Genomic DNA, 123,770 nt, shown 5'->3' with positions numbered 1-123,770 from the left:
ATTGGATGGAAAAGTCAAGGGTGACAAAATCTGCCGGTCTGAATGAGCCTGATGTCATTTTAAAGAAGGGTCTTTTGTGTCATGCTGCGAAAGGCGCTATATAGGTGTGCCGAAGAGCTTTAACTCTTTCGAGGCAGGTGTCAACTTGTAATGACACATAGCAGGGTCTTTACGCAGCTGCCGGCCACTATGGGGTTACAGTCAGCACTGAGATCAGCTGGAGACTCCAGATCTCCAGATCACTTGTGTCAAAATTGGAGTTCGATAAGTCAGAGTCCGACTCAGCGATGATACACAAAACGTTGTCTGCACCGTATTTTGCTTTGCACGTTCACTTGACTCTCTCGCCAGATCCGCCTTTAGCCCCAGCAGCTGGCAGCTTCTGCAAAAATATTCAGCTCTCAAAGAGTTAAAGAAGCGAAGTGGCTTTACAGTTCAAGTAGTCACATATCATCAAACAGCCTCATCGATGTTTGCATTTCACCACTGGGGGCAGCAGGGAGTCACCTCCATCTATCCGTCTGTCACCTTTTTGGACTGTAGGGGGCCCTCTTGAGCCAATCCAAAACCTACATAATAATCAAGGAGGCCAAAGATAAAAAAAACAAAACATGCCTTAGTATAAAGGAAGGATGACAGAACAGGAATGACAACTGTCACCCACGTGCGCATGGAAGGCAACTAAAAGGCCTGAATGGGGGCAATTCCATGCCAGACCAGGGGGTGGCAGAGTACGCTGATCCTTTCTCTCTTTCCACTGAAGGCCAAGTGCAGGAAGTTCTGCCTGGTGCTGATGACATCACTTCTGATTCCGGGACCAATGATGTCACTTCCGGTTCCATGCCCTGATGACCTCACTTCCTCTATTCTCCCTTAAAACCGCCATCTTCGTCTCATCAAGACAGTTCTGTTTTGGACTCCAATCTGTACACAGATGTATTCACAATTCAACTCTTTTGTAGCCAGGAATAATTATATGGGTGGCTGCCCCAAATCTTTTTGTGACTCTTTTTGTCTCATCTTTGACACAACAAGAGGAATAAAAAGACCAAATCCCCAGGAGCCTACTTCCAGAATTGATGGTTGTTTATTACCCAGCGGGGTGGCTTACCACACAAAATACCCCACTAGACACTTCACCAAACTCCTCCTGGTCTCTCCTCCATCCGGGAGTTGAGATTGTGTCAAAAACTCACCTCCCCACTTCTGCGTCACCAGTCTGGTAAGTTTAAGGAGATTTAAGGCTTATCTAGGGATGACTATGCCATAGAAATCACATCCAGGGTCCCAGGTGCGCCATATGGAGCTTAGACAGGCTGCCCACCCAGCATCTTGGTAGAATCCAAACATACTGTCCTCTTGTGACTTGAGGGGCTTCTGATATATTAATGGGAGATCTCCACTGAGCCTTGGCACACTGCTCAAGGTCTGGTAAAACCCTAAGGTCATCAGGCAGTGCCCTCTGGTGGCCATCAACAGGGTGTCTCCCTGTATCCCTTCTACTCAACAGTGGAACACTGGATATGATGCCAGCCTGTGACGGGGCACATAAGGCCAAACAGCCTCCCACGCTCACGACATCCTAAGGACTGCCAAGGAGATCACCAAGATTAACTGCTGCCCCCATGTCCCATGGCACGCTTATGCAAGATGTTCCTCCTGGCATTCCTTTCAGGCAGCGGCCATGTCTGTGCAAGTTGTTCTTCTTTCATGGCTATCTAAGTTTCATTTGCTGGCTTTTGTTCTTTGATTTTCTTCGACGCTGCAAACTCAAGCAATGAAACGATCTGAACTCTGATAAAGTGTCAAGCACGCATCTCGCAACCCCCCCTCCCACGCTGCTGTAGGATTCTTGCTGATGACCCGCACGCCAAGGAGAACTCGACAATTTGGATGGAAATTTGAGGATTTGCTCCCCAGTGTTAAAATCAGGAAAACTGCGAAAATCACATCATTGGACCTCAGTTTGGCGGAGAAACGACAGGAGGCACAAATAGAAAACGGGCACTGGGGGTCGCAGGCTGGCCCTCCTAGTGGTCCACCTGAAGCTCAAAGCCTGGCAGAGCCTTAGAGGTGCTAAACAAGTTAATGGCAATGAGTGTGATGGTGAGACCTGCTGCTTCGGTTTTATTTCAACAATTGTCACTTCAGCAGGTTTCACTCCCTCTGCCCAAGCAGATCTCATTACGGTGGCGCAGTCCTGCAGTGGAGCGTCCTTATTCATTTGACCTTGGCTTCCACTACACTGGCGGCAGAGTGCTGCGCATGTTTGAGCTGCCAGCAGGCATCGTGAAGGTGTTGTCCTGCCTCAGCTTCTATCTGTTGTGCTTACTGCATAATTTTCTAATTGCCTTTACTTTCTGATTTACCCTCTTTTATATATATATATATATATATGTGTGTTTATGTGTGTGTGTGTGTATGTGTGTGTGTTGTCACACATGTGTGTATGGGACACATTAAGGGCTCAGGTGATGGGAATTCTCCACCAATCCAGGTGGTGGTGCTGTGTGATAACGCTCTCTGTCTTCCTCCCTCTGCAGACCAGAAGACTGACAGCTCTCTTCCAATGACATCACTTCTGGTGTCCGCCCACCTGGATCCGCCTCTTCCTGCCTGGCAGCCATCATATGACCAGAAGAACTGCCATCAGTGACAGTCAGAATAGGATTCTGGCCTGAGGAGACTTGTTACACGTATTAAACATGCTTTTTTTTTTTCTTCCATTTCAATTTTATAATAGGCAGGGTTGGCTGCAAGGTGCCCCAAAACATTTTTATTGTCCTGTGTTTGTATATATATATATATATATATATATATAAAAAGGCCCCTTTAAAGGCAACTCAGGCCCCTTCTTCAGGCAAGAAATATAAATTATAAAAATGAGTCCAAGACATTATAAAGGTTTGGGGCAGCCACCCGTATATTGTTTTTCCCAGCTGCAAAAGGGTTTTGTTGATCAAATAAATGATGTGCATATCACAGAGTCCAAAACAGAACTGGCTATAGTAGCCTAAGATGGAGACTTTAAAGGTCTTGAGAGGAACTGATGTCAGCAAAGGGGCTGGAACCAGAAGTGAAGTCATGAAAGGGGCCGGCCGTCATCGGAAGTGACGTCATCAAAGGGGCCGGCTTTGGAAGCGACGTCTTCAGAGGCGCTGGAACCTTGCAGGATTTCCCGGGAAAGGTCTGTAGGGAACTGAGAAAGACAGTCAGCGCACTCGGCCGCCCCCGGTCAGATGTTTTGTTACAATTACTTGAGCCCTTTAGCTGCCTCCTACTCGCACGTGAGTGACTATACATATACTGTATATATATATATATATATATATATATATGTGTGTATATATATGTATATATTGTGAACACTAGAGGTCACTGTCGCTCCTCAAACCCAACAGACAGGCAGCCACTGAGGACACAAGTTAAAAGCACCAAGAACTCGTTTTATTATTTGTATTCTTCACAGTGCTCTACACCACCACAGCCACAAGTAAACAGGCAATACTGCCAACAATTATTCTCTTTTTCTTTCTTTTCTTTTCTGCTCTACACTTCCCAGCAAGCTTTGTACACCTTTCACCCGACACTGGCTCCCGGACTGGGTTTAAGGTGGTCCTTTTTATATTAGTCATCCTAGAAATACGTCTGTGCTTCCGCTCACGTGGCCTGCCAGTACTTCTGGGTTAGGCGAAAACCTTGTCCCTACATGGTCCTTCTACAGCACCCCGTGGTGGCACCCAACAGCATTGGGATACAGAACTCTAAGTTCCATGGTGGCCTGTGGAAATCCAGGGCAGTGCTGTAAACCAGGGGAGTTGCCCTCTAGCATTTTGGGGGAGGCAGCGCCCTAAAAGAGCTGCCTTCCCTCCTCCTTCCATATCTGGGATGTCCTGGCCATCTCTTACTATATATATATATATATATATATATATATATATACTGTATATATTGTCACACACGTGTTTGCGAGACAGCCTTAGGGCTCATCCACTGTTAATTGCATTCCAAACCAGCGGGTGGCGCTGTTGCCAAATGCCTTTTCTCTTTCTCTCTCTCTCTCTTTGCAGAACAGATGATTGACAGTTGCTCCCCTTCTGACATCATTTCTGGTTACCGCCCTCCTGAACTTACCCCGCCCTTCTGAGTGTCCACTTTGAAATCCGTCTCTGGCGCCATCTTGTTGCAGTCTGTAGAATTCAACGTTACTTTTGTTGATTATTTTGCTTTTTCCATTCAATCCTTCATGAAAATTCAGGGATCACCTAGGTGCTCCAACACTTTATGACGTGTCCTTTGCTTGACTGACAATATTTTTACATATAGTTCATAATTCTGGATGCTGCTTCTTTGTTTGTTTTTTATCAGCTATCCATACACCTTTTGCTTACCTGCTGCTCAAGTTTAGGCGACTCCTGCGCTTTGACATTACAGGCTGCTCTTTCTGTAGGGATGCGGCAAACGGCGGTCCGAGTCCAGGCAGGGCTGGCTGTCGTATTTTTGCTGCCCTAAGCAAAGCTGTAAGTGGCGCCCCCCTGTGTTTTTGAGTGGAATCATCACTGCCAGAATTCTACATTGAAACCTAGAGAGGGGCTTGAATATTAAAGAGTGAAGTGTATAGGAAAAAACACATTGGAATAAGGCAGCAAAAGCGGGCTTTATTTGTTTATTTATGGATGCATGTGCACTCAAAAAAATGATTTTTAAATAAAACTAACTCTGTCATGAACAGCAGTTGCACAAGATTAATTTGAGTAGATTTAAAATTAAATTTTGTTTTTAAATGGACGCCTTCACCTTTGTGTCCAGAAAACATAACCTAGTGAAGGTCATTTAAATGAATGTCTTTAGAATTAAAATAACGGACTCCCTTTAAATCAAACGTAAATTACATGCGCACTCTCTGTTTGTTAGTTGAGTGCACAGATTTTTTTTCTGAAGTCAATTCCAAGTTCAGCGTATTTTCCAGCATATGAATTAAAACTGTAAACAGGGGCTTCATCGAGGAAATGCAGAGAACACAAAAGGTTGGGTAAAAAGGTGTGGTCAGCACAAGGGGCGGAGCTTTATGCAAATATGGGACAGTCATGAACATAAAAAGTCATTATTTTAAGTTAATTTAATTTAAGTGTGTAGGGAAAATTTTAATACTAGGCTTTTGAGGATTAGGAAAGTATTAATTTTGTGTAAGATTAACATAAAATAAGTGAGTGTGAGTTTGGTTTCAAAGCATAAGTTGTGTTAGTGTGACAACTAACAAATCTAAGTCAATGTAACTCGAAAAAGTTAAGTAACACTTAATTCCAGTTATTATTTTAAGTTAAAGTAACACAAATTGGATGCATCCTCAACTGCTCATTTTTGAGTGTGTATCTATTTTTTATATTTAACGTTTTTCGATAAGGAACTAAAACACAGCGTAATTTACTGACAATACTCATGTTTAGACAATATAAGTCTCTATTTAAACCTCCAGCTATACATGTATTTTACGATGATGGTGACAGTGAAGTTCTAATGTTTACCACAGTAGCTCCATAACAAATGCATTTTATTTAAATTGATAAATTAGTCAAAACAGCAAAATAATCTTAAAATTCAATTAAACTAAGGTACAGTATAACGATTAACTTTTACCCACGATTCCATTGAACTATTTCCTAGTGTATGCAAATATGGCACAAAAACTATCCAATCAACGCGCGACTTTATAGAGTTTTTTTTTTCAGTCAGAGGCGGACTACAGAAAACATTTTAGCGCGCCAAGAGTGAATCGCAAAGATGGCGGTGAACAACATTTGCCAAGTTTTAATACTTGATTTATTAGTAAGCCCATTTGGGGGATGTTTATAGCCCGAATTGAATCGGCCTTTAGCAACGCGCTCAAGAGCTGCAGTCATGTTGCCGTTTTGATCGTTCAGTTTTATTTTGCCTTCTCTGTGCCTTGCATGCTGCAGTTTGAGGACTGCTATCGTATCGCTGTTGATGTTCTTGTTATCGCTGGGTTGTGTAGATCGTCAGGCGTTAAAAAAAAACATCGCTAGTACGCGAAAAGAATATAAAACCATATGATCGGACAGTCAAACTCAGTCCGATTGTTCATAAGTCAGAGTCTATATTGTTTTAAAAAATTCCGCACGTCTAAATGACAGAACCAACGTTCTACCGAGTCGCGCTACCCGTGGAGCAGTGCGGTTTAAGAATACTGCGCAGGCCCACAACGCAATTACGTCACGTTTTTCCGTGTTTTTTTTACATGCCCATAGAACCCTGCTGCTCGAGTTTCTGACAGTTTTTCGACATTTTGATTGCAGTTTTTAAAAACATTTTTCTAACATTTTTCTAACATTTTGGAATGTTACTGGACATGGACAATTGTGTTTGTATTTTTTGGGGTTGCTCTGCAGTGTGCTCGTGTTAGCCTTAAGTGTCATGACATGGTTCTGACTAAGTGGGGGCATACTGGAGCACCATAAGGCACGTCACATTACCGAGGTACGCTGCCCATTGTTCATTGCTCTACAGCAGATGCTCCCAGTCTGGAGTGTGATATGGCATTTCAGGGGGTGCAATAAAGAAGAAGGCTGTGTCGCGATTCGCCTAAATTGAGTGAAGTGAGTTTATTGTGGTGCGATCGGTGTCTTGCAGTGTGCTGTCATTTATTCGTTGGTGTTCCTGTACTACGATATGAAAAGAAACAAGCATTGCACGCGCCATCGTCACCTGTGAATGAGCCGCAGAAATGTGCGATCTCGAGGGTACCTTGCTGTGGCGGAGCGTTCGTAAAGGTGAACAACTTGTTTTTAATAGAACTGAATTTGGACCTTGTGATGATCCTTTGAGAAGGTTGAGGTCTGGTACTGATGTCTGTGCAAGCTGCGATTGTTAAACGTCACTGATTTTGAGATCTGATCTGACAGTTTTACCTGATCAATTGGATGCACCACCCGCTGCATACACTCAAAGCCCACCTCTCCTGCTGGTGGTCCTGGACTGCAGTGCAGATGTTATGGGGGACAAAGCCCGTCGACGGTGTTTCTTTGCGTAGTGACGCACCTTCACCCATTGCTTCACGGGGGTCTCCAAACTCCCAAACCTCTTGATTCTTCATCATGTGTCGCAGTGCTTGATGCTTCACGGGATACCTCATCCCCCAATTCGATCGTCGACCAAGTGTCTAAGCTTCATGAGGGGACACATTTACAAGATTATTGAGTTTGATTATTGAGGTAAATTGCTCAATTTATAATTAAATTGCATGCACCGAGTTAAAGGCTTTTTATTTAATTTGATTTACTCACCCGCAGTACTGTATGCAGTTCAATTTGAGGTTCAAAAATGAGAAATGTGACATCTTCATCTTCAAATGTGATTTGACTTTTGTAGGGGGTTCGGACAAAAATGAAACATTTTCTGGGATGGCAGGATATAGAAAAGGTTGGGAACCCCCGCTCTACAGTGTGTCTTTATTAGTCTTGGGGTCCGTGACACGCTTGGGACTGCCTGGAAGAACATCCAGATATTGAGATATGCTGCCCTTTGATTTGAGCATGGGAAAGGCACTATATAAATAAAATGTATTATTATTATTTTAATCGACACGTTTGTCAAAATTGGCATTAGGTGCCATAACATACTTCTGGCAGCCTGGCAGTTTATGTTAATGACGTATCTTACACGATCGAGATATGCCACCTAGCAGTCAATGTTTATGGATCACTCGTAAAAATTTCTTTTACATTCCTGATAAAAGAAATAATCGTAACAGTGCGTCCTTGTGGAAAGTTTTCAAGTTTGTCAGTCTAATTTATAAACATACGATTTATTTAAAGGCATTTTCCTGTCCAAAAAAAATCAACCTTAAATGTCTCTTGGCTGTTAAAGAGGCCTAAGTTGTGTGCGGTAGTTAATTTCGATAGGGTAGCACAGATCGACAGGCATAACTATCAGTTTGTGCTTCAGTAGTACAATTCGACAAAGCAAAGACCGCCGTTGCATACCGTGGATTCAGAACGTATTTAGATAGATAGATAGATAGATAGATAGATAGATAGATAGATAGATAGATAGATATACTTTATTAATCCCAAGGGGAAATTCACATAATCCAGCAGCAGCATACTGATACAAAAAACAATATTAAATTAAATAGTAATAAAAAATGAAAAAAAATTAAAATAAAATTAAAAATAGCATTTACTCCCCCGGGTGGAATTGAAGAGTCGCATAGTGTGGGGTCTCCTCAGTCTGTCACTGAAGCTACTCCTCTGCCTGGAGATGACACTGTTCAGTGGATGCAGTGGATTCTTCATGATTGACAGGAGTTTGCTTAGTGCCCGTCGCTCTGCCACAGATGTTAAACTGTCCAACTTTAATCCTACAATGGAGCCTGCCTTCTTAACAAGTTTGTCCAGGCGTGAGGCGTCTTTCTTCTTTATGCTGCCACCCCAGCACATCACCGCGTAGAAGAGGGCACTCGCCACAACCGTCTGGTAGAACATCTGCAGCATCTTACTGCAGATGTTGAAGGATGCCAACCTTCTAAGAAAGTATAGTCTGTTCTGACCGCTCTTGCACTGAGCATCAGTATTGGCAGTCCAGTCCAATTTGTCATCCAGCTGCACTCCCAGGTATTTATAGGTCTGCACCCTCTGCACAGTCACCTCTGATGATCACAGGGTCCATGAGGGGCCTGGGCCTCCTAAAATCCACCACAAGCTCCTTGGTCTTGCTGGTGTTAAGGTGTAAGTGGTTTGAGTCGCACCATTTAACAAAGTCTTTGATTAGGTTCCTATACTCCTCCTCCTGCCCACTCCTGATGCAGCCCACCATAGCAGTGTCATCGGCGAACTTTTGCACGTGGCAGGACTCCGAGTCGCATTGGAAGTCTGATGTAAATAGATTGAACAGGACCAGAGAAAGTACAGTCCCCTGCGGCGCCCCCGTGTTGCTGACCACAATGTCAGACCTGCAGTTCCCAAGACGCACATACTGAGGTCTGTCTGTAAGATAGTCCACAATCCATGCCACCAGGTGTGAATCTACTCCCATCTCTGTCAGCTTATCCCTAAGGAGCAGAGGTTGGATGGTGTTGAAGGCGCTAGAGACGTCCAGAAACATAATTCTTACAGCACCACTGCCTCTGTCCAAGCGGGAGAGAGATCGGTGTAGCATGTAGATGATGGCATCCTCCGCTCCCACCTTCTCCTGGTATGCGAACTGCAGAGGGTCGAGGGCATGGCTGACCTGTGACCTCAGGTGGTCAAGCAGCAGTCGCTCCATGGTCTTCATCAGATGTGACGTCAGAGCAACAGGCCGGAAGTCATTCAGCTCACTAGGACGTGATACCTTTGGGACTGGGGTGATACAAGATGTTTTCCAAAGCCTCGTGACTCTTCCCTGTTCCAGGCTCAGGTTGAAGATTATTTACACCCCCTTCACTTTCTGGACACTTTATTGTGTTGTAGATTTAATTTTAAATTGATACGTCTGTGGGGTCTCTCTTTGAACTGCCTTTCCCAAGGTTTCGTCCATTTTTTCCTTACAAGGTTTTTTGTTCTTGTCTTCTTAGAGAGTCAAGGCTGGGGTGGGGCTATCAAGAGGCAGGGCCCGTTAAAGCCCATTGCGGCCCTTCTTGTGTGATTTTGGGCTATACAAAAATAAATTGTATTGTATTGTATTGTATTTGTATTTGTCATTTCTTCCCTTTAATCTACTCTCAATACACCCATAATGACAAAGTGACAACATGCGACCAGAAAAGCTTGTAAATGTATTAAAAATAAAATCAACAGCCTAAATGTATGTCGACTCACTGTGAGCTGACTCCGCTTTTCGGGTGTAAAACACAATCCCACCGAGACTGAAGAAATGCAGACCTTCGGTTATAATTTAGACATGTGGCCAATACCTCGTGAGCCCAGCGACAATTTTTTGGTTTATTTGAATGTAAGTAGGACGACATTGAGTCTGCCGGCCGCTTATGAAGATGTGCGGTGCACCACGCGGCGACCCCCTGCCCCCTCACCCCAATGTCTCGATTTCGTACATTTAAGAAATGGGAGCAGCAATCAAAAGACCGGGGGGCTTGGACGCCGATTTACTGCACAAATGAAGATGTGCGTTCAGATGCCGCCATCTAGTGGGACACTTTAAAAATGCCGAGAGGGGAGTATTGGGTCTGGCGGACACACAATAAGGATCGTCTGCTAACGTTGAGCTCAAATCTGAGGTTAGGCAGAGGAAGCGCCAGCCACCACGTGCCAGCAGTGAATAAAACTCGCCGAAGTGGTAGAAATGAACAAGTGTCTGTGAGCCGTGACGTCCGATCGCACAAATACGGCTAGGCTGCTTTTTGTTATGGCGCTGAACATGATGGCCGCGCTAAAGTGCCGCACACCGCTAACACGTTGACTTTATCAGTCTTCAATCAGATCCATCAATGACTTACAATGGCGGGTGGCGTCCGTTGGCACGGGAGTGTCGCGGGCGTGGAAGACCAACGCGGCACGGCGTGCGCAACGAATACGTGAAGGGTGGAGGGATACGTGGGGTTAAAAAAATCTCCTTATATGCAGATGATATGGTACTGTATATATTAGACCTAGAAAATTCTGTGCCTGCAGTCTTAGCAGCACTCACCGAATTTCAAAAGCTCTCTGGTCTCAGAATTAATCTGAATAAAAGTGTATTCTTTGCGGTGAATTCTCAAGCATATAATATTAGATTAGACACCCTACCTTTTATCATTGCAGAACAGTTTAAATACCTCGGGGTAAACATCACAAGTAAACATAAAGCTCTTTATCAACAAAATTTCGTCGTCTGCATGGAAAAAATTAAACAAGACTTGCATAGATGGTCAACCCTTCATCTCACACTAGCTGGAAGAATTAACACTGTTAAGATGAATATTCTTCCTAAGCTCCTTTTTTTATTTCAAAACATCCCAATATACATTAATAAATCGTTCTTTAAGCAATTAGATTCAACAATAACCTCATTTATTTGGAATTCAAAACATCCACGCATCAAAAGAGCGACCCTACAAAGACAAAAGGCAGAAGGCGGCATGGCTCTACCTAACTTCCAGTTTTATTACTGGGCAGACGATAAGAACCTGGACACAAATAGAAGAACATACACAGGCATGGACCGCAATAGAAGTAAAATCCTGCAGTACTTCTTTGTATTCCCTGCTGTGCGCTCCAATAAACACACGTTATCGGCAATACACTAATAACCCAATTGTGCTCCACTCACTTAGAATCTGGAACCAATGTAGAAAGCATTTTAAGACGGAGAAGCTTCTATCTGTGGCACCCCTGCAAAAGAACCACCTCTTTCAACCTCACAAACATATGCAGTTTTTAATATCTGGAAAAATTTGGAATTAACTTGCTTAGAGATCTTTATATAGACAACGTCTTTGCATCCTATGAACAATTACATTCCAAATTTAACATTCCAGCTACACATTTCTTTCACTATCTTCAAATCAGGAACTTTGTTAAACAGAACCTTCCAGATTTTCCTCATCTTGCACCCTCATCCACGCTGGAAAAATATTGCTCAATTTCAAGGAGTTAGACTCCATCTCTACAATATATAAAATCCTTTTACAATCCCTTCCTTTCAAAGATCCAAGAGGACACTGGGAAAATGACCTCTCAATTAATATATCAGAAAAGGAGTGGAAAGTAGCAATGCAGAGAATTCACTCAAGCTCCATATGCAAAGCATACAATTATACAACTCAAAATTATATATCAAGCACATCTGTCTCGACTAAAACTCTCCAAAATGTTTCCAGGGCATGATCCAACCTGCGAACGTTGCAACCAAGCCCCAGCCTCACTAGGTCACATGTTCTGGGCCTGCACCAAATTAACATTATTCTGGACAAAAATTTTAATTACCTCTCAGACAGTCTTGGACTCACAATCCCTCCTAACCCATTAACAGCTGTGTTTGGGGTTCTTCCAGAGGGTCTTAAAGTGGAGAAAGACAAACAAATTGTGATTGCATTCACTACACTGTTGGCACGCAGACTTATTCTGATAAACTGGAAGAACCCAAACTCTCCTCTTTTAAGTCAGTGGGAAACTGATGTGTTATATTATTTAAAATTGGAAAAATCAAATACTCAGTTAGAGGATCTGTACAGACTTTTTTCAAAACATGGCAGGATCTAATCAGTAATATTTTAAAATGAGTTTATAAAGCACAGAGAATTTATTAATTTAGGTATTTTTACAAGCCTTAAATTTTACACCGTTTGGCTTGCTCTCTCTCTCGGGGTGGGGATCGATCTGTTCTTAGCATAATTCTTTTTTTTTGTAAAAACTTGATTGCTATGTATGGATTGTAATAAAATTAATAAAAAATAAAAAAAGAAAAGAAAAAAAAAATGGGAGGGTTGGGAATGTTGATTGTGGAGAAGACCACGTGCAGGTTTTGAAAATACGTTTGATGATCTTGAATCACCAGGGTTAACTAACTGTGCATGTCCGACGCTGGCAAACTGCATTTATAGCACATGGCAGTGCTATAATAAGAAAAGAAAAGAAAAAAAACAGAATTGGAACTGTTTTAGTCATATACAGTATGTTCATAATTCTTATTGAAAACAGAGGACATTAAGTTCTACGTCACAGCCTTACCTGTGAAAATATTTTTTTTCTATAGAGAGCTCCAAGGAAACAAAGCAACGATAGTTATGTTAAGCACAACGATATGTTAAAATAATGTTGTAAAGGTTCCAGTAGATAAGGAAACTACTTGAAAAAAAAAAACACAGGACGTCGTGTTGGCAGCCAGAGGAGGAGAGCATTTCTCATAAAGGGTTGTCTTTTAAATGTCATTGTGCAGAATTCTTTGGTGTCAAAAATGTTATTTTTTATTGTTATGTTACCTACGACACATTTTAAACATTTCTGTGTCGATGAAAGTTAAAGAATTTAATTTACACGTGCGCCAAACTGAAAAATGGCATTTCTTTCTTTCTTTCTTTCTTTCTTTCTTTCTTTCTTTCTTTCTTTCTTTCTTTCTTTCTAGCTAGCTATTTATCTAGAGACTTACATTTCAATACATTATATAGTGCCTTTCATATCTATCTATCTATCTATCTATCTATCTATCTATCTATCTATCTATCTATCTATCTATCTATCTATCTATCTATCTATCTATCTACAGTGAATTCAGAAAGTACTGAGAAAGTATTGAGTCTTGAAAAGCTCTCAAAGTTCAGGACACAAAACTCTCTTGGCCAGACGCTGCACAGGCCAGGTTTCGTACACTGGAGTCCCCTACAATGACAACAACACTTTGGTGGGCAGCTTGTGCAGAGCTGAGAGTTTCAAAACAGATGCTTAACTGCAACATCGGTGCCTCTCTGGACGCTTGAGGAGGAGGAGGCCCATTTTCTTTGCTGGTGCTCCGACACTCTGTCCTGAGTGAACGCTGGGATAAAACAGACACTCACTTGCTTCAAGCGCTGTCTGGGTGGGACCAAATTTGGCAGACAATAACTGTAAGGAGAAGTCGGTTTGGGACACCCTGATGCATCGTGCTGAAGCTTAAGGGCCGTCTGTTGGAATGACAAATGCACTGCACATGACTCTGTTATATGCAATTTGGTATGGGATTTGTAAAAGCAGAATTAATAATTGTGATATACCACTTGTTAGAATGACAAATGCAAGGCTTTTTATTACTGCAAATGTTAGTGACGCGCCATCTGTTGGAATGACTGAGATATAACATATTGCCACAAATGTTTGTGATGTACCATCTGTATGAATCACAAATGCAATGCATATGTCTCTGTTATATGCCATTTGGTATGGGATTCATAAAAGCAGTGTTAATGTTTGTGATGCACCATCTGTTGGAATGAGAAATGCAAGGCTTTTTATTACTGCAAATGTTAGTGATGTGCCATCTGTTGGAATGACTGAGATATAACAACCAGACAGACACAGATGCAAAAACTCCCATACTTTTATTAAGGTGGATAACATTGTTGAGCTATGGAGAGTTAAGATTTGTTGCTTTACATTTATATGGATACATCAGTAGAATAAGATATAGTTCATCCCCATCTGTCTGAATAAAATGAAGAACTTATAAGAGAGAGAAATTGAAGGGTCTTGTTGTTTATTTTTTAAATATAATGTCTACTGTTCCAAAATGCTGATTTTGTCCGATGCCCGTGGTTTTGAGATAGGACGTTCAACAAGCTCATCTAGGCGTGATGGTCAGGTGTCCACAAACTTTTGGCCATGTTGTGTACTTTCACAAAACAGTATTCACTTTGTTTTTATGCCTTTTATTGCGTTTTAGTGATTGTAAGTCTTCTTTTACTATTTGTAAAGCACTTTGAGTTACACTTTTGTATGTGATCACGTTACTGCTGCTTATCAGGGAGGTGTCGTGTCTTTAATAGGAAGCATTTAGCCGGCAAATTGCCATGGGGCCTGCGTTTTTGCCATTCTGATAGGATGCGGTACCAAAGAACGGGTAGACCTTTTCAGTGAAGACATCACTAAAAGTGAAAATGTGGGATTTGCCCTCAACATTGTAAAAGGAGACCTGGCCTTCATCGTAATCCAGAAAGAGGCCAATCTTCTGTGCTTTGAGACGCCGTGGCAGTGACGTAGAGGGCCAAGTGAGAGCCTGAAAGTCGTTCCCGTCTTTGAGACATATCGCCCAGTATCCTGCCTCGGGGCAAAGGGAGGTCCTCCTCTTCCGGTCCACAGACTCTCTGGCGACTCCCAAGTACCATTCTGTCTTGTTGCCCACTTCCACTTCCCAGTAGTGCCTGCCTGTGGCGAAGCCTTCCTTGCTCAGGACGTTGGGACCATTTTCAAATGCCATTGGCTTCTTCAGGGCTGACTGACAGTGACCGCCATTCCTCAGCACTTTGCCATCCTCAGACACAACGATCCACGGATGTGCCGTGTCGGGGTCCAACACCACATCAGCTGTAAAAGACAATTTAGATCTGAAGTTCATCCTTGGGGTGTAACAACAGTGGTAAAGAGGGAGACACAAGCAGTGAGTGAACAAATGTAAGGCGCCATGAAGCTTTTGGAGATCAGCGAGGAACTTTAGAGAACGAAGCAGAAGGCATTGAATTGTCAAAGAATCAAACTTGTTTGTGAGAATTTCTGCCCACCAAAAGACACCATCTTTGGGTGAGCATCTTGTGCCAAATAGGACATTAGAACAGTCTGGACGAGCATTCAGCACAACAAAGCTCTCCAGTCCTATCCACTAAATTCTTCTACAATAACATCAAACCGAGTTTTGAAAGTCTCTAAAGTCCTCCTGTCTACGACACTAGTTGGTCGCTTATTCCAAGTGTCTATTGTTCCCTGTGTAAAGAAAACCTAATGTTTGTGCCAAATTTCCCCTTAACAAGTTTCCAATTGTGTCCCCATGTTCTTAATGAACTCATTTTAAAGTCACAGCCTCGATCCACTGGACTAATTCTCTTCATCATGTTAAACACTTCAATCAGGTCTCCTCTTAATCTCCTCTTTCCTCCTAACTCATCCCCTGTAGCCCTGAAATCAGCTGAGTTGCTCTTCTCTGGACCACCTCTAGTGCTGTTATGTCCTTTTTATAGCCTGGAGACCCAAACTGCACACAGGACACCAGATGAGGCCTTGCCCGTGTGTCATAAAGCCTGAGCAGAACCTCCTGTGACTTGTACTCCACACGTCAAGGTGCTATATAACCTGACAGTCTGCTAGTCTTCTTAATGGCTTCTGAACACTGTCTGGAAGCCGAGAGCTTAGAGTCCACTATGACTCCTAAATCCTTCTCATAAGGTCGATTTTCAGACTTCCCATTGTGTATACAAACCTCACATTTTTACTTCCTATGTATAATACAGGGTGGCCCATGAAAAAGTGGCCCACCTCCACTGAGACGACTCCTGTCTTGTCTGCCGCCCGGATAGAGTGTCCGTGAACATCCTGAAATGGGCACAGAGATGTACTGACACACAAGGAGATCACTTCCAGCATCTTCTGTAAATGTGAGTACCAAATTGGATCATTTCTTCTCTTCTCCACATAATGCAGTCATCTCGGTAGAGGCGGGCCACTTTTTCGTGGGCCACTCTGTACTTTACATTTACTGACATTAAACTTCATCGTCCACAAATCTGCCCAGGCCTGTCTGCTGTCCAAGTCCCTCTGTGAAGATTCAACGGATTCTCGATTATCTGCCAATTCAACTATCTTGGTATCATCTGCAAACGTAACCAGCTCGTTCTTCATATTCCTATTGAAATCATTTATCTTCTTCTTCTTCTTTTGGCTGCTTCCATTAGGGGTCGTCACAGCGGATCATCTTTTTCCATTTCATCCTGCCTTCGTCATCTTGCTCTGTCACCCCCATCACCTTCATGTCCCCTCTCACCACATCCATAAACCTTCTCTTAGGCCTTCCTCTCCTCCTCTTACCTGGCAGCTCTATCCTTAGCACCCTTCTCTCTCATTATACCCTCCATCTCTCCTCTGCACATGTCCAAACCAACGTAATCTCACCTCTCTGACTTTGTCTCCCTAACCTTCCCACCTGAGCTGACCCTCTAATGTCCTCATTTCTAATCCGGTCCATCCTTGTCACACCCAATGCAAATCTTAGCATCTTTAACTCTGCCACCTCTAGTTCTGTCTCCTGTGCCAGCGTCTCCATCCCATATAACATAGCTGGTCTCACTACCGTCCTGTAGACCTTCCCTGTCACTCTTGCTGATATCCGTCTGTCACAAATCACTCCTGACACTCTTCTCCACCCACTCCACGCTGCCTGCACTCTCTTTTTTATCTCTCTTCCACACTCCCCGTTACTCTGTACTGTTGATCCCATAAATATTAAAAATAGCAGCAACCCCAGCACTGACCCCTGCTGGTCACCACTCTAATGAGGTTCCTCACACCATTACCCTCAGCTTCCTGCATCTGAGCCAATTCTGCACCCATCTACACACCACACCCTGAATTGCCACCTCTTTTAGTTTGATGCCCACCCTCTCATGTGGCACCTTATCAAATGCTTTTTCAATGTCCAAATAAATAACATCATCTGCTCCACTCTGGTCGTATCCTTTTGTTGCTTCCTCATAGAATTCCAGCATGGTGGTTAAACACAACCTCCTCTTCTGACCCCATGCTGACTGTTCAGCAAATCTCCTGCTCTTGAGATGTGTTCTTCAATCTTATTCTTAATAATTCCCTCCATTAATTCACCTGTGATGTACGTTAAGTTTACTGGCCTATACTTGCTTGGATCTGCCGGTCACCCTTTTTATATAACGGGATACAATTAGCCTTCTTCCAGTTCTTTAGAATTTCCCCAGTGTGCAGTGACTTCCTAAAAAGACACATCAAGAGTTTATATCTGTACTCATTAACCTCCTAAAGAACTTGAGGATACATCTTGTCTGGTCCTGATGATTTGTTTGATTTTAGCCTACAAGGCTGGTTCACTTCTCATAGACGCCCAAGGCCCTGAATTTCTTGGATCTAACCAGGAGGTTGATTCACAAATACATGGAAACTTGAACAAAATATAGACTGGTAACTAAAGGAAAAGTGTAGGCCAAAAGCAAAGCACAGATTGTGGAACACAAGGAGACCAAGACAATGACAATGAGTCACATAAGGAGGCTCAAAACTAAGCAATGGATGACACAAATGCTTCCCCTTAAAGATGGGCCCAGATTAGACAATACAAGTTGGTTAAGAAGAAGCTGTAGGCATCAATAAAAGAACTTCGTAACACATCCGCCATGGATCTGAATGAGAATGTAAGAGTTTATGCACTTAATGGATGAGAGGAACAACACAAAGATTTTAAGGAAGGAGACACGTCAGAATCAAAGTCGGTGGACTCGGCTTACTATCTTAAATCCCCATCATGTCCGGTTTAGTGCCCACTTTACAGGTTCACGCAGGTTAGCCGCTTGCTCCTGAAATCTTTTCCTCTACTCGTCCTTGAGGTTAGGCCCATTCTTTTCCAAACATCTGACATCATATCTTCTTCGGCCTTTCTCTTGGCTTCTTCCCTTCCACCTCCACCATGGTGCACCTCTTCAGCTCATCATCCTCTGCCTTTTCACACAGCCCATGCCCAAACTCCCTTCCTCTGTTTCTCCTATTGCCTCCACACCGGCTTCCTCTTAACTCTGCATTCGTCCTCCTCTCACCCAGTGATACTCCACTCATCCATCTGATCATTCTCATCTCTGCTCTTGCCCCCTTGACTTCATGTTCAACTTTCACAAACTGTTCCCTTCAATGCCACAGAGGCTCGTTTAGAAGTCACAATGGCGGGCAGCTGCAGAAATTTCCTCCGTGCTCCTCTCATCCTGACTACCACTTTTGCACCTGCACTCATTTTGTCCCTGAAGTAGAAGAACACCTGCCTACTGAACAGAATCCATAAAAGAAAAGGTCAGGGAGGTCTTGTTAAGACCACTTCATGAGGGCTGTAATATTAGACATTTCTATGAGGAGCCCGTGTGCCTCTCGCAGCCTTCTCTATGGCTTCTGAATATAAAAGTGAAAAGAAAGTCAAAGTACTGTACCTGCGTAGCGGCGCATCCTGTCGAGTTCTGAAAGAAAGCACAGACAGCAGCATTAGCAACACAGGGGTCAGTGCTGGGGCCGCTGCTGTTTGAAATATTTAGAAATGATTTGGACAGGAATATAAATAACAAGCTGGTTAGAGTATATTGTCACAGGAGTACGGGTAAAACACGTGCCGAAAGAAATTTCTCAGTCCAAAAGTTTGTTTTAGAATATTTAGTGAAAATTCAAAGCAAATGATCCACACAAAAATCAAGAAAAAAAAAGGTGATTACACACATAGAATAAAAGGCAAAAAAATGAGAAAAAATGTTATCTTCTCTAAACTTAGCTTTTCTTGTAAAACTTCTTCTGTATGCTTTAAATGTACGACACAACACATTTGATTAAATACACAAAGTATGTTTCATGTTGCTTGGTACACAAAACACGCAAGGCACGGTTTAAAACTGTGTGCCTTAATCAGGCGTCTTACACGTGGCCAGGCTGATCACTAACTGAGAGTAATGTTTAGTCTTAGAACAGGGGTCTCCAACCAGAGCTACTTTTACAAAATGAAAATGGCCGAGAGCTCCTCGTGTTTTCTAGCGTTTATTCTCTGAAACTAAATACGCTTGTTTTTTCCTGAACATTTTCAAAATGTTGGTGTCCACAACTCACATTTTGCATTAAAACATCACAAAAAATATTTAGTTCACCTACAAGTGCATTTTGTATGTCTGTCTGCATTTTCCCGTGTATCTCACAGTATTGAATTAAAACAAAACAATGCAATTCCAAATCCACAGTGTCACACACGTGCGAGTAGGAGGCAGCTAAAGGGTCTGAGTAAGTGTAATAAAACATCTGACCAGGGCGGCGGCAGTGTGCTGACTGTCTTTCTCAGTTCTCTACAGACCTTTTCCGAGAAATCTTGCCAGGTTCTGGCACCTTAGAAGATGTCACTTCCGAAGCCGGTCCCTTTGCTGACGTCACTTCTGGTTCCGGCCATTCTGATGACATCATTTCCTCTCCAGACCTTTAAAGCCTCCATCTTGGGCTACTATAGTCAGTTCTGTTGTGGACTCTGTTATATGCACATCGTGCTTCAAAACAATAACCATTTGCAGCTGGGAAAAACAATATACGGGTGGCTGCCCCAAACCTTTATGATGTCTTTGGCGTATTATTGTCACAACAGATATGACTTATTCATTTGTCATCGTGTCACATGTCACTGTTTCACTTTATTCACAGGTCCAGTCGCATGTGTGATGTGTTTTTCAGTTAGTCAGATGACTGGCACTGAGGTGTATGGTGGAGTGTAACTCTTATGGAGTCATTTTGATGTTCGTCTGTCAGTCTTGTTCTGGACTTTGAGTTCATGACATTCACGTCAGAAAAGGCCGACTCACAGAGGTATGGAGACCCAAACAAAGCAGACATTTTCTGTATGAAGCTCCAGAAATGCTGAGAATGCTGTTGAGACTTTAACTGCACATTATTTTGAAGGTTTACTAATATATAATATATAAAATCTAACGTCTATCTGTCTGTCTCTCTGTCCGCTTTTCCCGAGAGAACTACTTAACGGATTTAGAGCGGGTTTTTTTCTATAATTTGCTTGAACATTCCTGTAAGAGCCAATGTTAGAAAGTTAAAGCTTTGAGTTAAACTCATATTAATGTTTGCTTAATTTGAATAGAATATAAATTTCTTCCATAGTCATAGCTTATGGTATGGTCTTTTCTCCCTATAAGTTAGTAAGAGTTTGACCCTTCTTGCTATAACCGAGATACAGTGTGATAATAGATTCTGCTGTGTTTAGAACAGGTCCCAGTACATGGGGACTTAAAAGACCCATTTTCAACTTGCAAATGGGATAAGCATACGGTTTTCTGACCGTCTTGAAATGGTTCAGAAATGTTAAGTAAATAGTAACGATTTGAGATGTAACAAGAGTAAGCTTTGAACTGAACTTTTCTTAACATCCATTCATCCATTTCCTAACCCGCTGAATCCGAATACAGGGTCACGGGGGTCTGCTGGAGCCAATCCCAGCCAACACAGGGCACAAGGCAGGAACCAATCCTGGGCAGGGTGCCAACCCACCACAGGGGGCACACACAAACACACCCACACACCAAGCACACACTAGGGCCAATTTAGAATCGCCAATCCACCTAACCTGCATGTCTTTGGATTGTGGGAGGAAACCGGAGCGCCCGGAGGAAACCCACGCAGACACGGGAGAACATGCAAACTCCACGCAGGGAGGACCTGGGAAGCGAACCCGGATCACCTAACTGCGAGGCAGCAGCGCTACCCACTGCGCCACCGTGCCGCCCTTTCTTAACATTAATTTTTCTTTTTTTTTGCTATTTTAATTTCTTTTTTGTGTGAACTGTTTTACTTTGAAACTTAACTATACTTATAAAAATAAAGATATTTTGTCTGTGGAATCATTTCTGCATGTCAGGCTTTTGCTGAATCCCATTTTTTTGAGTTAGAGCTGCTGAACGTTGGTAACTTTGGAAAAACGCAGCTACGTTTTCAGTTGATTTAGTTCACTTGCGGTTACCAAATTATTTGCGTGAATCTGAGATCCAAGTAATGGATCTCTCCGAGGGGAGAGGGGCCTTCCTCACTCACTCGCCAGCTTTGGGGTTGGTACCTTAACTCCGCTTAGCTAGCGAATGAGAGAACAATTAAACTCAACTTTGTTTGATATTTAAAATAAAGTGTTACTTAGGTCTTGATGAGTCTGAGTCCGACTATTCTCTTAAGTGCATGCCACATTGAAAAGATAGATTGCAATTCAGATTGTGATTTTGTGTTAAAAGGATCGTGATACGATTTTTTGGAAAGATCGCCCACCCCTGATTTGACTAAATCAAGTTTTCAAATTTATGTAGGATTCATTAACCCTTTGGCGCTCTACTTGGAAAAGGTTTGCCAGCTACTGGTAGCTTGCAAGTGATGTGTTGGAGACCTCTGAGTTAGAATATACCAATTCAGTTCAATTTATGGGGGTTATAGGGACCTCCCATAGATTATGCACGAATATTTAGTAAAATTATTCATATAATTTAAATTACTAGCAAATGGCTCTTACACATATGATAGTATGTCATATAGAACAACAACATTTATTTCTATAGCACGTTTTCATACAAATGATGTAGCTCAAGGAGCTTTACAGGATAGCAGAGTGATTGTTACAGAATACTGTATATAGAGCAGATGATACCAGGCTGGGTGGAGTGGCAGATAATCGAGATTCTCTTGGGTCATTACAGAGGGGCCTTGGCAAATTTGTGGCAGATGAAATTTAATGTAAGTAAATTACATATAGGACATAAAAAGTTGGTGATCGTTACATACTTGCACAACACCGATGACACGTTAGAATAAGGATTATTTAACAGTCTCTCTTGCCCTGTATATCAAGACCTTATAGTTTTTGCTTGGTTTTATTAAGACTTGTAAAGCACCAATTGTATTAAATGGGGATATGGAAGATGCAATCCAACATCTAAACTACATGTAAACACAAGTGGAACGTTTTATTTTGGTTTTATTGTGTCATAATTAAAAACGTATCAATGCTTTTCTCTACGGCACACAATTTTTGTGTCCATTTTAAATGTAATCCAAAAGCACATCACATTTTAATTCATGTCCACAGATCGCATGTCACAACTGAAAACAAAGCGGCCGTATTGCATTTCACTTAGAGGCAACTCCATGTGTGCTGCATTTCAATTTGAGACCGCGCTTTAATCGTGCCAAAACTAAATCGAATCACCAATCAGCGTTGAGAGGTGGGGCAAGGGGCGTCAACAGAAGTTGTGTTATCTGTGATGAAACGTGATGCCAATTCAGAACCCAGCAGCGGATCGTGTTGTCAGGGCAGCCCCCCGATGTCGGCTCTGGTAAATCACGGCTCTTAGCAGACCTGATAGACTTTCAGTCCGTTGAGTTTCACCTAAGTGAGTATCCACCGCTGACCAGCGGCTCATTGAATCGTGACCGTGTCCTTGTGGAGGGCGTCCATCAATGTTCAGCTTTCCAGTTATGAACACAGAAATGCCAACCTCACCCAAAAGGCCGGCATTTATACAAACCTCCTTCTATTATTTCATCCAACTCCATTCTCAGATGCTCTGCCATCACAGAGAACTCCTTACTGAAAACGCTCAAATGGAAGTTGGGGGCCGTGTCATCAGCTGGCAGACCTTCATCTTCAGGTGCAGCAGAAACATCAGGGGGAGGCTGTGAAAGACAATCATGGAGTCAACAGGTCTGCTCTTTGTTTTGTTACAGGCAGCAGTTAGGGATTAAAGGCCACCAGCTGTCTACTCAGAAATAGAAGCTTCATAGGAAAAACATTGGAACAAGATGGCCGAGGTTATTGAAAGCGTTTCTTACCTACAGAACTATTACACGTGTCATATCAAGAGCATACTGACAGACTTTTTCATTCCTGGTGTGGTTTCTGTCTGTGACTAACAATAATAAAACTTTAGGAAAAGAATACAAAGATGGGGGTCTGCTCTCTGTGGAGAACCTCAATGGGCAAACAGAAAAGCAGAGGACGCCATTTGAACAACTGTTTCCAAACTTGACCTTCTGGAAGACCATGCTCACCAAAATTTAAAACAAAGAGAAGTAGAAAGACCTACAGGTAAAATTCCGTTACAATGAACTGCCAGGGACCTAAAAAATATTTTGTTGTAATGAGATTCTGTATTTGTTACCATAGTGCTTTCTTTAACTTGCGTCCTGGCATTTGCAATCATTTCAATGGCTTCTTTCATGTTAATTTTAATCTTCTCCTGTATACAAGTTATGCTGATGAGAATTTTTCTCAGCATTTCCTTGCGATAATACACTTTTTAGGGTGCGAATGATGCCCAAATCCATGTCTGAAGCACTGCTGTGCAATTGGGTGGGTGGAATTCAGCACGAATATTATCTAAATGCAGAAGCATGTTGTGGGCAGCACAGTCATCAATCAGAAGCCGAATCATCCTTTTCTTCTTCTTCATATTGTAAGGTTTCTGAACTCTTTTGGGATCCCCACCACCCAACGGGAACGTCATGCTGAAAAGCGTCCCAAAGAACGATTGTCGCGTCTGTGTAAGATTGTTTGTCCGTTGCCGGAGCAGGGCAACAGCAGACTTACAGTAGTGCAGTGAAGCACCACAGAAGCGAATCCTAAAAGATCGGGGTCGCTCTATAAGTCCCTGTCTTACAGCCCAAAACACGAGGCTAAGTCAGGCAGTCAGGCAGAGTGGTGGGCAGGTTAGTGGCCAAGTAATCCTGTGTCCTACACTTCCAATGTTCCTTGCATCACCCATTGAGATCTCTTCTGTTTGCTTTGGTGAAGAGCCGCATCAGAGCTGTGAGCCTGCTGTTGCCCCGGCAACAGATAAACAGTCTTCCACAGATGTGGTGATCGCACTTCAGGACACTCTTTGGCAGTTTGTCCAGTTGGGGGAGGTCCCAAGAGAGTTGATAAACCTCACATTTTCTTCAATGAGTGCCTCATTAATAAGAATGTTTCTTGAACGAGTGTCACCGAACCACATAAAAACGGCTTTTTCGATGTCTTCAAATTCAGCAGTGTGCATACATTTGCAATCCGAGATTTTTCTTCACTTTTGCTCGGTCTTTCAAGAAAGATGACAGTGTCGATAGCGAAATTCTGAATTCACTGGCAAAGTCATTTTTTTTTTTGCTGCAAAAATGTAAAGTTTTATTTTTTCTAATATGAACTGTTATTGTTTTTTCATGCCTGCCGTTTCTATAGGAGGAAGACAGTGAGTTAAATTCCAAAGGATGTTTTTCAAATGTTGACGAGCAATAAGCAAAAGGTATCACTGAAAACCACAGAGAACAAAAACAGCATGAGGAAAGTTCAAAGAATTGGGAATCGTTGTGCACAACTGAGCTGCGACCACAGAACTAACTGCTCTGTGGATGATTCATCCAGGCATTTTAAGGTCTTTTGGGCACTTCGTTGTATCTGCTCAATGTACGCGGAAACTGTCGGGACCATAAAAATACTTCGTTGTAATGAAAATTTTGTTGTTAAGATATCAGTTGTAACGGAATTTTACCTGTATATACTGATGGTAATCAAACTTTTACATTTGGCCAAATTCAACTTTGTTGAAATAAGTAATGACTTGTGTGGTCTGGGTCAGCTCCACACTCCCTGGTGCATCCAGGAGACTCTTAAACTCAAAACCGTCAATAGTCATGAACCGAGATGAGCCAGGTTAGGGTTAGGGCACCTTTAGCAAGGGGTTAGTGCAGGGGTGCCAAGGGCTTTTAATAAAATCCACAAACAATTAGTGTTTAATAGTTCAGTGATCTTCCTTAAATAAATAATTAATCATATAATACAGTGAATAGTCCCTGAGAGCTAAAACCAGCATGAAACAACAGCCATCAGGTCCTTAATCGTCCTCCTCTCTTCCCGCACAAGCCCAACACAACTCCCTCTCTGTCTCCCCGGCTCACTGATGGAGACTCTCACAGCCACGGTCCTCCTCACCGATCCCCATCTTAGCTACCTCTGTTGCTTGGGATCGATTGTCCTCCCACCTTCATCCTCGCACCCGTGGTGTCACTCAGATCCTTGAGGAGGACTCCACCACCATTGAACCCGCTCCCCTGAAAAATCAGCCCCTAGAAATCGTTCGTTCTTCTGCAGGGCTATTGACTGCACTGCCTCCCTTTCGCTCTGCTCAGGCACCCAATTCTTCACACTTACTTCTTCCTTGATTTGCTCTTCTCTTTCCCCTTTTCCCTGCTGTATCAACTAAATTAATATTGAATGAATATTGATTGCCCTCATTAATTGCATATCCTGTACAATACATTTTATTAATAAGTGTATTTTTGTAATGTGTTTTTTCGTGCATTGATCATCAGTTGAAAATTTCCAGTGTTCCTGTGCCACCCTGTATTACTGAATTTTAATGTTTTATTTAATTTAAAATTTCAAAGTAATTTGTTCTGTCTTTACTAAAATTTTAATGAACTGTTTTATCAAATTTATAAGACGATGCAGCGAGAGTAGGGAGCAGGTTGAGGAGACCCTGGAGAGGTGGAGATATGAGGAGAGCAGAGGAATGAAGGTCAGTAGGATCAAGACAGATTACATGTGTGTGAATGAGAGGAAGGTCAGTGGAATGGTGAGGATGAGGGAGTAGAGTTGGTGAAGGTGGATGAGTTTAAATACTTGGGCACAGAGTAATGGGAATTGTGGAAGAGAAGTGAAAAAGAGAGTGCACGCAGGGTGGAATGGGTGGAGAAGAGTGTCAGGAGTGATTGGTGACAGACGGATATCAGCAAGAGTGACAGTGAAGGTCTACAGGACGGTAGTGAGACCAGCTATGTTATATGGGCTAGAGACGGTGGCACAGGAGACAGAGCTGGAGGTGGCAGAGTTAAAGATGCTAAGATTTGCATTGGGTGTGACGAGGATGGACAGGATTAGAAATGAGAACATTAGAGGGTCAACTCAGGCTGGAAGGTTTGGAGACAAAGTCAGAGAGGTGAGATTGTGTTGGTTTGGACATGTGCAGAGGAGAGATGAGAGGTATACTGAGAGAAGGATGTTAAGGATAGAGCTGCTAGGGAAGAGGAGAAGAGGAAGGCCTAAGAGAAGGCTTATGGATGTGGTGAGAGAGGACGTGCAGATGATGGGTGTGACAGAGCAAGATGACGAGAACAGGAAGATATGGAAGAAGATGATCCTCTGTGGCAACCCCTAATGGAAGCAGCCGAAAGAACAAGAAGATAAGCAGATCTTATTGAAGGAGTTTGAATAGAGGTTTTTTTAGTTTTCATAACATTAAATGTAGGACTATTATTGATTATTAATATGTGTACAGTGTAAATAAGGGTTTGGACATTTTACATAAAAATTGATTTACAGAATATCCCTCGGGGATGTTCATCTTCCATTAAACCGAACATTTATGAGTTTCATTTTGCATTCACGTCCTGGCACACACCTACACTCACATGTGGAAACTTTACAATCCCCAGTTATCTTATCCTGCATGTATCTGTGGAAACCCACCCAGACATTGGGATAACAAGCTGTCTCCATATGGACAACATCTGAGGCAATCAAACCCAGGATGCTGAACCTGTGAGGTGGTAGGGCCACCACAAAAAGAACACAGAAAAAAACTGGGTAAGGGTGAATTTCATGAAAATGTGTTTGATTCCATCTGCCTGAAGAAGGGGCCTGATTTGCCTCAAAAGCTTGCATATTGAAATCCTTTTAGTTAACCAATAAAAGGTGCCATTTTACTTGACTTCTCACTACATTCATAATGGCTAACACGGTACAACACTCTCGCACTATGAAAATGTATGAAAGTTTTCCTTCACACACTGAAACAGTTCAGTTCTGGGTTCAGAAATGGCCAAAGTGAAATGGCTGTCTCAAGAAACATGTCAGTGTGTTGTTTTTCATGTAGAGTGGAGGTTACTGCATGTGACAGATTAGACAAGATACTGAACATTTCATACAAAGGTGTCCATTACTGTCTTGAGAGAAGAGGGCACACTGGATCTGACTAGTATAGAAAATGAAGGGGGAGACCCTCACAATGGCAGTCCGAACAGCCTCAATGTTCTCTGGTGTGCGGGCTGTTCGAACACCACCTGGGGAGAATGAGATCTGGGGTTCTTGGAGGCCATGGAATGTCACTGTTGGGTGAAATGACGCGGCTTCCAAACAATCGTGGAATAGCTGCCATCGATTGTCGAGCATTATGCAAAAGTGGCTCCTCCTGGGGATTTCCTTTTTAAGGCTGAACCCGTTTCTTTGAAATTACGCACTCAGGTTGTAATCACATGAGTAGACGGGACACAATCATAACGTCCTAACTGGTAATAATACTGAAATTCTTTATGCACAACAGTCACACTAACACCATTCTTATAAAAGGCTTTCACAGTGAATACTCGTTGCGCTCCACTCCTCTGCTCCATTATAACTTATGGCAAGGGGTTCTAAATGAGGTCGCATCGGTCCCAAAAAACTGCTGATGCCCCAGGGTCACCAACATCTATTTTCAAAATTTCCTGTTTCCCTGTTCCACCCTGTACAATACAATACAGAGAACAGAACGCAAGTAATCCTCAATACAATACAGTAGTGCAATAGTATTATTACAAGTGCAGAGTAAAATTCAACAGTAGATGATATCACATAATAGGACTCGAGACCGCGGCCATCAAGCTGCCTCCCCCTATTGGCCATTCCACAGCTGAGTTAGTGCTGGGGCAGCCAATCCAGTGAAAGGACCACCTCTACCCGACAATTCCTGCGATCCTCCATCAGAGATGACTTTTCCTTAGGCCGGCAAAACCTCTTGGCAGTAGGGCAGTGGCACCAAGTGCCATATTAAATACAAGTGGCGTCTCCAACAGAGAAAAGACAACTCTGAGATTCTGAGCGTAAAATGCTTTTCCAGTCGTCTTCTGCTCAACGTCCGTGTTCTTTTGCCCATTTTAACCTTTCCTTTTCATTTGCCAGTTTCACTTATGATTTATCTTTGAAACTCTGCCACTAAGGCCAGCATCCCGGGGTTGTCTTTTCTTGGTCACAGGTGCCACAAGTTCAGCAGCAATCTCCCCACCTGCCCTTTCTATTTTCTATTCTGCCATTGGGTGTAAAACACAAACACCAGGCCAACAAGGCTGTTTCTTGAAGCTACGCTATTTGCATCGTCACTGGTTGTCCCCTCTCGCACTCACCTGAACGCACACCTGTGACTTGAGACAAAAATTAAACCTGCGTGGGCACCACTTACAGCGACTCCAAAAAGTTTTCAGACCCCCTTCCCTCTCTGCACACTTGATTGTATCGTAGATTTAATTTTCAATGGATAAATTGGCCATTCTTGCCCATCAGTCTACTCTTGATAACCCAAAGTGGAACGGTTTCTCAGTAAGCTGCTAACTCTCAGTGGGTTCTTCTCATCTATGTGACCTACTGTATGGTCTTCCTATCGTCTTTCTTGTGATAGTCACCTCCTGCTCTGCTGCACAGTCCACTTTTGGGAGAAGATTCTGTAGCCTTCTGCTCCGGTGCTCCAGCCGGGTGATGTCCTCCTCCATCTGTCTCACGCTGGCTTTAGCCCGCTGCAGTTTGCTTTTCTGCTTCTCCTTCACGAGTCGATTCATCTCCGCTTTGGTCTTCTCGATACGCTGTGCCAGCCTGTCCAGTATTTTCTCGCTCTCCTCTTTCTCCTTATGGGCCACCTTCTGTTGGGCAACACAACGACATGTACCACGTTATTTAGCCTTCACCCTAATTGTTCAAATTCTTTTTTACACCTTTAGGTTTTCAGAAAGGTTGAAACTTAAGGAAAAAAAATTAAACAAACTCTTCCCACTCGTTCCAGTTCAGTGTCATGGTTGTCAAGGTGAATCCCAGCTGCATTAGCAGCAAGTCGAAATACACCCTGAACAAGGCAGCAGACAATCTTGTGGGCGCACTCATTTAGGGGACCCATCTAACCTAACCTGTATGCCTCTGAAATTTGGAAGAATGTCTAATTACCAACAACAGACGTTTAGGTTTGGACTACCACAGCATGCGCAATTTCACCCATAATGCACTGTACGTCCTGTAGTGAGATTGGTACAATCAGTTGTGTCTCTTGGGGGGAGGGGGTGAGACTGCACTGGGTGGCATCATCAAAGGAGGTGACACCCAAATGACTCAGGTCAGGTCAAGTTAGGGAGTACTGGTACAGCGCGTCACTGCACCCACCACACGACGAAACAACTCAGGATCCTGTTTGGCATCCCCCCCAGGCAGACCCACCCTCTGGAAACGACCTTCTATCTGCAAGGTGTTACGTGGGCATCCTCTTGGCCTGGTCCAGCCACTCGGATCCTCAACAATGAGCTGGATCACCCTCAGGGAATTGCACCGTAGTGTCGTAACTGACGCTCCTTCACAATGCAGGCCATGTGCCTCATTCGGGACTACCTGAGCAACACAAAGTCAAACCAGTGGTACACCAAGGATTCTCTGAAGAGACACATGTGAAGGAGTCCAGTCTTCATCTCAGGTCACTGGATAGCGTCCATGTCTCGCAAACAGGGAGCACCAGGACTCTAAAGACTTGGACCTTCATCCTTTTAAAGATATATCGGGAGCGCCACACACCCCTTTTCAGCAACCTCATGACCACCCATGCTCTCCCAATCCATCTATTGACTTCATCGGAAGAGTCACCAGACACATGAATGTCACTGCTGAGGTAAGTAAACCTCTCGACGAGGTCGACACTCTCTGTGCAGACAGACACACCTCCAATGGCCGTGTCCAAGAGGTCATTAAAGGCCTGGCTCTTGGTTTTTATGAGGACCCTCGCAAGAACAGACACTCAGAGTCCTCACTCAATCTCTCAAGAGCCCTCATCAGAGCCTCCATTGACTCAGTGAAGATCACAGCATCGTCAGCAAAATCAAGATTTGTGAATCTTTCTTCACCACCAAATGACCACATTTTTTGCAGAGTTTCGGGCTGAAATATCTGTGGGAATCAATGAATAGGTCAAGTGACTAGGAGCCATTAAAAGTGGGAGATACTGCACTGCATTAAATGTGGTTCATCGTTTAAATGATTGGCGTGTTCATGCGCCCTCAGAAAGATGTTAAATCAGAGTTGTCTATCTAGAAGTACCACATGAACATTCGGAATTGTAACTTGGACAATTCGGACAAAACAAAGCTACCCAAATTTAGCCAAGTTGTGACGTAATTCTGACCTTTCATCTTAGTCGATCGTCAGCCTGAAACCTGGTCAGCCCAAAATGCCATTTCTTTTTAGTTGACTAGGGCACTCCGCCCACCTGCTTGCTTTGCTCACCTACCCCCAGGTTTGGTTAACTGGATATACAATTTAAAGAGATTGTTATTTTTATGGGAATTGTTAAATACTCTTTCAATTCTATGTTGCATCACTTCTCCGTGATCATAAATATACAGGTGCCGGTCATAAAATTAGAATATCATTACAAAGTTTATTTATTTCAGTAATTCCATTCAAAAAGTGAAAGGTGTATATTAGATTAATCCATTACACACAGACTGATGTATTTCAAATGTTTATTTCTTTTAATCTTGATGATAATAACTGACAACTAATGAAAGTCCCAAATTCAGTATCTCGGAAAATTAGAATACAAATTAAGACCAATTGAAAAAAAAAGGATTTTTAGAAATGTTGGCCAACTGAAAGGTATGAACATGTAAAGTTTGAGCCTGTACAGCACTCGATATTTAGTTGGTGCTCCTTTGGCTTGAATTACTGCAGCAATGCGGCGTGGCATGGAGTCGATCAGTCTGTGGCACTGCTCAGGTGTTATGAGAGCCCATGTTGCTCTGATAGTGGCCTTCAGCTCTTCTGAATTGTTGGGTCTGGCGTATTGCATCTTCCTCTTCACAATACCCCATAGATTTTCTATGGGGTTAAGGTCAGGCGAGTTTTCTGGCCAATCAAGAACAGGGATACCATGGTCCTTAGCCCAGGTACTGGTAGTTTTGGCACTGTGTGCAGGTGCCAGGTCCTGTTGGAAAATGAAATGTGCATCTCCATAAATTTCATCAGCAGCAGGAAGCATGAAGCGCTCTAAAACGTCCTGGTAGATGGCTGCGTTGACCTTGGACCTCAGAAAACACAATGGACCAACACCAGCAGATATCATGGCACCCCAAACCATCACTGACTGTGGAAACTTTACACTGGACCTCAAGCAATGTGGATTCTGTGCCTCTCCTCTTTTCCTCCAGACTCTGGGACCTTGATTTCCAAAGGAAATGCAAAATTTACTTTCATCAGAGAACATAACTTTGGACCACTCAGCAGCAGTCCAGTCGAGATGCTTCTGATGCTGTCTCTTGTTCAAGAGTGGCTTGACATGAGAAATGTGACAGCTGAAGCCCATGTCTTGCATACGTCTGTGTGTGGTGGTTCTTGAAGCACTGACTTCAGCTGCAGTCCACTCTTTGTGAATCTCCCCCCCAGTTTTGTTTCACAATCCTCTCCAGGGTACAAGCGGTTATCTCTATTGCTTGTACACTTTTTTCTACCACATCTTGTCCTTCCCTCACCTCTCTATTAATGTTCTTGGACACAGAGCTCTGTGAACAGCCAGCCTCTTTAGCGATGACCTTTTGTGTCTTGCCCTCCTTGTGCAAGGTGTCAATGGTCGTCTTTTGGACAACCGTCAAGTCAGCAGTCTTCCCCATGATTGTGTAGCCTACAGAACTCGACTGAGAGACCATTTAAAGGCTTTGAGTTAATTAGCTGATTAGAGTGTGGCACCAGGTGTCTTCAATATTGAACCTTTTCACATTATTCTAATTTTCCGAGATACTGAATTTGGGACTTTCATTAGTTGTCAGTTATAATCATCAAAATTAAAAGAAATAAACATTTGAAATACATCAGTCTGTGTGTAATGAAAGAATCTAATATGCAAGTTCCACATTTTGAATGGAATTACTGAAAAAAAATCAACTTTGTCATGATATTCTAATTTTATGACCGGCACCTGTATACCTGACTGAATTGTGGTTTCTTCGAAATTAAACTTGTCGTAGCTTTAATTGTTGCAGGACCACAGATTCTCATAGCGTATGGTCCATTATTGTGTAAATCTACGTTCTGAGCATTGAATGATGCGATTGCGTAAAGATTATTGTAGATTCGGATATTTTGCCTGTAGTGTTTGTGGATTCTGCGGTGGGCTGGCGCCCTGCCTGGGGTTTGTTTCCTGCCTTGCGCCCTGTGTTGGCTGGGATTGGCTCCAGCAGACCCCCATGACCCTGTAGTTAGGATATAGCGGGTTGGATAATGGATGGATGGATGTTTGTAGATTTCACTTTCACCAAACAACAAATCTTTTAATTCTCACGGATACGCCTCTTCATTGGGAAGAAACACCACTTTTCCCTGATGGCAACACGATTTAGACGATCTACAGGTCTCAGACTTAAACTTTAAAGCCTTACAATATCTACATACTTCTGAAATATCACCTATGTCCATATATTCAAACTCTTTTTGCTGTTCCGTTATTTCACAGAGTAATAATTTCTGTTGGTTTGTGCTAATTCGATCTTTACTTTGTTTTGTTTTTTCATACTTTTGAATTTTAGTACTTTCATAATCTCTATATTGCTCTGCATGTGTATCGCTCCAACATTTTTGAACGTCTTTATGAAGTCTTTTATTTCTGACCCTGATTGGACCTGCGAGGTTTTCAACTCCACTTGGTCCGGGCTGATTATTTCCTTATTTTCAGAATTTGCACATAGATTATTCTTTTTTTCCTTCTTTTCTCTCCAACGCTTTTGGGTCTCTTTTCGACGCGGTGCTCTTTCTTCTTCGTTTAGTCGTTGACGTTCCATCTAGAACGTGTAAAGAGTTTTTAAGAGCTGAGAGTGCATGAACTGTGTCTGGCAAAAGCATTCCAACAACTGAGAGGTTAGATGTCTGTGATCTTCTTTATAAATTGGTTGTTCTCGCGGGACGTCAAAGTGTCTTTCCGAGAAGGTCACGTCTTGACCAAAGATTTTTTTTATAGAATAAGTTTGTATGTTCTCCCCGTGTCTGCGTGGGTTTCCTCCGGGCGCTCCGGTTTCCTCCCACAATCCAAAGACATGCAGGTTAGGTGGATTGGCGATTCTAAATTGGCCCTAGTGTGTGCTTGGTGTGTGGGTGTGTTTGTGTGCGTCCTGCGGTGGGTTGGCACCCTGCCCAGGATTGGTTCCTGCCTTGTGCCCTGTGTTGGCTGGGATTGGCTCCAGCAGACCCCCGTGACCCTGTATTCGGATTCAGCGGGTTAGACAATGGATGGGTGGATAGTGAGAAATGCATTTGGAGTGAAGTGATACAAATTCAGTAAGTTTATTTTGCTCTTTATTTCCACAAAAAATGCCATTTATATTGAATTTTTTTTTTTTGTTTGTGTTTTTGCAGATCAATTTCCAAATCAACAGTGACTTCACATTTTCCGCATTAGTCTGACTAGAAACCCACGTCAACATAACGATGTGGGAAATTGAAATGTCATAACTTCGAACAGTCTGAGAGCACGTGAACGTCAACTTTCTTTCTGCTGCAGAGCTCTATTCATCACAGCACCCATGCGGTCTTAATCCGGCCTTGCTTACCAAATTAGGGTGACACCAACCCTGGTGACGCCACTGGGTCTCGTGTCAGATCACATTCAAACTTCATGCAAATCGCTCCAGGGTTTGCTCGGTACCACACTGTATAAAGGGTCCAAAGGGTCTCTTTATGGTGGTTTTGGTCTGCACCAGATTGCGATTGGTGTGTTCACATCAGAGCTTGAAACAAATGAAATTGGTGTGCAAACACTTTTAGACAAGAAGCTCTTTTTTGTTTGTGTTGTATGTAATTTTCTGTCCATTTTGTGTGAATGTTTTTCTTTGAGTTTCAACTAAAAATCTGTAAATTAAATTACTTGTGTTATGTGTCATATTTAATACTGGAACGTTTGGTACCGGGCAGCACAGTGGCGCAGTGATTAGCGCTGCTGCCTCGCAGTTAGGAGACCCGGGTTCACTTCCCAGATCCTCCCTACGTGGAGTTTGCATGTTCTCCCCGTGTCTGCTCCGGTTTCCTCCCACAGTCCAAAGACATGCAGGTTAGGTGCATTGGTGATTCTAAATTGTCCCAAGTGTGTGCTTAATGTGTGTGAGTGGGTGCCCTGAGGTGGGCTGGCGCCATGCCCGGGGTTTGTCTTAAGACTGCTGTAGTAAAAACCCTACTCAAGAAAAATAATCTCGAACCGTCTGCTTTTGAAAATTTTAGCCCTATTTCTAACCTGCCTTTCTTAAGTAAAATTCTGGAGAAGGCAGCCATTATGCAGCTAAATGACCACCTCAATAAACCTGCTATTCTTGATAAATTTCAGTCGGGTTTTAGAACAAATCACAGCACAGAAACTGCACTCGTTAAAGTAGTAAATGACTTGCGGGTAAATGCAGACAGAGGCCATTTATCTGTTCTCATCCTCCTTGATCTGAGTGCCGCATTTGACACCATTGATCACAACATTCTTAGAAATCGCCTTAGTCAATGGGTGGGCCTCTCTGGCAGGGTCTTAAATTGGTTTGAATCCTACCTGACAGGGAGAAAATTCTTTGTTAGTTGTGGGAATTACAACTCGAAGACACATGATATCCGATATGGTGGTCCACAAGGCTCTATCCTGGTCCGCTGTTATTCTCAATCTACATGCTTCCGTTAGGTCAGATTATCTCAGGGCACAACGTACAATGAGGACTGATCATTTATGTTAGGTAGAATGCCTTGAGGGGCTGGGTGGTCTCGTGACCTCTGAACCCCTGCAGATTTTATTTTTTCTCCAGCCATCTGGAGTTATTTTTGTTTTTTCTGTCCTCCCTGGCCATCGGACCTTACTTTTATTCTATGTTAATTAGTGTTCTCTGATTTTAATTCTTACTTTGTCTTTTTTTATTTCTCTTTCTTCATCATGGAAACCACTTTAAGCTACATTATTTGTAGGAAAATGTGTTATAGAAATAAATGTTGTTGTTGTTCCCTGCCTTGCGCCCTGTGTTGGCTGGGATTGGCTCCAGCAGACCCCTGTGAGCCTGTAGTTAGGATATAGCGTGTTGGATAATGGATGGATGGATGGACCTTTGGTACCATCTTGAAAACTGTGAAGCCACTCACCTAATTTGGCCAATAAACTTTACATTGTATGTCTGGCCTTAACTTGTTGTCCACACTCATCTCAGATTTTTACAATTTTTTTAAACTAGACCTTAAAATGGAACTATTATTTGATGAGCACACGTAGCGTCTTACTTTGATGGACTTCATTTCCTGCTTTAGGTCATGTATCTTTATCTTCCTCTTGTTTATGTTCTTCTGAATTTCGACCTGTGAATCAGCCAGTTGTGCCTGCAAAAAAAAAAAAAAACGAGGAAGCTTATGAAATGTCAAGGCACTACAAAGCCCTGTGTTGGCAACATGTTGATCATAAAGCGTCATGGAACTCATGAAGATAGGAGGAAGCTTAAAAAAACGTCTCTCAACCACTGAATCACAACCCACCGGAGGCAGCCCATAACCCAAACGTTGGTTGCGGCCCTGTGGTTGAGAGATGCTATTTACTGTTGTTGCTATTGTCTGTAATGATAGCGAGCAGTGAAGAGGGTCACGGCAGGTCATCATCAGTTACTTAAAATATGGAACCAATGCAGAACACGTTTTAAGGTAGAGAAGCTTGTATCTGTTGTTCCTACACAAGTTAATCACCATTGCCAATCTTTTCAAAATCTACTCAGTATTAACCCATGGAAATCTCTTGAGATTAGGAGGTTTTTTTCCTACATATAAATTAGAAATTTTGTTTAAAGATACCTACCCAATTTTCCATAACCTCACATCCATCCCTAATATTATTCTTAATGGTTGACCTCATGCCGTCATACGTCCTATGATTCACACTGGAGTTATTAGTCTTATGCATCTTATTCAACTGTTTTTTCCTTTGCAGCTTCTTTTTTAACTCTTTACTAATCCAATGCAGAGTTTTTTTTATTTCCTCCTAATTCCAAATTTTGGGGTGTACCCATCCTATTAAATGTGAAACATTTTTGAACCTGTTCCACTGCTCCTCGACAGTCTCCACACTTAGAAGCGTATCCCATTTCATCCTCCTTTGCTGTGACTTTGCCGCATTTGTTCAAAATTTTCCCTACCAAAGTTAAACTTAACAGTTTTAGACTCTGCATCCTTGCTCTTCTAAAACACTGAGAATTGTATTATATGATGGTCACTTGACCCTAGTAGTTCAAACACCTCTACACCCGCAACTCTGTCCTAATTATACAAAATACTAAATCCAGACAGTCGTCACCACCACCTTGGTGCTTTAACATGCTGTGTTAAGAAACAGTCACTGATTACTTCTAAAAACTCCTGCTCCTGTGCTCCGCTATTTGAAAGGTTAACTCAGTTAATGTTCAGGTAGTTAAAGTCCCCAATGACTATAATATCCCCCTGTAAACTTGCCTTTTTAATATTATTAAACAGACATGCACTGAACTTACTGTCGGCATTGGGTGGTCTATAACACACTCCTAAAATAAGGCCTCTTTCCCTAATGCTTTCCAGACAAAGCCAGATGTCCTCACTAAGATGGGGTTTACCGTCCAATTGAAGAGTAGGGTTTATCCCGATGTCTTGGCTGAATGTCCCAACCCTAACCCTAACCCTAACCCTAATTGACTAACTATCTCACCCCTTTACCAAGTAATAGATAATGTGTGGTAAGCATACTGATACAATAATGTCAGCCGTTGCATCATCCAGGTGGGTGCTACACATTGGTGGAGGCTGTCTGTGTAAAGTGCAATTTAAATGTAATTAATTATTAGCTGATTTTTGTTTCACTGCTTCTCCCTCTCCATCCCAACAGTACGCCCATCACTTTTAAATGACAAATGACTAATCAGAATGACATTCTGCGCGCTGGCACTTACCATGAACGTGTCAGGGTCATCCAAGGAGTGCATCCGGAGGTTGACGTCCTTGAAATGTTCCTTCAGATGTCGGCTGCAATACGATGTTAGGCACTCCAGACAGGACTTGATAGCCTTTTGCTTTCCAACAGTGCAGACGTCACATGTGACTGATGCGTGTTGCCCGATCGCACTCTGCATTTTCTCTGATATTTCAGCCAAAACGATGTTCCGATTGAGTGTAGGTCTTTCTGGAAATTCACTCTTGCACAATGGACAGACAAAGACTTCTTTGTGGTCCCAAAAGTGTGTAATGCATTCTCTGCAAAAACTGTGACCACATGGGGTGGTGACCGGATCGGTGAAGACATCTATACAAACAGAACAACTAAGCTGGTCTTCACAGATCATAGTGTCCTCCTTATGAAAAGTAATGGCTGAGGAGAAAAAAGCAAAGGAGAACATTTAAAGCCCCAGAAGATGTGCTCAAACTGTGTGACATACAGTATGTGGTGTGCCTGTTATACTTTTCCAACTTGCTTTAAGCCCCCTGTGGGAAATGAACATAACAGAGCTGGTCAAACATGATGACATAGGCTGCCACCTAGACTGCTGTCACCTGAGAGGAACCATTTATGACAGTTAAGGGGTGTGTGGTCCAGACACTGAGGGGTGCCATTTATGTCACTCAGGGAGAGCCTTTCTGTCCTCCCCTGTTCTGCTTATGGGCACCAAAAGGATCCATTTTGGTAACTCAAAGGGAGCACATCCCGGACACTAAGGGGACCACCCACCCCAGGATTGCCAGATCCTAGATGTATTCCCAGCTCAAAGACAGTTGAAAACCTGTCTTAGGGCACAATGGACTAACCCAATGAATAACTTTGTTGAAGACTGGGCAGAGTTTTGGGGCATTCAACATCCAGGTTGGGTCCCCCTTGGAGTTTTACCTCTGTTAATGTCTGGGGGGAGGTGGGGATACCCTTTGGAGTTTTGCCATTTGGGCAGCCATATGTACTCTTTGGAAACAACACAAAAAACTGCACACCACCAAATCAATTTTTTTCCAGGCGCACGACTTTCACAAATATCACAATTTGAAGTGAAAACCGCACATCTGGCAACCTTGCCCCCAAAGTCTAATAGTACTGAGTTGGAGTTATGGACACTGAGGGTCCTTGTTAAAGTAACTCAAGCAGCATGCACTTCACACCTCCCTCCTCCTCTTATCCACCCTATTGACACCAAGGGGTGCCTTTTTGGTTACTCAAGGGCTTAGCATACCACCCCCCCCCTACCCACCTAGGGCTCCATATGGGCTTTGATCTGCACTGGGACACAGATAGCCATCCCTAGAAAATAATGAACGTTATATTACCTAAATGCTAGCCTTAAATTAAATGGTCAGGATGTAACATATTTCAATTTATACATTTAAAGTTTTGTTTTAGTACAGCAAAATTTTAAATATAAATTAAAATAATTAAAGTGTGTAATATAGGTGATGTTAAACACTATCATGCATGTGAATCAGAGGGTAACCTTTTATGTCCATCATCCACTCCAGGACATGGGGGGGCGCTGTCACTGACGGTATTGTCTCTTTTTCCACTCCCAGCTCAGAGAAACCTCCCAGTGAGGGCAACTGACTCCGCCTCTTCCGGTCTAGAGACTATAAAGCCGAGACACTCCCAGTGGGAGTTGTCTCATTTTGTGAAGAGTGTGACCCCGTGACCTCTCTGCAGATCTTGGCACCCTTTGTTAATAAGACGGTACAGCATATTTGTGATTTGATTTCCGTTTGTGCCACTGTGCGCCTGTTTATTTTGTTCTGGACATCTTAGTTACTGAAAGGGAAGACCTGGTTGGCTCCCCAACATCTTGTTGTTAGACTTGTGATTCCTCGATCAATGACAACATTCAGAACATCAGTCAAGAACTGAGCTGATGTTACCAAAGTTTTCGAAACTGCAGATTCTGTCTTACCTCTGTCAAGGTTCTCTTCTGCTCTGCTCTCCGGCAGCTCCTTGTAAATCTGTTCAAAATTGTAGAGTCCAACATTGTTTAGGTCAGGAAGTGTTCTCATTAAACATATTGCAAAACTTAACAAATGTTATATAAGAATAAATTTTAAGAAAATCACATTTTATTTGTCAAATGTAGTTATACACTGTACAATACGTGATGAAATGCTTAGTTGCTGAGCTCTAAGCCTGTGGATTAGAAGAAGAATATAAAAAGACAATAAATAGTAAATACGAGTACTTAACTCTATAAATGTAAACCGGTATAAATGTAAACAACAACAGCTTTATAATAGTATTATATAAATATATACTGAGTAAACAACTTTATATAGAAGAATTAGGGCATCACAGAGCTCTATTCACTGTCCAAATTTACCCTTAACAAGTTTCCAACTGGGGGCGGCACAGTGGCGTGGTGGTAGCGCTGCTGCCTCGCAGTAAGGAGACCCGGGTTCGCTTCCCGGGTCCTCCCTGCGTGGAGTTTGCATGTTCTCCCCGTGTCTGCGTGGGTTTCCTCCCACAATCCAAAGACATGCAGGTTAGGTGGATTGGCGATTCTAAATTGTCCCTAGTATGTGTTTTTGTGTGTCCTGCGGTGGGTTGGCACCCTGCCCAGGATTGGTTCCTGCCTTGTGCCCTGGGATTGGCTCCAGCAGACCCCCGTGACCCTGTGTTCGGATTCAGCGGCTTGGAAAATGGATGGATGGAAGTTTCCAACTGTGTCCCCATGCTCTTGATGAACTCATTTTAAAGTCACCGTCTCGACCCACTGGACTAATTCCCTTCATAATTTTAAACACTTCAATCATATCACCTCTTAACGCTAACTGACCTTCGAGGATACAGTATATCTTCAAACTTTGACTCTTTTAACCCCTTCATAATTGGCATCAAGGTTATGACCCGTATGGCCACGCCCATAACAAACAACTAGCTTTACAAATTAGGATTTATTCACAAAAATAGAAAACATTCATACTTACCTTTGCTACTCTATGCTTTAGAGTTCTCTGTACGCTGAAACTTCAAGTTCTTTTTCTTGGATATTCTCGCCACTAAACAAAAATCACAACTGCAGTATGGAGAAATGGAAGTGACTGAGCTGGCTGAGATTTCACCTCACGTACATCAGCACTACCCTGTGCATATTTCCTATTGTCTGTGCTCCAATTGGAAAAACAAATGAAGTGCATCTGAAATGTTTAAGTCGCCTTGGATAAAGACATCAGCCATATAAGAAAATGGAAAAGAAGCCATATAGAAGCATAAGACTTAAGCAAAAAGTCATTCCCATGAGGCTTTTGGTTTCCAGTTTATGATGTGCACTGATTATTCTGGACAGTATCTATTTACTATTTTAAGTGTTTTGCACAACGACTAGATAACTGACATGTAGATTATGAAACACGAGTAACGGGAGAATTTCTCTGCTTTTCTCCCTGGACGTTTTCACGTCATTTCCGTTATACAGCACTGGTCACCACTGGTGTCTATCATATCATAAACTTCTTTCCTTCCATTTTGCATGAAAATATGAGATTAAAATTTTTTTCTCAGCCATCGCCACAAACTACATGGGATAATTAATATATAACAAAGCATTATTTTTGGTGGCATATTCCTTTAGGAAAGAGTTCAGTTCTTACCGTCATCCAGTTTTGCGCTCATACTGCGTGCTTTTAGTCATAAATGAAATTCTTTATCAAGATATTAACACTGAAAGCTGTCAAATATGACGTAAGCGTTAGTAAACTGGCAATACTAATAATAATGCTAATATTACTTCTAATAATAAAATATTAAATCAGTGTAGCAAAATAGGAGTGATAAAAATAATGATAATAACAATAATTATAATACGTTTCTTGACAGAATAAACCAGTAAAAAACATGTACTTGTGGATTTTCATTTTTATGCGAGCTCCTGCGTTCTTTAATATTTATTCCGATAGTTTTCCTTCTCGTCTGAAAAATGTTAAGCTGTTATTTTTTAATTCTTATTAAATTTTTAACAAGTATCTTTGGTTTCTTTTCTTAGAGCCTCGTGTTTTTATCGGCTGTGCGGGAGCAGACGCTGCGCGTGCACATTGGCGACGCGCATGACGGGGTATGGGAGTGAGCATGCGTGAAATCAAAGAGGAAAACTGCGCGGAAAGGTGCACGAGCACGAACAGATCAGAAAAGCGTCTGAAGTAAATGAAAGGAGCCGCGGAAAGAAAGAAAGAAAGATTGAACGTTCCTAATTAGCTGAAGCGACTGGAGTGAAAACTGTTTTTTTTCTACAATATTTGGAGAAACATACCGGAATGAATATTTATATTAGCATGTTTGGTGTATTAAGATTATATGTTTGTGTTTTTTGGCATTTTGGAGTTGCCGCAGTTGGAAGCTGAAAAAGTAACAAAAATGTGTTTGGGGCGTTATTCAATAAAAAAACTAAAGTTGGGAACCCAAGTTAAAACAGTAGCGTGTCTGACTATGTTTAGAATTTAAGAGAGAGGGGATGAGGGACAGCTGGGCGACAGCAGGAGAGGAAAGACAGAAGCGGCAGGACAGCAGCCACAGTCACGAGGGCATAATTCTATGATTTTTCATTTCAGTCTAAACAATTGTCCTTACTAGATCTTCAAAAGGATCAAACCAAACTCCATTGTCAAGCAGCAGACAGCGGATTATTTATTTCTACTGGCAGGAGAGCGCGAGCTGAACGTCCTTTTTCTAAAAGCCCTGAAGAGTAGAAATAGGTCGCCACCTGGTGGCAAGTTTGTGAATCAACATTGCTACGAACTGACGATTTAGTTGCTTAAAGTTCGATTTATTTACTACACCTTGTTGCCAGGAGTGTCCTGTCCCTTTTGATTTGACCTCCGTTTCTGTTGCTTGTATGTGTCAAGCGTTGCTTTCCTTTTTCTTGCCTCCATATTTTGGGAAATTATGCCGTCTGGAGTAAAATAAAAAGCAAAGTTTACTATGGATTTGGTGAATTCTGTAGGGTTTCTTAAATCAAGTTGTATGTTATATAGCTCCCTTTACAGACTTTATCATTACAAGGAAATGCAAACAAGAGTATCAGTTCAAAGCATTCAAATGAAAGATTATAGGGAATATAGAATTAATGCACAATGCTGGATTTATCATCCTGGATGGTAAATGTCAATTTTAAATTCAAAGTTATATAGTGCCTTTCACACAGCATATCAATGCCAAACAAACAAGAAAATGAAAATGTCATGTTATTTTTAAATATTTAAATTCGGGACAAATTACAGGTAATTTTGGAAGTGGTGCCCACTATTATAATATACCACTCTGAAAGGTAAATCCAGTCACCAGTTGCGTGTCATATAGCGCCCTTCACAGAGCAAACCATCACAAGACACTTCACAAAGTGTCTGTTCAGCTTAATAAAATAAAAGATTATTCAATACATCATACATTATAGGGAATATGAAATTTGTACCTACTATTAGACTTATCGTCCAGACTGGTGAATGTCAGTCTCCAATTAATTATTATATAGCACCTTTTACAGAGTGCCATTTCAATATAATAAAAGTAAAGATCATTGCATTCAGAACAAATGAGAAGGAATATGGAGTCTGTGTCTACTATCAACATTTACCACCCCAGAAGATAAATCCACTCTCCAAAGGATTTCATTTAAAATGAAATCTACAACACAACAGAGTGTGCAGAAAGTGAAGGGGTCTCAAACCTTTCTGAATCCACTGCATTTTGATTTGACTCACCAAACGTAAAAATCCCTAATTTCCGTCTGGGGACAAATACAGTTCTATCTATCTATTTATCTATCTATCTATCTATCTATCTATCTATCTATCTATCTATCTATCTATCTATCTATCTATCTATCTATCTATCTATCTATCTATCTATATGTTTGCCCATCCAGAACCCGAAGCGTTTTCCCTTTATTCGTTATTTATTTGTTTTTTTTAAACATTGTTTTTTGTAAAACTAGCCGACATATTTGTGTAACGGGTTGAGGTTAGAAAGCCGACATTTGTGTATTTGAAAATATTGTCCTTTTTGTCATTGCTGGTTGTCCCATCGTCATCTTCACTCTGTTTATCTCTCAATGTCTCTGCTCTCGTGAGTCTCATGAATTTACTCTTTTTATGGGTGATTGGATTCCACAAGGGTGGGCACCATGAGCGGCACTTCTTTCCATTTGCTTGTTTCATGAATAGACTGGCTGTGCTCCGTGTCTAAGTAATCACCATAGACCTCAGCATTAACGTTCCCAGGGCACCATGCGACGCTCATATCTCTGTTCTATGCCACGTTTTTAGATCGTAGCCCGTCACTGCCTGCTTAAAGCTGAGCTAACATTTCAAGATGCCAGGAGCCGCTTACCTGCAGGGCTGCCGCCTCAGAGCGATGTCCAGGAATGAAAGTTTTTCCTCTGCCTTAATCTTTTAACGAGAAGGCACTGAGTGCATTTCCTTAGTTGCCCTTATCACTAATCACAAATCAGTATCGTAAATCTTACACAAGGTGCCAAACGGGCACACTGCCTGCTGATTGCGAGCATGAAGACTGCAGTAGGTGGCAGTGAAGCCAGCAATGGCACTCCAGTAGGCTTCATTACGTTGTCGTCAAACTGACTTTTGGAGTTTTCTTCAGAGAGTTCAATCCTAAAAAAGGCCAGCAGGGCAATCAAAGATCCTGAGCAATGCTACCCAGCCGATGTTTTCATTCCTCCTTCTGGACCACTGGCACAGTTTCTGCCAGTCCTAGTAATAAAAGCTGTTACTGTATGTGCTCTTGCATACTGTATGTGCTGTTGTAATGGAAAACTTGGATGGACTGGCATCCCACCCGGGATTCATGGTGTCTCCTTACTTGGCAGGGAGGCCATCATAATAGGTGGGCATCCTGACTTGATGGACTGATGTTCCCTTTCTTGTCAGGAGGCCACAATAATGAACAGACAGAGGAGGACTGCAACACCTTGGCTGGATGTTCCACCATTTGGACATCCACAGAATTGTATGGGAGATGCAGTCTTGCGTAGGGCGTCACAGAGCTACTGGAGGGTCCTGCTGGAGACTCCCAGCTAAGTCAGACCTGGAAGAGCTACTCAGCTGTACCTTTAATGTGCCAGGGGTACACCCATGTCTAACTTTTAAACCCTCCAAATTCAGCCAGGAAAGTTGGAGATGTGAGCCAAGTGGGACAACACACACCTGGAGTGGAGGTGGAGGAAGAGAGGGCAAAAGGAGACAGTATATTCAAAAATGGCATTTCATGAAGAAGGTATTTGTAGAAAATAAAATTCTTGTTTGAACTTACGACTTGTGTAGTTTAGTGGTGGTCTGGTGTTAGGGTGTGAGATGCCCCCTAGTGTCCACACTGTATATACTGTATATTGTAAATCTGTGTTTCATTCTCTTCCCTTTCCAGGGGTTTCAGTTATAAAACTTTGCATGAATTCGAGGCTGAAAATATGTGCGCTGCAAAAAAACAAGAAAAAGCATACGTCAAAAAAAAAAAAAAAAATATATATATATATGTATTTATTTATAAAAACTGGCGCACGCACATTTCTATGCAGGTTACCCTTTATAAAACACAAATGCCTTGTAAATATGCATATGTGATCGCACCTTAAATGCCACCCTAAAACATCTATATATGGAGCATGCTAATCAACCTCATGCATATCCAATCACGACGGTGTTGAAGTTCATTGGCTGGTAGACGTATCGAGACTCCACCCTCCAGTATCTGGCTGTGCTCCGCAACAGAGAATGCAAGATCATGCACTGTATTATTGCACCTCTCCTCTGTGTTCTGGGGGTCTGGAAAAGGCCTAAGGAACCATCGTCTGAGCGGGTAGCAGCTATGACCTGGCACATGTAATGACACGTTTTATGTTACAATGCCCCCCATCCCCCAACGCCTCTATTTGATATACATCAATCGTCGATTGTCAATCATTTGAGCTGCACACCTCAAACTGACCCCCCAAACTTTACAATTGGTCGTGAATGATTCAATTGTTTCTGGAAAAACTTTGCAATTTTGGCCTTTGCCACTGCTTTGCAGGGTTGTCTGGGCTCAGCCTTTGAGAGCAAGTGAGGGGCACAGACATTTGGGAGAGTAGCTCAAAGTAAAGTCTCCGCTTCGAAAGGATCAGTTCAGGTGGTCCGAACATCTAATTAGGGTGTCTCTGTTCTAGAGGTTTTTCAGGCATGCCCAACCAGGAGGAGACCTCAGGACATAGAATATGCTGGAGATGATGTCACATAGCTGGCTTGGGCACACCTTGGTATCCCGTCGGAAGAATTTGAAGAGGTGGTGGGAAAAAGGGACGCCTGGCCGTCTCAGCTTAGACTGCTCCCCCTGTAACCCAGAACTGGATAAACGACTGAAAATGGATGGATGGATTAATGGATGTTTCATTCCATATATTTTGTTGCTGATTTTTTTTAACTAATCCAAGGAGAAATGCAAGTAAGAACTTCATTGTACCTTGGGCCCATGAACTTGATTTTGAACTTTGAATAGAAATGTAGGCATTGCTTTGCGTTTTTTGACTAAAACACAGCATTAGCTATTTGTCACCTTATCACATCAGGCTGCTTTTATAATCTGTTTTGATAGTAACGTAGCAACGCTTCTCAGCTTGGGCAGTTCAGTCACTTTTACTTTCACTTGGTTGTTGACTCGGCTCTCGTTTAGAACGTCAGTCTGAACACAAAACTCTTATCGAGACTCAGGCTGCTCCTTGTGAACACTTTCATTTTTACAATTATCTCACCATTTATGACTCGTATCCCTAGTGATGAAAGAGTTAAACATATGCACCGGGAACTCCATCCATCCATTATCCAACCCGCTGAATCCGAACACAGGGTCACGGGGGTCTGCCGAAGCCAATCCCAGTCAACACAGGGCACAAGGCAGGAACCAATCCTGGGCAGGGTGCCAACCCACCGCAGGACACACACAAACACACCCACACACCAAGCACACTAGGGCCAATTTAGAATCGCCAATCCACCTAACCTGCATGTCTTTGGACTGTGGTAGGAAACCCGAGCGCCCGGAACTCCATTTCTTTTAACTGTTTACTGAAGGAACAGGCTCCATTTTCAAGAAAAAATAGTAATATTAAAAAAAAAATCATTTTTGAAGATTGTTCACAATTCCTGAATGTGCATTATGTGCAAGTGGAAGCACAGCCAGTCAATCCATTAGGACAACATACAGTAGGTGGCATCCTAGGGTGTCGTCACCTAAGGGGTGCTGTTTATGAAAGTTAAGGGGTGCATGCACTGGACATTAGGTGGGCACCATTTATGTAACTCAGGTGGTGCATGTTCTGGACTCTTCATCCCCCCCATGCTCCTCAAGTGGCATGCAATGCTGGAGTCCTCCCAATGCCCCCACTGGTCCATCATATTGAGAGCCAGCCAATCAGGTGTATTTAACAATCATGTGTTGCGAAACCACCACTTAGAATTTTATAATAAATATGCCTCATCTGAACAACGACGTCAGAAGAGAGCACCAGCAACATGCGGCCAGAGCATCTCATGAACAACTTCGAGTGGTATATCACAAGCCGTCTGCAACATTCATCCTTGACATCTTTTTTGTAAGTTTTTCCTAAAGACTATATTCAGACTTTACTATCAATCGTATTTTCTATTATTCCTTGTTTTATTTGGTATTATTACTCATGTAATAAATACCATGCTGCTTTTAACTTTCTATACTTTGTCTTCATATTTAGAGTGATTGAGGTAATAAGGTAATTTTTATTAAGAGCACCTGGAGCAGGCGGAAGTTTGCCATATGCTCTGATCTGCAAGGTTTACTAAGGCTGAGGGTGAGAGCTCCACCCAATAACAGGGAACAGTACGTAAAGTAAGGCATTCTTGGTTGATAAATGGCCTATAGTCAAAGATGTTGAGCATTTGCTTGTCTGAATATACTCCTAGAGACCAAAGTAATATTTAGGCCTGAGATATATTTAAAACACCATATGTTGTTCGTGCCGATAATAAGCAAGTCTCTTGAAGTGCTAAGAGAGTGACAACTTGTGTATGTGTCATTCATAAGGCACTTGTGTGATTAAAAGTGCTACAGATTAACCCGCTGTGTGTGTGTCACTCATAGGGCACTGTTGTGGTTAGGGTCTGTGTGTATGAGTATATCTATGTGTGTGTGTTAATCTTAAGGTGCAACAGTAGACCAACCCAGTAATGAACATGATGAGTACACTTTTCCCTGAAATAAATTGGTAAAGGACTAGCAGAGGGAAATATCACAATAACACACATACAAATGTTGTAAGAACTGTAATGTGGGTGGAGGACAAGAGAGGAAAAGTAGAAAAGCACGTTAAAATTTGATGTGAAGTAAGAAACTGTTTAAAGGGTTTTGTAGAAAATTAAAGAGTCTTGATTGAACCCGGGACTTGTGTTGTTTAGTTGTAGTCTGTGAGTAGGGTGCGCGATGCCCCCCTTATGTCCACAATGTTTATATGGCCTGTATATGTTTCATTCTACATTCACTCTATATGTTAGTGGGATTTTTGGACGATGTCAGAGATTCACTGACAGTACTGACAGCAAGTGAAGTGACCCAATGACAGAATACGAGTGTACCCCTCGAACGTGCCCGAAGCCGGGAGGCGACGTGATGACCACAAGAAGACATTAAGAAGGCTGGCGCACCTCACTCCTTAAGTCCTTGACACCCATTCAACCCAAACTCCAACTCCATATGAAAAGTCAAAATGGTAGAAGAAAGCCATACGGTTAATTGAAATGATGGATGAGCTTCAGATATTGCTTCATGTTTTCTATTGAAATGAGCACTAACATTTGGTTCCCCATTTCTCATTACTATGGACATGAGAAAAAATGATGTGTCCTAAGGCGAATATTTGACCAAAGGAGCAGAAATTTGAAAGGAACCGTCAAAAGTCAATGAGTGGCACCACATTTGAAAAGAGTTGATTGTTAAAATACGAAACATCAGACAAAACAGAAGAAAAGAAAGACAAACATGAGCTCTCTAACCTTTGTGCAATCCTTTACTCTAACAGAGCAATAGTGAACCCCGCCAAATTCAATTTGCTATGAGTTCGGTGAAATCTCTGAACTGTTCGGGAACTTCAGCGAACTGCATGAAATGCATTGATGTCATTAGAGAAGGAAGAACTGGGCCAGCTTTGAGTGGATTGTAATGGTGCAATGGCCTTTTAAGTGTCCCCGAGAGCTGGAGGAAGCATCTGGAAAGTATGTTAGATCGATTATTGTGGTCAAAAATATGATCTGTGCTGTGAGGTAGCAGGGCTAACCACTGTGCCACAAAAAACAAAAGACACAGACAGAACAATAACCACAAACAAAACACAAGGTGTTACCTCGAAAGGTTGCCTATTGTAATTTTTTTAGTTAGCCAATAAAAGGTGTCATTTTGCTTGACGTCTCACTACTGTCATTGACATGAATAAATGTAATTATTTACTGTAAGCAAAAGTTTAAACTCGCTGTCTCTGTCTGACTATTGATTTCTAGCATTACTCGGTGCTACGATTGTTCATTTCTTGTCTAGCTGTGGTCCCTTAAGGATGTGGAGGACAGTTTGTGAAGTCCTCTGTCGATGGTAAACTGAGTTGAAGTGCAGAAGTAAAAATATAAGACAGTCCGAGTCAGCGAGCAGCCTGCCATCAGAGGTCCACAGGGTTGAATATGCGGAGCGCAATATGGACAGTGAGACAGTAAGAGGCTACGGGTAACATTTACAAGGATGGTTTTGACATTTCTTCTTATCTCTCGTTAAAAAAGTACATAAGCACTTAGTTGGTACTTTTTGTGTTAGATGAACATCACAGGTAATCTGATAACACGATAAAACAGACAACATCCATGAAAATAACACAAAATTGAGGTGAAGACTGTGGTGCCCATCACCTAAGATGAACAGGTAGGCTTAGTGTAAAGCCTAGTTTGTATTTGACGTGCCCACGCTGGATATGAGGGTAGTGCAGCTTCATATTTGGAGATACAGTATGCCAAGTGCATGGCTGGCACAGAAACATTTCTTACTACGCGGCGCAGTGTCCGTTTACCCCAAATGATGTATTTCAAGGAGAGGCTGGTTATGTGAGTGCTAGAATGACAAACGAAAGGCTGAATATGACATAACAGGTCATCAAAACGCAAGGAAGATGTGTGAAAGTATTTGAAATCACATAGGACACCCATTCACACGAATATTACACTCACTCTTCCTTCACTGCTTTCGATCAATGGGTCTGACACTTCACCATTCGTCCTCTTAAAGTCAAAATAGCAGCCACAACTGCTCCTCCATGAACAGACTCCCACATCTTCTGCTGTGACATTATTAGCTATGTGACACTTACCAAATACTGTCACTTATTGACTAGCAGATTATCACCACGTCTATTGAACGGGCCACAACAAGTGGAAATGTATTTTTGTCACTCGCTGTGTGTACACTTTGTGGTGAGGTTGGCACGCCGGCTTCACACAGTAAATATAAACCAGCCGTTCTAAATGTCTATAAAATATGAATGACGTTAGTCGAAATGAAGTCTCTAAAGTACCTTCCCTTCACTTTAAAAGATCTTCCTGCTCTTTTGTACTAAGCGGGATTGCAACGCCGATGGATGGATGATGACCTTGATTGTACAGCTTCAAGTCAAAGCAGCAGTCTCCATTGGTCGTCTCTGAGGCCATCTTCTAAAATCGGTTGTCTTCAAACTAAAGCTTTAGTGGTTCAAGCTCATTTTGGCGCTGCCATTAGCTGTCTTTTGAACTTTTTCCACTGTACATTAATTATTTCCATGGTGTTTGACAGAAGCTTCTTGTGGTGATTCTTTAGATGCAGTGTGGCTGCTGACTGCACACAAAGGTAACTTAGCAGCCAATCATCATTCGCTGCCACTTTTTGTAGCCTGGAACCACAGCCTGAGGTTTACAAGAAAAAGTGATGGACGTCACCAATACAGCATGCATGAGTGAGTGCAAGCATCTGCAACGTCGAGGTGTTTGAGGTTGAGCTCGAACTGTAGAATGGCTTAAGGTTTTCAAATTAAATTAAATGATTATATTATTAAGTGGAAAATGGTATGTTTCAGGCAGGGTTTTTTCCCCTGGTTTGTTTATTCATTCTTTTTGTTGTTTTTACAGATATTACTTTTCATGTTACTGTATGTTATAAATTCTTTCCTTGGTTTTACTTTGTCTTTATTGTATTCATGTAAAATTTTGAATTTTAGCAGTCTTTTTTATTTAAAATTATTTAATATATTTTTTTAGTTGTTTTCTGCCCTGTCCTGTTTATGCAGGGCCTAAGGGGACAGGGCCATCTGATGATGAGGCTGCATGACCAGCCAAAGAGCCAAATCCTTTTAGTTGATGTTAATAGTAAATTTACCTTAGTTTGCTTAGTTTTGAACTTGAGTATAATGTAGCTTAATATAGATCAGTGGTCTCCAACTCCGGTCCTGGAGGACCGCAGTGGCCGCAGGTTTTCATTCTAACCCTTTTTCTAACTGGTGTCCAGTTTTTGCTGCTAATTAATTCCTTTTCCTTTTATTTTAATTAACTTGTTGTGTAAGATTTGCTCCCCTGAATTTCTTTATCATTCCTCTGAATTGCTTCATTTCTTTCCTTAAATGGCACCCAAACAGAAATGAAATGTGAAGTGAGGGAGCCAACAGAAGACCAATTAAGTCAGGGCCTCAAACTCCAACCAATTTCACTTCAACCAAGCGCTGATTCTTATTGTTAATTAAACTCGTTCTTTAATTCCATGGCTTGTTGCTGTTCTCATTGTGCAATAGCAGACATTCCCAAATATCGTTTTTTCTAAGAGCACTGATAAAATGTTTTGTGGACCTGAGCAGATCAGCAATCCTGAGACATTCGTCTTTCTTTATTTTCAGATATTGTGTGATGGACACATTTTGCTTATCATCTTTTGCCTCATTTTATATCTCATTATTGTCTGAATGCTAATTAAGGAAAAAGAAACAATTAAGGGTTGTGAATCTCCAAGAGCCAGTCAAATAAAATGAAGTCAAAAGAAGTGAATTAGCAGCAAAAACAGGTCACTAATTAAGAAAAGGGTTAGAATGAAAACCTGCAGCCACTGGGACCCTTCAGGACCAAAGTTTGAGACCACTGACATAGATATTGGAAGATTCAGCTTAACACCTTACAAATAATGACACTCAGTACAAGGACAGCCAGCCAATCAAATGTCTTGAAGTACCATGTTGAATTTTAACATAAGTATGGCTCGTCCGAGGGACCAGAGAAGGTGACAAAAGCAACGACACAGGAAGACATGTCAGAGATCGAGACATTTGGACATCAGAGAATGTAACCTAATAACATCAAATGCTAAATGAAAAAGCCGTCCAGGACAACATCCACTCTTAACATTGCTGATTTTCCTGTAAGCTTTACTAAGACTATACATCCAGACTTTGCTCTTTGTTTTACATGTTAGTATATCTTCTTCTATTTGTTATACTTTAATATATATCACTTTGTATTTACCTTTCTGTACTTAGTCTTTGTATCTAGAGTGATTGAAGTAATAAAGTAAATATTAGGGCGCAAGGTACAGCGCCTTCGGCCATCTCTGCAGGGTTATGAAGGCTGCGAGGTTGCACCTCAATAGGTAGAACAACTGCGGTAGAAATAAGACGGCGTTTGGTTGAGTGATTGAGCTTTCTTGTCAGTGCATACTGTATACTAGGAAGCTCATGAGTTGCTGTTCTATTATGTTTGATTTTATTGGTGTTATTGTGTTTGCTGTTTTTATTTTTGCGAGATAAACTTGAGTGTCTTAAAAGTCACTTTTAAATAAAATGCATTACTATAATTATTAAAATAAAGACAAATAAAGAGAAACAATGAAAACAAAAATAAAAAATGATAAACAATAAACGAAATTCCTTTCCTACATGACAAGCAGCGTTGGCCACCTCACTAAAGGCAGCCTGGCCCCAAACTCAACAGGCAGGTCTACAGTCTGTACCGGGCCTAAAAATAAGACAAACACTTCAAATGTGAACATTTCTTCACTGGGACAGAGGAAAAACATAAAAAAACAAAAACAAAACGCAACTATGGCCCAAGAAAATCAAGAAATATCCAAAGGAAAGTAATGGCAGGCACCCAAAAACAAACAAACAAACAAAAACCTGAATAGGTTAAGAGAAGAAATTCAAATCTAAAATCAGAGACAGTACACCTTGAAACAAGTGCTTGGGTTCAAAACCAAGAAATCTGAAATTAGAACAAAAGCACAATACAAAAGACAACAGCAAACTTAGATGCTAAAGCAGCCATATTGACACCTATCTCTCCTTAAATACTGGTAGGGTGGCCCTGCCCCATGAGGCTCCACTTAAAAAAAGGACACAGCAGAAAACAAAGAAAATGAATACATGTCATGTCATTTTTCTAACCCGATTATCCCAAACCAGGGTTATGGGGGGTTCTGGAGCCTATCCCAGCTAGCATAGGACAGAAGGCAGGAACAAACCCTGGACAGGGCGCCAGTCTATCACAGGGCAAAACGGATACATATGTGAAGGTAATACAAGAAAACACAATCAATAAACAATGCAATAATAAATACAACACAAAAAGAACACAACCAAAAACATGTACTATGTAATACAATGCTGCGCTGTGTGTGTGGATATGTGTCTGGCCCCTCAAACCAGCCGAATTGGTCTCTTTGGCTCTCATCTCATTAGTCAGTTTGGCTTTGGTGGCTCAGAGGTTGACATGATACTTAAGGGCTGTGAAGTTCCATTCCAGATTGTGACAACCTTTTATATTTTTTACAAAAACGCAGTTAAATGAACCATTTTAATGACTACAGAGCAAATAACTTCCTGAGTGACTTTGGGTTGCTGAATACTAACGAGGTGCAACCCAAGTCACAATCAAAGACGGGAAGTATTTGCAAGAATATGAATGATGGGTAATGGGAGGGCCATCTACTGTTGTTGGCAGTCAAAAAAGCAGATCGGAAGTGAGCAATGCACTTCGAGATGACAAGACTCGGAGAAACAGGCATTATGGGTACGAGATTGAGAGAGGAAGCGACAGTCAAGAGAGGTTGAGACACACGAGGGTCTCAAGGACAGGCATAGGAGGAACGCTGAGGGCAAGAGATATCAAATAGTTTTACATTTACATGATGCATAGCTGGTGGTACGGTAATAAAACACACAAATATTCAATATTCAAAAGACAACCAAAGACACCGTATTAGCCTGGCGAATTTCTATTAGTCTGCTATTCCAGATTTTAGATACATAACAGCAGAAGGTCGCCTCACCACTTCTTTTAAGTTTAGCTCTTAGAATTATAAAAAGACACTCATTTGTAGATCTAAGGTTATGATTTGGAGTGTAAGGTGAAAGCCATTCTGAAATATAAGATGGAGCAGATGATTTAAGGCTTTGTACACCATAAGCAGGATTTTAAAGTCAATTCTAAATGACACAGGTAACCAGTGTAGTGACATCAGAACTGGGAAGATGTGTTCAGATTTTCTTTTCCTAGTTAAGATTCTAGCAGCTTCATTCTGCACTCGTTGTGGTCTTTTTTTGGGTGGTCCTGAGAGGAGTGTGTTACAGTAATCTAGCGGACTGAAAACAAAAGCGTGAACTAATTTTTCAGCATCTTGCAAAGTTATAAGAGGTCTAACTTTTGTTATATTTCTTAGGTGAAAAAATGCTGTCCTAGTAATCTGATTAATATGTGATTTAAAATTTAGGTCACAGTCAACAGTTACCTCTAAATTCTTTACCTTCCTCTTGACTTTTAATCCTAATGCATCAAGTTTATTTCTAATAACCTCATTAAATCCATTATTGCCAATCACTAAAATTTCAGTTTTTTCTTTATTTAGCTTGAGAAAATTACTACTCATCCACTTAAAAACACAATTAAGACATTGTGTTAGTGAAACAGAGTCGGGGTCATCAGGTGCTATTGATAAATACAGCTGTGTGTCATCAGCATAGCTATGGTAGTTCACGTTATGCCCCGAGATAATCTGACCTAATGGAAGCATGTAGATCGAAAAAAGCAGCAGACCCAGCATAGAGCCTTGTGGAACACCATATTGGATATCATGTGTCTTTGAAGTAGGTAGGATTCAAAGCAATTTATGACACTGCCAGAGAGGCCCACCCATTAACTAAGGCGATTTTTTAAGAATATTGTGATCAATGGCATCAAATATGGCACTCAGATCTAAGAGGATGAGAACAGATACACGTCCTCTGTCTGCATTGACCCACAAGTCATTTACTACTTTAACGAGTGCAGCTTCTGTACTGTGATTTGTTGTCAAACCCGACTGAAACTTATCAAGAATAGCAGGTTTATTGAGGTGATCATTAAGCTGCATAAGGACTGCTTAGTCTAGAATTTTACTTAGGAAAGGCAGGTCAGAAATAGGGCTAAAATTGTCAAAAACAGAGAAGTCGAGATTATTTTTCTTGAGCAGGGGTTTAACTACAGCAGTCTTAAGACAGTCTGGGAAGACCCCCGTATCTAATGACGAGTTTACTATGTCAAGCATACTATCAGTTAGCACATCAGATACTTCTTTGAACAATGTCAATGTCAATTTATTTATATAGCACATTTAAACGACGTAGGAATGCTGCGGCCAAAATGCCTTACAATAACAGAATAAAAGAAAACATACAAATAACATAAATAGAAATAAAATATATGAACATAAATAAAATAAATAATAAATAGAAGTAATGTTACATAATCACAATGAGGAAACCATCAGTATTACTGAAGGTCATGGAATGCAAGTGAATAGAAATGAGTCTTTAATTTCGTTTTGAATTGTCAACGACTCCTTTATGTGATGAGTTAAAGAGTTAAACAGGCGAGGCTACACAGGTCCTGTCTGTCCCCCTTAGTTTGACACTCGGTACGAGGGACAACAAGAGACACCTGACCAGAAGATCTAAGCACTCTGGATGGCTGGTGTAAAACACACAATTCAGATAAATAGGCAGGAGCGAGCCCGTGTAAAGATTTAAAAACTAGCAACAAGATTTTAAAGTCAATTTGAAAACTGACAGGCAGCAGTCAGTGTAATGAAGCCAATATTGGAGAAACAGAGTCCGACTTGCTTGCCCCAACCAGAAAGCGAGCGGCAGCATTCTGGACCAACTGTAACCTGCGTATCAGAGATTTGCTGATCCCAGAATACAACGAGTTGCAGTAATCAAGGCGAGAGAAGATCAAAGCCCGAGTAGCTTTCTCAAGATCCCTAGAAGATAAAAAAGGCTCGATTTTACCTAAAAGACGAAGCTGGAAAGAGCAACTCTTGACTACAGAATTAACTTCTTTCTCAAAAGAGAGGTTACTGTCAAAGATAACAGCAAGACTGCGGACTTGAGGATTGCAAAGGACAGAGAAAGCCGAGAAGACCAATTTGTGTTTAGCTGATGGACCCGCTATAAGCACCTCCATTTTATTTTAAATAAGATCAAGAAAATTATTAGCCATCCAGGATCTTAGTTCAGAAAGACAGTTGTGCAGTTGATTTATTGCAGATGGGAATATAAACCTGTGAACAAACTTGTTGGTATTGGGTCAAGGACGTAGGTGGGGGGTGAGAGAAAATAAAGGCATACTTGAGGGTATATTTGACATGGGGATCGAATATATTTGATCCATCATTGATGGGGTTTTGGACGACCTTCCTACCTTCATTGCATGACTGGCTGAATTAAAACCTGATTTTGCTCCCTGATGCCCCCCTCAGATTCCATACATGCCTGGCACTCCATTATACTGAATGCCCGAGACCAACCCCTTCACCCAGAGCTCTGCACTAAGGACACCACCCATAGTCAGACCCCTTTAAAAATTAAACAGAGAAGCAAACCACAAAGTTTTAGCGCAGTGAGCAACAACAGCACCAAATGAAGTCATACATCGTGTTGTACAGAAGTCATCTGCATTTCCTGAAGAATTCAATGTGGCAGTTTTTGTTTTTTTTTTTCACACATAGCAGCCTGCGGGTCGATGACTTCCTGAAAACGGAGCATCACAACTGTAAGGCGTCAAATTTTAATATCAGTGCTCATTTCTGCTTTTTGACAGTTATTTGAAGATGGCCAGGCCACTTGACCTGATTATATGTAAGTACAGCGACTCATTCGAAACGTTTATCCTAAGAAATCATTTAGTGGTGAACTAGCAAACTTTGGTGATGGTATAAAAAATTATAATCTGTTGCAAAATAAATAAAATAAAAAGTGAAATTATAGAGAGTCGACGCCAAAAACAGGTCTGCAAAACTGATGCAGGAAATTGTAAAGTGACTGTGCTAGTGTTTGGGGTCTCTGAGATATCGAGCACGTCGTGACACTTCACTTGTTAAACTGTAAGAGATGCAAAGAACAAGAACACAATATTATGTATGTTGTGCAAAAAGGACACCATGACTCAAGTGAGGACAATTTACAAAATCAGCAATAAAATGTAATTCTTTACTTACATTTATTACACTCGCCGAACAGGTGACTTGCTGAGGATCACAAAGGCAGTTTGAGGTGGGAGCCGAGTGGGAACGCTGGGGTGTGAAGACCACCGCAGCACACCATCCACAATACGGCACTAACATTTACTGAGAAGAGCAATCTGAAGAAGAGCTTGTGAGCTCTGCAGGGCTGGCGATTGCAGGCTGACTTGGAGCCTAGGAAGCTTCAAATGCAATTAAAAAATATAATATTTCAAAGAAGTAATAAATCATCCATCCATCAATCCATCCACTTTTAAAGCCACTTCATTTAATTTAAAGTGACAAGGAAGAGGCAACCAATCATAGGAGCACAGGACACGAAGCAGGAGCCAATCCTGAATGAGGATACATCAAAATACTATAATAAGCTTATAAATTAAATGTATCTGCTTACATAATATACAGTTTTATATATAAAGAGGCAAACGATAACTACAAAAAAAATCATTTAGGCTACAATGTCCTGATTAGAGACGTTCTGGATAAGTCGGCACCCGAGCACTGTGCTCTGTGGCTCAAGAATGGCGATACAACATTTTAAAAAATGATTTTCATTTGATTTTGGAGTTTAAAACTGAAGACATGCGGCCAAAGCCGGGCTGAAAGCAAAATAAACTCTCTTCAGGTTTTAGATTTCATTTAGCACATGTTTAAATCTTCATTGTTAAATGAATATGTGTGTGTGATTCATATTTATAATCAATTAATATTAAAACTGTCTAATATTTCAATAAAACATATCACATTATTTTATAAAACCAAATTTATAGGTGGAGATTATTTAATGAAAGCCTGTGGGTTTGGTATGAGTTTTATTGAAATGTCTGATGCTGTAATCTGCTTCTTCATGCAATTCTTTACAGTATAATAAGCTTCTGTTTATGATCCAATTCTGCTCATTTTTATTGAGCATGGCGAATTCCCAGCAACCAAAAAATACACTCTGCCTATTTTGTAATTAAAAAATGATTTACAAACACAGTTGTGGTGATAACTACAAATGGCCTCTTAATTTTGTGCATATATAAGTCAATCAAGTCAAGTTTAGTATTCTGTGCATTTAATACAACAAAAAATAGAACACAGTGTCAAAATGATATATATATATATATATATATGTATAGACAGAGTGCAACACAAATTATAGATAGATAGATGTGAAAGGCACTATATAATAGATAGATATAAATACATATACATTATATATATATATATGTATACACACAACACAGTATTTTTATAACAGATTATTTATAAATACAATTTATCACAAAAAATTATGTAACTGTTTCATTTTTTGAGAATGGATACGCAGTTATCATGAGAGTATATACAGGAGCAGAGAAAGGTCGAGAACACAATTGGTATACAAATGAGTATTATGTACATACAACACATCAAAAAAATAGCATATACAGTTTATGCTGTATACATGGTATACTTTATATATTTATGTGTATCTGCACACTACTGGTCAAAGGTTTTAGAACGCCTCAGTTTGTCCAGTTTTTCTTCAGATTTAATTAGTTAAAATGCAATGAGTGACCAAAAAATAGTAAACAGGTAAGCAGTAAACAACCAGAGATGTACATTTTTTAGGTGAGCAAAACTGAAAAAAAGGACATTTCAGAATATGACAAATGGGCCTTCATCAGGGAATAAGTAATAGGTGACAACCTTCAGACGTTCTTCAGCAAGTAACGTAAATGAAGCCCAATGTCCCAAGTTGTGTCGATTACCTAAAAACCCCTCCGTCTGTCATAAGGCACAGCTGGTGCAGACTGTGTCACTACACCCTCTGAAGTACGACTCTTAATATAAAATACTCGGCAATTAACTGACATTGTTATACAGATTGTGGACATCCATCCATCCATTTTCCAATATTAAGTTAAAATGTTAAGTAACCCTAAGAATCAGGTACGTGTGAAAAATTCAGTATTGTATGTTTTTTTTTTTTAGAAAATGATGATAAAATATTTAAAGCTCAATGCACCTTTTATCAAAGTACATATTAATAATGGATAGTCTGATTTAATACATGAATTTAATTGAATGTTGTTAGAAATATATAATTCCTCAAATGTTTTCATTTCCTTCTATGCAGCTAACATATTTTACAAATAATTCATTTTTGATTTATGATATCAGTTCTATAGAGTTAACAATTATTCTTCAATTTGTATTTTTCTGTACGTTGCACAAATACTAAAATAAGCCTACAGATGGAAGACAAAGTCCAGTAAACTGCTGCCTTGTAGCTGGTTGTGCAGTTCTGGGACCACCACAGCCTGGAACTCTCCAACTATTACATATGAAACACAAATAAAATGTGCCTTTTTTTCAATGAATTAATTGATTAATTAATGAAAAACAGTTTCTGTTCAGTTTTCTGCTAGTAACTGAGAATTTCTCTTCAATCACAGATATATATATATATATATATATATATATATATATATATATATATATATATATATATAAATATTTCTGCTCTATAAAAATATATGTAATATGCACCTGTACATTTTAATATAATACATATATACTGTATTTAATATAAAATATCAGCAGACTAGCATAACTACAAAAGAGAACAACAACAAATCTGACAAAGAACTTGATAATAAAATTCATGTAAAAAATGGACATGGTGAAATTAGATACAGAGCATAAATCATAGATGCAAAAATGTTACGGATTGTTCATTGCAATGTGTGTGTATTTTTTTAATTAAAAAAGAATACTTCTACAGTTTCTATAGTAAAAGGAGTTCTGTTAAAACTAACTGTAGCCATCCATTTTCTAAACCCGCTTATTTAAATGTCACAAGTTCTTTCTTTCTTTCTTTCTTTCTTTCTTTCTTTCTTTCTTTAAGTACTCAGATTAAGGTAACAGAAATGAATTCTTATTCAATTTTTCATGAAGGCCCTGAGAAAAGAGTGGGAAGCCAGGCCCACAGGGCGCTCTTCAGTCGAGTGCGTAGGCAGGCGTCTAGTGGTCTTTACACCTGAGGCGGCGTGTGGGCCACCTGTCAAACGGAGACACTTTTGGGCGCCTTTAATGTTTCACCCACACTTTATAAAGGATTTGACACCCCAAACAATATTAAAACTTGCTCGATACTTTTGTCTGGCAAATAGAATTGAGTGAATGTTTGCTGTTCATGAAGATCAAAACTAAATCATAAAGCTATTAGTTCTTTGCACAATCAAGTCAATTTTATAAAACTATGAAATATTGTTAAATATCATGCTGTAGGATTCTGCATTCCACACACGCTTTATTATTGGAAAATAAAAGCAATAAATACCATGCAAATAAAACCCTGAGTAAAACCCACCTAAGTGATTTTATGTGACATGCTATATGGAGGTTTTCAATTCATGCTTAATCAGTGTACATTATACTTCACATTTCACTTTTACAAATATGTTACTTTGAAGAGGAAAATGAGAATAATTTGACCTGTTATACATACTCTGGCATTTTTTCGATATTTATAAACATGTTCCCAATGCTGATTTGTTTCATTTTATTCTATTTCCCCTGTACTCTAACAGCTCACATCACTTCTTCATTAAGTAGAGACATCAGTCAGGGATGCCCTCTTTCCCTCCTGTTTTGTAACATATCTCTTGAACAGCTTGCAGTTATAAGTCCCAGTATTTAATATCTATTACAATCTTCAGTTCCCATCATGTAATATCTCTATATGATGTTATTCTTTACATCTGATATCCACCATGTTTTAAAATTATTACAGTACAGTAGACCTTCTATTTAATGGACTCATTTGGTGGAAGAAGTGCCTCTTATTACTGAAGGTCTGGTAAATCAAATTAAAATCATATTAATAATGAAATTGCAATGTAGATAATTTATTTAAATGTTATTATAACATATAATTATGAATAATTTGTTATTTTATGTACAATGAGTCGTGCATACCTGTCACTGGGCGAAGGTTTCCAGGGGACATGAGTCGAGGTACACAAGTCACAAGGTCACTTTGTTACAGTATGTGTCTTTTCTTTCAAATTTTTTTAGACACTTAATGCACGCATGACTCAACTAGAAAATGCTAGCTCATTGACTAAACCTCATCACATGTTATATTCATGGTAGGAAATTTTTCATTCTAGACAGAATATTTTTTGTCTGTTAAAATCAAATCTTGTTAACTTGGGGTCCATGAAATCCAGGGTCTACTGCATTTGGAATTACATTAGGTCTCAACATCAGTTGGATTAAATCTGCTGCTGTCTGTAAATGGCTTTTGTCAGCAAGCCTCCATCCCCTCATTTATTTTTATTTCTAATTCTTTGCAATATTTAGGACCTGATACAGTATCTACTTCATTTACTGATACATCCTTCAATAAATATTGTTGCTTCCTCACTGATCTGCTTTTAATCTCGTTTTACCCGATATGAAAGTGAACACGGGCGGCACGGTGGCACTACGGTGGTAGTGCTGCCACCTCGCAGTTAGGAGACCTGGGTTCATTTCCCAGGTCCTCCCTGCGTGGAGTTCACATTTTCCCCCCCGTGTCTGCATGAGTTTCCTCCGGGCACTCCGGTTTCCTCCCACAGTCCAAAGACATGCAGGTTAGGTGGATTGGTGATCCCTAGTGTATGCTTGGTGTGTGGGTGTGTGTTTGTGTGCCCTGTGGTGGACTGGCACCCTGCCCGGGGTTTATTTCCTGCCTTGCGCCCTGTGTTGGCTGGGATTGGCTCCAGCAGACCCCCGTGACCCTGTAGTTGGGATATAGCGGGTTGGATAATTAATGGATGGATGAAAGTGAACACTGCACTCCATTTAAATTTTATGATCACTATGGTTTCTCTCCCTTTCTTTGGTTTTATCTGACATTGTTGATTATCTTGTTCTTTGTAAATTTTTTTGCTTTTATGAAGATTTTTTCGCATAAATTAATTTCTGTTATTCAGTTATTTTTGATAAAGTATACACTTTTCTGCTATTCATTTTGTAATTTTAATAATGATGGTAATGTTGAGCCTAAGGGGGTGAGGCCTCCCAGTTTTGTAGATGTCTACTAATGGAGCCTGGTGTCGATTGAAAGCTTCAGTGTTAAACCACCCTGAGGAACTGCATATATTGGCAGGCATACAGTTATACGTGTTAAATGTTTTATTTGTTTTTGACCTTTCATTTTACAAAAACTTTTTGTGTTTTGTATTGTACCTTAAGGAAAGCGTCAGTGCTGTTTAATGAATTAATAAGTGAATATTGAAATGGTAAATTTCAAAAGTGTTTTGCTACAATCAGCTACTTTATTTAATTTTTCTCCAAGTTTTCCTTGGGCTTTTACCAAAAGCCTAAGGATTTGATTTTCAACATTTGTTGTTTGCTTTAGATTAGTTTTCATAATGTTGACTTCTCCTGTGATGCCAGCTAAGGAGAATTTTGGTTCTCCTTAGGCTACTCTATATTGAGGAATTTTTGTTGATGGTTGCTATGTAATTGTCAGGCAAGGTAGGCCTGGAAGTGTGTGTGCGTTGTGTGACATCAAAGAAATTAAAGGCCAGAATCAAACGCTTCTGGATGTCCAAGATTGCAGGTTCAATTTGAAAAGACTTGTCGGGGTGGGTTTTAACTGCTTCATCTCCTGATCATTTCATTAAAAAATAAAAGAAATCCGTCTTCACCTTCAGGTGGCAGAACAGCATTTTGTACATTTGTTATTGTGAGGGGTTAAAGCAAGCGAGAGATTGGTTTCATTTTAATTTTTAGCAGTGGGTGTTAGGATTGGGTTCCTTTTTCCAACTTTAACATGCGTTTTTTGTATCAGTTTTGGTAATCTTACACTCGTTTTGGTTTTCTTTAAATCATTAAGTCCGATTCTGACATCCAAGTATGTTGATTCTTTATGAAGGGTAATAATTTTATGGACCAATTAGATCACCATATTGGTTTTCTTGCTCAGCGTAATTTTGGAGCTCCCGTTGTTAAATCCATGATGCAGTGGGTTAAAAAGTCCTTGTCATCCAACTTGTGGATTCAAATTGCTCTTTCAAATTCTTTTTACTAAATGATCTTTGGTAACAACTTTTTTGCTTTTACTCATTTATTTTTTACACGATTTTTGTCTCTTGGTTTGGCCTTGACTCTCACTCTTTTTGGCTTTCGTCTTTTCTGCTGGCTTACACGAAGACATTGCAGTGTGGAGCTAGGCACTGTTTAATTACGTAACTCTTTTAAATGGTGCTGACTTGTTTCTGCTGGTCAGTTGGGGTTAGAACCCAGGACTTCTCAGCAAAAAGGGTTGTGGGGCAGCAAGGGGATTCAATTTGGAAGGATTTGAAGGAAAACAAAAAAAATACAAGTTTTACATTTGATATTATATTTGTTCAATGTATGTAATTTGGCACTTTAATTTTGATTCACATTTTTAACCTTTACAGACTGTAATAGGAATTCTGTAGTGTAACTAAATTTCATTTTTATTGCATAAACTTTTAAAATGTTCTGATTTGTTTGTTGATTTGCTTCGAACTCAGCTTTGGCTAGGTTGACTTGCTTGTATGGAATGTTCTTTGATTTTAATAAAACTAATAACATGTTAAAAAAAAGAAGTTCGTAACTTGTAGCAATAAAAGAATCCATCCATCCCTCCATTATCCAACCCGCTATACCCTAACTACAGGGTCACGAGGGTCAATCCCAGCCAACACAGGGCGCAAGGCAGGAAGCAAACCCCGGGCAGGGCGCCAGCCCAGCGCAGGCAATAAAAGAATCTGCTGTGTAAAATGTGTAGCTCAAGTAAACTCAGTGCAATGAAATTCTTTAAATGCATTTGTCCTTAGAATAACAACAGTAATACAGACGCACAAAATGAATCCCTAAACTCAACAAATATGCAAGGGGAGGACCCAGAAATTCTTGGAATTGTTCAACAAAACTTTATTACACAACTTACAGCAATTTCATTTTAGTCACTCCTTGAGATGCCATCCACTTGTCCCAGTGCTTCTTCCATTGCTGTTAACATCTCCTGTACTCCTCTTTTGTTACCGTGTCCGGAGGCTTCTGCCTTTTTCTATTCCAGAGTTTCGTTCACGGTAGCAAACTGTTTTCCCTTCAGACTCAGTTTTAATTTTGGGAATTAATAAACTGTCCCAGGCAGTGAGATCTGGTGACGTTGGAGAGAACAAAGCAACAACCGCATTATTTGTGGTTATAAACTCTTTGACTGACAATGTGGTGTGTGCAGTAGAGCTGACGTGGTGCAAAATGCAGTTTGGAGTGCATTACTACTCCAGAAGTTTCTATCTGATGCTTTCCTGCAGACGCCCCAGAAATTCTGCGTAATATTTCCAACTAACAGTCTGTCCATGGAGAACAAACACTACAAGTCAGTTAATATTGAAACAGGTAGGTAGGTAGAATGGGGCTGGGTTTTTTTTTTTGGTCCTCCTGGCCATCTGACCTTACCTTTTTCTTTGTTACATACTGTATAATATTATTGTCTAATCTTGTTTATGTTTTATATTAATTTCATTTTTATTTTCTCTTGTAAAGCACTTTGAGCTACATTGTTTGTATGAAATAAATGTTGTTGTTGAAACATGTGATCATCATTGTCTTGATGCTCGATATGACTTGGCATGCTTTTCTTGGCTTGGAGAAAACAAATCCCCAAAAATCACACACAATTATAGAATAAATGTCAGAAATATTCATTAGATTAACTCAGCATGGTGTCACTGAATCAGTGTTCAGAAGCCATTAAGAAGGCTAACAGACAGTCAGGTTATATAGCACCTTGATGTGTGGAACACAAGTCACAGGAGGTTCTGCTCAACCTTTATAATGCACTGGTGAGGCCTCATCTGGAGTCCTGGGTGCAGTTTGGGTCTCTGGGCTAAAAAAAGGACATCGCAGCACAAGAAAAGGTCCAGAGAAGAGCGACTGGGCTGATTCCAGGGCTACAGGGGATGAGTTATGAAGAAAGATGGAAAGAGCTGAGCCTTTACAGTTTAAGCAAAAAGAAGATTAAGAGGAGACCTGAGTGAAGTGTTTAAAATTATGAAGGGAGTTAGTCCATAGTCCATAATTTAAAATTAGTTTGACAAGAACACAGGGATGCAGTTGGAAACTTGTTAAGTGTAAATTTTGCAGAAACATTAAGCAGCTTTGTCTTTACACAGAGAACCACAGACACTTGGAATAAATGACCAAGTAATCTGGTGGACAGGATGACTGTAAGGACTTTTAAAACTCGACTTGATGTTATTTTATAATGAAATGGCTAAGACAGGCAAGCTTTGTTGTGCTGAATGCCTGTTCTCATCTAGATTGTTCTAATGTTAAAAAAATGTTCTAAAATTTCACAATGCTTATATCTCCTCTTCTAGTCCAGATTTCTATTGCTAGAAACTCTTTTGGAGTTCACAACATTTTAAATACTACATTTTCTTTTTTGAAAGTACCACCATATCTGCCACCAATTCCTTGTGTTCTGTCCAATCTTGGGGCCTGTATTTCTCATTGGTCTTTATAAGGCTGGGAGCAACTCCTGAATGGTGATGGACAGGTGGCCCCGCCTCTTGGGGAACCACCCACAGAATACAAGGAACATCTCAGAACAAATCTAAGCACATTGAAAGTAAATAATGCATTAAAACTGACATGAAATTTATAATTAAACAAATAAACAAAAATAAATAACAATATTAACCTAAACAATAATAATCAAAGAACCCAAAAATGAACAAAAGGGACATAAAATTTTGATCTAGATTTTGAAAAGTAGACTGAATATGTCCATGTAACTGCCTAGGAAAGAAGTCACTGGTTGACTCAGCAACAGAAATGATCCACTCTTTTACCAACGTCTTAATGATGAATCATTCTGAATGCTGGTGACTAAAACAAGGAATCGAGCGTCTATTAGACCTGCTCCATTTGTGGACACTACAAGCTGACCTGCTCTGTCCAAATATGAATGACTTTAACTTTAAAGTCATAGGACAACTGGGCATGTCTGACCTCATCTTACTGCCACCTACAAGAATCTTATTGATAGAAGCAGCTCTCGGTTAACCGTGGCAGAAGTTATTATGTGTGTTTGGGGGAGATCTGTCTGTTTTAAATATATTTATTTATTTTGGGGCATCTGTAAAATTTTAATTTCCTTTTGGGGACAAGTAAAGTATAATCAATCAATAAATAGCAAATTTAAACTTAAGCTATGGGGAGAACTATGGCTTAAACATGACATGCAATATGTCAGCATTATAATAAGTAGTTTTGAGATTATTATGGTATTAATTAAATTCATTACTTTTATTTTGGTTTTAGTGGTTAAAAGCCTAAATATATTAGGACTGTGGCTTGTAAAGTTCACATCGGCAGAAGTTAAAAAACTCCATAATCAACATGTAGATGCCACAGCATGTTCTCATTCTTATTTTTATTATTTTTTTCTTTTTTATTCTTTTGTGTCCCCTTCAGTACATAGTTGCTGTGCACGAGAGTAGCTGCTACAACTAACCTGAACTGAATCCTCTAGCAGGTTTTGCCTTTCCCTTTTCATGCTTGTTTGTTTTTCTCTTTTCCAGGGTTCACTGTGGTGATTTTCTCAGGTAAGAAATGAGATTTCAGGTTTGTAGTGCCATTGACTGTAATGGCTCATCATTTCCATCAGCTCATCTTGTACTTTCCTTTTATTTCACATCTCATCATTCCAAGTTTAATGCATCTTTTAGATGATCTCCAGTAGCTCAGCTGGAGTTCTCCTTTCAGACTATTGGATAAGTATGAATACCTTTAAAATATTTTTAGTGGCATAACATGTGATATTAGTGCCACATTAAAATAAAGGTCAGTCCCTCAGGTTAATGGGCTGTCCAAGATTAGATCATAACCTCCTATAGCCTTTGATGAGTGTCTGGATTCTGGATGGAGGTATTTTTCACCATTCTTCCATACAAAATCTCTCCATTTCAGTTAAATCCGATGGCTGCCGAGCATGGACAGCCTGCTTCAAATCATCCCATAGATTTTGGATGATATTCACGTCAGGGGACTGTGACAGCCATTCCAGAACATGAATGCCTTTGTAGATTTCCAACTATGTTTTGGGCCATTGTCTTGTTGGAATATCCAACCCCTGTATAACTTCAACTTTGTGACTGATGCTTGAACATTATCCTGAAGAATTTGTTGATATTGGGTTGAATTCATCTGACACTTGACTTTAACAAGGGCCTCAGTCCCTGAACTAGCCAGGCAGCCCCACAGCATGATGGGACCTCCACCAGATTTGACAGCAGGTAGCAGGTGTTTTTCTTGGAATGCGGTGTTCTTCTTACGCCATGCAAAGCACTTTTTGTTCTGACCAAATAATTCCATTTTTGTCTCATCAGTCCAAAGCACTTTGTTCCAAAATGAATCTGGCTTGTTTAAATGAGCATTTGATACAACAAGTGACTCTGTTTCTGGCGTGCAGAGTGCAGAAAGGGCTTCTTTCTCATCACCCTGCCATACAGATGTTCTTTGTGCAAATTGCGCTGAATTGTAGAACGATGTACAGATACACCATCTTGCAGGTCTTTGGAGGTGATCTGTGGTTGTCTGTAACCATTCTCACAATCCTGCTTATGTACCACTCCTGTATTTTTCTTGGCCTGCCAGACCTGCTGGGTTTAACAGCAACTGTGCCTGTGGCCTTCCATTTCCTGATTCCACTCCTTACAGTTGAAACTGACAGTTTAAACCTCTGAGATCGCTTTGTGTAGCCTTCACCTAAACCAGGAGACTCGACAATCTTTGTTTTCAGATCTTTTGAGAGTTGCTTTGAGGATCCCATGCTGTCTGTCACTCTTCAGAGGCGAGTCAAAGGGAAGCACAACTTGCGATTGACCACCTTAAATACCTTTGACCACTCATGATTGAACGCTCCTGTCTATGAAGTTCAAGGCTTAACGAGCTCATCCAACCAATCTGGTATTGCAAGTAATTAGTATTGAATAGTTTCAGGCATTCAAATCAGCAAAATTACAAGGGGACCCACATTTGTGCACAGCCAATTTTTCACATTTGATTTAATTTCATACGACTTAATACTGCGTCACTAAAAATCTTTGTTCAGAAAACACTGCAGTGCTCAGATGTTCCTAGGAAATGAACAACATACCACTGTCATCTTTTTTGTTGAAAGGAGAGTCAATTATTATGCAGGCTGAGAGGGGCTCCCAAACTTTTTCATATGACTGTATTTAGGTGTTCATGTCTGTTCAATGAAGAGATACCCCAGCAAATCTTTGAAGATTGGTCCTTGAAGTTTATGGGGAATGTCAGGGCATCTCTGCTTGATTCTGTTTTCTGCATTTGTTGCTGCAAAAATCTTGGTGACTCAAGAACATTTCTTATATTTTGAATATTTTATTAATCTTTTGTTTTACGTGTCCGGCGGTCACAATAGTGAGGAATCATGGCAGATGCTTATAAGCTACAAGCAGGTCTTATCATTTTTCTTTAAATGTATTAAATAAAAATGAAGATAATACTATAGTACAACACAGTCTTGATTTGTAAATTTTATCTCTTCTTCTTTGCAGAGGAATCAAGTCAGAACCAGGAAAGTGCATACATTGGGGATAATGTGACACTTGACTGCCTCAGTGCGATATCTGGTGGAAAATTTAAGTGGCACAAATTGAGTCCAAAAGTCGAGAATTTAAATAGCACTGGATCAACGTACACCATTCAGTCTGCAACTCCCTCTGACAGTGGGACATACAAGTGCGAAACAGACAAAAGTGCTCTTCCTCATATCTCACACTCTGGCACAACTGTGACATTGACTGTTCAGGGTGAGTTTGTGTCTGAAATGGGGTTAAAGCTGAGCATCACACTAAAGCAGCTGACTTGTTCCTCCGAAGAAATTAATCTCTATAGATAATGGATGTTCAGCTCAACAACCTCTTTTAATGAATGTGACCACAAGGGGGTGCCACTGATCTCCAAGCCCCATACACAAACGGACCAAAGACAGTTCCGGGTTCAAATCAAGTTCATTTTATTAAACACAGTACCGTCATGAGTAGGCATAGTCATGATAACACAACTAGATATAGCGCTCACTCATTTCTCTTTCCTTGTGCTCCTCCAGATAAGTGTTGACTCCTGCCTCCCTTAACTAAATAAGGCAGGGTAGTTTCCTTTTATATCGGACCCAGGAGTACTTCTGGTGCCATTGACTTTGCCTGGTGGAAACACCTCTGGGTCATGCGTAGGCTCTATAAAGAAGGGAGATCTTCCTCCAGCAGTGCCCCCTGGCAGTACCCAGGAACCATGACAGGGCTACCCTTCTGAAACACAGTTCCCATAGAATTCCGATCAATTGTGTTTTTTACCACACCAGATGAATGTCAGTCATTACTCTTCTGGGGATCAATGGACACATTTTTTTTACCACTTCTTATAAACGTAAATCAAAGAGAACTGGATCAGTTCAACCCCATGGATTCACTTTGCCATCTTTTCATTTTCAGAGAGGACAGCCAGACTTGAAGTGATTACACGACATACAGGTGGATGGATATTTGAGGGAGATCAAATCAGCATGACATGTCACGTGGACGGAGATCCTGTTGGTTGGACATATGAGCTTCACATGAGTTGGGGGGTGACGCCATATATGTCTCAAATGGAGCGGACCTTTACCTTCAACTCTGTGACTCTTTCACAGGGAGGGAATTACACCTGTCGAGCTAGGAAAGGAGATCTTTACTCAAATTTCAGTAAGCCAGTTCCCATCCGTGTGTCAGGTGAGTAACTGAAATCAAACTTCCAGCCTCTCTGTTTTATTAGGGGATCTGGAATATTAGAAAAACTAGCGGGCTCTGCCCTCTGCTCTCTTCACTCGCCAACCCCCGGCCCAGCCACTTCAAGGCTCTGCCAGTCGCGTATGGGTAAGCGGATGTACAATTTAAACAGATTGTTATTTTCATGGGAATTGTTACGTATACATAACAGAACTAACTATTTTACATTACAGCGAGTAACTAACCATATTAAAAAATCGTTAAAAGTAATAAATTGAAAGAAAATATATATGCTTTTGCATTTACGTCATTTTTATTAAGTTCAAAATAAGCCAATTATTATTTTATTTTTCGCTACCTGTAAAGCTTGTGCTTCTCTTCACCTTCTTTAAACTGAATCATATTCTGACCTGGCAAATGAATTCAGAGTATCTAAATATGCTTGAAGTTCGTCCTGAGGCTGGCCTTTGCACACATTCACGCATAATCTATCGTGCCCTTTATGAATGTACTTGTAGATGTACTTAATACTCATAACCGATGCACAATGCTCGACAGTAATATGACCATAGAATCGTTTGAGCAAATATAGTATGGGTTATATGGTACAATCATTGAATTATCGATCATCCCAATTTTAACAACTTTCTTTCCATGATAAATGTGTTGTTCGTGACGATCAGGAAAGCCAGCCTTAGTCATATCTGTTAAATTAACGAAAGCTTTAGGAAATTTCTTTAAACGCTTTTTTTCTTTTGAGTCCCAACATACTGAATCTTTTAAATGAGGTCTGTGACACATGTATTTAATGACTTTGTACCAATTCAGGATAGATTTCTCTGTTTGGAATTTCAGCACTGACAAAACGATCTACATCATCAGGAGGTAATAATGTATTTTGCAAAGTACCCAATAAATGCAAGTGAGGGTTTTGCAGATAAATTTTGTGTAAAGTGCGATACTTTTGGACTTATGGATTTGTATCCATTATAGGCTGTAAAATTTCTAATCGATCTGATCGTTTAACTCTTTCGATTCTATTTTGCATCGTTTCTCCGTGATCATAAATATAAACCTGACCAAATTGTGTGTTTTTTTTTAAATTAAACTTGTAGTAGCTTTAATTGTTGCGGGACCACAGATTCTCATAGCGTATGGCCCAGAATCGAGTAAATCTATGTTTTGAGCATTGAATGATGCGCATGCGAACAGATTATTGTAGATTCAGTTATTTTCACTGTAGTATTTGTGGATTTCACTTTCACCAAACAACAAATCTATTAATTCTCACAGATATGCTTCATCATTGTGTAGAAACACTACTTTTCCCTGATGGAAACACAAATTAGACAATCTAGTAGTCTCCGACTTAAACTTTAAAGCCGAATTCTGTCATATCACCTATGTCCATATATTTGATCTCTTTTCACTGTTAGCGCTTATGCGATCTTTACTATCAGTTTGTTGAGACTTTCAATTTTTACTGCTTTCGTAATTTTTAACCTGCTCTGCATGTGTATTGCGGCAACATTTTTTAACCACTTTATAATGTTCTACTTTGTCTTCTACTCTTTGTGTTTTATTTCCTTTGTTGTCAAATGTTATCCGCAGAAGATATACTACATTACCTTTCTTAGATACATCCTACTTTCTATAATAATTTGTGTGCTGGGAGATGGGATGGTGTTGATGGTTGTAGACATTCTTTGGGATATTGTAAGTTGATGTTTTCATCTTCCACACGATCACCACCAACTGTTTCAGCACAGTCTATTGATACGCATTTAAACAATTTGCTGTGTAACTGATCAACATTTATAGTGTTAATTCATTTAACTTCATCATTTCTCGGTGCTAGCATTGCCTGTGTACTCATTTTTTCTGTTGATAACCCTTCGTGATGAAATTTTTCAATAAGATTTGGACATAATACGTTTTCTTTAATTGGGAACTTAAAGTGAGGAAAAAGTTAAAATTCTTAAAAACTAAGAGAGCAGGAACTGTGTCTGTCAAAAGCATTCACACAAATGAGGTGAGAGTACCATGTGCATGGTTGTATATGGTTGAGAGGAGGGCGTGACTTGAAAAAATCTCAAGGCAAAAGTCTCGTCTCACTGGATTTGAAAAAATCTTTTCCAAAAAGTCTTGTCTCGTCGAAGGATTTTTTTATAATAGAGAGATGTTGACCAGAACAGGCCATTCAGCCTAACAAAGCTTGCTAATCATACCCATCTGAAGCAATTCCTCCTATTCTGCTAGTCTGCCCTCAAAAGGTACTATATTAGTCTCTTGGATCTTTGCTTAGGTGTGAACAGGAAATGCCACCTATGATACCTCCCAGCCTGCCTATCTGATACTCACCACAAGACCCTACAATAAGTAGCAGTGGGAGCCTCCAGCAATGGCTTGCACACTTCTGCATACAGAATTTGGGAAGTTCATTTTGATGGTCAATCTTAGTAGATTCAGTAGCAAAGCAAGCTTCATTCTGTCTTTTTCTAGTTTTTGCAGTATGCCATGATGATATTCTCAAGACAGTAGGGACACCCTCTGTTAAGTGGCAACCCTAAAGCATTGCCACCAGCGCCTTTAATGCTTAACAGAAGAGGCCTGCAAAGGACATTTTAGCCCATTCTCTATCTCATAAGAACCAGATGTTACCTGGCTGTGGCTGCGGCTCAGACTGCTGGCACACAAAGATCGGTTTGCACTATTCTTTACTGGCGCTTCTGTGTTTGGGCTTTAAAGTTCCAGCAAATACTATTTGCATATCTGCACACCCAGAGTGCCTGTGATGCAGGGGCAGATTGGGCAGCAACTTGAAGGTAAGGAGGCATACCCTTACAGTACATGTGCGTAAAAATTCTGTGCATTGTTGCTAAATCTCTATGATGTCACCCTGGCCTCACAAAACATCATGGGGCACTGGGACAAAAATATTCATCTTGGCCAAACCACACAGCAGATTACCAGGAAAACATTCGTTGAACGAGGCCACTGGCAAGCACATCATTTTCGTTGCAAAAATACTTGTATTACTTTTCTTTCTGTTTTTATTTTAAATACATATGTTGCTTAATTTTGTTCTTGGATTCTGCCTTTGGATCATGATTTTGGATTTGTTAGCCTTGGGTTGAGATGGGCCCAGACTTCTGCAGCTTCGTGATTCAGTTGCTCCGCTGGACAGCCAATTGGATTGCAGGATTCTGTCACTTAGTTTACTCGACTTGAGTCAAATAAACCTCACCCAACCCTCACCTTATCCATAGCGTAACCAGGTGTTATCACTGACATATAATATAAAGCAAAAACTTCCAAAAAAGGTTGTGAAACTCTTGCTGCCTGCAGCAGGAGTCTATTTCTTAGGTTGCCTTTTTAGGGAAATCCTTTTTCCTTGTTTGTTCTCTTTTGTGCTTCTTTTCCTTGTTCAAAAATAACTTCTTTACAAAGATATTTTGTTTTGAACTTGTCTCATCAGTACCAAGGTTTTGTGGTTCCTCTCTCTAAAAAGGAATTTGTATATATTTTGGGACATTTAAAACACATTCTGAACTTTTAAAGCCAGCTTCTTGTTTTGGGCCTATGCAGGAAGAAGCCAATCTGCTGTGGTTTGAGGCTGGCTGCCCGTGGTAAAATCTTCTCTGAGAGGGTTGATGAAGGCCTGAGCATATATTGGACACTATTTCTTTACATTAATTAACTGCATTCTACAACAGATATCATGTTGTTGTTACTCCTCTGTGGGTCAGGTTGATCTTTGAAGAATCAGCTTGTCTGTCAAGAGCTTTCCACATTAACTGTCTCCTACTCTTCTACTCTCTTCTTAGCACTGGCTGTGACTTTAACTGCATCTCCAAAAAGTCCCATGAAGGAGAGTGACTCTCTGCAGCTCGTTTGCACATGGAGGGGGAATGGACGCTCCAGCTCAAACCTCACTTATAGCTTTTTGAGAAACAATATGACTGTGAAGAAGAGTAGCAGCTCTTCAGTGTTCAGTATTAAAGAGATTGAAAAAAGTCACACTGGGAATTACACGTGTGCTGTGGAGTCACCAGGAGGAGGAAAAGCTTACAGCGATGACATAGAGATTGAAGTTCAAGGTACAGCAAGAAAAGATGTTTGGTTGGTGAATCATATGGTGAATTTATTCTAGGAGAATTTCTATGTATCATACCACTTTCACATCAGTCGGTTTCTCGATCTTTCTATAGCTCTTTTGTGGGAGGAACATAGGGCAGGATGGAGAGACACAGGTAGAAGTACTTATTGTGAATTTAATGTGGTGAGCAAGTAAGCAATCCCACCCACCAGGTAGAGGTGGATACCTGGGTTTCTGTTTTATTTTTTTTTTCCATTCATCCTTTGTTTGTGGACTTTAGAATCCTTGGTGTTATTGTGGGTACGACAGGTCACCACCAGAGTGATAGCGCTAGGTTTGCCAGTCAGCAAACTGTTGCTCACGTGTTCTTCCTCCATTTTTGAAAACTCAGTTCCATTTCCATTTATACAGCAGAATCGCTTCTCTTTATAGTCTCTCCTTTAAACTATTCCTAGTGTTATACTTCACCCCAGAGCAGATTTTATCAGGGTGGGACTCCTGGGAAGACTGTAAAAGACACCAAAAAGAAGCATTCTTGAACTAAGTAAAGGAACCCAGGAGCTGAGAATAAACTGAAAGGCAGGATATTACATCCCAACAGACATGCACTTTTCCCACTGGGATGTAAAGTTAATAAGCTCTTAGCTGGGCTACACTCTAAAATAGCAGCGCTTCTCCAAGCCAAGAGGTGGCAGCAGCATTTCCCTGCTACCAAGAGACCCTGCAGGAACCTGAATTATTGTAAGTGTACTATTTGCATGACTCTTCCTGGAAGGCTTGTGGAAGTACTCTAAGGTGGAGGGTTTCTGAAACTATGGGTTGTGACCCAAAATGGGTCATTGGTTGCCACCTTTTGGGTAATATTTAGTGGTGACTTACCTCTGTATTCAATGGGGAAGGGTCACATATGGTTACTAAAGTGGCTGGTGACAGGTTTCCACAGGGAGTATAAGCAATCAACATTGCTTTGCTATGCTTTTCCCCAAGGAGGAATATGATTGTTGGTGGAGATTCTCTAAGGGAGTCCCTCGCCACCCAATCTGACAGTTGTCATAGACTGGGCCTTGAAAACACTAAGAACGGTAAGATCGGGTCACATGAAATAGACACCACCCTAAGGAATATCTTTTTATGGGCCGTGACCTCATTAGTCGGACAAGCTGTGAGTTTGGGAGAGGATCTATGGCAAGGGGGGAATATTGGAAAAGAATGGGAAGCAGGCAGGTGCATTACACTCATTATTGGGATGAGAGCATGAAGAGTATAGTAAAGGGGCTGAAAGGGACAGAGTCTTTTGTTAGTTTCCCATTTTTGTGTAGATAGATAGATTGGAATGGGACTATATGTTAGATACATAGTACTTTATTTGCCCCTACGGGGAATAGAATGTTGAAAAATATGACAAATAGACAATAACAACCCACAAATACACACAAGAGTTACAAAAAAGAAAAAAATACTACTTGGCGAAAGATAAGAGACCCATCCCAATGGGACACTACAAAGGCATACTGCTGTTGGTATAAATAAGCCCCAGTCATATTTCTTCACTCACATCTGGTCAATAATTTGTGGTTTGAAAGTCTTCAGTGTTTGTGTGTCACAGAGAGATGTGCAGCATTGTTCATAATGACACTCAGTTTTGTCTTAATTCTTTCATCCACTACGACCTCCAAGAGGTCCCATAACAGAGTCTGCTTTGTTGATTTGACGGCCCCTGTTGAATTGATGTTACCAGCCCAGGACACTACAATGTGTGCCTTCTGTTCTTGCATCTTTATTGGCCTGTACTGGGGTCTTTCAGGGTACTGGTTCTACTTCATGACCACTTGCTTTGTCACAGTGTGTGATTCTGCCACTCTGCATTTCTTCTGCAGCCTTTACTGTATTATGACTAATTCATTTTCCGACATGCACTAACTCTCCTGGTTTTCTCTTCTCAGCTCTGACCGTCACTTTAACCGTAGCTCCTGGAGGTTCTGTGATGGAAGGAGACTTTCTCATCCTGAATTGCACATTGTGGGTCAATGGAAGTTCCAGCTCAAAGCTCAACTTCAGCTTCTGGAGGGACTGCATGTCTGTTAAGAATGACAGCGACTTTCCAGTTTTCAGTATACAGGAAATAAATAAAAGTCATAGTGGGAATTACACGTGTGCCGTGGAGCTACCAGGAGGAGACAGAACATACAGCAATACAGTAAATGTTCAAATACAAGGTAAATGATGTACCGAAAATACCTGAAAATGAATTGAATAAATCAATATTTACTTCTTTACCACGTTTTTAGAAAAATGTGATGGAGCTCAAAGTGCTTTACAAGATATCCAAGAAGTAATTACATGCAAAGGAAACAAGTAAAAATTAGATAAGAAAAATAATACATAAATAAATATAATAAAAAAATAATTCACACTTTACGGTTGAACGGTAGTGAAACCTGGGATGAAGGATGAAATGTTGGGACACCAACCGTGTTGTCCCATTTAGTTATTGGAACAGAAAACAAAATAAATGTGTTGTGGTGCTAAAAAGCAGAAAATACAGGCAGTAACCTTCTCCTTAACAAAGTCCTCACTTTTAAATGGAGCTCTATCCTCTAGGGTAGCTCAACTCAAAGTGAGACACCTCCTTTTAGGAAAGCCCAGCTTTACAGGTCCTGGCCTGCAGGGGGCGGAGTCAGTTGGCCTCACTGGTTGTCTTCTCTGAACTGTGGAGGCAGAAACGGATGATGAGGTTAACTACAGCACCCCCTGTTGCTTCGGGGTGCTACTACATACCTCATCTGGATGACGACCCTCTGATGTATGGTACATGCATGACAACTTACAGTAGATAATATAGATATATAATTAAAATAAATACTGAACTGTTTTTTTTTTAAGTCACTGGACTTAAGTTAGGTGGACAGAAGAAATAAAACAAAACTCCATTGAAGCTGGAGAAAAACCAAAATCTGTAGAGGTTCCAGCATCCACTGGTCATTCTGTCTAACATAAATGTTTTAAAGTCGTTCTTTTTTAATTTTTCTTTAAGGCTTCATCTTAGAGGATTCGATACAGTGGTTCTCGTGGCAGCTTGACATATCTGCATTCATTTAAACCTTCAAACATCACAGGTGGCCATACAGGACTTTGAGCAGAATGCCACTACAGAAGAACCTGAAAAGAAAATAGAGAAAAGTGAAGATTAATAAAGATTGCAGATTTATTGAAGAGTATGATAAAACTGCATATCTAGTACATTAAGGGTAGAGCTAAATTGTAGTTACGAGATAGCCAAATTAAAAAAGTAAATTTTGGCAGTTTTTATTCAAAATGAGCTACAGTGTTAGCCTGCCATATCTCTACTGAAAAAGTATTCATGATTTTTGGAACGTAACAGCAGAAGGCCCGCCTCAACGCTTCCTTTATGCTTGGCTCTTGAAATAATAAACAGACTGCCATTAGAATATCTAACGCAGTGTTTCGTAACCCTTTTTCTGTCGTGGCACACCTCTTGTAACCAACAACATCCCACTATTTTAATAACCAACAAATTCATTGTATCTCATGCATGTGCTCAGCTGTCTGAAGGTCCGGGACTCCCAGAAAAGCTGTGAGATCAGCGTTCAGAGACATGGGACTTAGTGAGCACTTTGGTGGCATCTCCAAGCAGCTTGGTCCCTTTACCTTCCTCTCTTTGTCTTACAGTCAACCCATATGCCCTCTATCCACTATCCACCAGCCCTGTGGGGCTTGCTGGTGACCACACACCCAGGCAGATGGACTCTAGAAGCCAGGAGACACATCTGAAATGCTCTAACTTCGGAGTCCACAACACAGTGATTGTGGAGCTGCTTTCATGCCAGCTTCTCCAGGAAGTTCTGTCCTCCTCTAATAGGTCCTTACCGCCTGTGCAGTTTGTCCCCCTCAGGTTTAGACCCAGCTGCGCTACACTATTATTTCGACAGCACACCTGAGAAGCTCTCACGATGCACCACTGTGCCATGCCTCAAAATAACCCACTCACATCTTCTATGCCCTAACCAGATAAATTGTTAACTTCATTTAAATAATATATACTGTTATTAATTAAACATGTTGGGGCAGTGGTATAGATTAGCTGGCACCCCTTCCTGGTCCTACCTCACACTGTATGCTTGATGAGACTCATGTGACCCTGAAAGAATGTAATAATTTAACATGTATAACAAAGATTTTTCAATGTCCCTTAAAGGTTTGGAAGAATCAGCGTTCTAAGGCTACAGCTGGTTTTTATTAAAGAGCTTATTGTGTGGCGATTGGTTACGTGGAGAAAGAAAAGGAAGAACAGGAATTTGGGGTTGGTATGTTTGACAGACACAGTACAGCGGCAATAAATTATTTCATCCAGGGTCGTGCACGTCCCAGCAAGCATCTTGCGGGAGGCAGGAACAATCCCTGGGTGGGGCACCAGCTCATCATTACAGGTGCGCCACCGTGCCCTACCATGTTTAATAATTAACAGTATACATTATTTAAATGAAGTTAAAAATGTATCTGTAAAATGTAATATAAATACTTTAATGCATTTCATCATGAAAATGATATGAAGTATACATCGGCTGTTCTTAGTAATTTGGGGGGCCTACACGGTTCAGAAATGTGCAGGCCCCAGATGTGCAGGCCCTGGGGCATAGCCCTCCGTAGCTCAGGAAGGTGTTCTAATAAAACATCCGGAAAAGGCCTTATATGACCAGTAGGCCTACATGTATGCTTGTGTGTATGCAAAGTGGTAAAATATTGATTTTGTTCTGGATCTGGTAAAGGCCAGTAAAATAAGGATATTTCATGATTTTATGGGGATCTCTCTGAATGAATCCGAAACGAATCTCTAAAATTAATGTTTGCCATAGTGCATTTGGCAAAGTTATGGTGGCGTGACAATATTATTAGGGATTTAGGTGAAGATTGCAATTTGGATAATAAATTACCATTATTAATAAAACTAAGAGATGCACTGAACTGAATTTCCTGAAGACTTTAATTAACGTAAGAAATCTACTTTCCGCACTTTCATTCTGGCGAAATCCTTTATCAGTTCCGAATAATAAAGGGTTTGGCCAACATCTTGCTCAATTGATATCAATGCCAAACCATTCAGTCACTCTTGGGTCATGCTGGTCCTCAAATCATCCTTACTTAGCTTTAGCTTGGAAAAGCTGCGCTCAGCAGACGCGACCCACAGCCATGCCCCCAATTCCCTGCCTGCTGCCCCCTTGCTCCTACCCTTCCCCTCTGAATTCGACTCAGAACGATAAAATTTAGGATGAGGAGGGTATCGTGACACATGACATGAGGGACTGGCACAGATGGCTGCAGTGCCAGGGGCATGACAGGGGCCCCAGGCCCACATCCCGACAAAACAAAAAAAAAATTTAAGTTGGGGCCCTACGTGGATGTGTAGTTTGCGTATGCCTAAGAACGTCCCTGCATCTAAAATGTTCAGAGTGATGTAATATCATGAATGTAATGTATTCTGTTTGGCAATCACTGCTTGTGCACTCAGCATAAGAGAAAGCCTGTTTAAGAAACACATAGCGATTAATGACGTGGTCGGGGAACACACAGAATTTGGAACATTTAATGTGCTACTTTAGTTACAATTGCATTTGAGAAATGGTAGTAAATTAAACATCGATTTTAAGATGAAGTTTACAGCATTGTACTTTAATGACAAAATAAACTACGAGATTAAAGTAGATATTTCAAGATTAAAGTCTGCATTTTTAAGTTCAATCTTGACATAGACCTTTTTTTCCTTCACTTAGTCTCAATTAGTGGCTCTAATATGCTTCCATATGACACTCTGATGGTGGGCTGTGACTCGCCTTTTCACATCGACTTTGGTATCTGACCATTTCTTTTTTATTTTGGGCACTGTGCAACTTTCTGAATTTGAACTTTTGAGTGTCTTCGCCACCCTGTGACACTCCTTTTGTTTCTTATACCACTGCTTAAGCCACCAGATAGTACATTTTTCCTTGCGTCCACTTTACTGAGCAGGACCTTCATTTCGTATTCGCTGAAATTTTTCTTTTTAACACGTGTTTCTGCCATTGTCTTTTAACAAAACACTGAACAAAGGGTCTATTTATATTGATTTGCATATTCAAATAATGAAATTCTGGGAGGAGTCGGGATGCAGCTGTAGGCGTGTGCATGTGCACTAAAATTCATATTGATTGAGATTTATAAAGAGGAAGTGTGTTGAACTTTGCTTATGTAATGTTATGCATCTGAATTTCTGTGTGAATTCGCACATTTCTAGTTTTGTCCGTACGTCATGTTTTAGTGTGAATTCTACATACATGAGGCCCCATGTTTGGTTTTGCTCCATTTTTGAAGCCTCACACTATTTTTGCCATTTTGTGTCGCTGCAGTCACAGCACTGACTACCACAATGTATTTCACACATTACTTTTAATCCAAGTGTTGGCAATGCTAATCATGTTTAGGATTCGGTTTAATTTCAGTGTTTTGTTTTTAATGACTCTGCAGTTTTAAAATCCTGTTTTCGCTTTGTCATTCTGGGGAATTGAGTATTGTTTAATGAGGGGAAAAATGAAATGGTGGTAGCACAAGACACAAGACTGCGACTTGTAAACATGAAAAGAATGAAGGGGTCTGAATACATTCCACATAGAAATGTTTTGTGAGAGTTTCCTGCAATTATCCACATTCTAAAGCTTTGTCCATTTTATTTTGCATTGACGTTCCTACAGTCTGAGAATTCTGGAGTAACTAAAGGCGAAATGCAAAATCAGAATCCCATGTGATCCCATGTGATGTACATGATTTTTCAGGAAGAGCAAATGTTCTGGTTTGTGCCAAGCAGTGACCTTGTGCCCCTCCTGTCTCCTCAGCTCCTCAGGTCACTGGTATTCCAGGTGGCGCTGGACTCTGTCTGCTTCTTCTAATAATTCCGCTGCTCCTGCTCCTTTGTGCTTATCACAGGATTCGAGGTAAGTCGGGTGTAGACATCCTGATATTTACACAGAGGGCGCTGTATCGACTGTAGCATTTCTCTGGTTCGGCACACACTTGGCTGCAGGTCACAGCCAGAGTTGTCAGGCCTGTAAATATTTCCAGTCCAGTGAGAGCTGTAAACCCAGCTAATGACGCTGTGGACCAGCTCAATGAATAACACCACCGACTTGATGCTCCCCTTTGACTTTTGGCTTTGTCAAACTCCTTTTACCTTGCCGTTTTCAGCCAGGTGAGGGGAGTCCCCCATGGAGTTTGGCCACTGTTGGTCTCCATTAGAGTTTGGTTGCTCTCGGGGTTTGGGGGTGTGTTCTGGTTTACAGTTTTGGTGTTTTGGGTGGCACGTATCCTTGGAAAAGGACACAAAAAACGCACTTTGCCAAATCAAAAAGTTTCAACGCACAACAGCTTCAAAAGTAGCCCAATCTGGGGTGAAAACCGCACATCTACCAACCCTGGTCACAGCACATCACTAAAGGAAACTCTTTGAGGATGCAGACCCACAATTTCTCTGGGCATCATAAGTATGAAAGAAGAGAGAAGTAAAAGAAGGAGAATGAAACGGGACCATCTGACCAGTTGTGTGTTTGGTAACGCGTTGTTCAGACCCTTCGCTAAATACTTGGTGTTTGTGGAGCCGCTCTTCTCAGCTTGGTTACAGGTTTTCATTGGTATTCTGGGGTCTTTGTAAGTTCATCATGCAGTAGAAGAAGCCATTGGAAAATATGAATATGGAAAATAAGTAAATGGGTTTTAGGAGTTGGAGTTTGCTTTCATGCCCTTTTGTCTTTCATTATTTTTAATTGCAGGTTTACTGCGCGCTCTGTGGAGAAGGAGACGGTGAGTCATTCTGCTGTTTACCAAAATTAATTTATGTTACAATTGGGAACTAATTATTATTATTATTTTAAAATTATACTGCTTTTATAATGGCACTGCTATTTTTCTATGTGAGATTTTTACTTGGTCTGCAATTATAGACGTGGACAAATGTGTTGGTCTCCTTACAGCTCATTGAGAAAGTGCCATATGCCTCCTGAAACGTGATGAAATGACAAGCAATTGTCCTCTGTGTACCAGCATGCTTTTGATATGTCATCGTGTAAAGCAAAGCAAGTGTGACAAGAGATCAAGTGTTGCTTATTCTATAAATGGCCTCCACACATTTGTTGGGACCCCTAGAAATAACTGGATTTAAGTGATTTTGCAAAGTCACTGTTTTCTAGAATTCATATCACACATGTCTGCAATCAATTATTCAGCTGATTTAAATGGAGAGAAGTTGTCCCTTTGCTGTTTGGTGTCATTGTGAGTCCCACACCAGAGAAAGCAAATGAGAGAGTCGTCTGAGGAGATCAGAAGGAAAATGACAGACAAGCATGTGAAAGGATGCCAAGCAGCTTGATGTTACAGTGACAACAGTTGCAAATATTATTAAGAAGTTTGAGGCCCATGGAGCTGTAGCTAACCTCCATGGACACAAGAGGAAAAGCGACCCCAGAATGTGCAGAAGGATAGTGAGAATGAGAGAGACAAAACCAAGAAGAACTTCCAAAGAGGTACAAGCTGAACTCCAAGGTCGAGTTCTATCATTGTCTGACCGCACCATCTGCTGCTTTTTGAGTGACAGTGGGCTCAATGGAAGAAGACCCAGGGTGGCTCCACATTAAAAAGCCAGACTGGAATTTGCTAAAATGCTTCTGGGATAATATCCTTTGGACAAATAAGACAAAACTGGATCTTTTGGGCAAGTCACATCAGCTCTATGTCCACATAAGAAACAATGAAGCTTTCAAAGAAAAGAACACCATACTTACTAAGAAACATGGCGGACTCTCGCTTAAGTTTTTGGGCTGCTTTGCTACATCTGGTACAGAGTGCCTTGAGTATTTACAGGGGACTATGAAATTTCAAGACTATCGAGATATTCTGGAGCAAAACATCCTGCCCTGGGTCAGAAAGCTCAGTCACAGGTCATGGATCCTGCAACAGCCAAAAGCACCCAAGAATGGCTGAGAACAAAACATTGGACTGTTCTGAAGTGGTCTTTTATGAGCCCCGGTTTGAATCTTATCAAACATCAATGAAAAGAACTGAAACATGCCGTCTGGAGAAGAACCCTTCAAACCTGGCCCAGCCTGAGCAGTTTGCTGTGGACGAGTGTCCCAAATGACCTGCACAGAGAACTCCAGGAATTACTTGCTAGCAGTGACTAACTAAAGGTTGGGCAACAAAGGGTCCAATCATTTTTGTCCATGCCATTTTCCTTTGTGTTATTATTTGAAATATTCTGTTGATTTAAAACTTGTAAGCAAAGTCTGATTTTTATTCAATACGGAATAAACAACGATAGCCGCAAACAACTTTTGTAAGGTTCAAGTTATTTCAGAGACAATTGTGGGTTCTTGTTTTTTCGTGTAGGGGCACCAATAACTTTGTCCACGTCTGTATGTCCAGAACCTCCGTATGAGTCAGATACTACACATGTTCTACATGCTACCTCACTACTGCTTGGTGTGCATTAGTCAAATACAATAATTTGATTTGACTACACGAGTCACCATTTATTCAAACAAATTTGGCTCAATCTTTACTGATGCCTTTTGAAAACCTAAAAGAGGTCCCCACATAGCCTCCTCTGCTTGAGACTGAGCAGGGTTTAATTCTCTGATTCTGTCATGTCCATAAGTCCCAGGATGCACTTGGTTGTTCTCATCTGTTCAACTTCAAGTGTTGCTATGTCTTTCTTGTAGCGTGTTGACCAGAACTGCACACACAATTCCAGATGTGGTCTCACTAGTGCATGAATTAGTCTAAGCGTAATGTCCTTAATTTTACATTCAACAATTTTAATGACATAACATAACAGATTGTTTGCCCTTTTAATTGCTTTTGCACATTGCTTAGAAGATGAGAATGTTGTGTTAACAGAAACCCATAAGTTATATATATATACTGTGTATATATATAACTGTATATATACATTTACATACAGGCTGCACACCAGGCCCCAAACTCCTTTGACACAACTATGCAGGCGAACTTCCTGGGTGCAAATATACTGTACATATTGTATTTGTCACAATGTCCCTTAAGAAGCTCACTACAGTGCACCTTCCATTCCCTTTGTGTCTCTTTTCTTATCCTTCACACGTCCCAGTCGAGTGTCGTCTTTTCCCACCCGACTGCGACCCCCAGCAGTGGAATGCTCACGAATAAAGTGCGTCTGGTGTCCAAACCTTTGTCTCTAGGAAGCATTCTATATAAATGACCTTTATTTGGGGACTAGTTATTATTATTATTAATATCATTAATATTATTATTATCAGTAAACAGCATCCCTACACAGACTGCAGAGCCGAGCTCTCTGACATGTTGCAGGCTCCCTCTAGTGGTCACTTACATTAAATGTTGTCACTCGAGAGTTCTTTTTTTGTCCCAAAGTGTCATCTTTGACCCCGGCTTTCTTTGTTTTTGCTTTCTCAGTAGAGCAGACCAGGGACGGGCTGTTGGTAACGTCATAACAGAGTCTTCTGATGGCAGTCAACCAGCTCTCCAAACTGAAGCTTTCAATATGGCAGACAATACAAGTGAGTCGCTTAAAAAAAAATGTGGAGCCTTTGTGTTCAAGCCAGTATAGCCAGTGCAGTTAACCCTCATACCAAAGGTTAAACTGGGAAAGGGACTCATAAGAACCTAGTAGGAGAACAAGGCCATTCAGTCCAACGTAGCTCATCAGTCCTCACTCAGTTAATGTTGTTCTTGTGTTACTGAGTCACCATTTAAAGCACAAGGATTATTTAGTACATTCAAAGTGTTAAACTCGAATATGATAGACACGATGTGAAGCCAGCGTTAACTGCATTGTATCCTGATTCTAGCATAATGACAATCAAATATTAACATCAAACGAGCACTGAAATGAGGCCCGTCTGAAGCCTAATCCTTACCATTTGTTGTTCTTCAGAGGACGTCCCTGAGGTCATATACTCGGTGCTGACGGACTTTCCTAAGCCCAAGAATAAAGGTGGGTGTCTTCACTTGGTCTCCTTGTGCTGCAGATGCTGATTTTTTACCCTTTTTCACGACTTTTTGTCTTTTACAGGAAAGCCCCTTGTACACAGCAGCCTAATCTACTCTGAGGTCCGAGTCCCTCAAGGTTTGAGTCCACCTCGGTAACCTTCAAGCTACAGTCTCCTCAGTATGGCAGTCCCATACTTTGACCGTTCCAGTCTGTTTAACTTCTAACCTGCTTCTCCAGTGAGAACTTTGATCATTTGATGACTCCTTAGATCATTTGTTCAGAGGTGCTTCCAAAAAGAAGGCCCAGTAGGATTTCCTGAAGCATGGTTTCCTTTAAACCCTTTGAAGTGCCTTTTGTTAGTGGTTGGTTCATAACTCTGCACTTTTTTTTGACATTGGATTCCCATTCCTGGTCTTCTAAAAAAACCTTTGGAACACCAAGACACCCAAGGATGCATGCCTGCCCTGTACAAGCCATCTTGTTGCCAAAGGGACTCTATTTTCAAGTTCAATATGACACATTATTCCACTCAGCCCAATATGGAGATGCAGGTGGTCAGACTCTATCCCAGCAGCACTTGGTGCAAGGCAGGGAATTGGACCACTATAGATCCCACCAGTACACATCCCCACGCTATCACGCACGTCTTAAGTGACATGGAAGGCCTAAAGAAACCCACACTGGGAAGCACAAAATAGACAACCAGCTGCATGACTCTGCACCTGGGTTCAACATCAAGTTTACTGTCACATGTACCGAGAAAGTCACATCTGCATATCATCCAGTACAAATACAAGCTTAAAAATTCATACGACATTCTTGTCCATCATGTCGTGTTGTTAATTAATTAAGAGAGAGAGTGAGAGGTTGGGAGAATGTGCTGATATAACGTGTTGCTGCACCCACCACTTGACGAACCACCTCAGGATCTCAGATTAGGACCCGAGTGCAAGCGTGCAATGGGTGACACCTCAGCACAACACTAGTTCGAGTGGAGTGGAGTGGAGTGGAGTGGAGCGGTGTGACTTAAGATGTTTATTAATTGATTATCAACTCTAAATTAGCGATAGGCATTTCGATTCACTTTACTGATTCCATTCTTTTAAACTACCAGTTTAAGTGAATCGATTTATCTGATTCATTTGATTTGTCAGCACGTTCAGGGCTGTATAAGAAAACGTTGGTGGGGAGGGGTCCCCCTCTGAATAAATCACATCGCAAATATACAATCAAATAAGTCATACAAAATTATGTATCATTAATTATATATTTAACATGCTGATCATTAACACGCCATGACTCTGTCCAGTTTGAAAGCTCAAAGCTATCCATGCATCCACCATCCCCGACCCCCCAGGAAGAAACACTGATGTCGCCTTTCTTACTAATCCTTAGTTCTGGAAAATACTGTTTAAGCATTTTGACTTAACGTAAGGGTGTATTTCAATAGGGCCTTATGTCCAGACTTTGCTAATATTAACTATTCTTTTATATTTTCTATCATTTATTGTATTTATATTTTTCTACTGGTACTATTTTATTCTTAATATATAGGACTTTCTTTTTAAAACTTTATATTTTTGTACATCTTGAGTGATTGAAGTAATACAGTAGACACAGGGCACCTGGTGTAGGAACAGGCCACCTTCTTTCTGATAAGGTTAGCAGGGTGAGGTGGGATGCCCCCAGTAGAGAGTGGCACAGTGGGCATAATGTGTCTTTGGTTGGTAAGTGGCATTGCCTAAGTGGGGAAAAAGCTGTGTCAGCCATGAAGTGTCTAAGATACATCCTGGGACTCTCTGAAGGCATATTCTTCTCCATTTGTCCGAGTCCAATATCAATGTCAAATTTATTTATATAGCACATTTAAAAACAACAATGGCTGACCAAAGTGCAGTAACAACCAAGAATAATACTACAAAAGACAATAAGCGATGCCTTAAGAAGTGATTTAAAAATAGGCACAGTAGGGAGCAGCCTAACATGAAGTGGTAACCCATTACAGAGTCTCTGGGCTACAACTGCAAAGGCTCAATCTCCCCTACATTTTAGTCTTGATTTAGGGACCATCATAAGCAACTAAGCAGTAGACCTGAGTAACCTTGATGGCATACTGTATTTAATTGTAAAAGGTCGAAGAGGTTAATTATCTATTAATGCTCCCACTCTTCAGGCACTGGGATTCTGGTATTTTGGCCCCAAACGCGCCATTACGCTCATCTTACTCCCGGTGTGGCGGCCTCAGGATGTGCCAGTCCTTGGATGCTCTGGTGCTCTCAGCCAAGACATGAACTTAAGAAGGACTGCAGTGCAGCGGATTCAGTTTGCTCCAATGCTGAGTCTTCAGGAGCATCTTTGATACACGGCTAATGAAAGAGGAGTCTCAGCCACAATATCCAAATAGAGGATCAACTATTGTGGCAACTTGAGGGCTAAGCAGAAAGCGGTCCGACTTGTGGTGTACTGACACAAACACTTGAGCACCGCAGCACACACAGGATGTGCTCAGTGAAGTTCAACCTTCGTCCTCATACACTCTTGGGATTTTTGTTTTGCATTTTTAATTCATATACAACGTTAAATTCAGTTTTTATATTGACAGATATGTCGTTAAGTGTTTAGCTAAATCACTAAAATGTTATTTGTTTGAGTTGTAGAGGCTCTGACATTTACTGATTTGTGTGTAGTTTGATCTATCTTTGTTTTATTGGTGGTAGATTTTATTTTATACATTGATAGTTAAACAGCTTCACGTCCATAGAGATTTAAACTTGGCAGCTGGCAATGCTTGCAGTGAAAAGCCCGTATAGACACTGTGTGACTTTTTTTTTGTTTTACAGTTTCAGATCTCTTTTTTTAGCAAATGGCACCTTCTGTTATTTTATATTTTTACTTTTATTCATTTACATAAATGTTTCAGTTGGCTTGAAGAAAAAGAATAATTCCTCTTTTTTTACATCCATAAGCTGTCATTTTAGCAGTACTGAATGAGAGCCAAACTCGCAGTGAGCAGTCAGCGAGGGGCCGTGTTCACTGTCTGTGCTCTCATCGTGCTTTAGAACAGACAGATGCTTTATTAACGCTTGTTTACTTGAATTTAATAACTGAAACTATTATTGCCAAGTGACCCTGTAAATAGGAATTTCACTTCACTCTGTACATGTGACAATAAATGTGAATTTGGTGAATGATTCAGATAGGGTCCACATGCTGTGACCACTAGGGGGTGCTTGATAAACCATGAAATGTGTCTCTTTAGTCTTTCTGGCTCACGTGTTGAACAGCAGAATAAAGGAGTCTGCCACACATGCCTGCTGAGATCCTGTCCTCTTGATAAAGCTTAGTGAAGCCCCCTCTGCCTTTGTATGTTTATCTTCTTCTTCTTCTTTTGGCTGCTCCCAATAGGGGTTGCCACAGTGGATCTTCTTGTTCCATATCTTCCTGTCCTCCTCATCTTGCTGTGTGACACCCATCACCTGCATGTCTTCTCTCACCACATTCATAAACGTTCTCTTAGGCTTTCTGATTTTCCTCTTGCCTAACAGCTCTATCCTTAGCATCCTTTTCCCAATATACTCAGCATCTCTCCTCTGCACATGTCCACACCAACACCATCTCACCTCTCTGACTTCATCTCCCAACCTGAGCAGACCCTCTAATGTCCTCATTTCTAATCCTGTCCATCCTCGTCACACCCAATGCAAATCTTAGTATCTTTAACTCTTCTATCTTCAGCTCAGTCTCCTACTTTCTGGTCAGTACCACCGTCACCAACCCATATAACATAGCTGGTCCTGTAGACCTTCCCTTTCACTCTTGCTGATACCCGTCTGTCACAAATCACTCCTGACACTCTTCTCCACCCACTCCACCCTGCCTGCACTCTCTTCTTCACTTCTCTCCCACAATCCCCATTACTCTGTGCTGTTGATTTCAAGTATTTAAACTCCTCCACCTTCACCAACTCTACTCCTTGCATCCTCACCATCCCACTGACCTCCCTCTCATTCACACACATGTATTCTGTCTTGGTGGTCCTACTGACCTTCATTCCTCTCCTCTCATATCTCCACCTCTCCAGGGTCTCCTCAACTTGCTCCCTACTCTCGCTACAGATCACAATGGCATCAGCAAACATCATAGTCCATGGGGACTCCTGTCTAATCTCGTCTGTCAAACTGTCCATCACCATTGCCTGCACTCTCTTCTTCACTTGTCTCCCACACTCCCCATTAATCTGTGCTGTTGATCCCAAGTATTTAAACTCACCCACCTTTGCCAACTCTACTCCCTCATCCTCACCATCCCACTGACCTCCCTCTCATTCACACACATGTATTCTGTCTTGTTCCTACTGACCTTCATTCATCTCCTCTCTAGAGCATATCTCCACCTCTCCAGGGTCTCCTCAACCTGCTCCCTACTCTTGTTACAGATCACAATGTCATCAGCAAACATCACAGTCCACGGGGACTTCTGTCTAATCTCGTCTGTCAGCCTGTCCATCACTATTGCCGATCCCTGATGTAATCCCACCTCCACCTTGAATTCCAATTTTCATAACTAGAAGGCGTGCAGCTATAACGCCCTCTGGAATCTAGAAGGCTGTGAGGGACTCCTGGGGTGTTTGGTTTCCCTTCTTGGATAGTCCAGGTCACTCTTCCTTCATGTGCCTTCCTACTGCAAGAAAAGGACAGTCTGAACAATTTGTATTCTTTTTTGAATGAGGGCCCAATAATTCAATGATAATCGGTGCAAACAGATGAAGTAAGCTGTGACGTTATGACTGATCACTAGAATAGGCACTCTGAGCAATCATTTGAAAGACAGATGTGCTTAATAGATACATGAGAGGTATTATATAAATATAAAGTCAAATGTGACACATGCACCTCAGAGGAACACCTTCCCGGCTTATCACAGATATGCAATACCCCATTGGGGTGAGAGGGGGCACTGTTGCTGCCAGCCCTGTTTTTTTTTCTCCTACTCTGCAACTGCAAGAAAATGTCCCTTGAAGGAAAGTCACCCCACCCCCTCCAGCCATAGGGCTATAAAGATCTCATTTGGACCAGGACTTGGTGAAAGGATGGAGCGTCCAATGACTGACCTGCTCTCAAAAGCCAAACCTTTTCAACAAAGCCAGAAAGGCTGCTTTATACTATTTCTATTTTGTGCCTTCAAGAACTGATTATGAGTTATATTATTTGAGAATTAAACGATTAAAGGCTCCATCATGCTGGAAAAGGCATTGCTGGTCACCAATCTGTTCTTGGATGGTTGGGAGAAGTTGCTCTCGGAGGATGTTTGGTCCCATTCTTTATTCATGGCTGTGTTCTTAGGGAAAATTGTGAGTGAGACTTGCACTCCCTTGGCTGAGAAGCAACTCCACACTTGAAGGGTGTCAGGACGCTTTACTGTTGGGATGACACAGGACTGATGGTAGCGCTCACCTTTTCTTCTTTCCGGATGCCCCAAACAATCGGAAAGGGGATTCATCAGAAAGAATTACTTTACCTCAGCAGTCCAATTCGAGAATATCTGTCTGTCCCTGATGTTTTTCTTGGCTTCTTTGCTGCCCTTCTTGACACCCACCAGGCCATCCTCCAAAAGTCTTTGCCTCACTCATACCTGCCTGCTGCCATTCCTGAGCAAGCTCTGCAATGGTGGTGCCTGGATCCCGAGCCATAAATAAAGAATGGGACCAAAACATCCTCCGATAGCAACTTCTCCCAACCATCCAAGAACAGTTTGGTGACCAGCAATGCCTTTTCCAGCATGACAGAGAACCGGGCCAGAAGGCAAAAGTGAGGACTAAGTGGCTCAGGGAACAAAACATCGAAATTTGGGGGCCATGGCCAGGAAACTCTCTATTGAGAACTTGTGGTCAATCCTCAAGATGCAGGTGGACAAACAAAAACCCACAAATTCTGACAAACCCCAAGCATTGATTATACAAGAATGGGCTGCCATCAGTCAGGATTTGGCCCACAAGTTGATGGACAGACAGCCTGCCAGGGCGAATTGCAGAAGTCTTGATAAAGAAAGAAGGGCCAACACTACAAATATCGACTCTGTGCATAAACTTCATATAATTGTCAATAAAAGCCTTTGAAACTCATAAAATGCTTGTGATTCTACTTCAGTATACCATAGAGACATCTGACAAAAAGATCTAAAAACACTGAAGCAGCAAACTTTGTGAAAACCAATACTTGCGTCATTCTCCAAACTTTTGGCAACCACTGTATGCAAGTCTACAGAACATAGAAACCTGCAATACCCATGAAAGTCAGCAGATGGCAGCAAAGCACCATCACTAACAAAAGACTCTGAAAGAAAGGTGCAGCAAACGGTACAGACGGGAATGTCTACAACAGAAACTAATTAAATAGAAATGATCACGTCTGTTCTCTTGACATAAATGTACACGAACAAACAACATAACATTTACATTAACATTTATTCGCTTAGGAGACGCGTTAATCCAAAGGAGGTTAACATAATCAAGTAAACATGAGTCTGGGAGACTGTTTGGGAACAACTGTGACAGGACAAGGTGACAAAATTGATTTGCACAAGTGAACAGGTCAGAACAAGCTGGTTACAATTCCTGAGTTACAAAAACCTAACTAGACCTTCTAGAGCCATTAATTATATAAATAAAATAACCATAAAATAGCCTAATTTGAAGGGGACCGAGGCGTCATTGTCCTATGTATAATGTTTCTTGTATTTTCTTCAATAAATGTATCTATTTTTCATATTACTTGGGTGGATACTTCCCAGAGAGACCTCATATTTTTTGATATACTTTATTGATCCATGAGGGGAAACTGTCTTTTTCAGCTTTGGGGGTCAGAGCTCAGGGTCAGCCATCGTACGGCACACCTGGAACAATTTTCAGGTTAAAAGCCTTGCTCAAGGGCTCCAATGGAGTAGGATCCTTTCTATGAGTAAAATAATTTGAACTGACAACCTTCCAGCTACCAGCACAGATCCTTAGCCACAGAGCCACCACTCCGCCATAGATTCTCGAAAAACCAAATAATCCCATCTTTGGGATTTTGTACTTCTTTTGACTGCTCCCGTTAGGGGTTGCCTCAGTGGATCATCTTCTTCCATATCTTTCTGTCCTCTGCATCTTGTATTGTCATACCCATCACCTGCATGTCTGCTCTAACCACATTCATAAACCTTCTCTTAGGCCTTTCTCTTTTCCTCTTACCTGGCAGCTCCATCCTTAACACCCTTTTCCCAATATACGCCTCACCTCTTCTCGGCACATGTCCAAACCAACGCAATCTCGTTTTGTCTCCAAACTGTCCAACCTGAGCTGACCCTCTAATGTCCTCATTTCTAATCCTGTCCGTCCCCGTCACACCCAATGCCAATCTTAGCATCTTTAACTCTGTCTCCTCCAGCTCTGTCTCCTGTTTTCTGGTCATTGACATTGTCTCCAACCCATAAAACATACTTAGTCTCACTACCATCTTGTAGACCTTCCCTTTCACTATTGCTGATACCCGTCTGTCACAAATCACTCCTGACACTCTCCTCCACCCATTCCACCCTGCCTGCACTCTCTTCTTCACTTCTCTTCCACCCTCTCATTACTCTGTACTGTTGATCCCAAGTATTTAAACTCCTCCACCTTCACCAGCTCTACTCCCTCATCCTCACCATTCCTCTGACCTCCCTCTCATTCACACACATGTATTCTGTCTTGGTGGTCCTACTGACTTTCATTCCTCTCCTTTCATATCTCTACCTCTCCAGGGTCTCCTCAACCTGCTCCCTACTCTCACTACAGATCACAATGTCATCAGCAAACATCCACGGAGACTCCTGTCTAATCTTGTTTGTCAACCTGTCCATCCGTATTGCAAATAAGAAAGGGCAGAAAGCCGATCCCTGATATTATCCCCCCTCCGTCACTCCTACCGCAGACCTCACCACTGTCACGCTCCCCTCGTACATATCCTGTACAACTCTTACGTACTTCTCTGCCGCTCCTGACTTCCTCATATAATACCACAACTCCTCTCGAGGCACCCTTCCAGCCACAGGGGATGCACAAACCAGTGTGTTTCTTCGTGTCCAGATAAATAAGTTAGGGTTAAGTCAGGAACGGCATCCGGTATAAAATTTTGTCAGAACGATATATGGAATAATCCCATTTTTGGGATAAAACACAGAATTTCCAGATTTAAAACCCCACACAGTCATAGCAAGAACCTGTGTTTTGTCTTGGAATCACACCACAATCCATTCCAGTCCAGACATTTGCATGGTGGTACTTTAACTACTGGCAATCACCGGCGAAGACGTGATGTCCGAGTTACAAAGGCCCTCAGAAGCAGCTCCTTATACACCACAAAATGACATCCAGAGGTGACTTGAAGACAACATTTGAAGCTGTGATTCAACAGTGCCAGCCACTGTGCCATTCTGCCACAACATGAAACTACAAAACTGCAGGAAGCCCTTTTTTTATTAATTTTTATAAAAACATACACTGAATAGCCTGCCAGCTGATTTATTATGAAACACTCAGAGGACAAAGTCACCGATGGGTATTCCCAGACTTGTGACAGAATTGTGTCATTCTGTGTATTTTTTACTCTTGCTGTGCTCTGTCTGTGTTAACATCAAGTGGAGAATGCAGGCCTGTGAATTTTATCTGATTATTTGTGAGTACATTTTTAACTTTTCAATGATTTACTAAACTTTTGTTTTACATTCTCAGCTCTCTTATTATAAAGATGATTTATGTAAGAAGACTGAAAACTTTACAGTTACGTAGCAGAATATTTTTAGAACATCGTGGATGGTGGCCAAAAGTAATAAATGTCACAACGCTCTACCAGTTTGACATTAGGGGCTGTAGACTTTTAATATCATCTATGGCTGCCTACTGCTGCATAATTCATGACTGATTCAGTGTCTTCATTGGCAACTCTGAATTCACCAGGGGGCTGTTCCACGAAGCGAGCTTATAAAATCGAGGATTATTTGTAATAGCCTCGCTCGAGTTAGCCTAACAGTTCACTTCAGGCTCATTGAGTTCCACGAACAAAATTCAGGTGTATTCAATCTCCGCTAATTCAAGCCAAGCTTGATAAGCGAGGCTCGTGCGCGTCCACGCGATATAAAAGGCAGCCTTGTTAGTCGATGCTGGATAAGTAAGAATGGAAACTAAGAAAAGAGCTGCGTTTTTTTTCGCAGGCGGAGCAAGAATTATTATCACAAGCCTATGAGGACTACAAAGCTATAATAACTAGAAAGGGGAACACGAGCTGTATTATCAAAGCTCGTGAGGCTGCATGGCAGAAAATAGCTGACAAGTTAAATGCATAAGAACATGATTTTAGTAACTTTTGTGTTAAGGATGTCAAACTATTTAACAACTAAATGAGAACAGTTTCAAGCCTTCAAAATGTATAGTCATTAAAATTTCCTTTTACATATGCATTTTGTTACCAGTTGTAAGGTACTTTAAGGTTATTTTAACACATTGATAAACAGGACAGCATGTTAATTATATGGGTTCATCTTGGATAAAAAGTGATATATAATTGTAATTATTAATATAATTATTAATAATGCTTGGTTTCAGGAGCAACATGAGTGGAACGAAAAGGTCCTGGCAGCAAGTGAAGAATGCGTCATTATTGGCATACGTTCCTGCTGCAGTATTGCCACATTATGCAAAACTGCACAGGCTACTACAATGTCCCACGCTCTGTCTGGTGTAACTCGGAGATGCCGCAGGCAGTTAAACCTGGATTTTAACTGTCCAAATGTCATTTCAATGCGTGCCCTTGTCTTACAATGGGCATGGTTGAAATGTGTTTCTGCTTGTGTAGCAGGATCTGTATATGGTGTGAGAAGAAATGGTAGACATGGGTATCCTTTGTCACCAAGCAGCACACCAGGAAAAATTCCTATAATGGAAAGTGGACACATTAGACTGTAGTTTAATAAACTATAGTATATTTGTGAATTTTAGTTGACTTGCCTTGTCTGAGGCTTTGAGCCAGTGAAGACTCGAAAAATTCTGGCATCATGTACTGATCCTGGCCATTTTGCCACAATGTTTGAAATTAGATGTTCAGCAGTGCATACCATTTGAAACATTTTAGGACATGGTAATGACATACATTGCTAATGTTGGACGACTACACTTTCACCTCTTGTATATAAATGTGAGATATTATCAGTACTTTCCTGTACATTAATACTGTGATATGATTTGCGGTTTATGTAATCAGGCTCTGTTGGACCTGCTGGAGCCTTTATCCTCACGTGTGTACAGTCAATGGCTCCAATGACATTAGGAAAGCCTGACAAATTAAATTCAGTTACTTATCAGGTAATGATTTATGTGCTGTAAATGAGTAGATGTTTAAAGATTAAGCACCATTAATTCCAAAGAAAGTTTCCTTAATGGCAAGAATTCCTCGGTGGCCAGGAAAGGTAATGAATATATTTAAAAAGGACTTTAATGCAACGCACACCTTCCTGATTTCACGGCACACTGTAGCTTTGCTTAAATGTTAAGCATCCCCCACACTGTACAGAAACGAACAACTGGCAAAATAACGCAAAGCGATACACAAAGACTGTGCAACCGTAAGGGCTTTAGAGCGACGTGTGTTTTTAGAAATGTAAGGTTCCAATAACTGACACAAATATGCAATACTGTGTCTACTAAATCTATAGCGCTCGTATAAATAATCATCCGCAAATGCAACGGAGCTATCCTGGGCCGAAGTAATTGTGGAACCTGTTGCCTTAAAGCTCTACGAATGAGCCTCGCTCCCTCATCAACTGGATTATGAATAAATGGGCACGCCATGGTTATTCATGTAAAAGCCTTCAATGCACTCCTTGTCATTTTATACTTTCTAAGTAATTAGAATCGCCTGCATGTAATCTGTAATAATTTTATATTGGAGGGTCGATGTGTGCGAAAGAGGGAGTGAACAGCAGCAGAATAATCCCAGCCCCGCAGAATGTCGTGCTGTGACATCACATGGCTTGTCCAATCATATTCATCAAGCTAAGCTAAGCTTCACAACTAACCTGCCATGGAGCAGGCTTGTCCAAGAGCATAGGTTGGCATAGTAATTAAGCGGAGCTTCAGGTTAGCCTCGTTCGTGGAACCGAATTTGGAGAAATTAAGCCGGGATTATCGAAATAAACCTGGATTTTGAGGTTAGCTCGCTTCGTGGAACAGCCCTCAGGTGTGGACTGCCATTTTTATCAGAAACAGAATCAGCCATCAGAATTCACTTTATTGGCCAGGTACACTAATGTGTGCCTGGGATTTGTCTTGATAGTATTATTGCAATTTACAATGACAATAATAATAATAATTTCTAATATTTATATAGCTCTTTTCTAACTACTCAAAGTTCTTTAGTGAGTGTGGAGCCACTTCCATCACCACTAATGTGTAGCATCCACCTGGATGATGAGACAGCAGCCATTTTTTGGGTGGTATAGTATTGCTGCCTTAGAGCTGTAGCAGACTGGGTAGGAATCCTGCCTTTATTTAGTCGGAAAAGGCATCTCTGAATTGATTTGGGTGCATTTTTGTATGCTAACCACACATTTGCTGTGAGGTGGTGAAGAGGTGAGAGACAGTTAGCCAATTAGAGAGACAGGATGATTAGGGGGCTACAATAACTAGGCTGAGGTGGGCAATTTAGCAAGGACAGCTCCTTACAAAGGATGCCAAGAGATCTTTTATGACCAGAGAAAGTCAGTTTTATGTCTTATCTGAAGGACGGCGCCATTTTTTCAGCACAGTGTCCTCGTCACAACACTGGGACATTGGGATCCATACACAGACCACAGGGTAAGTGCCCCCTGCTGGCCTCAGCATCACAGAATACAAAAGGTAAATATAAGAAGATAAAAGTATAAAATGATAAAATATGATGCAGCATATATGATGGGCAATACAAAAAAATAAAGAGACAGTAGGATTAAAATGTCCAGGTAGTCCAAAGAGTGCCGGTTTACGTACAGTAGATACCGAGTGGAAGCTCAGACCTGATTTGTCAGAATACCTGCACTGTTCAGGTGATGTGCTGTTTTACCTTTCACTGCACAAAGACATTTGCTGGAGGTCACCTCATCACACGTTGTCTCCTGCTGAGAATAAACAGTAAGTCTCCATAGTCAGCCATACCGACTGGATCTGTTCTTGTTCTGTAGGTCAGTCTCTTTGACTGAGTGTCTTCTCTAAGTTCCTTTGCTCAGCTAATTCTAGTCTGCACAATTTTATTTTGCTTCAGTCTTTGGGAGTACGATTGCCGTTCTGGAGGTGCTAGGACCTCCAAGTTAGCTTAGCAATCTCCTCTCAAAGCTTTCTTGGGTAACTTGACCAACCTTTAAGGAGGATCTGGGATGAGATGATGCTATTAGCTAAACAAATGGGCGTCACGGACTGAATGGTCTCGTCTCATTTGTCAGATTTCTTGTGTTCTATATGCAAATCACGTAGCATTTTTTTGTTAGTAAAAACTTCTTTACTTTTATCATTTTTATAAAAGGTGTCATTTGAACTTAAGCATACGGCAGTTTCCTATTGCGTGTCTTTATGAAATGAGTTAATTGTAAGTTACTTTAATATTGAAGCAAGTGTGACTTACTGTGGTTTATAATGTTTAAAGGTTATGTTCGCCTAGAAAGCAATCTGACTATGGCCACTAGTTGGTTTTTCAAAACTAACCTCAGAAGTTAAGTGCTGTTTAACCAGCATGTGCCATATAATAAAACCTCAGGGGCTAAGTTCCTTTCTTAGTGTGTGTTACATAAATAGCATTTCACACGCAACCTCAGAGGCGAGGCGCCATTTCCTTAGCATGTGTTTTAGAATAAAACCTCAGAGGCTGAGCAGCTTAACTTAACGCATGTTAAATATAATTCAACATCTAACTAGTAAAGAATATTAAAAAAATATGAACAACAAATTGTGAACCTCTGAGGCTGAGTTCTAGTGTGTGTACACAGCAAAAGAGGCTACAGCTTTGCAGAATGAATTACAACGATAGCAGACAAACATTCAATCAAATCTAACAGTGATCGACAATTTATGAATGAATAGATAGATAGATAGATAGATAGATAGATAGATAGATAGATAGATAGATAGATAGATAGATAGATAGAGGCACTATATAATAGATAGATAGATAGATAGATAGATAGATAGATAGATAGATAGATAGATGTGAAAGGAACTATATAATATATATATAGACAGTGTAATAAACACAAGCACAAAACATCAAGGTTTGGGGTTTTTAGCCTCGTATACTGCAACAGAAAATTCAGGGTCAAACTTTTCCAAAGAAAACATCAGACAAAAAATGGATGGGAGGATGGACATTTTTAAGTGGTGGACTGGATATTAGGGACGTGGAATGCTGGGTAGGCGTGGTGGAGGATGGGTAGTGAACGTCATCTGTGGGGGACCAGATGAGAGAAAGGAACCCAGAAGTGTTGTTGTTCTGTTTGTCCGGGATGGATTATGGCGGCGGTGCTTAGTCTTTTAAATGGGAAGAGAGAGAGAGAGAGGTTAGTACTCTGCCATTGTCCCCTGGCACGACTTGTCACGATGCGCGTCAGGTCCTTAACCTGCTCCCCATGCGCTCGTGCGTGACAATAGATAGATAGATGTATAAGGCACTATATGATAGATAGATAGATAGATAGATAGATAGATAGATAGATAGATAGATAGATAGATAGATAGTCTTAAATGCAGTTAATATGTAACCAGTGTACGGGCTGCTGAGTTAGTTAAATCCCAAGTTTTATCTGTTAAAATGAAAAAAAGCCTTGTAGACAGTCAGACAGATGTCATATCTCAGTCTTTAGATGGTTTGATGGGATACCTTGAATGATCTGTATTACCGATTTATCTTTATTCCATTTATCTTGGTAGATTGAGGGAGGATAAATGTAAAAATAATATATTTAAAAGAACTAAGAATGAGATCCTAACATCTCACTGTAAGGCAAAGAGAAAGCCAGGAGAAAGAGGAAACTTCGGCAAGTGAAGCTGGTGGCGTCATTAAAAAGATAAAAATAACTGAAAATGAAGCAAGCTGCAGTGAAGTAATCACACGGTGTAACAGCTGGAAATCTTGACCATTTTTGAAGCTTATCTGCATGCTGCATTGGGGATACGTAGCTATTTGGTGACCCAAAGAGCTCGATGGATTCTTGTTTGTCAAACTTCTTGTGCTCATTGGGACTGAAACATGGAGCTTCAAGCCAATTTCTCTACATTCCTCTATCCACATACGTCTGTCTCAAGGTTCTTTTTTTTTGTTGTTTCAGGCCTCACTACTGGGTTGTCCTCAGCACAGTTTAAAGGTAAGAGATTGAGGTTTGTGGAGTAAAATGAAAAAGAGGGCTAAAAACTTTGGTTGTTCTGTGATGCGTTTTATGTTTTCTTGTCTACATTAAAATAAAACAGGAAGGTCTGTGTGTCCAGTCCTTCAAAGCAATCTGATTGGTCAGTTCTGCTTTGGTGTGATTGGTCTGTTTGGCTTTAATGGAAATGTGAATACGAGATGCATGAGGAGGAGTAAAGGAGTAAAGGAGTAAGGGGCACACCGAGAGAGTTGTCTTTGAAGATAAGAAATATTAAACTGGAAGGGAGGTGAGCGAGTCTCCTTAAAAATGAGCAGGCTTCACGGGAATACGCTCGAGGGAAGGAGCGCCAATAAAGAGACATTCAGACACACATGAACACTGAGGAAAAGGCACTGACAGCTACACGTAGGGCAAGAGATAAGCAAATATTTTCAGGTTATTTAATTACCTGTCTTTGACAGTTACCAGTTACGTATAAACATGGAACTGGATTTTTTTGAATAACTATTTGTGAAGTGGCACACTCTGTGACCAGCATGGGATGTAGCAGCATCCCCAAACCCCCAGGGACACAGGTACACAACACAGTCCTGGGTTCAAACGGAAGATATTTTGTTATTTCACAGTACCTCAAATTCTTTTCACAACTGATTGATACAAAATCTTCTTGCCTCCTTCCACATCTCCTAATGTCATGTCATCCACTCTTCTCCTGACTCTGACAACCCATGCAAGAAACTCAGCTTCTTTTATGCGGGAGTTTTTGCGGCGCCATAGCATTGCACACCAGAAGCATCTCCGGGTCAGGCAGAACTTCTTTAATAAAGGGACAAACAGTTCCTGCAGTTCCTCCTTACGGCACCCGCGGACCAGAGCAGGGCTGCCTAACTTCTTCTTCTTCTTCTTTTGGCTGCTACCGTTAGGGGTCGCCACAGCGGATCATCTTCTTCCATCTCTTCCCGTTCTTGTCATCTTTCTCTTTCACACCCATCACCTGCATGTCCTCTCTAACTACATCCATAAACCTTCTCTTAGGCCTTTCTCTTTCTCTCTTCCCTTGCAGCTCTATCCTTGGCATCCTTCTCCCAATATACCCCTCATCTCTCCTCTGCACATGTCCAAACCAACACAATCTCGCCTCTCTGACTTTGTCTCCCAACCATCCAACTTGAGCTGACCCTCTAATGTCCTCATTTCTAATCCTGTCCATCCTCGTCTCACTCAATGCAAATCTTAGTATCTTTAACTCTAACATCTCCAGCTCTGTCTCCTGTGCCACCGTCTCTAACCCATATAACACAGCTGGTCTTACTACCCACTGTAGACTTTCCCTTTCACTCTTGCTGATACCCGTCTGTCACAAATCACTCCTGACACTCTTCTCCACCCACTCCACCCTGCCTGCACTCTCTTCTTCACTTCTCTTCCACACTTCCCGTTATTCTGTACTGTTGATCCCAAGTATTTAAACTGATCCACCTTTGCCAACTCTACTCCCTCCATCCTCACCATTCCACTGACCTTCCTCTCATTCACACACATGTATTCTGTCTTGGTGGTCCTACTGACCTTCATTCCTCTCCTCTCCTCTCAGATCTCCACCTCTCCAGGGTCTCCTCAACCTGCTCCCTACTATCGCTACAGATCACAATGTCGTCAGCAAACAAGCAGGGCTGCCTAACGAGACTGCAATTCCCAGCTTGCCCTGCGAATATCCATGCAGGCACTGTAGCCCAGGAAAACGGCCACCTATTGTCCATGCAGTTGGTCTCCCCCTGGCCTACCAGCCGGGTAAGAGTACTTGAATCATCCCGTCCACAACACCAGCCCATGTCTGGTATCCATGACGCCTCTCATTTCATTCTATTCAAAAAGGCAAAAATCAGGATAGGGAAAACTGGGATACAGTCACCTATGTTTGTGTGACTTGTGCTTCTTCAGATAAAAGTTTTTTTTTATGTCAAAAACAGCAGCCAAAAAACATCAAATGTGTGAAAATGCTAAATATGGGAGTGTTGAATTAGGGTTCTGTTGAAAGTGTTTATTTTCAGGGAGAGGCCGCCATGCCTGTTATTGTCAGGGAGCACAAATTCTGCACTATGCTACTGAGTGTGATGGTCAGGATGTCTACAAATGGTTTTAGTGTATGTGATACATGTGCCATGTGACCAATGATATAATGGAAGCCATAATACGAGGTGAGACACAAAAATAACCAGATTGGTAAAAAAATATATATTTATTGATGAATTACAGCATTCTAAACATCGTCACCTTCTATATACTTCCCCTCCCGATCTCTACACCGCTCCATGCGTATATTCCATTGTTTGAATTAGTGCTAGAAGTCTTCTTGCTTGAGGCTCCTCAACAGGTTTGCCCTTTCTGTTTTCACTTCATCCATTGAAGAAAGACTGTGTTCCCTTCAGGTCACTTTTGATTTTTGGGAACAAGTAAAAATCAGTCAGTCAGTCAGTCATTGTCCAACCCGCTATATTCTAACACAGGGTCACGGGGGTCTGCTGGTGCCAATCCCAGCCAGCACAGGGCGCAAAGCAGGAACAAACCCTGGGCAGGGTGCCAGCCCACCACAGGGGACACACACACCCACTCACACACCAAGCACACACTAGGGATAATTTAGGATTGTCAGTGCACCTAACCTGCATGTCTTTGGACTGTGGGAGGAAACCCACACAGACACAGGGAGAACATGGAAACTCCACGCAGGGAGGACCCGGGAAGCGAACCCAGGTCTCCTTACTGCGAGGCAGCAGCGGTACCACTGCGCCACCCAAGTAAAAACCACAGGGAGCTGAATTGGATGAACAGGGAGGATGATGGAGGACAGGAATGTTTTTGTCAGTCAAAAACTGCTTTATGGAAAAAGAGAAAATTCACAATGAAATTTGATGTTCGATTTTTTTCACCCGACATTATTGCGCCAACTAATGTAGCGATTGTTGTGCAAATACTGACTGAACTATTCACAGGATATACCTAGCCGGCCTGCGGTTTGAGAGGGCGTGTAGGAGGGGATATAGTTCTATGATTCACGTCCAGCCGAACTCCACACGGTTTTCCAGGAAAACCCCAAACCCAGTCTGGTGATTTTTGTGTCTCACCTCGTATAGTAGATGGCCACTGGCATTAGGCAAAGTGCGAAACATTACTAAAAGTTAGGGAAGAGTCACAAGGAGGTTACCACTCAAGAAAATAATGCAAAATACTCAATATATTTATACCAGTCAATGAAGTTGAGCAGCTGAGTTTCTCACTGACATTTTCATCTTGAAATATAATTTTATTCTTGTCTTTTTATAGTACAAATAAAGTTGTCACTGACACCGAAGGAGCCAATATACACTGGAGACACAGTGACTATGGAGTGCAGAACACAAGGCAACATTCCTGTCCAGCAATGTTCCTGGTTCAAAAGGAGTGAGCCAAACATGGACAAAGAGATTGAAGGCATCACCCAAGCCACTTACTTAATACAGTCTGCATCTCAGTCTGACAGCGGCGTGTATTACTGTAATATTAAAAATCCATTTCAGTTCTTAGTTTCAAGCAATCCTGTTACATTGACAATTCAAGGTGAGTGTGGACTACAGACAGGGTCAGCAGTGGGCAGCCGTCATTCAGGAAGCAAGTTGAGCCCTGTCTTCATACAGCGGGCTATAAACGAGGGGAAAATGTAGGTGCCACATGGAATAGTGACTGTAAATGGGCTCAACAGGAGTGAGTTTGATGACCTCCCCTAATTTGACAATTCATGTGAATCCAGCTGTAAAGCACCACATGTCCTGTTCACCTCAGTTATTGTGGACTCTTCTAGTCAGCTCAAAGAAACAAGTAACGATTAAAAATGAAAACGTGTTGATATTTAGATTTGAAAGGCACTATATCATAGATAGATAGATAGATCTGAAAGACACTATATAATAGATACAACACACCAAACAGAGCACAAGTAATTCTATTAACAGTGCTAGATGGCCAGTCTATCATGGCCACCTCAGAAATACAACACAATACATACTGCTTTGTTCTTGTACATCCCTTCTTACCTGTGCTGTGACAACTCTTAAGGCAAGATGCTACAATACAGTAGATAATACCACTCACTAAATACAGAGCTATCGCAAATAAGGATACAGAGTTATTCAAATAAATCAAAAATAAAAAGAAACTCATTAACATAAATGAAAACAACAACATCTGCCCACAGCTCATTGTAGAGCTGCGGACAGATTTTAGAAATGGAGTCAGACAAGTTAGACGCAGTCAGACTCCTGGAGGCCTCAGCCAACAACAAGCATCCCTTCTACTGACCATTCTACAGCTGAGTAGTACCCACATGAGGAAACAGAATAGAGGAGGGTTCGTAACAGTTTCTAAATAGAACTTATATTTTAGTACTGTTGACTAATAATAGATATGCACTTTGTACAGTGTGACCACCAAGGAGCGCACCCTAGACACCTAATACAAATGCTCGGACACGGGTATAAAAGCACAAAGAGTCTTAATTGTTGGAAACTCTTTCTTCAAGCGCTTCCCACACCACAACCAAAAGTACAATTAAGCTCAATGATAAGCACCAAGCAAATTTGTTTTCCTTCTCCCTCCATCACTGCCTCCTCCACTCCTCCCAGCAAGCTTTGTCCTCCATCCTCCCAACTCTGGCTCCTTTTATGCAACACCCGGGAGAGTGTCTCAAAAGCGTGTTTCGAAAGCGATTCCGTGTGAGTCGGAAGCCCCATGAAATAGGGCTCTCCAGTCCATGCAGCACCTCTTGGAGGCATCCATGGAACTCAACATGGCTGAGTTGGCAAACTCCAAGTCCCATAAAACCCTGTGGAAATCTGGGGCACAAATGCAACCCAGGGGAGCTGCCATTTAGGGATCTGGGGTAGATGATGCCATGTGCAAGCTCTCTCCTCTGGTCCTTCCATTTCAGAAGAAACCTGGCTGGGTAAGAGCCCTGGCTGTCCCTCACAATAGCTAATCAGCTGCTCTAGTCAGGGTATCCTAAACTGAACTAGTGAGTCTTCAGACTGGATTTAAAAGCTGAGACTGAAGGGGCACTTCTTATAGTAGCAGGCAAACAATTTCACAGCTTCACAGCTCAACCCCAATAATATTATTTTATTAATCCTTGGAATCTTAAGAAGGCCAGCATCTTGAGATTTTAATGTGCACTCTAGTTGATAGGTAATGATAAGTCCTCATCAGGTTTGTGACTGAAAACAATAGGGCAGGGAACAGGTATCGGAGGTGAAGAAGGGAACAAAGCCAGGGCAGAAGAAAGGTGAGAGTAGGTGAGTAAAAGCTGCCATTAGACAAGATGAAGGGAGAGATTAAAAAGTTAGTCGGCCATTAAGACCTGCAGAAGTTATTTGATCCTAGAGTGGGAATGAGCTGAGCTTCTTCTGATTTTCCTAGAAAGTGCCCTTGAAGTCCTGTGAAAGAACACAAGCATAGAGCTTAGTGTGGCCATAATCAAAGGGTGTGAAGTGTTGTACAACAGGCTTTGTGTTCTAAATGAATGCTATTCCTTTTGCTGCATTTTTGATTATTTTTTTTGCTGAGATTTTTTATTAAGGATAATTCATTTTATGAAGTTTTAGGCAATTTTTATGGTTTTGACAAATTTAAATTTTGATCATTACCATCTTTTGTTTATCTGACATGCAGAAAGTGTCATGTGATCAATGGCGTATGTGGATGTTCTGCTATAAATATGGAGGATCTACAATGTAGCATCCTTCCTCTGTGGATAAATCCTTTCAAAGAAAACCTTACAGGGTAATTAGTTTTTTTCTTCAACTAGGTCTAGCACCAGGTTTTTATTTCAGTTTTGACTTCCTTCTGTTCATGACTTCTCTTTCTTTTCTCTATCGTGTTTTGTTTGCTGGTTATCTCTATCCTTTCGATTTTGACCTTTGCCTGTCCCTCGTTATGAGCCTGCCTGACCTGACATCTCCTGGTCTGCCCGCATTTCACAATAATTTGTGCAGACGCTGTCACAACACTTTGTAAGGTCTTTGATCTTAATGGCTCAGACATACTCCCTGAAACGGCCCTGTTTCACTTGTAGATGGCAGGACACTTCTTACAAGAAATGTAGTAAATTAGGCCTGTTGTTTAATGTTGAATTTACCAGAAGGACCAGACACATGGATATTGTTGATGACATATTTTCTAATGGCACAGTTCCTCCTGTCGCAGAACAAAATGCCTGATAAGGAAGGTGTCTCTCCTCTGTGAAATGAGGAGTGGACGATAAATATGCCTGGGCTAGTTGGTCGACAGAAGGAGATCAAGAGAGGTTTAGGAAAAGAGGCTCCTGTAGAAGGTCCAGTGTGCAAAACTGGGAAATTTTGTACCTGTGGGATAGGTAGAACGTTATGATGGAATGAGTGAACCAGCAGAATGTGGGTTTCATTATTAGAACTCCTATTAGAGTGGATGTTGTGATGTCCACTGATGGCTTGAATGAGGGCCCTGTCCACAAATTGAGTAGGGTTATCAATGAAGAAACTCCTCATTCTGAGTGCTTCGTTTCAGAAGTAGACCTCATCATTGCCAATGGATGTGTCAATGAGAGCCTATGGATGTGGGACAAAACGTTTGAGAGTCTTTAGTATGCCAGGGATGGAAGGAGCAGTACAGAAGGTAACTGTGTTAGTCAGTTGTCATGTTATTGACTGCTGAAAAATTGATGTTGTAGAAATCTCATCTGTAAACCCAAGAGATGGATTGACACTAATTAAATCATTAATGGATTCCTGTAGCTGTCTTCAGGAGCAAGAGGCAGCACCAGCACAATTGTCGAAAAGAAGAAAAGAAACACTTTTCCTCCCAGATGGAGGTTGAAGATGAAAATGAAAATACTGGCATAGCTAGGTCCCATTCTAGTATCTATTGCAACACCACTGAGCTGCTGAAAAAAGTTGGCATCCAAAAAGAAAGCACTGAGAAAAAAAGAAAGCACAGTTCTGCCAGTCTGATGAGGGTGTTCATGGGTGGATCCTGGAATGGACATCTGTTGAATGCATGTTTGAGGCCAATGAGACCTTTACCGTGAGGAACGACTGTGAACAGAGAGATGATGTCCATTGTAAAGATAAAGCAGTCAGGATCATGAAACCTAAAGCTGTCAAATATTATTGTTCATAATAACCATCAGTGTTGTCTTCTTTCTCTGCTCCACTACTGTAATTAAGAAATTAACTTCAGGGAAAGTCTGTATTCACTTCACCCCAATAAGAACCATGTTGACACGCCAGATCTAAATGTTATGGCATTGGCACTGGCTGTCCAGTCCTGAATTATGGGATAGAAACTCACAACATGCTTTAGTCAAATGAGATGAATCCAATCCTGTAGGACCTGCAGCCAAAACATTTGGATTTACGAACCATTGTGTTGCTTTATCACACCAGCTTGAAATTTCTAGTATTAAATGTGGTGGGGTGAGGGATTTGATGTGGGGTTCCTAGCATTTGTTGATTCTAGTAAGTGGAAGTGGTGAAATAATGAAAACCTATCATGTTCTTCTTACCTATCATGTTCTACCTGACTCCAGTGTTCACATTTTACATTTTTAATTATTTCAGAGAGGACATCCAGACTGAGAAGAATCTCCGGACATATGCTGGAAAGTGTATTTGTTGGAGACCAAGTCCATCTTCACTGTCAAGTAGATGGTAACCCTATAGGGTGGCAATATGAGCTACACAAGACTGGAGACAGACACCCTCAAATAACACAAGTGGATCAGAACTTCATCATTAGCCCGGTGACTTTCTCACATAGTGGGGAGTACAGGTGCCGTGCCGGAAAAGGAGATCTTTACTCGAATTTCAGTGATCCTATTCAGTTACTCGTGTTAGGTGAGAGAATTAATTTGCTCTAATGTGGAGCATCTTAGACTTAGGTGTAGGGGTCTCACATGTCAATACAAGCCAGACATGAGGCTAAATTTGGTCAGTCATCATATTTATGGTAGAGGTAGCCTGCATGTAGAGTAGCTAACTGGTGCTGCCTAAAGCCACTGACACATTACACGATTTGTAGTTGGTGACCATGTCAAATTTAAGAACTGCAGCCACTAGATCACGTCATCTTCAGGATGACAAGTTACAAGGCTAAGAATCATAACAGAGGCTGCCTCATGACCTTCCAGCAAAAGTCTAAAGTATTGTGAACCTGCTGACAACCAATGTACCTGCTGACATTGAAGCACATCAATTAGCTCACAGAAATAAGGATGTATTTGTAATTCAACGTGCAGAAATGAGAAAAATGGAAGATGTTAAAGTATGAATGGTTTTCTGACCTGCCAGGCCACCCAGTAGATCACCAGTTCATATTGTACAATGACATGTCCCTGTCAGAGTCCATGTAGCTTAATCTCAAAATTTTGTTGAGTTGTTAAACAGTGAACTTTACACAGTGGTCGGTCCCTGATAGATGCAGCTTCTTTATTTTTTCTCAGTTGACATTTCAGTGGTCAAATATCTTCTGCCTGCCTGCTTTTTCAGCTTGTAACTGAATAATTTTATACAGAAATATTTAATAATTTTAAGAAATTAAGATTATACTATTCCACACAGACTGACAGCACTGCTTCCTGTATAAATGTTTTTCACAGCTTTTCCAAACATGCTAGTTTTGAACTGCTTACAAACCAGCATTACTAATCATCAGAATTGTTTTGAAAAAAAAAAATTCAAATAAATCCATGTAATGTCATTGATATTCTTCAAAATGAGAGGATGTCCTTATTTTAAATGCTACTTCAGACATCCATATCCAGTGTTCTCAAGAAATAAAAATACAAAAGACCAATATTTTCGCTGAACTCCATTCTCAAGAATTTGGCCAAGGTTTTTTTTCCAAACAGAATGAAGAAAGTTCTTCCCTTTATGACTCTTTGATAGCAAACTGGGTTAATGTGGAAAAATATAGTAATACTAGTATAGGAAAGACACTGGTAATTATGTGTAAATAATGTAGGAAATACAGAACATAAATCTTGCCTAAATTCGTCATTATAAACTCACGGTGCTACAGCTTTGAAGAGTGCACACGTGGAGCTATTTTATGGATTTGCCTTTTTATACACTCATTCTTTTCCCGATGTACCCCTCATCCCTCCCTCTGCACATGCCCAAACCATCTCAATCTAGCCTTTCTCACTTCAATCAATCAATCAACATTTATTTATATAGCACATATTCATACAAAAAAATGTAGCTCAAAGTGCTTTACAAAATGAATAGAGAAATAGAAGACACAATAAAAGATAAACATAAGTCAACATTAATTAACATAGAATAAGAGTAAGGTCCGATGGCCAGGGTGGACAGAAAAACAAAAAAACTCCAAAGGCTGGAGAAAAAAATAAAATCTGTAGGGGTTCCAGACCAAGAGACCGCCCAGTCCCCTCTGGGCATTCTACCTAACATAAATCAAACAGTCCTCTTTGTATTTAGCGTTTTCATGGAAGGACCTGATGATGATGGTCACGTAGACTTCTGGCTTTCAGTCCATCAATGTTGGAGCATCATGATGCTTTGAGTAGGTGGTGGTGGCGCAGGCCGCCACCACAAAGAAACCGGAAAAAGAAACAGAAGAGAGAGTAGGGGTCAGTACGGATTTTAGAGCCACCATGAATAGTTATTATGAAGAATTGAACATACAGAGTATCAGTATTAAGTTAAAGTGAAGTTATAAAAAGGCCATGTTAAAGTCATGTGTTTTCAGCAGTGTTTTAAAGTGCTCTACTGTATTTGCCTGGCGAATTCCTACTGGCAGGCTATTCCAGATTTTGGGTGCATAACAGCAGAAGGCCGCCTCACCACTTCTTTTAAGTTTAGCTTTTGGAATTATAAGGAGACACTCATTTGAAGATCTAAGGTTACGATTTGGAATATAACGTGTCAGGCATTCCGATATATAAGATGGGGCGAGATTATTTAAGGCTTTATAAACCATAAGCAGTATTTTAAAGTCAATCCTGAATGACACAGGCAACCAACTTGGTCACCATACTGTCGTACCTGTGTTGCCCCTCTAACATACTCAATCCTGTCTACCCTTGTTACTCCGAGCGAAATTCATAGCATCTTCTTTTCATCTATCACAAATCATTCCTGCCACCCAGTCCAACCTGCCTGTACTCTTTTCTCAACATCTCTGCTTCACTCTCTGTTGCTTTGGACTGTTGAACCCAAGTATTTAAATTTGTCAACTTTCACCACTTCTGCTTCTTGCAGTCACACCCTTCCACCACCTTGCCTGTCATTCACGTGCATGTACTTTGTCTTATTCCTACTGAGTTTCATTTCACTTCCCTCCAGTACGTACCTCCACCTCTCCAGGTTCACCTCAGACTGCTGTCTACTCACTGCAGATCACAATGTCATCCGAGAACATCACAGTCCACAGAGACTCCTGTCTGACCTTATCCATCAACCTGTCCATCACCACTGCAAACAGGAAAGGCCTTAGAGCTCTATTCTTGATTTAATTTCCACTCTCACGTTGAACCATGCTGTCATTCCTACTACACACCTCACTGCAGTCACTTCGTCCTCATACATATCCTGCACCACCCTCTCATACTTTTCTGCTACTCTCGACTTCCTCATACAGTACAATAACTCATCTCTTGGTACCCTGGCACACACTTTTTCTAAATCCACAAACACACAATGCAATTCCTTCTGACCTTCTCTTACAGTTACCAAGTATGATTTTGTTATTTTAGAAAATGGAATGCTGGTTTTTATTCCACTTTAAGTTTTTTTTATTTTGCACTTACACAGCTATACCTACAGCACTGGACGTCAATGTGTTTTCTTTGTACAGTTAATCAAAAGGTCTTCAGAAATTAATGAATAGATTTCTTGAGGTCATTTCTCCAACAGTCTGTCCACATACACAATGTAACTCTCTTTGTGTCATTTTCTTCCTCAGATCTCTCTGTGATTTTGATTTCATCATCTGGAAGCTCTGTGAAGGTGGGGTCTTCTTTTAGCCTTCATTGCACAACAATGGGCGCTGAAAGCTCCAACTCAGACTTCATCTTCACCTTTCTAAAAGACAACATCACTGTGAGGAAAAGCAGCAACTCTTCAGTGCTCCCCATAGAGTACTTTGAAGAAACCCTCAGTGGGAACTACATGTGCGCTGTGGAGTCACCAGGAGGGGGAAGAACTTACAGCAACATGATCAGCATTCAGGTGGAAGGTAGGAACACTTATGAGATCATATTTGTGAATTTGAGAGTCTGGATACAGGTCTCTGATTAAGAGCAGGCATGGAGGTAGTTCTCATAGTACTGGTCATGTTACAATATCTGGAAATGTATAAAAAGACAATTCCTCCACTATATCTTAGTTGAAGATTCTGGGTTCTGAGTCCATTTTTGTTAGCTATTATCAATGTTTCTATTAGTGAGGGGGTTGTGCCCTCATTTATTAAACATGCGGTGGTGCAACCTTGTCTAAAAAGGCAGATTTAGATCCTGGAGTGTTAATTAATTTTCCCATTTATCATTTCTAGCTAAAATATTACAAATAATTATTTATAATCAACTGGTTGATCATCTTAACTCCAATAATTTATTTCAGATCTACCAATCTGGCTTTCAGCGTTATCATGGTGTTGAGACTGCCCTCCTGAAAGTATTTAATGACATCTCTCTCTTATTACTAACTCAGGTGGCAGAGCAGTCCTTGTCCTCCTAGAATTTTTTGCGGCCATGAGATCTTGCTGTTGTGGCTTGAACATCTGGTTGGGCTTAAAGGGGCTGCTCTTAACTGGTTCAGGTCATATCTTACTGGTAGACACTTGTCAGTGTCTTTCAATTCCTCTTTCTCGTCTACTGCTCCTGTTAAATGTGGTGTTCCTCAGGGATCCATTTTGGGTCTTATTTTACTTTCTATATATCTTCACCTTATAGGAGCTGTTTTCAGGAAATGTAATATTTCTTTTCATTTTTATGCTGATGATATGTGTGTAACTTTGCACAATTGTCTTTTTGAACTAAAATCCTGGATGGCTGATGATTTTCTTGATCTCAATCAAAATAAAATGGAAGTGCTGAGAGCTGGCCCTTCAGCCAAAGCTCAAAATGGTTTTGAACTTCTCGGCTCTTTCATTGACTTTTGCAAACCCCAAGTCCATAATCCTGGTGTCATTTTTGACAGTAACTTCTTGAGAAACAGATTAACTCCGTAGTCAAGAGCTGCTTCTTCTCGCTTTGTCTTTTAGCTAAGGTCAAACCTTTTTTTATCTCCTCACAATACTGAGAAAGCTACTCAATGCTCTTATCTTTTTTCAGCTTGATTTACTACAACTTGTTGTATTTTTGCATCAGCAAATCCCTGATACGTAGGTTGCAGTTAGTTCAGGATGTTGCTATTCGTTTTTTGGTCGGGGCAAGAAAGTTTGATTCTCTTTCTCCAATATTAGCTTCTTTACACTGGCTGCCTGTTAGTTTCAGAATTGACTTTAAAATTTTGTTGCTAGTTTTTAAATCCTTACATGGGTCTGCTCCTGTCTATTTATCTGAATTGTGTGTTTTACATCAGCCATCCAGATAACTGAGATCTACAGGTCAGTTGTCTCTTGTGGTCCTTCGCACTAAGAGTAAAACTAAGGGGGACAGGGCTTGTGCTGCTGCTGCTGCACCTCATCTGTGGAAGTCTTTACCTCATTATATTAAGGAGTCACCTTCCAATGAACTGTTTAAAACAAGATTAAAAACCCATTTCTATTCTTTAGCTTTCAGTGATCTTCATTGATACTGATTGTTTCCCTACTCATAGTCATCCTCTTTCTTTTTCGTTAACTCAGTGCTGGCTGTATTTCATTTTATTGTACTTTATTTCTATTTGTTTTATTTATGTTCATTATATGTTTTAATGTAAAGCACTTTGGCTACAGCATTACCGATGTTTTTAAATCTGCTTTATAAATAAATTGACATTGACATTAATTGTAGTTAGGGAAGCATGGCAGGCAGGCATCTAGGGCTTGACAAGTTAGACTGAAAGTCACAAAGCTGCTGATTCAACTCCTACCTGGACTCACTGCATCTCTCAACCTTTATATCATGGATTCAGAAAGTATTCAGACCCTTCACTTTCCGAGCACTTTATTGTCTTGTAGATTGTAGTTTTAAATGGATAAATGTAACATTTTCATCCATCAGTCTACACTCAATAACCCATCATTACAAAGTAAAAACATGTCTTCAGAAAGGTTTGCAAATTTATTAAAACACCAGAAACTGAAATCTCTCATTCCTAGAAGTACTCAGGCCCTTTACTGTCACTCAGATGAAATCCCAAGCAGAAATGAGGAGAATGTGTGAACTCCACAAAAAACAATGTCCAACCTGGAATTTGAGTGGAAATAAACTGGAGCTGTGAGGCAGTAGTACTAACCACTGCATCATCACACCACCATTCTTCTCTTATATAGATAAATTTAATTAACTTTGGAATAAATATGCTATATTAGCATTAGCAAGATGGAATTTTGAATTCAAACTGAATCCAGAAACTTCCTAAATAAAAATTGTAACAACTAAACTCTCTTATTCCACAGATTACTCAACTGAAAATGGGATTCGACTTGTAATATCAGCCTTGGTGTTGATTTTGCTGATGGTCCTTGTGAGCAGGTGTTTCTGGGTCAGAGTGCACCGAGCCGTCAGATCCAGCAAGAGTGCACACAATCTAAGACAAAGAGGATGAGAAAGTTGTTTGGATTCTGAAATCAGACAAGTGATGTGCCTGATTTCTTCAGAGAGAAGACATTGGGTTTATTGTCCTGCAAAAATATAAGATCTTGCTGATGAGATCTTCAACATGTAAAGTGACTCTCGTATAAAAGGCTTACATTTACAGATTTAGTACAGAAAATTTGGGATATAATTCTGCTGACATCCTGAGCAGTTAAACTACAGAAACCGCTACCAGCAGACTGGAACGTCTGTCATTAACAGTACATTACACTTCTTTGGTTGTACATTTACTTATTTGGCTGATGCTTTTATCCAAGGCGATTTACATTTATGATACAATTGGTGAAATTCCTATTTGTTTTTTCAAATTGGAGCTCAGGCAGGACTAGTGGCTTGCTCATGGTCACTCACTGTCAGTAGTGGTTTTTAAACCTAAAACCTTAGGATATGAAGTCCAAAGCCTTAACCACTACACCACACTGCCTGCTAATCTGACATCTACAGTACTTCTCACATGCGTTATTATGTAAATTATCCAGAATAATATTCAAGGAAAACATTTCTTAAAAAAAACACTTGGGAAATAATGGAGCAATTGCTTAGCAGTGTGACTGAGTAAATCATTGGAAATCTTGTCTTAACATTACCTTCCTCTTCATCTTTTCCCACTTCTTTGTGGGGTTGATATGCTTGCTCATCCTTCTCCAAACAGCTCGGTCCTGCACCTCCTCGGCAGTCAAACACGTTTCCTTCAGATCTTCTTTTACGTTAACCATCCACCTCTGCTCTGGTCTTCCTTGCTTTCTCTTACCCTGGACTTTCATTCCCATCACTCTTTAGTCCACATATTCATTGTCTCTCCTCATCACACATCCATATGACTTCATCCTACTTTCCTGTATTTTCTTAGATATCTCCTCCAGTTTTGTTGTACCTCTGATTGTCTCATTTCTTATTCTGTCCTTTTCTGTAACTCAAACACATCCATCTCTACATTCTCATTTCTGCCACATCTAACTTCTTCTCCTGCACTCCCTTTACTGCTTAGCTCCATTCATCATTGAAGGTCCTACTACTGTTCTAAAAACCTCACCTTTAACCTTCGTAATACTCCTGCACCTTCTTCCAATTGTTTGATCCAAAATGCACTCTACGGGTTATCTCGGCATCTAATTCTCCATCTTGGGCTATCACTGATCTTAGATATTTAAATTGTCCACTTTTTTCAATAGCTCTCCTTGTGTGATAACGTTCTGAATCATGATCATCATTAAACCTCATATATTCTGTCTTCTTTCTGATTATCTTCAGTCCTTTATCTTCCAAAGCCCTTCTCCATTCTTTTAAGCCCCTCCGGACTTTCTCCTTTCTGGCAAAAAGCCTGCACCGGGGGATCGTTCATTTATTCCACAACTTATCACATCCATAACCACATCAAATAGGTGAAAACTTAAAGAAGTTTCCTGGTACAGACCTTCTCTAACTGGAATCTTGTCTGTTATCACCTTTTAACCCTGCTTCTCTCTGCCTCATACATCTCCTGGACAATTTTCACATACTTTTCTGGTTCTCCTTTCTTCTTCGTGCACCTCCAGACCTCGTGACATGTCACTCTGTCATAAGCCTTCTCCAAACCAATAAATGCCATTTGCAAGCTTTTCTGTTTTTCTCGATCCTTCTCTAAGAGTTGTCTCAATGCAAAGACTGCATCAGTTGCTCCTCTCCCTGGCACAAAACCAAACAGCTCCTCCCCTATGGTGGTCTCTTGCCTAAGCCTTCTCTCTGTTACCCTTTTCTATATTTTCATTGTGTGTGCCGCAAAATTACCTTATTTACAAAAAATAAATGGCAATAGAAAAGCCCAATCTTCTTCTTCTTCTAATGTGCCTTGTTCGATTCGAAGGCTGGTAACCACGGCTTCCCACTTCCCCTTATCTTCTGCCTTTCTTTTGACTTTCTCCTATTCTTTCTATGCTGACCATTGTTCACATTCTTCTTTGTCTTTGTCTTACTTTGCCATTGGTTTCAGCTATTCTTCTTTCTGTCACTGTATTATCGTGATATTTCCCACTACTTACCCTTTACCTAGAGGTAAGTGTACTCATCAGGTTTGTTACTGGGTTGGTCTACTGTTGGACCTTAAGATTAACACACACATATATAGATATATATATTTGTGAATTTCTTCTTGGGATTAATAAAGTATCTATCTATCTATGCATACACACATAAACTCAACAGTGCCCTATGAATGGCACACACACAGCTGGTTAACCTCCAGCAATTTAAACCACACAAGAGCCTTAGGAATAACATAGCCTGTTACTCTTCTGGCACTTCAAGAGACTTACTTATTGTCAGCACGGACAACATATGATGTTTTAAAATATATGTCAGACCTAAATATTACTTCGGTTTCTAGAAATACATTTAAACATACAAAGGCACAACATCTTTGGCTATAGGCCATTTATCAACCAAGAATGCCTTACTTTACATACTGTTCCTTACTATTGGGTGGAGCACATGCCCTCAGCCCTTAATAAACCTTGCAGCATGGAGCGTATGGCAAACTTCCAGCTGCACCAGGTGCTCTTAAAAATATCTTCTTTATTACTTCAATCACTCTAGACATGAAGATGAAGCATATACATTTAAAAAGCAGTGTGGTATTTACTACATGAATAATAATACCAAATAGAACAAAGAATAATAGAAAATAAGATTGATAGTAAAGTTTAGATATACGAGGGGGTACCCAAAAATAACTGTAAACTGTACCTGGTGCACAATCTAAACTTAGTTGCGAATTTTGCCGCTATGTGCAGCATACTTACAGTATTCTGTGGCAGTCTGCCCAGTGCCAAGATTTTGTATTGTTTGCACGGCCTTCCGTGTCGGTTCTTCTTGGTGCTTATTAAATGTGTTCTGTGATTTTTGTGATGGGTGATCATAAAGAACAGCAAGTCTGTGCTAAATTTTGTTTTCTCATAGGGAAAATAGTTGCTGAATCTGTAATGATGTTTGAAACTGCTTTTAAAGAGGAAGCTTTAAGTAAAACACAGTTCTACAAATCTTTTTCATGTTTCAAACAAGGGGAAATGTCACTTAAAGAGCAACCAAGATCTGTCTGTCCTTCCACAATTAGGAATAACGAAAATCTTGAAAAAGTTCGCAATCCAATTTATGAAGATCCTCATAGGACTATTGAAGAGTTTTATGAATTGACTTGTGTGTCTTGGAGTTCTTGCCACCTTCCCTACTCTCCTGATCTTTGCTCTGTGTGACTTTTTCTTGCTCCCGCATATGAAAAAAGAACTCAAAGGAAAGCGTTTTTCTACCATGGAGGAGGTCAAAGAACAATCACTGCAGGCCTTGGGCAACGTTCCTCTTCAGCAATTCCAAAAATGTTTCCACCAGTGTGAAAACCATTTCACATGGAGAGTACTTAGAAGGAGACTAAAGTTTCAGTAAGTAAAAATGTATTAAAACATTTTTTTTTAATTCTGGTTATTTTTGGGTACCCCATCATACATAGTCTTGAGAAAAAGCTTACGAAAAAGTAAAGATGTCAAGGATGGATGTTGCAGGCAGTTTGCGATCTAGCTGTTTGTGAAATGCTTTGCTGACAATCAGATGGAAATGGCCACACATTGCTGGCACCCTCTTCTGACGTCGCTCTTGCCCTCCTCTGATGTCGTTCTATTCTCTTCTTCTGTCGCTCTTCATACGAGACATATTTATTATAAGATTCAACGGGTCGGTTTCACAATATGTGATTGCTACATGCACCTGATTGGCTGGCTGTCAATATGATGAATGAATTTGCTCAAACTCTTTCATCTACAGTATTTGAGTATGTCTGTTTTTTTCAAGCAATAAAGTTCCTAATGCTTTAATAATCTCCTGTCTCAAACTGTAATTTCCAGTCCCATGGCATCACCTTCTGTGCACAGATTGTAAAGTAATCGGATACAACCATAGCGTGTCTTCATTTCCCAAGCCCTAAACCAGTTTAGTCCTTGTGCCTCTCCCTTCACAGGTGATAAAATCATCAATACAGCTTGAGGTGTCTCCTGAATTCCTGCTCAGTTCAAACAGATGGTACTGATACTGGTACAATTCAGGAAAACAGATTGCCTTTGATGTTAACTGTCCATGCAAGTGACCTGTATTTAAGTTCATCTGTTGTTTTGTCTTGAGCAAAATATAATGAAAATATAAAGCAAAATTTACAGATTTTGCACACCAGAACAGTCACCAACTGTGTCATTTTCTCACTTGACCCCCTAGCATATGTCCTATGAATCTCATCTTTCTTATCATCATCTCTTCCACCATACTCTTTTCTATGCCCATCCTCTTCATCACTTCTTCTTCCATCCAGCTAATTTTCTTTAACCTTCTGTAGCATCACATCTCAAAGATTTTCAGTCTCTTAGTAGTTGCTTTCTCACTTGTCCATGTATTGCTACTCTAACCTAACACTGGGAAGATGTACATACTCAGTAATTTCTTCCTAAACTCAATGCTAATTACTAGAAGCTCTCCTTTGTCTCCCCATCAAGCAATCCCCTTGCTCTGTAATTCAAGTTTCATTGTATTTATATCCCTTCACCTGCTCTAATAGTTGACCTTCCACTTTATATATTTACTAGCAAAATACCCGCGCCTTGCAGCAGCAAAATTTTTATTAAGAAGAAAATTAAACCTTTTTAAACTGAGGGAAAATATACCAATAATTATTTGTTAAGGATCTCTTTGTATACCACATTGTGAGTTCGGCCCTCCGGTTGTAATATGACCTAGCTGTGCACTGAGCTTAAGCATGCAACGTACAGTTGGCCTTGTGAACAGTAATCTTGTCTCAAATCTCACAGCTTGGATTGCTGCTGTCATAATCGGTTTGAGTTTCATGGTTTGTTTCAATTACGACAATATTTGTAGGACTTGTGTTGAAGATACATTTGCCATCTGTCAAGCGTTGTAAGTATACAACCGGTTTCATCGATAACTTCACATCCAGCTTTTGAGAGTTTAAACATTCATAAACATCAAAGTGTCCACTACTCAAATCGTCACCTGTCAATCTAAGATGTTTAAGAGGCATTGGCGGTTGTCGAAAGGTGTAAAATATTTGGCGATTTCGGTACACTTGAAAGCGACAACCGAACAATTCAGCGGCAGCCATCAACTCACATGCAGATCCATAGGTGGAGGGCTTAAGCATTTCACTCTTCTAGTGCTCCTGTGTAGTCTAATTATCTCCTGTACCGTCATCAGTCCACACCTTGAACCTGTCCCCGTCATTCAATACATAAGACACAATGTTCCTCCGGATATCAAGAGTGAGCCTGATATGGCCGTGCAATATGTAACAAAGAGAATGGAAAAGGTAGGTGCCATCTCCGGGCATGGAAACCACTCGGTAAGTGACAGTTCTCTGATCGATGGTGATCACCTCGATAGACATGTTAATGCGGGTACAGTTGGAATGATAAAGGAAATGGGTACCTGAACAATGTAAAGTAAGTCTAAAATACCTACACAATAACTATAATCGTAATAAATGAACAATAAAACAGCGGAGAAGCCGTGGATTAAATAAAAAGGCTGTAGTTATCAGCAGGGAGACGTGAATCCCGTGGCGAAGCAAGGAAGGGAATGTAGAGACCGGAGCGACGGGCGGCCTTATATAAGCAGGCAGCTAACAACGTGGGAGGCGTTGGGATGGGGGACCTAACGCTGCCTCACACGGTGACCGAGCTGCAGGCTATGGACGTATATATGTACGTAAGTAGGATTCAGTTAGCGTTGGGAACCCGCGTACCAAATTTCTTGAAGATGGGCCCATAAGTAACAAAGACCGTTGAAAACTTCAATATGGCGGCCGACAGTGGCATCATACCACCGAAATAAGTACCAAATTTCAGCCTTCTACCTACACGGGAAGTTGGAGAATTAGTGACGTTGGAAAGTTCAATATGGCGGCTGACAGTGGCGTCATACCACCGAAATAAGTACGTACATTGGTTTCGGTTAGCGCAGGGAAGCCGCCTATCAAATTTCGTGAAGATGGGGCCATGAATAAGAAAGTTCAACATGGCAGACGTTGTTGACCGTTATGACCGCTACGCGTAGAATTTCGAAATGAAACCTGCTTAACTTTTGTAAGTAAGCTGTAAGGAATGAGCCTGCCAAATTTCAGCCTTCTACCTACACGGGAAGTTGGAGAATTAGTGACATTGGAAAGTCCAATATGGCGGCTGACAGTGGCGTCATACCACCGAAATAAGTATGTACATTGGTTTCAGTTAGCGCAGGGAAGCCGCCTACCAAATTTTGTGAATATGGGGCCATGAATAAGAAAGTTCAATATGGTGGACGTTGTTGACCGTTATGACCGTTACACGTAGAATTTTGAAATGAAACCTGCTTAACTTTTGTAAGTAATCTGTAAGGAATGGGCCTGCCAAATTTCAGCCTTCTACCTACACGGGAAGTTGGAGAATTAGTGACGTTTGGAAAATTCAATATGGCGGCCGAAAGTGGCGTCATACCACCGAAATAAGTACGTACATCGGTTTTGGTTAGCGTAGGGAAGCCACCTACCAAATTTCGTGAAGATGGGGTCAGCCTTCTACCTTCACGGGAAGTTTGAAAATTGGTGACATTGGAAAGTTCAATATGGCGGCCGACAGTGGTGTCATACCACCGAAATAAGTATGTACATTGGTTTCAGTTAGCGCAGGGAAGCCGCCTACCACATTTTGTGAAGATGGGGCCATAAATAAGAAAGTTCAACATGGCGAACGTTGTCAACCGTTATCGACCGTTATGACCGTTACGTGTAGAATTTCGAAATGAAACCTGCTTAACTTTTGTAAATAAGCTGTAAGAAATGGGCCTGCCAAATTTCAGCCTTCTACCTACATGGGAAGTTGGAGAATTAGTGATGAGTCAGTGAGTCAGTCAGTCAGTCAGTCAGTCAGTCAATCAGTCAGTGAGGGCTTTGCCTTTTATTATTATAGATGTATGATGTTTTCTTCTTGCTCATCTCCATTGCTTTAGTTGTCCTTACATTCATTTCCATCCCATAGTCCTTATGGTCTTTGTAGATCCACATTGGGTTTAATTCCCTCTTCTAATTATTTGTAAAAGTACAAAAAATAATTCATTTTCATCCTAGCAGGAGCACATCTGAAGAGAAGAACATCTACAAGAAGTAAATGTAACCTGTGTTCTTACTGTATATGCAGTATGGTAACATCTGTGGATCAGGCTAGTGGCACTTGCCTGTCTGGGCCTAAAAGAAAAGCGCTAAGGTGTCCACAGAGTGTTAGAGGAGCTGGAGTCATGTGGAGAAGATGATCATGAAAGGAGAACATGAATAGTGTGGTACATGCAGAGAGTGCTTATCTTCACAGATGTTCACATTTATGAGACTTTTCTCCTCTAAGATCCTTGATACGTGGCACTTGGAGAGCCTCATGGAGGATCCTGACCACAGACCAGCTCACAAAGTTAGGAAGTGGAAGCGTGGGCCCTGCAACGGACTGGTCCTTGTTCCAGGTTTCCATCCTTGTGCCCAGTTCTGCCAGGGTAGGCTCTAGCCCACCACAACCCTCAACTGGATCGGGCACAAAGGAAAATAAATGAATACTTGACAACAATCAGGTAATGATTGCTCTTCACTTATCATATTAAAAGTAATTGTGATTAATATTCTCAAGGCAATGGTCAGAAAAGAGGGAGAGTCTGAAAATTTTATGGACATTATATGATTGACACAACTTAAAATTTTAACTGATCACAACATAAGTAATTTGACAAGTGAAAGGACACCATTCAGTCCATCAAGCCCATTTCTTTGTCCCAAATTCTCCTCCAGATTCTCCTTAAAGGTTGTCAAGGTTTCTGCTTCAACTCCATATCTCAGTAGTTTGTTCCAGAGTCCCACAACACTTTGTATAAAGAAGAGCTTCCTGGCTTCAGTTTTAAACGCACTTCCTCTTCATTTCCACTGATGTCCTCGAGTACCTGATTTACCCTCAACCCAAAAGAATTCTGCTGGATGTACTTTATCGATGCCTTTGAGGATTTTACATAACTGGATGAGGTCCTAAAGCAGTCTCCTCTGATCGAGATTAAACAGGTTTAGTTCTCTAAGTCTGCTAAGTCTGGGATTTGAGAAAGTAGTAAATTTAACGATTTTAAGATGAAGTTTATGACGTTCTACTTTAATGACAAAATAAACTACGTGATTAAAATGGAAATTTTGAGATCAAAGTCGACATTTTAACTTTTTTTTCTCACTGTGTCCCTATTTTGTTTTTCTTTTCTCTGTACCTTAATATGCTTCCATATGACACTCAGATGGTGGGCTACGACTCGCTTTTTCACAGCCACTTTGATAACCGACCACTTCTTTTTATTTTGGGCGCTGTGTGACTTTCTAAACTTGAACTTTTGAGTTTCTCCACCACTCTGTCACTCGATCAGTTTCCTTTTGTTGTTTATACCACTCTTTAAACCAAAAAATATTAAGTTTTTTCCTTTGCCTCCAATTGGTATTCACTGAAATTCTCCTATTTTCCCCGTGCTTTTGCCATTGTCTTTTCACAGAATGCTGAACTTAAGAGGCTATTTATATTGATTTGCTTATTCAAAGAGATGTAATTATGGGAGGAGTTGGGGTGGGGCGGCAGGCGCGTGCACGTGTGTTACATTTCACGCTGACCGGGAATTGCATAGTGGAAGAACATGGAAGTTTGCGTACGCACAGATTTAAGCATCTGGATTTTTTTGTGTGTATGCACATTTCTTTTTGTGTCCATACGCCATGTTTTAGTGTGAATTCTATGCAAGGCGTTATACATGTTGCCCCAGGACCACAATATTTATCAAGAAGTTCTTAAGGAGGTTAGCACGTACAGATATTAACCCTTGAAGTGTATTTTCAGTAAGTGACTGTGCATTAGGGAAAATCCAAAGGTCTCAAATATTATCCTGTTATATAAAAAGGGTGATTGGCAGATCCAAGCAACTATACTCCAGCAAGATTAACGTGCATCATAGGTAAATTAACGGAAGGAATTATTAAGGATAACATTGAGCAACACATGACAAGAACCGGATGTTTACTGAACAGACAACATGGGTTCACATGAGGAGGGTTATATTTTAAAAACATGCTGAGATTCTATGTGGAAGCAAATGGAAATGACCAGAGTGGAGTGTATTATATTATTTACTACTCAAAGCTTCATGATGCTCCAACAATGATGGACGGATTAAAAGGCAGAAGTCTACGTGACCATCATCATCATCATCAAGCCCTTCCGTGAGAATCCTAAATCCACAGAGGACTGTTTCATTTATGTTAGGTAGAATGCCCAGAGGGGACTGGGCGGTCTCATGGTCTGGAATCCCTACAGATTTTATTTTTTCTCCAGCCTTTGTTTTTTCTGTCCCCCCTGGCCATTGAACCTTACTCTTATTCGATGTTAATGTTGATTTATTTTGTTTTATATTTGTGTCTTTCATTTTTCTATTCTTTAATATGTAAAGCACTTTGAGCTACTGTTTGTATGAAAATGTGCTATATAAATAAATGTTGTTGTTGTTGTACTAGCAGAATACCCGTGCTTGGCAGCGTAGAAGTAGTGTGTTAAAGAAGGAAAGAGAAAGAAAAGGAAACATTTTGAAAATAACGTAACATGATTGTTAATGTAATTGTTTTGTCACTGTTATGAGTGTTGCTCATATCTATATATATATATATATATCTAAAATACCCGATATATATATATATATATATATATCATGTGTTAAAGAAGTTATGTTAAAAAGGAAAAGGAAACATTTTGAAAATAATGTAACATGATTGTCAAAGTAATTGTTTTGTCACTGTTATGAGCGTCAAAAGTTTTATATATAGCTAGCTGCATCAGAAAATGTACCAAAAGGAAACATTTTACAAATAATTAACATGATTGTCAAAGTAATTGTATATATATATATATATAGTATTTATATCTAGCTGCATCAGAAAATACCACGACGTACACACGGGTTTAAGTCTACATATATATATATATATATATATACACATACATATCTTACATATATACATATATACACATATATATATATACATATACACATATATATATATATATACATATATATATACATACATACATACACACACATTATATATATATGTGTATGTATGTATGTGTATATATATATATATATATATATATATATATACACATACATACATATATACACATACATATACTTGTGTGTATGTTTGTATGTGTCTATATGTGTGTGTATAGCTTTGGTCACTGAGTGCAAGGGAAAAATAATAAAATATAGTCTATAAGTTATTAAACAGTAAAACATTAACGTTTTAAGAAGTACAGGTACATTGAGCACTACTGGAGTGGTTGGGTAAACTACATTTTAAAGACTGTGTAACACAACAGGTAAGTAACTAACAGCAGCTAAAATGTATATGGATCATCTCTCGGTAGTAGATCCCTTTTGAAAGGCGCTACACGACGGCTGTGGTATAGAAATTACATTTTCTATGTGAACGTTCAAATTTGTGCCTCTGGTAATGTGCCTTACCGGCAATTAAAGAAAATTAGTTTTGTGTCCTCTGCAGTGTTAAGAGAGAAAGGCTTTGGTTTGGGATAAAAGGAAAAAGGTGTAAAGAAAGGAAAGTTGCCTTTTTCTTTTATATAGTATAGAGAGATGTGTTCGCTGACGTTATGATCGCCTTTTGGGGACAGTCGCGGTGGGTCTTGTGTAGACTGGTGAGACGTCCCGCCATTAATCAGCTGTGATGGCACTGTCAGTCC

General features: G+C 40.8%; 3 protein-coding genes across 6 annotated transcripts; 2 read left to right on the top strand and 1 right to left on the bottom strand.

Annotated features, from left to right (window-relative positions):
- Window positions 1-14,024: 14,024 nt before the first annotated feature.
- On the bottom strand, window positions 14,025-43,617 carry LOC120518773 (E3 ubiquitin-protein ligase TRIM39-like). The gene is made up of 9 exons (XM_039741726.1): window positions 43,571-43,617; window positions 42,022-42,134; window positions 39,153-39,201; window positions 37,188-37,603; window positions 35,506-35,601; window positions 28,656-28,889; window positions 22,715-22,862; window positions 18,608-18,634; window positions 14,025-14,987 (listed from the first exon to the last, which is right to left on the bottom strand). Exons 2-9 carry the CDS (start codon window positions 42,112-42,114, stop codon window positions 14,443-14,445), a joined length of 1,608 nt encoding a protein of 535 aa, XP_039597660.1. The 5' UTR covers window positions 42,115-42,134; window positions 43,571-43,617; the 3' UTR covers window positions 14,025-14,442.
- A 12,749-nt stretch (window positions 43,618-56,366) lies between these two features.
- On the top strand, window positions 56,367-88,341 carry LOC120518778 (carcinoembryonic antigen-related cell adhesion molecule 5-like). 4 transcript variants are annotated; one of them, XR_005631298.1, is made up of 12 exons: window positions 56,367-56,417; window positions 66,388-66,411; window positions 68,389-68,643; window positions 69,325-69,600; window positions 73,425-73,697; window positions 75,640-75,912; window positions 80,581-80,679; window positions 81,511-81,541; window positions 84,188-84,291; window positions 84,669-84,728; window positions 84,807-84,961; window positions 86,899-88,341. XR_005631298.1 is itself a non-coding variant. In XM_039741738.1 (11 exons), exons 1-11 carry the CDS (start codon window positions 56,390-56,392, stop codon window positions 84,878-84,880), a joined length of 1,494 nt encoding a protein of 497 aa, XP_039597672.1. In that variant the 5' UTR covers window positions 56,367-56,389; the 3' UTR covers window positions 84,881-86,246. The 4 variants fall into 4 exon arrangements, 3 of the variants coding, with proteins under 3 accessions (XP_039597672.1, XP_039597671.1, XP_039597673.1); XM_039741738.1 differs by lacking the exon at window positions 86,899-88,341 and having other exon boundaries at window positions 84,191-84,291; window positions 84,807-86,246; XM_039741737.1 differs by lacking the exon at window positions 86,899-88,341 and having other exon boundaries at window positions 84,807-86,246.
- A 5,008-nt stretch (window positions 88,342-93,349) lies between these two features.
- On the top strand, window positions 93,350-115,040 carry LOC120518779 (Fc receptor-like protein 2). Its single transcript, XM_039741740.1, has 6 exons — window positions 93,350-93,418; window positions 99,087-99,122; window positions 102,450-102,722; window positions 106,751-107,026; window positions 110,118-110,390; window positions 112,758-115,040. Exons 1-6 carry the CDS (start codon window positions 93,388-93,390, stop codon window positions 112,904-112,906), a joined length of 1,038 nt encoding a protein of 345 aa, XP_039597674.1. The 5' UTR covers window positions 93,350-93,387; the 3' UTR covers window positions 112,907-115,040.
- The last annotated feature ends 8,730 nt before the right edge of the window (window positions 115,041-123,770 follow it).

This window comes from Polypterus senegalus, chromosome 18 (assembly GCF_016835505.1).
Source record: "Polypterus senegalus isolate Bchr_013 chromosome 18, ASM1683550v1, whole genome shotgun sequence".
In the NCBI taxonomy this organism is placed as follows: Eukaryota; Metazoa; Chordata; class Cladistia; order Polypteriformes; family Polypteridae; genus Polypterus; species Polypterus senegalus.
This window is presented reverse-complemented; position numbering and strand designations above follow the sequence as displayed.

What these genes read in the sequence shown, in the direction of transcription:
- LOC120518778 (XM_039741737.1), top strand. Translation starts at nt 56,390, where the DNA reads ATGGCCAGGCCACTTGACCTGATTATAT. An exon ending in GCCACTTGACCTGATTATAT is followed by an intron (nt 56,418 to 66,387) that starts GTAAGTACAGCG and finishes TCTCTTTTCCAG; the next exon opens with GGTTCACTGTGGTGATTTTC. An exon ending in CAATATGGCAGACAATACAA is followed by an intron (nt 84,292 to 84,668) that starts GTGAGTCGCTTA and finishes GTTGTTCTTCAG; the next exon opens with AGGACGTCCCTGAGGTCATA.
- LOC120518779 (XM_039741740.1), top strand. Translation starts at nt 93,388, where the DNA reads ATGCAGGCCTGTGAATTTTATCTGATTATTT. An exon ending in TGAATTTTATCTGATTATTT is followed by an intron (nt 93,419 to 99,086) that starts GTGAGTACATTT and finishes TTGTTGTTTCAG; the next exon opens with GCCTCACTACTGGGTTGTCC. An exon ending in GATCAGCATTCAGGTGGAAG is followed by an intron (nt 110,391 to 112,757) that starts GTAGGAACACTT and finishes CTTATTCCACAG; the next exon opens with ATTACTCAACTGAAAATGGG.
- LOC120518773 (XM_039741726.1), bottom strand. Translation starts at nt 42,114, where the DNA reads ATGGAGGCAAGAAAAAGGAAAGCAACGCTTGACACATACAAGCAACAG. An exon ending in AGGACACTCCTGGCAACAAG is followed by an intron (nt 39,202 to 42,021) that starts GTGTAGTAAATA and finishes AATTTTGAACAG; the next exon opens with ATTTACAAGGAGCTGCCGGA. An exon ending in ACTGTGCAGCAGAGCAGGAG is followed by an intron (nt 22,863 to 28,655) that starts GTGACTATCACA and finishes TGTCTTTCACAG; the next exon opens with CCTCCCCCTGATGTTTCTGC.